Genomic DNA, 122,245 nt, shown 5'->3' on the forward strand with positions numbered 1-122,245 from the left:
TTAAACATCGTCATTCTTTAATGTTAAAGACCGATACGTGTAAGCTAGAATTTATGTTTTTATACTTCGGTTATAGTCGGGTCAATAACCACCGAGTATTTAGATTTCCGAGCTCTGTTTCAAAATCGGTCAGTCCTAAAGTTCCTAAAGTTAGGAGGATCCAATTTCAACAAAAAGTTAAATTGTGGGGTTCTTTGATGTTCATAATTGGTCATTGTAACAATGTATTGATACTTAAAATTTTAGACCATAATCAGGGCATATATAAATGCCTAATTTAAAAATTCGCAGTTTCAGTGCATGCATAACAAGGGAAATATATATTGGACAGGCACTCTTACTATTGCATGCTCAACCGATATTTTAATATTACGTCAACAAATAACACAAATACACGTATTCATAAACTACTTTGTTGACCTATTTTCTTATATCAAAAAAATGTTGTACAGTATTGTAGATCTGTGGTTAGATTCTGGGGGTTTCATGTCGTAAAAATACGGGTAACAATATCAGAATCGATCGCAGAGATGAGAACGGATCGGAAAAATGATAACGAGATTCCGATATCAAAATGTACATGTATATGTCAAACATTTCAGGCAAGGTTGATAGTGCGTGTGACGAACCAAACATCAGCCGTTTTTTTATAGGAAGACCATCGGGATCTTCTTACTCATGTTAGCACTCTACAAATTGTCTACAGTCTGTATTTAGTACATGTGCACCAAATTGCGGACAGTGATAATAGTACAGTTACAATGTTTAACAGTTACATAAACTTAATACATGTAGTGCCTTAAAGGGGTGCATGGAACAATCAATAAACTCTGCTTATATAATAACTACTAGACTCAACTAATATTATAAATAGCTATCAAAATAACTATTTTTCCAAATTTAGAAAAACAATCCCAGTTTCTATATTGTGTTTTCATAAGGAGATGAAACATTCAACTACTGTAAACATTAGCACATTTTACAACAGACATTGGCATTGCCAATTCGAGGTTTATTTTGGTCGGCAAGGCTCTAATACATAACCCACGACCAAAGTTAAGGGCCACATTTAAAAATTCATTTTTTTCCAAAATGATTACAATCTAGAGTTATTTGAATTCATAGCAAAACTATCCGATTGGACTATTCATTTCGAAAAAAAATTAAATGTGGCCCTCAACTTTTTTCGTGAAGTACATATTATATATACATATATACATACACATATATATACATAAATCCACATTTTCGGTACTTATTGGTATTTTTATTAAAAAAAAGTTAAAATGTTTTCCGAGAGAGATTTGAATTTTATTTTCTACATCTTAATTCCGAATTTTTAATATGAAAAATTATCAGATCATCACATGACATTTTTGATATCACATGTATTATTAGCCCAAGAGCTGCAGGCTCGAGGGCCAATATCAACCAAGAGCTAATAATACATGTGATATCAAATATGTTATGTGATGTTCTTTTTATCATATGCTTCACAAAAGGACTGCAAAACTGGGCTATTAAACCGTACATTTTTAAAACACAAAAAAAACATATTTATTTTTCAACAATTTAATAATAACGGGATAATAACAGATATTTGAAGTTGAAACTTTTCAAGTTTATTTATATTTTTCGTCGCTAAACGCCATATTGTAAACAAATACGATAATTGCCGAACGTTTACGGAAAGGGGTGTAATATCACTTACGGAAAGCAATGTAATAACATTCCGAAGCGTGCAATAACATTTTGATATCAGCCTGCTTAGACAATCTTGTAAAAATATCAAATTTTTGGCCCTAAAACTTGCTTTATTATACAATAAGAAATGATACTTATTTTCTATAAGTATATGATAAATGACTATATACAATGGCAGTCAGAACATATTAAGCGTTAACAACACCATACTTTTGCAGTCAGAACATATTAAGCGTTAACAACACCATACTTTTGCAGTCAGAACATATTAAGCGTTAACAACACCATACTTTTTATATCAAACTGTTGTATTTCTTTATCTTTTTTAATTCTAGGGTAACAGCTGTCAGGAACACGTGACCATGCGATCTAAAAATATACACTAAAAACAAAGGCGAAACTTCTTTGAATCAACACAGTCCCAGTCAGGTCCAGCTAAATTAATGGGGTCAGCATAGGTTTACTGACCAGTATTACCTACATCCGTGAAACTCTAAGTGAAAATACACCTACAGTATTACTATGATGAATGACAATTTACAGATTTACATACAAGTATGGTTACACTTCTTTAGTCAGCGGCAATACAGATTTAGTAACATATGTAAGAATGTCCCCCGGATAATAAGAACGGCGTCCGCCTACATTTGAGCTTTGTAATTGAAAGTCAAAGTGTATATTTCAAACAATTGCTATTTTATAAAATGTCTATACTTTGTAATTGTCTAAGTTAAAGTGTTATGCTATTTGGTAAAATGTCTGAGCTCAAGTTTGGGACGCTTTAAAAAGTCAAGAATCTAAAGAGAACTACTCTAATTAAAAGGAAAAAAACACCTGAAACTAGAATGTTGCCTAGCTAACGATACGGAGTTGTTCTACAACCTTCTGATTTCAATACTTTACAGAGACAGAGAACAAGACCTAATGATTGATATGAGTACAGTCACGTCACATGCTTGGTAAAAACGTTAACGCATTTTTAATAAAATTGCATTGAGTCTTTCCATATTTTGTGTGTTTTTTTTTAAATGTATTAAACTACTTGGCATTTTGATTAATAATTGATATATCTTCTTCTCCTGTAAGATGAAGGGCCCTAATCAGGGTTGAAGTCGGTAACCCATTTTCCTATTTGTATCAGAACTTGACTAATACGTTGGGTAACTTCAAATTTTAAAATTTCATATTCTTAAAAAATGATGCTTTTTTTTCATCGTAAATAGTGTGAAATAGTCTCACTTTTTTCCACTAGACCACAAAGAATGTACACTTACGTTGAACGTATACGTTATGTTTAACTGTGTGCGTTATTTTGTTTCTTGTTTTTTGTTTTTTTTGTAGTATTTAAAAACCATTCTAAACACAAACATTTATTTGCGTAAATTCCATTTTAATGGTTCTAAATACGAAATCCATGTATTTTTCTCTTGTACAGTCATGACCTCATTTGACTTTTCCTGTTCAGAAACCACCTGCGCTTTGGGTTAAATAAATGGCGTGGTCAAGACTTCTTGACAAACATGTAAATTGTACACAATAGAAATTACTTATGTTGCATTCATTGACATAAAATGTGACACCTAATTATTTATGGTCTTAACTACGTAGTATGGGATTATTTATTACAGTCTTATTTCTTTTGCCACTCGGGTTTGAATAAATTTTACATTTTCCCTTCATAATTATATTTAGAATAAATATATTTCATGCATTAACTTCAGGATCTTCAGAACGGAACTACGGATCCTGTTTCCTCGAATACAAGGAAAACAAAAACGAACTAAGCATAATTATGCTTTTTAAGAACTAGTTGAAAGCATGCTGAAAATGTCACAGAATGAGGAAATTTTAAGACATTATTATACAAAATTCAACCCTAAAAAGAAACAAACAGACGTTTGTTATATCTTACAACACAACATAAAAAGCTCTTCTAACTAATCGTACTGTGGTTTACCGCGTAATTCACAAAAATCATGTTTTGAAATGTTCATGTAACAGAACATTATGCCAATAACCACAATTTACAAACATCTTCTTGTTGGAACGTGGCGTGAAGAACTTTGCCCGAACTGGCTTAATTTTCTCAAATTTTCTCTTGGGATTGTTTGACATAAGAGTGATGAGACTTTCCATTAATAATCATTTCTTAAACATGATGAATAACACCTCGTTTAGCATAATCTTCATGCAAAACAGTGTTCCTTGTCAGAATCAGCCTTGTCCTTTCTCCAGACTACCCAGGGGCTTAAGTGTCGTCAACATTCTTTTATTGTTCAAATATCAATAATTCTGAATAGCCACTTAAGTTTGAATTCTACTGGTAACCTTTACTGGTACCGCCCTTTGAAATTTATACTCCCTACGATTTATTTCAATGACAACTTTTATTTGGACCCTTGATGAAAATAAATGACATTTTTCCGTTTGTTCTTCAGTTTTGTATCTTGCGTAAAATTACAGGGCTCGTTATGAATCGCTCATAAACGGTTTTTGATTCTTTAGGTCATTATTCAGACACGTTATAGCCAGCGATATATGATGCTGAATGTTAAATTTTCAATTTTTGAGTGCATGTTTAAACCACGAAACGACAATAATTTGTCAAAATGTCAAAAATGTGACTTCTAAAGAATTTCTGTAACAAGGTCTAAGTGTTAGATTGATGAAATTTCTTCATTTAAAGGTGAATAAAATTTTGGAAAAGAAGACAAACAATTTATCACAAAATACATACATGTACTATAGTGGCCAATACTTACTTTCAGTAAAATTGAATACACGCATTTAAAGCCTCGATGTAAAGTAATAAGCAAATATTGTTCTTTGTATGTATAATTGGGGTCTCACCAATTTTCTTGAAACATTTAGAAAAATGATATCGAAAGTTCTGTCTTATGATGGAACGTACAATCGATTCTTCCTTGATTAAGAACAATAAAGAGTTGCGGTTATATTTAGACAAAAGATATCTATTGTACTTAGATTATAAAATGCCAGAACCGATAAGGAGAATGTGCCAAGGTGTTAACTAACTGTATGCATTTGAACCATGCAGAAAGTATATATGTAATTAAGTGCATCTGATTACAACTACTTAGTGCATAACACCACATGTCTAGTTTCAGCTTAATCAACAAATAAAATGTTTAAAATTAGATAAAGTGGGGTCATGGTAATTACAAGAATCAGATGTCAGCAATTAGATCAAACATTTCTCGAATTTCATACATTTATTTTCTCTGAATCACCCCGACGTATCGATTTCTATTGATGAACATTGAAACGTATCTTCCTTTGTGATTTAAAGCTATACTTTATCATCGGGGCTGACTTCCCGACACAGCTCCATATTACATGTTCCTTCAATCACAATTGCCATGGACATCAGCATATGGAGACCTTGGGGAAAAAGTTTTGAAAGAACATGTATCTAAAGCTTTAGATTATTTTTAAAGAGGAAGTCTGATTAACATCTTATAAAATGTAAATTAACACGTAAACACCTAAATCTGAATGCTCCCACAGATCTACAGAACCAATATCTTACTGCGATGATGGATGGAATTTATCGCTACAAAATAATATCAATTTCAAAATCTACAATTTTTTTTATCTTTTTGAAATTTTAGAATCGCAACCTGTCATTCAAGCGTCTTTTGAAAACACTTCGTCTGCATCCCTTGATCTTGGTCCTATCAACACTTTAGACATCGTCTGTTATAATACTTAGTAAAACGTCAAATTAAAATCAACGTGATGTCAAAAATGACGTCTCATTTCTTTATCACGTGACGATAATTTGTGTACTCTGTCTTTCATCTGATAAAAAACTAAAATTATGATGAAGATAAATTGCATAATTTTAAATTTGCAAAAATTAAAAACTGCATAAAAACCATATTTTCAAAGATAACGGTGATGCTGTTTGTCAGTTTTGATTATATTGAAGAAAACATTACTCATGACTTAATACTTTTGGACTTTGGTCTGGTTAAGAGCTATGCAATGCGTCAAATCATAGATAGAGTCGCGGTTGTCTTAGTTACCAGAAGAAAGTATATTTTGACACAGGAAACGGTGTAAAACTTGAAATACACCGGATTTATCACAAGTACACTTCCTTTTACTATCTTAAAACTGCCTTCCCCTGCAAACGTGTAGTCTATCAACATCGAGTTTGTCTCATTACAATTACAACATTATGTTTGTTTCCACAACACAAGCTCGCCTTTTGTCAGTACAGTAGCTTGGTTAAGATTTCAACAGAGTATGAAATTTATCTTATAAAAGTCAAAAGCACGTGTCCAGATGCTAACGATCACCGCAACAGCAAATGTATGGTTTGTTAACAAACTGTTACGTGGTCGTAAATTTTTGTGCCAAAATAAGAAGTCATTTAGTTAAATAATTATCATAAATGTTTCTTTAATACGATAGATGAGTTACGGCAGTTTCCATCGCAATTCGATACAATTAAAGATGCATTACCTTGATAATATGATAAATTATTGCTCTGCTTAACGTCAGCTATTTACGGGATCACAATACTTATTCTGTTTAAAATTTCATGCTGATTTCGGTGACACTTTCAAATTGTACATGCATTGCAATATGACAATCGGATTACAGGATGCCCTGACAGGACTTGTATATTTGCAATTCAAACAGAAATCAGGAAATGCTCAAAAGAAACAGCGACTGTCAGCAATCAAATGGCATTTATGTCGTTAGCTTGTAGTTATTTTGCTTGGTTTTGATGACCTGATTTTTTCCATTTGTCTATTAAGTTTAAACTTCAGGAAACAATTGTTAAAATAATGTTCTGTTGAATTAAAAAAAATATACACCATTAGGGATTACTATTTTACGCATGGTAAAAATAAAGTGTTTTCTTTCAACTCGAGCTTGAAATCTTTTATGGAACAAATATTATGTGGAATCTTTAAAGAAGATGTAAGTGTTTTATGCGCATTTTTACAATTTTTTTTCACAAGTACAATGATGTTTACTTTACTTTTTTGTTACAATACATGTTCATAAGCCATCTTGTTAAATTTTGGTATATTTTCATGCGTGATTCAATTTCAACGGTTATAGAATGATATTTAACCAAAGATGCGTCATGTGATACACAAAAACATTCAAAAATCACGAAAAACCAGGGATCACCAGTTGAAATATAACTTTAAAAACTCAACAAATAAAAAAAAAACTGCTGTCTCATCAAATCGGTTGTTTTCAGATTTGTTTGCAAACATTGTATTTAATTTCATTCGTTAAATATCTCAAATAAATTGGAAAATAACAAACATTTGTTTGCAAAAGTACACTACACCTTCAAATTTGAAGAGCTGGTTTAAAAAAATCTCACAAATATTTTTAGGTTCATTGATATCTGTTATACTGGAAAATCTATTTATTTCTGTGAACTGTCTTTGAACAGCTGTACAAATCCAATGATTTATTGCATATCCCTCTCGATTTTTTATCAGCGGGGTATACATAATCTATTTTGCATTATAAAAGGTACATAGGTGTATTGTTTGATTCAATTTGAACCTCAAAAATAAGAAATTAGTAAAATATTATTTAATGACCGGTACATATTTTGTACAGATAAAACTGCAGATGCCGCCAAAATGCTGTTCATCTTTGGCTAGTGTTATGCTAACCGATTTAATTTGCCTTGTAATCCCCATTCAACTATAAATTCAATCACCGGGTCATGCCATCGATATGTCCAAAGCTATATCATTAGACGATTTTGTGGATAGTTTACAGACAGACTTAACTTCCGGTGATCCTAGCTTAGACGGGTTCAAACAGTAACTATGGTGAGAGTCCTTCCACTTTGTTGTTTAAAGTTGAACTTCTTGTTGCAGTTTTATAAAATGAGTATTCAGCAATTGGTGCTTGTTTCATTCGTTCGGCACGGAGAAAACGATTTCTTCTGATCGAGAAATTGAAATGTATAACACGTAAAATAGATACGCATAAATCCATTATTTTTAAATGATTGTCAAATGTAACGACAAATGCAGCAAAGAAGAGGTTGTGGAACAGCATTTACAATAAAATCCAATGCTGATCACAATAGATCAGTCGAGGAAGTGATGTAAAAATGGATTGACAACGTACACAAAATAATCTAAATAGTCGAATGGGTTGTAGTCCTTTAACGGTCTATTTCGTCGAATGTTTTTTTGGGTTTCTACCGAACTGCACGTAGACGGCAGCCATTTTTGTTTACATTATAAGACGTTGTTACTTTGTCAAAAAAAAAATGGAGTTGTTTTGAACGAATGGTATGACAGAATTACAACCATCTTAAGACAACTTATCAGTAGTCATAAAATCGAGGTATGAAATTTAGATATGTTCTACAAGGTAATACATCTTTGATGACATTGCTTAGGACTACGATTGGTCCTATATTCGACTTTAGACATGTTATAATCCTAAGACACAATCGAATGTACAGCTCCTGGGATAAAACCCATGATGGCTATAGACATGATGCAAGTTTTTCTGTAATATCATTTCAGCAGTTGTAGAAATCTTCACTGTTAACTGTTCATCCATTGGATCTGCCCCGTGTGGGTACGGGTGTCAAAAGAATAGGCCCGCAGCAGAGCTAAGCTTGTCGTAAAAGGCGACTAAATAGTGCTCAGAACCCTGGCCGGGGGCTTAGGCGCTCTGCCCACAGAGCATTTGGGTTGTGTGCCCTAGATGGAGGAATAGGGTAACCCTGGCATGTTTCATGCTGGGGTCATAAGGCCATAATACGGTAAACCTGCCCGCAACGTGTTGGGAAAGATCCCACGTTCCTCGCAAGTTAAAGAACCCTTCTGTGGTAATTTCCCGGAGTAGGAACTACAGGGCCCTGCCACAGGAGGCTAAGTTGCCCGACCCTACCTACCTCTCCCAATTTCCAGTGGCAATCAAAATTTGTCGACCTCATTATCCATGTGTCCCATCCCATTTTCATTTCATCATCATTTCATGTTCATTTTATCATCAATGTCATGTTCATCGCCTAAATATAGCTAAATATAGGCGTTAAACCCCAACAATCAATCAACCCATTAGATCTACAGGGACGACAGCTGGAAAGAGTAACCAAGGAAACCAAGATTCTAGGGGAAAGAAAAAGAATGTGTAACACAGGGACAAAGCCTAGACATGGAAAACATACGCACAACAAAGAACACAAAACCCAAAATAGTACACACAAAGTAACAAAAGTAAATGAGCAACTTGGACTCAACTTATGATTTTCAAACTTAACATTTCTCACGACAGTACTACCACAGGAAAAATAAGCATATACTTATTAGGGATTGAAACCTTGGGCGATTCTGACAATATTTGTGTTCCTCGTGTTACTCGGTCCGCCTTTGACAAGTCTAACCGTTCACCAAGTCTTAATGCATTCTTTTCCAGTTTGTCTCAATATAATTTCTGTTGCATTCTTAACTGATATCGATTATTAGCTATAACATATTAGGTTTATTCCCGTTATATTCTTTATATCTTTATCAATTAAGTTATCTCATCGGAACGATGTAGAAAAAACCAATAAATGCATTATATAACGGAGATCATACGGAAGAGAAATGTATATTGTCAAACTTGTCTCGACACTTACAACAATACACCTAGCTGCATTTTTGTCTGTATCGAGTGCTCTATGCTTTATAATGAGGATTATTCTACTAATGTTTACGGGGAAATTTTCTTCAGTTTAATTCGAGATACATGCAAATTGATTGTCATCAATTTAAAACGAATTTCATTACCAGAGGGGCATTTGAATTCTATTTACTGACTTTTAAGAGAGTTCACACGGAATGGCAAACCTAAAATAATCTTACTACTTTAGAATGCAGTCAATCACCACCATACATGGTATTGCAGTACATTTGATTATGTGCGCACTTTTTCCTAATTTAAAAGATTACTTACAAATATAACTCGAAATTAAAGAGACATCTGATACACATTTTTCTGCTTGTATACCCAGACCAAAACCTATACATAGACGATAAAGAACGTTTGAAATAGAAACTTTCAAACAAATGTGGCAATTTGGACTTTCCAATTGTAAACTTTCCCATTCTTAGGAGTGCAGCAGATTGACAACACATCGAGCTTGATGCTTACCGTATTTTACTCATTCGCAATGTGAAGGATGCTCCGAGCACAGCAGAACGTACTCTGCACTCATCAGACGTTACTCTTAGTGTTGGTTGGAATTAATATTACAAGTGTAGTCTTTTGTCTGCCATCTTGTTTTCCTTGTCATCAGATCTATTATTGTATTTATTTTGTAGTCCACATTGTGTATGTAAATTATCTCTGTTTCTTGTCATACAGTTCCGTCCATACACTGAGATTTTGATGTTTCTGAATTGTCCTTTAATTCCATGTTGATGCTTCGGGTGTTTTTGGGTGATAATTAAACAAAATATCCAGAACCACCACGGCAAACGTTTGTGAAATAATAGCACAAGTCAACTCCAGGAAAGAAATAGTTCTAACTAAAAACAAATGATTGATTTAAAAAAAAAAAACAAATGTAGAAAGAAAAGAAATATGATTTTTTTTCTTTACACAGGTCTTTGTTGTTTTGTAGAAATATTGAAGTTAGATCCTGATATATATCCGAGGCTTTCAACAACCGAAAAGGCACGAATGAGATAAGCTCTAAAATCGGGTGACTTCCGCTAGAATCTTGACTCCCTTTTTTATAATCATTCTTTCGTAACCGCGATCACCCGAATGATTTTCAATCAATTTCTCTCAATTGTATTGCGATCTTCGGGTCGCTAACGATATTGACCAGGGAACCAGATTAAACATTCAACAGGCAAAGGCTATATATATCGGGGTACTGATAATACCTATATAGTCAATTGTAACGAGCTCATGTGTCTGAATCGGAAACTGAGTAATGTTCAATGCCAAATACAAAAATACCAGTTTTATATATTATAAATTTCGATGTGCTGTACACATGTTTCAAGGAGTAACCTCTCACCAGCAGCATTAAAATCAAATATGTAGGAAGATCATAATCAAAATATTAATTGTATACAAGAAGTACTCAAGACCAAAACTATGGAAATAGGAAGCCAAATCCATCACCGAGAGGTTCTACCATATGCAATGCAAGGAATGGAGCCTCGGTGTTTTACGTACTTTCGAATTTCGATTGTTGTTTGTTTGTTGGGGTTTAACGTCCGAGCAGCAATATTTCAGCTATATTCAGACGATGAACATGAAATTGATGATAAAATGAACATGAAATTATAATGAAATGAAAAAGGGATGGGACACAAGGATAATGGGGACGACAAATTGTGATTGCCACTGGAAATAGGGAGAGGTGGGTAGGGTCGGGCAATTTAGCCTCCTGTGGCGGAGCCCTATGGTTCCTACTCCGGAAGAATACCATAGTAGGGTTCTTTAACGTGGGAGGAACGGGGCATCTTTCCCAACACGGTGCACCAGTATGGTTTGCAGTCAGGTTTTCCGTATTATAGACTGACAACCCCAGCATGTAACACGCCAGGGGTACCCCATTCCACCACCTGGGGCACACATCCCAGTTGCTCTGTGGGTATAGCGCCCTAGCCTACGTCTAGGGTTCTGAGCACTATTTAGTCGCCTTTTACGACAAGCTTAGCGCTGCTGCAGGCCTATTCTTTTAATATCCGGACCTGCACGGGGCTCGAATTTCGAATATTACAAGATTTTATTAATAGGGTAGATGAAATATGATATAATTCGGGGTCAGACAAGTCCGACTACTGGTACCCGATCTTTTCATCTTTTAATTTTAACTTCCCGTTCTCATACAAGCAAAAACACACGTAGAACACATGTGTATGATATTTAAGAGATACATTTTGATCTCGTATGAAGCTAGAAATATGACGCTATGACGGTAAACACGACAGCGATAAGTAGGTTAATGTGGAGTAGTAATATTTAATTATGCAAATCATATGCGAATGTAAAGTACTGAAATTACGAGTGCAAGAAGTCATTAACAATACTGGCGACTTAAAAAGGAAAACAATGTTACTTGGTTTGATATTGTAGACATTGGTACCATAACAACCAATCTTGTTACATCATCTGAATCTCTTCCAGTTAATTAGCATAAAAGGTTTTTTTTGAAAACTCCCTTTAATTCTTGATCAAAATGTTCAGTTAAATTCTATCACGGTTTTCCCAATAGGCATGTTTTACTATAAGTTTACCGATCAATTGTTACGTTTTCCATTGAGAAGATCGGAGCGTTATTATGCAACCACGCTGGAAATTTATCAAGTAATTCTTATTTTTTTGGGCTAACTTCATTAACCATAATAAGATATATCTACATCATTTGGTAGATTTTTGGTAGATAAAACCATTAGCCGTCTCATGCTGATAAAGTCGCTTTTAGCATTGTCAAAATACAGACCTTTGGGACCAAGTTTTCGAATGAAATCTAAAGAATCTCTAGTAAAGAACATTTACTCGAAATACTGAGACAGTCAATTCTATGATAAAAGAAAAGAAGTTGCTAGAAGTGAATGTGAACGTGCAATCTGAACGGACATAAAAAATAAAAACAAAAAAAAAAGGAGCTTGTGAATTAGTGATGCATTGATTTAGTTAGCACCTTCTGTTTTCGTGTTATATTTGCAAACACAGGTTTTTTGACGTAATTTATTTAGTGATTCGAATCCATGCGTTACACATACCGCTTCTTTACATCCACGACCGTCATCTAGTGGAGTACAACACCTGAAATAAAATATTTTCTAAATGCAGTTAGAGAGCCAGAACTTATCCCAAAAGAGCAGGGAGTCAATCAGAAATATTGTTTTTAGTGATTAGAGTACAAACCAAAAACAAAGGGTAACAAATAAAGTTTTACCACAATCTCCCATAAGCAGCAACTGGCATTATGCTCTTAAGAGCAATAGACGCCTTGAACCTAAGTTTGCGGTTTACATATTAGGAGAAATAAACATCGCACTTCGTTGATGTCGCTAAAAACCGCAGTAGAATGGGAAAATTGATAGACGGAGCACGAGTCAGTCATTGGCGCCCGAAGCCGCATCACAGTCACTTTGATATTTCCCGCCATTACGTCACTTAATATTGACAATAATCGTGAAATGAATAGAAACTACCCGGTAATGAGTTTCTATCATGGCGGAACAATGAAAGTCCCGGATGAAAAATTAGAGCGTGCCGGTACCGTTCTATTCAATACATGATGGATGACTTATAGTTCTGATACATTGTTGTGATAAGCCCAGTAGCGGATAAGGTGTTTTCTGTCAAAGCAAAAGAAGCTAACCAGCAATTAAAGTGATCTTAAATGAATTTGGTTGAACATGATAGAATTTTTATCAAATGGGTGTTGCGTGTCGTTATAATTGATTCGGTATCTTTTTCAAATAAAACGTCTTTTTGATTTTTTATCTTGCATGTTGTTATCTTAATATTTAATTGACATGTGTGAATGAAATTTCAGTAATTATGTCATGAATTTACTTATGTTGAAATAAACATTCTCCTAATCATACTGAATTTATCAACTAAATATCATGTCAAGGGAAGGAGAAGAGCACGATTGTACAAACAGACAAGATTTTATACAATGATACAAGGGTTGATGGTTGAAACAACTTTCATCTCTGTAAAATGTTTGCTGTATCAAATCAATGGGGGAAATAACCGGTCCAGTTCGTTCTCTTTTATTAGAACGGTGATATGACCTTCTAAAACAATATGGAAATGGTCGCACACTTTATATATTACCGTGAATGCTTATTTTTCAGTCTTTTAAAATATGCAAATATAGCTTACTTCGACAAGGTGAGAGTTGAGAACTAAATTATAAATACGCCAACAACAATTATTACAACAAGATTTTGTCTAGTGTCAAAGCCAAAACATCGTTGTGGAGTAATTTCTCAGTGAAAGTTTTGTTTTGAGTTGGACGGTCTTACTGTATTCTATATAATCCCTAAAGATATCAACCATTATCGTTTCGTGATTTCATGCATTCGATGATGTTTTTTAATTCGCTGCTCTCTTTGCGGAACCGATTTTTAGAATTGCATATTCATGCATCAATTTACACTTTGTCATTCATATAAATGACGTGCACAGATTTCACGAACCTTATTATCTAAAACTGAATAATCACAATTTTTATACAAATCCTGCTATATGATAAACTATTAAAAAGTGTTTAAATGAATTAAAGTTCAATTTTGCGTGACACAGCTAATTGTCGCCAGCGTTTATAGAAATAAAAATAAAATCCCTTAAAAAGGTGTAAATTTCTTTATTTATAATTCAGTAGTATACAACAGTCAGGAGACAGCTCTGACAATAGCTGATTGAACGAAACCAATATATACCTTGTGATAGCGACAATTGTAGAAAATGTAAGGTTTCATATCAAATTTCTGTGATTGTTTACACCGTTTAGGGGGAAAATATCTGTTGTTCAAAAGCTTCAGAAAATTAAAATAGATTATTTATGTCAAAAAGTCAAGAGCAATTTACACCATTACGGAAACTTTATCCAGCGGAAGCATTGAAATATTCAAACCGTCACGATACGATACTGATATCTAAAAATCTTTAAACAGCAGATGAATTTTGTGTTGGCACCGTCTTTTTTTTACTGCAGTATTAATTATTTTCACTCAAATCCAGGCGCTGATCCAAGGAAAGGTGTGTCCGGCGTACATACTCCCTTAAATAAAACAAATCTTTCACAAGTAACCTTTTCCCTAATTTCACCCCCAAACAAAATGTCTTGAATTGCTCCGCTCGGTCTTTTATTGTTATTTTGTTTTGCCACCTTAACCAGAAATCCTTGATCCGCTCCTGATATCTACGTCTAACATATGAAGATCAGTCGCAGAAGAAAATACTTCGCCCTTCAACTTTAGGCTTGAAAGATGGACTAAAGACTACGCACACACGGAGTGATTTCTAGTGTTTCTAGAAAAGTAGAGAACGCTTACACCATCGGTGCATCTGGTCCATGCTCCCAGTTTTTAGTGCAGTTTGGGTTGCTCATTTGTTTTTATTACTTTGTATGTATTGTTTTAGTTACTTTATGTTCTTTGTTGTGTATGTCTGTTTTCCATGTTTGGTATTTGTCCCTGGATTACTTTCGTTTGATTGTCGCTAGAACCTTGGTTCCTTTGATTACTCTAGACTCCTCGGCTCTTCTCAGTATTCTTGTCAAAGCTTTTCTTATTTTGTTGACCAATTTTTATAAGGGAGTTTTACGGGTCTCAGTTATATAATTTGAAACAAGCTAATACAAGATTTTCAAATGAAAGTCAACAACCCAAAAAGAAACATGACGTAACGATTACGTCAATATTGATACTCAAATTTACGGAATATACAATCACATATTGCTTGTTTCATTCTGTTAATAGAACTTAAATCTAGATCATCAATATTGGTCAAAACTATTGCACTTTTTATGCCCTTTTGTAATGCCATTTAATTCATTAGTCGCAAATGCTGGTAGTGCCCAAAGCTACTTAGTAATTTATTTCTACAACTTTGCTCATGGAAACAAATTAATGAGCACCGTCGTCAGTGAAAAATGATGTAATTTAATAAAAAGCAAAAATGAATTTGTGTTTTCTCCCAACCAAATATTGTTGACGGGTCCCATTGTTTATTACAAAGGTTACTGAACAAACGTACGCTATGAGTTGATCAAAATGTTATCATACTATGCATTTTGGACAAGCTTAAAATATTTAAGACCAAATTTATAATTAACTGTTGCATTTAATAGCAGGAATGAATTAAATGATAATAAACAATGAACAATCATTTGTCTATCTGTCATGAACTAGTTTTACAGTAAAATAATACGGATCATATATATTTACAATTTTTTAAAAATGTACCATCAGCTAAATGTTGTGTTCACTTCTTATTTGGTTTCCTCAATATCAGTTGATTTTTAAGGTAATTGATTTGGTGAAGAAATAAAAGTTAGCCTTGTAACATCATGTACGCGGCGACCAGGTAAATACTTGGGAGACTGTTTTTAAATTCCATTGTAACTCTACTCAAAGTATTAAGTATTTATGACGTCACAAATAGTAAGGTATATCCTCACCGACAGATTAAGTAGCACTCCAGCGAAGAATTATGCAAAATGTGATACATGGTTGGAAAGCCTACTTATTTTTATTTTTGATATTTTGTTTAAAATGTTATATTTAACAGAAATTAAAATGTGGTTTTTCATATAACCCATGCTCCTAGGATAGAAAAAAATTATTTAGAATGTTCAGTAGAATTCACAATTAAGGGAGATAACTCTATAAATGACACTTAAATACAATAGAAACTGTTGGATTTTCAATGTGGATTATCTCCTAAGAGTAGACAGATTGGAATGAATAATTATACATTTCATCATATAGACGTATAAAGGAAATTAATAAACAAAAATAAAAATGTGCAGCCTTTTTTTTTAGGGGTGTATCACATTTCATAGAATTTGCATGATTCTTCAAAGACTGCTACTTAATAGGTAATAATTTTACTCGTTGTTTTTTATGCTATATAGAGCCAAACGTGTTGTGGTTTTACCCCATAAACGTCCATTACATTGATTTAACTTTAAATATATTACAGATTTTCCGATTACTAATATATTTTAAGAGTTAAATTTTTTTTTACTAATCTAACTTTTTGTTCTGACGAGTGTATCAACCCATGCATTCGCATACAATAGTAAACTGCAAAACAAAAAGGTTAAGAAGCCAACAAAATTTGTATAGAATTAGTCTCTCTATATCAACACATTGCACAGAAGAAGATTTTCAGGTCCAAGTGCCATATTTTAAACAATTCTTAAGTCTGAAAAAATTCTCAATTGTTTGTAAGGTCATTAGTTTCAAAGACTTTGATTGGAGTTTACGTGGCAGTTAAGATACTCCTCAGGCTAAAGTATTTTAAAGGATGGCATTGGGTTCTGAATACCGACCTACCTAATAATCGTTAAATAGTCGACGAACTATTTAGTTTGAGGGTTCATCATACGATTTGACTACAAGTATTCTTAAATATAAGATATACGATTGACATACAACATAAGTAAAACATAAATAAATTGATACACGTAATGCCGAGATATAATATGATGATTTTTAAACATACCTCTTTTAGTATATAAAAACTTTAACTTTAAATATAGTCTTATTTTTAGTTCTGATAATTACACAAGTATTTATGTTTATCTTGCAGCTAAACTTTCTTTTACACAAACAAAGGGTGTCGAATGACGCCAAGCTTTATTCCTCCGCTGCATAATATCGTCTCCTGGTGACCCTTTGAGCAACATTAAAAACAGGTAACAAGTTTGAAGAAGCCCTCTCCGACCGCCGCGCGCATAAGATTGCTGAAAGACAACTATTTTGTTGAACATGTTTATTTAGAAAATGCAGTTGCAAGATCAAACAATACACGAACATTGCCGAAAAAAATCAATAATTATATTTATATGTACTCGCTTTGAAACAGTCAGATTAGCTCTGGGAACCCTTGCCATCTGTCGTTCCTATAGCTCGTCAAATAAATTATATATTTTCCGGAAATATACAAGTAATGTATATTTGAGACTTCACAATGTAGTATTTAAGATTTATGATAGACCAACAGACAAACAAAACCACATAACTATAGTTCATATTCCGACTAAAACAGTCTATCCAAATTTCTTCTGTGTATGATTCTTTGTTGAAAAACCAACCATACGAATTTGTTTAATATTAACGTGAGTTTGATAGATAATAAAATTTGTTCTAAATAACTTTGGAAGTTTCGTTTTAATTCCATAAATGATATGAAAATATAGACGGGACAACTTATACATGTAAGATGGACGGACGAACAGGTATGACATAGACAACATTTCAATCTATCAATATGATGATTGATACTCTATTAGTGATTAACAAACGACACACTACTACATGTTCATTTCACTGGTAGACTACATTATTGACCGCACGCCCATTAAAATTAAAATGTAACTTATCATACTGTGAGAAACAATTATTGTTTCAGAAACACTTTCAATCATAGAACATATGACTTCAACATATTGTATTTCACACCTGACAATCGCCACCAAATTGCTACTGGGTCAGATTTTATAAAACTTGTCAAATTATCGTATTATCCGATATTTATCTCAAAGTTTGAACAATAACAAAATATTCCTGCAATTACTGGACCATGCTATACCAGGCCAAAATCAGATATTATCTTTTAATAGCCGAAGGAGTTTGGTATCAGCCGTCAATACACAAGGCACACTCCGTTCCTCATAGAGGCCTTGCTTTGTTCTTACCGACGGCATATTCTGATTTTATCCAAAGGTGTTCGACTGGAAGATGTTAATTTGGTATCATTAGATCCATTTGATACGTAAACAAAGTTAATGTTTCATTTACCTACATGTATGCCTATCTATTTGTGTATGTAAGACATTTTTATCGAGTGAACTATTGTAACTATTGATAGTAGAACAGCATAAATCTGCAGTAAGAATAATAAGTGTGATATGTTTTATTACGTATAGATCTTTACATAGAATGTCAATCGCAACCGTAAAACGACAATTTTTAGGATTAAACACAGTTCACATCTTTTACATTGAATAAGGAATCGTTTCAGACGTATTGTTATTCGGGATATTGTTTTTAATAATTATTCCAAATAATGAAGTAAATAAAGTGACAAACAAATCATAATTAAAAATGCAGAACTGGTTTTAATGACTTCACTGTCTCAGTCATAAGAGATGGTGTCCGGTACATCAGGTCCCAAAACCGACTGATATGAAAAACTAAAAAAAACAATAGATAATGTAGCTTATTATTTACCAAATATATAGTTTTGAGTAGAAAGAATGGAGACTGGACGATATGAAAAACTAAACGAAAACAATAGTAGCAGATTCCTTACCCAAATATAGTTTTTGGTTAAAAGTATGACGACTGGACGAGACAGAATACCATTTCGACGTGTCATGCCTATAAATGGTATTGTCTTTTCCGTCAGTAAGTACGGTGGCATACAAGGCTCATTCGCTTATCATGTTCTCGTCCTGAAATGAGCAAAAACCACACTGTATTTTAACTACAATTATACAATTAGTCGAATTATTTAACACACACCAGAAAAATTGAGAGACATGACAAACCAGTATACACAATCATGGACTACAACAAATAGCCATCGACTATAAAAAGACTGAAATGAAGATCGTACATAAAACCTTTGAAGTTAATGGATAAGCATCAAGATAGGCAGAATTCTTTCTTATTAAATTAAAGCTTGATTAATCTACAAAACCAATAAAGTATTGAATCGACTAAACGGGATGTCAATGAATCAATGTATTCAGATGTATCGTTGGCATTTTGATGTTGAATATACTTAGACATATACCTTTATGAAAGCAGTAAATATATTTGCTGCAGGGAGTTGTAGCTCTAACCAATCTGTGACGGTAAAACATTTTCAAAGTCTTGCAAAATGATATTGGAATAAGTTAAAGTTTGAAAGAGGTTGGAATTTATCTTATTTAAATATTTAAATAACATGATAACTATATGAGCAACTTAGTAGTTTATTTGATCAATGCAATAACTGTTTTAAAATTGATTCAATTAAGAATTGGCCATGATAAAAATTTTGTCTATTGAAAAACAACATAAATTTTCCATGTATATATTGTTTATTGCGAAAAAATGTGCACATGGAAAATTCATGTTATTTTTCAATAGATAAACTTTTATCATAGCCAATTCTTATAAATTAATTTTGAAACATATCTTTATCTTTAAACATGAGAAAAGTAGCTCTGAATTCAACTGAATAAGGGCGTGTCAGTATATTTTTATCCATTCAGATATAACAAAATTATTTCAAGCAATCAGATTACAGTATTTATCTCAAATTAATTTATTACCTAATGACAATAATTGTTGTATATATTTTAAAAATTAAAACAACAATCAAAAACAACTAACCGATAAATAAGAACACAGACAAAAATCAAAAATGTATTTACAAAACAAAAACATTTCAAAATATCTTCTCGTTAAACTACTTAAAAATATTAATCAATTAAATACAATTAATAAGTACTATAACCGATGCATGGCAGATTCGAAATTCGAAATCAAAGGTGTTTTTTTTTTTGCCCCGTTTGGTTGTGTTCATTTTAAATGAATACACAATAAATTCTGTGTGGGTCATTTAGTTTTGTATTTGTTAAATCAAAATATCAATGTACGCAAAATTATCAAAAAACTTTACTTTCAGTTTAAAATATTGGCATTCTTCTGATTTTTGTTTGCTCCGTGCAGGTCCGGGTGTCAAAGGAATAGGCCTGCAGCAGCGTTAAGCTTGTCGTAAAAGGCGACTATGTGCTCAGAAACCATGCCGGGGGCTAGGCGCACTGTCCACAGAGCTACTGGGTTGTGTGCCCCAGGTGGTGGAATGGGGTACCGCTGGCGTGTTATATCCTGGGGTTGTCAGGCTATAATACGGAAAACTTGACCGCAAACCATAGCGGTGCACCGTGTTGGGAAAGATGCCACATTCCTCGCACGTTAGAGGACCCTACTGTGGTATTCTCCCCGGAGTAGGAACCATAAGACAATAGCTGAATGGTAACGATTGTGTGCAGTGTAACTTCACAGTTAAACTTTTAATTTATTTTGATACTGGTCTGATAAATCTGGCTCTCAAATCATTTCTTTTAAGGACTACAATGCATTTTTCAGTGATTTACGAAGGAATGAATTAATTAATTGGACATATTTAGGTATGACTAATGCTTTGAATATTTTAATTGACAATATTTATATTCGATTTGTTAATATTACATTACATGGCAATTTTATAGATAGTTCAAAATATAATCAGCTGCATTATTTTAACTATACTTTCATATATCTTGAGACCTTGGCCATAAATAATCCTTACTTCGAAAACTATGTTCAAAATATCTACCCAAAAAGAACATAGTTGACCAAGTCTTACAAAAAGAGTACTCGAACACCTTTTCTTGATTTAGATATTACACTAGAAAATGGCGACCTTTACTAAAACATTATGGGGAAAGAGTTTGTTTTGATTTATTAATTTTCCACGCCTAGATGATGATATTCCTGAAGCATTTTCCTACGGTATTTATACGTTTCACAACTGGTCATTTTGCTCGCATTTGTAAAAAAATGTGTCAGATTTAACGAATAAAATAGATTCCTCACAGCAAAAGCTTTAGCATCAGTGTATCGATAACATTTGCTTTTTTCTATCCGTTACAAAACTTGGATACAAAAAAATAATATAGCACTTGCAGGTTCTTAATTAAAAATGGTGATGCTCACCAAGTTTTGTACGGCAAAATTACCCTTACGTAAAAACCAAGTCATCCTTGAGTATTGCACTACATAAAAAAATCTATTTAGTACTAAACGTTACTACTCCAAATCCAGTCCACTGGAATTGCAGTGACCGATTATTCTGAATGCTGGTAGTTTTGATTGGAATGCAATTCTTTGATATGTTCTGAGCTAGCTTTCAGTAATTGCGAGCGCTCTTTAGGCGGATACTAGTAGTATCTCATTTTGTCTATATGGCGTATGTTGAGGCATTCCATGGATTGATTGATTGATTGTTGGGGTTTAAAACCCGAGCAGCAATATTTCAGCTATATCCAGGCGATGGACATGAAAAGAGTGATAAAATGAACATGAAATGATGATGTAATAAAAAATGGAATGGGACGCAAGGATAATGGGGTCGAAAAATTTTGATTGCCACTTGAAAAAGGGAGAGGTGGGTAGGGTTGGGCAATATAGCCTCTTGTGGCGGAGCCCAATGGTTCTTACTACGATAGAATACCAAAGTAGGGTTCTTTAATGTGCATGGAACTTGGCATTTGCCAAAATGTTGCACCACTGTGGTTTGCGATCAGGTTTTCCGTAATATGGCCTGACGACCCCAGTATGTAACATGAAAGGGGTACCCCATTCCACCACCTTGGGCACGCAACCCAGCTGCTCTGTGGGCAGAATGCTCTAGACCACAGCCAGGGATCTAGGCACTATTAAGTCGCCTTTTACGAGAAGCTTAGTGCTGCTGTGGACCTATTCTTCCACAACTGGACCCACACGGAGCGGGAGAGAATTGGATTTTATTGAGTGAATTTGGATAAATGTGTGTGTGTTGTTTCATTTAATTTTTGAAGTTACATTATAGGGGGATTTTTAAAAACTGGTTTAATCCCAACGCAGACATGCCCCTGTCCACTGTCAGGAGATGTTGATCATTAATGTGTATTAGTGTCGTTATTTCACTTGTTAGATAATTTTGAAGAATTGCATCGTTGTTTTACCGAGGATTTCATGAGTTTTGTTGTCGGGGCCTTCCTGAGCTTACTTAAAGGTGTGTGTACACTTGTTAAAGACCTTTTGGTGATCTCAAAGTATGTACCATTTGTATTTATAGGTTATACGCTGGTACATTTGTTGCGTTTTACCATACCTGCTCCTTAAAGGTAATAGAGATCACTATCAGTATTCAGTCTGAAGTTTGTTATTTCACATACAGCATTAAAGTTAATGTTTGTAAATAACTTTAACGGATTACAGATAAAGCTAAGATCTAATTGTTTGAAATTTCAGTTGAAACAGTTGAAAATCTCAATCTTTAAGATTTTGTTTATGAAAGGGGTCAAAGAAAAATATTTTTAATTGGTTGGTTTTATTCATATCAAACTTTGCATTGCAGAAGTAAAATAAACATATATACCTTGAACCTCCGTTGTATCAGGGTAATAGGGCTAGCTTAAACGTAAAAAGGTTATTACAATGATACATGTATCACGTGATATTGACGAAAACGCTGTCAACCCTCCGAAGTTGTTGCAATTAGTTAAAGCGTTTTGCAGACTCAAATCGGACATGGTTTCATAGAAAAATACAATCATCTGTTTTTTTACTTTTTTAAATTTCAAGCTTGTATAGGTATTTCACATTTTATCGAGAATAAATAATATAAAAATTGTATTTAAGAATTTATGGTAATGATTGTGAATCCGTTCTGTTTTGGAAAGTTAAAAGAACGTATCGAATGGAGCATTCGGTCCGAATTAAAAAAGATGGTGGTAATAGTGTGTTTTACTAAAACAAAATAACCGTAACACATGTCTCTAAAGACCATAAAATCACCATACACTTCCATTTTTCAGCTTATAGTGCCAATAAACGATATTGTCATCAAGACTCGTCTAAGGTCTTCATAAAGGCATTTTTACACTACAGATGACGGTAATTATTATTCGATTGCGATGAGGTAATAAAGCAAGGTTCTGCATTCGAAGGTAAGTATACTTTCGGTTCACGAAAATAAACGAATCCAGAAACAAGATAAAATAAGACGATCGAACGTTAATAGATACTGTATCATGTTAAGAAAAATACTTTATCACAAAAATAATTAGACAATAAATGTTCATATTTTTTAAAACTTCATTTAAAACACGATATCGCAATATCGTTAGATACATGTTTAAGTAGCCGTAAAATAAACTGATCATTCAATGTAGTAAATTGTTCTGACATTTATTACAACTAAAATACTCGTTGAATTGTGTTACGTCTTCAATAAAATTCTTGCAGTAATTTATCAAGGTTAAACGATGGAGCGATCTATCTGTACAACTATACACTGTATATATTGTCTTGTGTCTAACATTTGATATCATGTTATGATGGGTAGGACGATTAAATTTTTTTTGGGTCGTACCTCAGTAAACAAGAGGAGGCTCTGAATTGGTGCTACGTTCAATGTAACGATCGAAAATCGCTCGAAAACAAATTACCGAATTTGACCTGTGTTGATACGATTTGCATATAAAGGCTTTGTGTAATGATTTATTATGTTTTGAATTCGACTTCATTCATTTTCATAATTGGCCTACTCATTGTAAAAAGAAAAGCTATTTAGACCCGAGGAATACAAATCGTATCAGCTTCTATAGTAATAAAAGTTGATTTATGTTGCAATCCTAGGGTTTTTATAGTTTGCGATTCCTCGCTTTATCATTACCCATTAGGAGATCTCAGCTAGTGTGCCGAAATATTCAACTTGATCATGGAGCAAAATATTTTAATGTAAATATAATTTATCTATCGTGTACTTTCTGAACTGATCAGTCATGTTGGATATGCTCTTTTTATACTGGATTTTGCCATTTTGTTTCTGTAGAAGCGTTTCTGAATCATCAGGTCAGTGGAAAGTGCATGCAACTTCGAACGCTTATTTTAGGAAAATGTTTGTCGTTGGGATGAATTAACAATTGCGAGGAAGTGAGAAAAAGTCTGCCAGCTTATTTTAATATATCGTGCAATTTACTCAGCCTATGACGTCAAATACCAATTGTAGATTCTTGGTGTATGTTATTTATTTATGGTTTTGCAAATGGTATTTTTCTAAAATGTTTTATATAGATAATTGCAAAAATAATAAAACAAAAATAATATTTTTTTCTTTATTATGAAGATATTTATTTAAATATTGCTACTCGGGCGTTAAACCCCAATAATCAATCAATCAATGTTTTCGTATTGAACCGTTTTGAAAAAATATAAATAAGTTTCATTTTTTTACGCTGACAACATAGTTTTACTTAAACAGTAACCTAAATAATAAAATATAGTAAATAATAACAATATAATTATATATAATATTCTACTTCAACTATCGAAGAAAAATATTGATAGTTAATAAGGATGCGACAATAAAAACAAAACTAGTATCAGCATTCGATAATCACAATATTTTTGTTTTAACATTCGACTTTCCCAGTAAATGTGGTCATTATAGGCTCGTCAAATCCTTTTAAAATGTCAAATTTATACCATTCACAAAGTCATCCAAAAAAAGAATAAATTGAATTATAAAAACGAACAATTTACATCGGTTTTTCGAATCTTGTCGAGACACAATAATAAAAAAATAAATATTTTCATAAATAAAGCAGTTCCCGTGGAGTTACTTTTTTAAATTCTTCTTTTATAGCCTGTCTCTCAAGAGCACACTCCATAAACAGTTTCCGTTACTTTATTTCAGGGATAAATTTAACTCTAAATTTCTTGTAGCCCTTGAGAGAGTTTAATTTACAGATAGCAACCTTCAAGATAATGTTGTCATCCCTTTTTATAAATTATATCGAGCGTGAATTGTACAATAAGAAATTCACATTTCTTAATATCTAATCGTGAAACCGCCATATTGAAAATAATGGAAGCTGACAAAATAAATTTGTTATAAAATTACAAAGGCGTAAATATTTAGACTTGGGCAAAATTTTTATAACTTTATAATCTGGGAAAACATGAAAAGTTGACAACTTATCACAATAAATAGCGTTAGACAGAACATTAAAATAGAGGATATTTAGATATTTTAATGCTAAGTTTGGAGAAAATAACACGCAAAACATCTTATAAATATTATGTAGGCTTCATGCGTGTCTGATAAAATGATATTTATTAGAACATATGTACATTTTAAGTGAAACGCTTTTACAAATTACTGTTATACTATTATTAATTTGTAAATTCAGTGACCATTTGAATAATTACACGGGTAAGTATAAACATGTGTGACATATTTCATATATCATGTTTATGTTGACACATTAACCATCATTAGAGAAACTTTTTAGTTCTACGGATAAGGTTAGCCTCCTACAAACATTTCTGAGTGATAATAATCTCATAAAAAATATACAAAACGAATGCAATATAAGATTTTATTTCCAGCACGTCCAATATACAAGACACAAATAAACATTTTTTTCATCATTTTCAATTTTTATTTAAGTTAAGTTCTTTAATTCAATATAAATTATTAAAAAACAACAAAACAAGTAAAAATGCTACACGTTTAAATCATTCTGTTTAACCTGTACTATTTTCTGTACGTGTTGCAAAGCATATTTTTATGATAGATATGACCATGTCAATAAATAGGATTGGAAAAAGTCAAACAAATTAACCTTATTAATATTTGAATACTGTAAAATCATTAAAATGATGCATCATAACTCTTTATCATTTGTACTGGTAACATTGAAACCATCAATATTTCAACGTAATAAAAATACATTAGATTTATAGTAATAAAAACATTAGATTTTTTTGTAATAAAAACATTGCAAACTGTAATGGCTTAAAACACCACAACTAAAAGAAATTAACGAAGTGACATGAACTTTCCATTTATTTTCATGTCGAAATGGTAATAGCAGCGTTTATCCGGGTAGACAAATACAGAAAATTTGCATATTGCGACGACGAATTTCCATTCATCAATCAAAATTCTTGTCGCAGCATCATGGAATATTGTTGACCAATCAGAAAATTCATTAATCATTCCTACAAACCTTCAATTAGCTCTGATTCGATCAGCCAAGTCGCTATATTTTATTTTGTTATAACTTAATCCAAGAAGCAAGAGTCTATCGGCGAATTAATCATATTGATAAGATTTGGCGCTATGAAAGTCAATCATAACGTACTAGGTATGAAACTAAAACAACACTTATTAGTTTTATTTTTTCTTGGATATGTTATTGCATTATATCTAAAGGTGCAAATATTTATTTTTAAATTTCAAATATTGAAAAAAGTAGCTTAACAAAAACAAAAACGTTTAACACTGGAAGGACTCTTTTAAGAAAATAAAACGAACAAAAAATAAAAAATGTCTATTATTGCCCCAACTAAAACAAATAAAAAGGATATTTTTACCAAAGAATTTTCTTCAACTTATATGCGAATGCTATTGAAAGGTGGCCGTTTTAAATGCCAGTAGGGCCTTAAATATAATTATTGTCAAGGTGGAAAAAAATTTAATGTCTTTGAATTGATATTTTGGAACAGTTGATGACAAAATCAAACGAATGATGGACGGGGAAAAATACACCAAATAGCAAATGATACTGGATGATAGAAAGCACAATGAAGATAGAAAAAAAAACTATGTACCCTTAAATCTGTCTACATGAAAATAGTAAATATTACTAAAATAAAATAGAAATGACAATGTACTATTGACAAAAATATGGAAGTCTTCCTTGATTAAAAAAAAACTGCATTTTATTCTAATTGTGACACCGTGGAGACTGGGAGAACAATGGATGACTACACAATGTTGTAGCATTTTTACATAATGCTACATTTACTTTGCCTTTATTCGGATCTTCGTTTAATCAGACATCATCAGCTGTTTGAGTACTCGCATTTCTGCTACAAAAGTAATAATTACACTAAAAAAGTATTTATAAATACATCAACATTATTAATAGCGGTCACCTTTAACAAAATGAAATTAAACATAATAACATTTTAAAAAGTAACAGCTTTTATAACCCCAAAATATTAAATTCCGATTTCATAAGCTTAGGTTTACTGTAAACCGTGAGCTTTTCGTTGTGTGACGCGAAAATATTTTCATTGAATTATTCTAGGAACGACCGCGAATTTAAAACTGTGCGAATGTCGATTGATTATAGAAACTTTTATTTTACGAAAATTTACTTACATTCGACATTCCGTCATTGTGATTCAAGACAACATAGGTACATGTAATTCAAGTTTACGAGAATATGACGAAACTTACAATTAAATACTTTAGCCGCTTAAATCTCTTAACCATTATCAACAATGGATAGAAAATGTCGTGGCAACGAGATGAAAGTCTTCTGGAAAAGGAAATGGGCATCGTTTTACCCAGATATAAACCTCCATTGTCAGCATCAATAAGTTTCTCAAATTGTAGTCTCTAATGATGATATCCCACCACTCGTTATACCCCGAAATAAGATATAAAGTACCATACAGCTTCTTTAAGACAGTACACGATAACATACATAATCGCCAGAAAATATGTTAACATCATTCGCATGATGACCATATTGAGTTTTTTTACTAACCTTTCAATCATTTTTGTCATTAATAGTGAAATATCAGAAATATTCATATGATGCAAGTAACATAACAACATAGAAATCATATATGTATATATAGGCAGGTAGGAAGATGAGCTACTTGAATGAAATCATCAATTTGTTAATATCACCTCATGAATTTGACTTGAAGTTTTATTTTGAATTAATTGTATGGTGCATCGGTTTAAGAGAGTAAACAACATGATCCAAAATGAAAGGGAGAAGAATAATAGCTTTTTGAAACATTGCCATGTGTTCAAGACAAAACTGTGGTTGTGTCCATTTTTCATTCCAAATAATTGTCAAATTGTGTGAAAACGGCAATTTATATTAATGTCAGATTCAAATACCTCAGATTTTCGGTAAATACTCATTATATTGCTAACTTTTGCCTTTTGATCAAATTAAAACTTTGGTTGAAAATGAAGACAAATCGGTAGTCTCTATTCACCATAGTAATTTCCTGTTCGAGCTTGCTAAAGCCCCGAGATGTCGCGTTTATTAATGACTTTGGAATAAAAATTTGAAACTTAGAGCGAAACAGTTTCTTACATAATTAGTTCCATCGGAATAACAGCATTATCCTCGGAACACATGTTAATACACAAATACCTAGTAAAACGGATCTTAATCTGCCCATTCCAACAATGATTCAAAAATTACATGGTAATTAATGTCAAATGATTTATGACGAAATTTACAAGGTTCTGCAAAGGACAATGAATTGTCCAAATCGATTTATTTTAAAGGGCAAATGCATGCGAACCATTCTGAGAAAAATATAAAAAAACATAAACTATTGGTCTTAAATATAAAATAATTATGAGAGTACTGAAATAAAGAAACGGCTTTGATTTTTTCGACAAAAAATAAATAAATAAATAAATAAAATAAGCAAATAATAAAATTACATTTTTTTTGCACAGCACCTAATTTCTTAAATACAGCCCAATTAATCCATAGTTAATACAAATCAAAAGTACAATGTTCATTTACCAGTATGCATCGAAGTGAACGTTGTCATCTAATTCTGATATAAATCATGGGCATTAGAAGGACCAAATATTTCGTCTTGTGGGTGAGAGAGATAAATATGTAGACATTGTCATAGATATTTTCAGAAATTTCAAAATTGCAACTATTTTGGGCTTTATTAGAATCAGTCCAATAAAAAAAACATGAAAGATAAACCATTTTTCTGAAAGTTTTGGAAATTGAACAGATGTCCAAAATCATGAAGTTAAAACATACATCATTTCAAGAAATAATCAGAACAACACGAAATGAAATGGCGCAAAGCCTTATCGTGGAAAATGTTCAAGTCTTTCTGGTACATCTAGAACGAAAATATATCTACAGTCTGAACAATTACTCATGAGCAATACTCCAAAGCCAGAAGGTTGTGCTACTCTCAATCAATCATGCGTTATCTTTTGGCTTTTTCTCTTTCCTTTAATTGTATCCGGTTAGTTTGTCAGCAAAGAGGAGATAACCCATGAAAGATAAATGACCATTAGTAAAGTCGCGACACAGTTTGGTGTTGAGGGGGTAAAAGGGTGTGAACAGAGCAAACCGGTTTTGCTCTTTCTGGAAAGCTGAAGTCTAAATATCTGATCAATCGGTCAGATTTGTAGCACAGTACAACAATACCCCATTAAAGGCTACAATTAAGATTAGTAGTACATTTTTTGTGCATTTTATTACGACATTTTCATTTTCAAAAAAAGTGTAAATCACACACTAAAATTTACGAATAAACCTATCAAAATCGTTAGCATCGTTATGTACATATAAATGCAAATCAGACATTAGGAAACTGCTTAACCACGACAATCACCCCGTGTTCGGTGTCATAAGTCTCAAATCTCAGGGAAAAAAAAACTTGAAAATAACTGACATAAAATGTTTTTACAAAATTGAGAAAATCATGCCATCGCCATTTCTAGAGGTGTTGTCGGTTGTCGTGCATCGGGTAGATGTCCAGACTACGGACAAATGTAATATACATTCGTCAATATATAAATTCCAGTCCATATAAGATTCAGACACAAACTATGGTGTGTAGGATGGTTCATGATGTAAAAAACCCACAGAATACATGATGCATTATCGGTCTACATGTACTATTATATTTTTATATAATGATAGTATTTCAGTATTCGTTTGTTTTGTATTTTTGAGAAAACCATACATTCATATTCACTAAAATCAACCAAATCAAACAAAATCAAGAACGATAACCCTTGCTAACTTCCATTTCATACATAATCCATACATGTGTTATATGCCGAAACTACGCAGACATTTTGTATCGCGCTAGAACTGTAACAAATAGGCTTCTGGAACAGGGTTATGTTGCTACAAGATTGAAGTCATCACTACAGAAGTTTTATGATCGTCATCATGAACTCGTGAATCGTTATGGTGTATCCATCAACACCATGAAAACTGATTTATTCAACGGGTCATGGTTTTCCTTTCCTCGTTTGTCTACCCCGGACTTGACTTTTTATGAGCAGCTCGGCGGGTGTTTCTAGAAAAGCAGAGGACGCTTACCGTACCGGTGCACCTGGTCCATGCTCCCAGTTTTTAGTGGAGTCCGAGTTGCTCATTTACTATTGTTACTTTGTATGTATAATTTTAGTTACTTTGTGTTCTTTGTTGTGTATGTCTGTTTTCCATGTCTGGTCTTTGTCCCTGGATTACATTCTTTTGATTACCGCTATAACCTTGGTTCCCTTGATTACTCTTATACATGTTTTAAGTGCAACAACCGAATAACAAACAAAAAACTGGTTTGTAACAGTAACTGAGTAAGTTGATTGATTGATTGTTGGGGTTAAACGCCCGAGAAGCAATATTTCAGCTATATTCAGGCAATGAACATGACATTGGTGATAAAATGAACATGAATGATGATGAAACGAGACAAGGGATGGGACACAAGAATAATAGGGTCAACAAATTTTGATTGCCACTAGTAAAAGGGGGATGGGAAGGGTCGGGCAATTTAGCATCCTGTAGCGGTGCGCAAAGGTTCCTATTCGTATTGAATACCACAGCAGGAACGTGGCATCTTTCCCAACACGGTGCACCACTATGGTTTGTGGTCAGATTTTCCGTATTATAGCCTGACAACTCCAGCGCGTAACATGCCAGGGGTCCCCCATTCCACCATCTGGGGCACACGTTACAGTTGCTCTGTGAGTAGAGCGCCTAATCCCCGGCTATATGTTCCTGGGCACTATTTAGTCGCCTTTAACGACAAGCTTAGCGCTGCTGCAGGCCTATTCTTTTGACACCCGGACCTGCACGGGGCAACTGAATAAGTATAATAAAATGAATTAGGAGGGTTTTTGACTTGCATGAATTACCTCCTGTCTGTTTTAATGAAGTCTTGTGCTTAACAAACTTTTCTAGAATGCAAAGCATCAACAGTGAATTTTAGGAGCGCCATGGCATAAGTACCGCGATAAACATTACTTATAACAACTGAAAGCAAAGACGTGTACAGGAGTAATCAAGGAAACCAATATTCTAGCAGAAATCAAAAGAATGTAATTTCAGGGGAAAAGACCATGCATGGAAAACAGACACACACAACAAAGCAAAATAACAATAACTAACACAAAACGTTCAACGAAAGTAAAAGCGCAACAAATCCTATCTGTACATGTCATACATAATACTAAACAGTATTTTCAAAACGTGGGAATCTATACATGAACTTGTATGATACTCGGATATTTTTTAAAAAGCACAATTTAGCATCAATATGTAGAACAAATGCAATATTGACATAGCAAAATAATGAAAGGCAAAGTCTTCATATCGGTAGCTTTGAAGGATAAAGAGCTTGATTTAAGTCAGACAAAAATTTAATGCAGTGGAACTCTTCAGGGTTCCTAGATTTAATGTAGTCGAAATACATTCTTTTGATTTCATGAAATAGTTTCGCATGAGAAAAAAAGCTGTTATACTGATTTGGATAGTTTCGTATCTTCATTTAAACCTTTATATGGCATTGAAAACTTAAATTCAGATACCTTTGTATGTGGCATAAGAGTAGGTTTGAGAGCCTGTATGAGAACAATACATAAATGTATATACATAATTCATTAAACAATCGTGAGGTTACTTCCCGGAAGAGAGATGTTTCTAAAGTAAACAATGAATACAATAATGGCATATGGACATGGTCTTTGTTATTTTAGTAATAGATAATAGTAATAGTAATAAAACTTTATAATACGGACATTTAAAATATAGAACAACTCGACCAAAGACAAGTCGTTCTTTGCCATCGTACGTATGTCATAGTTCTCTAGCTTTTAACTTTGTCCTATTACAGGTTAAACCTGCTTCATATCAATAATTATATTAAACAAACAAGCAGCTGCTCTGAAGCACTTAAAATAATCTTTTCCTTAATTTTGATATTCGGCGGCTATCCGCTTTGACGAAAGTTGAATCAAATTGTTAACGAGTCGGTTAAAGTTTTTTTTGAGTGTATCATACGACGCACGTTTGGTTTACGGACGGACATGCAGCGATATAGCATAAGAAAGGGGTATAAAACCTTTACAAAACCCTATACTTCTGACATTTTCTAATCAGTAGTTAAAGCGGTAGTATGACCAAGCTGTAAGAGCATAATTATGACAGATGCAAGATGTCACAACACAGACGGGGCATGGACATAAATAATATTTTTTTGGTTACTGATAACAGTTTTAAAGCCAAACCATATTGTTGTGGTCTATGTTTTCTATCTCAACTTTTTAGTATTATTAAAATGAGAAAAAGGGCAATAAACAAGAAAGCATTCTGCTGTTTAGTCTAGATTTGCAACTGAATTATTGATAATACCAAAGATAGTGCAATTTTGATTAATAATGTCATATTCGTTTATTGTGTGAAGACAATCATATCTTAAGACGGCCTGTATGGGTAGAATGGAATTGCGCAATTTATTTTATAACTAAAAGGTCTGTCGCTTGGATCATTTGATGTGGTGAAGAGCCATTACTCCGCTAGATTACAAACTCATCAATTATTGTAAGAAATGATGTAACTATTAATACACAGGGATTTTGGAGGATTTTCTTACAATCCAGAAAGAAAGAAGAATTAATGTTTTAAGTCATATCGCTCAGTTTAAAAATGAAAAACTCCGAAATCTTTTAGTTGCGACATGCAATTGAGACCGCGTGGAGTATAACCGTATAAATCGAAACTGTTTACATGTATGTTTTCCTTTGAATGTTATATCATCTTCAAATGAGTTTTAAAAAGGCCAAATTGATTGGGTCAAAATCCAAAATTATTTTGTATAAAAACCCGAGGTTTCATCAAATTCTATTCCTTGATGTAAAGTAAAAGACAGATAAGAGTACTAGTCATAACACTTCTGACTTGGTGCACAGTTATAACATCGTAACTATAATAAGTTATATAAATGGAATTGAAATATGTTACTTTATTATATTGTTTGACTTAAAAAGTCGATATCGTTTTGTAACAAATTTATAGAATTAAAACATATTTTTTTTTTATTTATATATTCAGGTGAAATTTAATATCCTATCATAAAGAAGGGCTTAGCACTAAGCTAACAATGAAATAGACGTGTTTAAACAATGGCAACACTTTAAAAGAATACTGCTAAAAGACAGAAACAGAATTTTGCTTATTTTGTCCCGATTAAATTGATGATATGTTGTGCAGTAATAGATTCTTTGATTGTCTTCATAGAATCGAATAATACAGGATTAGTTGTAATACCTGTGGGTACAAACAGCGAAAATCCACTTACGAAATGATGTACAGAATATGAAGATTCAGGTCATACAAAATCTACTAAATTGTCCTCATATACCCCACTCTAAAAACTTTTTTTACGTTAGATGTATCAGCTTTGCCTTTCATATTCAGTTTATTTTCGGTTATGTTTCATCTGTCCCTGAGCATTGAGTTTTCATCGCTTTTTAGAGTTTGCGGATGCAACATGGATTTTCTGTATGATTGAATGTGTTTCAGTTTCAATTCTTTATTTATTCTTTACTTTCAAAAAATCAGATAGTAACCATAAAAAATGCTCCCCTCTGCAGACGAACATATTTTTTTCTGCCGAAAGGGACGGTATTCCTTCAAAACAAGACAATAATTGAAAAAATGATCATCGCACACGAAGCAAATTAGTGCGATACAGTTGCAATGTGTACGTTTCAACAATAAAATCTTAAATGATTTATCTCCGTAATAAATAACTCCAATGTCTGTTTCCAACAGCGGTCACTTCATCACAAGCAGGAATCATTAAATGACAGCAGATATTTCGACTCTGTTTTAATAGAAAAATCAGTACCTTCACTATGCAGAAGGCCGCAGCGGTAGTCTTCCCTGTTCGAGTCTCGTACGCTACCTGGCTATCGCAGGGGAAGTTTCCCGTCTTACGCCACAGAGGCTATCGTGCTACCGCAGCGGTGAACTCAGTGTTACAAAATATCATATCATCATTGTGAACACACTAGAAGCCCTGAATCGCTCACTTGCAATTCGTATCTTCTCCTGAATATTTGATGTCAGGAAATAATATATTTCAGCATTTGAAACCTTTTCCCTATCTGCTGTGGTTCTTAAATAGTCTGAAATTATGTATTTTTTTATTTTGCAGGATCGGTTCAAATGTCTATTTTCTTTGTCTATTTTTTTATCCTTGGAACGATGTTTCTTGTATGCCTTTTGAATTCAGGGTCTCATTATTACAAGGACTACAAAACCTTTGTAGGACTGATCGTTCATCAAATGATAGTTTATATCTATTATGGCTTTTATGATATTAGCTAAAATCGGTAAAAAAAAAAGGAGACATGCGTTCCCGTTCAGAGTAATAATTCTTACAAGAATTAGTTCTTCAACTCGAATCTAAAAAGATACTCTTGTAATCATTATCATTGATATTTTCTTTCCTATTTTTAATTCGTTATCCGTGTATTTAAACGTCAGTCTCCGTTTCCGTTACATTGCGTTTGGATATTTTGACTAGTACTGTGAAAGAACTTTTGTTCGTGGTTACCAATTTTCGTGGTTTTTGTGGGTAAGCCAGACCACGAAAGTTGGTTCTCAACAAAATGGAGATTCCCATTAGTGTGTATAGTGAAATCCTCAAAACTACGAATTCAAGAATCCACGATCTTGTGTATCTTCCATAATCCATGAATTAAAGTACTTTCACAGTATATGTGGTAATATACCCCTTTCCCGTGTACCCCACTTCGAATTCGTTTTCTAGGTACCCATTTAACTCTCATTTATGAATCAAATTGTTGTGTTTAGTTGTTGTTTGCCCTTTTCATAGCTTTATAAATGAGCCAAAAAGAAAAATGCTTTATGACTTATTTCATATTTTGTAGGAGAAAATTTGAAGCATATACAATTACAAAAACACTAATCATGTAATCGTATTATTTGGCGTTCAAATTTAGTGCTAGTGGGTCTGTTAGACTGACTGATTGATTGATTGATGTTGTTTAACGCCCAAGCAGCAATATTTTCAGTTTCAGTTTCGGAGCGCAATTGTTCCTACTCCTATCGAATACCACAGCAGGGTTCTTTGACGTGCGAGGAACATAGCATCTTTCCCAACACGGTGCAGCACTATGGTTTGTGGTCAGGTGTTCAATATTGTGGCCTGACGACCCCAGCATGTAGCATGCCAGAAGCACCCCATTCTAGCAGCCCCGTGCAGTTCCGGGTGTTAAAAGAATAGGCCTGCACCAGCGCTAAACTTGTCGCAAAAGGCGACTAAATAGTGCTCAGAACCCTAGCCGAGGGCTAAGGCGCTCTACCTACAGAGCAACTGGGATGTGTGCCCCAGGTGGTGGAATGGGGTACCCCTGGCGAGTTACATGCTGGGGTTGTCAGGCTATAATACGGAAAACCTGACCGCAAACCATAGTGGTGCACCGTGTTGGGAAAGATGCCACGTTCCTCGCACGTTAAAGAACCCTACTGTGGTATTCTCCCGGAGTAGGAACCATAGGGCTCCGCCACAGGAGGCTGAATTGCCCGACCCTACCCACCTCTCCCTATTTCAAGTGGCAATCAAAAATTTCTCGACCCCCATTATCCTTGTGTCCCATTCCTTTTTCATTTCATCATCATTTCATTTTCATTATCATCCATTTCACGTTCATCGTCTGAATATAGCTGACATATTGCTGCTCGGACGTTAAACCTCAACAAACAAACAAAAACAAACCATTCTAGCACATGGGGCAGCATGTAACACGCCAGGGGTACCCCATTCCACCACCTGGGGCACACATCCCAGTTGCTCTGTGGGCAGAGCGCCCTAGCCCCCGGCCAGGGTTCTGAGCGCTATTTAGTCGCCTTTTACGACCAGTTTAGTGCTGCTGCGGGCCTATTCGTTCGACACCCTGACCCACACGGTGCTAAATGGTCTCAACTGGATTATTTATTTTTCCGATAAGTGTTTCAAATATTCTTAAACAAGAAACTGTCATTGTACTTAAATCCATTCGCCACACGTTAATAGACAAATATACAAATGCAGTTAAGAAACTAAATTCAGTATCAGAAGAGATACATTATAATCAGTCAATAATTAGGTTTTTTTTATATAACAATAGACATAAGAAATTTTCATGCCAACCATAAAGTAAAATTATACACGGACTAAAACAATAAAAACAAAATACAAAATTGTATATAGAAACACAAAGTTTTTCATGATCGAATGTATATAAATCAAACATATATTAAAAACAATTAGCAAAGGTGCTGTGAGTAGTTATCATAAATTTGACTGCTGTTAATATCACCGTTGCTTGAAATTAAATCCAGCAATATGCCATGAAGATGGAACTATTCTGTCGTAAGTCCTCAAAGAGAGATTAAAACTAAGGTGAATGAAGTGATGCAAAGGCTACTTCGGATCATACGACTATTAATCTAGAATAACCAATTCCGATCTAACAATTTTCCTAATAAACGTTGATTCGGAAAAGTGGCCCTAGACAGAAACTAGATTCGAACCGATTTTCGGTTGTGTGTGAAGATATTCATATCGGTGTCACTAATAACTCAGTATGTTAAACTTTAAAATCAGATTGGTCTACATGCATGCAGTGTAAAATTTCCTATACAACAAGCCGTCTTCATACTAGGACATTTCCTTTATACTGAATGGAAATCGTGTTACCTTCATCTTCCATTTGTTCGCTGATGTATGTTGTTCACTCTATTAAACCCATCAGTTATCGTATTGACACCAATTATAAAAAGATAACCAAGAGGTAAGTGAAACAAAATATTTGTATTAAAACCATAAGTTAAAATATGAACTAAGTCATTTAACAAGAAGATGAGCATGGATCTGTAGAACCAGCAGAAAGTTTACAGTAAAATGTTGGTGTTGTTTCTAATAGATTTAGAATTTTATAGAAAAAGACACACAGACAGAATAATTAACACAACACATGAAGAAACATATTTAAGAAAATGCTGAGCACTCGCACATTTTTGTTGCGTGTTTTTTATTTTCTGTTGTTTTCAAATTAAATATCTTGTATACGTAAAAAAAAAAACTATCGTTACCATTGCTTCTTCAGGATTGAACGAATAAAAAAGACAAGAAAAAAATAAGATATTTGTAGGAGCAAAGGCTTTGAAAATGTAAAATGTTATGTATAGACAGTTGCATTCATTATTTTAGAGGAACATCGGTATTGTGTTCAAGTTTTATCAGTAAGATCGGGTTTCCTACATACAGTGTATATTCTGTTGACATTATTTACACAAATTCGCTGAAAGAAACAAATTCACTGATATTTCAATGGCTCTCTCGATTTTTAACCTAAGTTGCTCTCAATTAAGTTACTATAGTTCGTGCATTTGTTTAGGTTTTTTTAATTGAACTTCAGTTCCATTGTTTGTTTGTTTGTTGGGGTTTAACGTCCGAGGAGCAATATTTCAGCCATATTCAGACGATGAACATGAAACGGATGATAAAATGAACATGAAATGAAAAAAAGGATGGGACACAAGGATAATATGGTCGACAAATTTTGATTGCCACTGGAAAAAGGGGGTATGGGTAAGGTCGGGCAATTTAGCCTCCTGTGGCGGAGCGCAAAGGTTCCTACTCCTATCGAATACCACAGCAGGGTTCTTTAACGTGCGAGGAACGTAGCATCTTTCCCAACACGGTGCACCACTATGGTTTGCGGTCAGGTTTTCCGTATTATAGCCTGACAACCCCAGCATGTAACACACCAGGGGTACCCCATTCCACCACCTGGGGCACACATCCCAGTTGCTCTGTGGGCAGAGCGCCCTAGCCCCGGCTAGGTTTCTGAGCACTATATAGTCGCCTTATACGAAAAGCTTAGCGCTGCTGCAGGCCTATTCTTTTCAGTTCCAACGACTCTTCTATCATATATTGTTCGTGAACGTTGAGCAATAAATATTGGTTGGGAACTTAGCAGGAACGGTTTTCATGTAATTTCACCATTTAGTCAGATTCTTTGGATACAAATGGCCAGAAAAAAGTTCTCAGATAATTTTGCGGTTTATCTTAACCTCAATTAGTTGTCGAAGAAAAAAAAAACATTTTCAAGAGGTTGTGATACCGCTTGCAACCATCTAATTTATTTTACGAGAGTTTTGCATAATAAATATCCAGTGAAACGTTGTAAGCTAGTGACGTTAGCAACATGGTAATGACCACAAATTAAATTGTTACCTACGTAGTTTAATCATCTGACATTTGATGGACTGTGATTCAATAGAATGTAAGTACACATAATGTCTGTTAATGTCAGATAAGTATATAATTTTCAAAAGACTAGTATCTACACAATTTATCACATTTATCAAATAAAAGGATATATTTCTGTCATAAATTGATGGAATAAAAGAAAGGTAATCTATGTTGTAAGAACGATAACTCTAAAAATGTATTTGCATGATTTTCATTATCCTTACACTGGACTTCAATTTTTCAAAGTACTGCACGAGAACAAAATGGGTTGATTGATTGATTGTTGGGGTTTAACGCTCGAGCAGCAATATTTCAGCTATATTCAGCCGATGAACATGAAATGAAAGATAAAATGAACATGAAATGATGATGACTATGAAATGAAAAGAGGGATGGGACACAAGGATAATAGGGTCGACAAATTTTGATTGCCACTAGAAAAAGGAAGGGATGGGTAAGATCGGGCAATTTAGCCTCCTGTGGTGGAGCGCAAAGGTTCCTACTCCTATCGAATACCACAGCAGGGTTCTTAAACGTGCGAGGTGCGTGGCATCTTTCTCAACACGGTGCACAACTATGGTTTGCGGTCAGGTTTTCCGTATTATAGCCTGACAACCCCAGCATGTAACACGCAAAGGATACCTCATTCCACCACCTGGGGCACACATCCCAGTTGTTCTGTGGCACAGCGCCTAGCCCCGGCTAGGTTTCTGAGCACTATATAGTCGCCTTATACGAAAAGCTTAGCGCTGCTGTAGGCCTATTCTTTTAACATCCGGACCTGCACGGGGCCCAATTGGAACCAAACTTTGTATGAATGTTTCCTGTGATATCATGCATAGAACTGATGTGGAGATTTTTAATCCGTCGAAAAACATGGCCGCCGTTACTAAAAATAGAACAAAGTGTCTAGACAGTAGTTTTATCGCATATATCTCCAAAACCTTTAGGTGTAGCAAAAGTATTTCAATTGCTGAAATGACCCTTATTATAAGGCCTTCAAAAGTCTTCAGGGATCAAAGTTCTCAGGCGACTCCTTGTTTGAGTTATTGCCATTGAAAGATGAAAAATGTCGTTTCTTTTAGTTTTCAGCCAATATCTTGATACTATAATAGATAGAAAGGCGTGTTAAAGGACCCTGCTGTGGTATTCGATAGGAGTAAGAACCTATGCGCTCCGCCACAGGAGGCTAAATTGCCCGACCTTACCCATCCCTCCCTTTTTCTAGTGGCAATCAAAATTTATCGACCCTATTGTTCTTGTGTCCCATCCCATTTTTTTTCATTTCATCATCATTTCATGTTCATTTTACCATCCATCTCTTGTTCATCGTCTGAAATATTGCTACTCGGACGTTAAACCGCAACAATCAATCAATCAATCAATGGTTCCAATTGGTTAAGAAGTGTCAGAGGAAAAGAGTTTTGAAAGAAATAACATTAAAAATAGCAAAAAAAACGTCGAAAAAGGGCTATAACTCCAACATGGTTCAACAGATTAAAATGAAAATTTGACCACAGATAGGTCTCATCATGCTGAACACTTTTTCTCCCATGTCAGAATTTGGCAAACCTGAATGTTTTGGAGATATATGCCAAAAACTACTGTCTGACCCCTATGTTTTTTTTTAGTAACGGCGGCCATGTTTTTCGACGGATTAAAAAATCCGCACATCAGTTCTATGCAGGATACCCCAAGAAACATTCATATTAAGTTTGGTTGCAATTGGCCGTGTAGTGTCTGAGGAGAAGACAACGGACGCAAGGTGATGGCAATAGCTCACTTCGCCTTCGACAGGTGAGATAAAAACTCGTTCGATATTTGAACAATACTTAAAAAAAGTAAAATGAAACATTCTAGAAAATGAATAAAAAACTTTTTATTATATACAATAAATCCAAATTAAAGCGTCAAGAACAACTACATCCACAGAGTTGCTCAAAAAAAAAGAGAAAAGGTAAACTATGACAGTCGTTTCTCATGGTACTGATGGTTACACCACAACAATAAACGAGTTCAAGATGATGACCATAACATTTTTTGTAGTGTAGACCTTAATCTCATAATAACGCCCGAGCAGCAATATTTCAGCAGCTATATTCAGGCGATGAACATGAAATGGATGATAAAATGAACATGAAATGATGATGACAAAATGAAATCAAAGCACTGAAGGTGCTGAAACTCGGAAGTCGCTTGGCATGCAACCTGCAAGATAGGTTCCCGATGTTTGTTTTTAAGCAATGTGCTAGAGTGCCGGTCATGACATGGACTAAGGTTTGAGAATGTTCTGGTGTTGAACCCATATTTCCCTTACAACCTGCACCAAAACAAAACAAAGATGTACACAAATATCGTGAAATAAAAGATGATTGCCTTTGTTTACGTTCTTGAGACCTCAAACTTGAAAAAAAAGGCAGCTGATGATGTTGATTGTGACGCTTCTTGATAAAATGATTATGATTATAATACCATTCACGGAGCATATTAAAATCCAACACTACCCAAAGAGAGATAACTCCAATTAAATTGTATTGGCTTTTAACTACTTTCTTTGAAATTACTACGCGGCCAAGCGCTAAAAATAATTTAGCGTCTCGATTTACCAGTTCGACAATATTTAGCTGACAATTAACACTTAAGAGGTTTGAAATATCATTCATTAGGGATATAGGTGAAATATTTAAAGTTTAAAAGAGAATCATGCATTAATTTGAAGAAAGCATTTCCGTCCGTGAAGTCATCTGCCGGAAGCCCTTTTGTCATTCTTATACTTACAATACTCGAAGCCACTGACGTGACTTCCGAGTAAAAAAGGGATGGAACACAAGGATAATAGGGTCGACAAATTTCCATTGCCACTAGAAAAATGGAGGGATGGGAAGGGTCGGGCAATTCAACCTTCTGTGGCGGAGCGCAAAGGTTCCTACTCCTATCGAATACATCAGCAGGGTTCTTTAACGTGCGAGGAACGCGGCATCTTACCCAACATGGTGCACCACTATGGTTTGTGGTCAGGTTTTCCGTATTGTTGCCTGACAACCCCAGCATGTAACACGCAAGGGGTACCCCATTCCACCATCTATACCACACAACCCAGTTGCTCTGCCCACCCTAAAAAGATATGTAGTCACATGAAGTATAGCATGTGTAGATAAATCAAAAAATCGCTCGTTATTGTTTATTTACTTGATCGATTGCATGAAAAACGTGTTGCATTACGGGTCGCTTATCTCTACGAGCTGACCCAAACGAAAGCCATTTTCAATTAAACCGCCATAGTTTTAAGGCGGCACTAAACTACAATAATAAAGCATTTTTGACAAATTCTATTGTAGTGGAGCTTCAAAAAGGTAGCATGAATCACAATGGAGCAAATAATTTTCACCAATTAATTACAAGTTTTTCATCAAACAAACGCCGCATGTAATAACTAAGATACATATCTTTTAAATTTAAAAGCATCAGTATCTCTGTAAGTTTTAGAAAGAGTAATCAAGGGAACCAAGATTCTAGCGGAAATCAAAAGAATGTAGTCCGGGGACAAGGACCAGACATGGAATACAGACAAATATAACAAAGAACATACAATAACCAAAATTATACATACAAGGTAACAAAAGTAAATGAGCAACTTGTATTTCACTAAAAACTGGGAGCATGGACCAGGTATACCGGTAGGGTAAGCGCCCTCTGCTTTTCCAGTAACACCCACCGAGTTGCTAATAAAAAAGTCAAGTCTAAGGTAATTAAAAGAGGAAAGGAAAACTATGACACGTTGAACAAATCAGTTTTCATGATGCAGATGGATACAAAGTAACGATCCTCGAGTTCATGATGACGACCATAAAACTTCTGTAGTAATGACTTTTATCTTGTAGCAACATAACCTTTTGTAAAAACCTAATTGTAACAAGTCTAGCGTGATACAAAAAGGCTGCATAGTACGGCAAGCTCTGGCATAACGTTTGAGTTGGGATATGAAAAATCTATACGCAGGTGCTGTTGCAACAGATGAAAGGAAAGTTGACAATACGGAATGAAAATTCATCGTGTTTGTCGTATAGTTCGGTCAAAATGTTCTTTACCACCGATCTTTAAGTGTAGGTCAAGATACGAAGCTGACTTCACAGTATCTATAGTATCCTTTAGTTCTTCGGGGTAGATCAAATCTCCGGAAAAAGGGTTGTTTAATGATAATACGTCATCTATATAGCGGAAACTGAGTTTAAAGGATCTAGCTAAACGATGTTCCTTCTTTTGGGTCAGATCAGCTGTAAAATCAGCCTCATAAGAGTGAATGAATATGTCAGCAAGTAGAGGAGCACGATTTGTTCCCATTGGAAAGCCGACTGCTCGTTTCCACCACACTGGACAAGTATGTTCCAGCATTTTGAAAACATCTTCGGGATTTGGAATTATTTTTACGAAATAAGAGGAATCTCTATCAACTACATATTTGTATCTAGGTGTACTGTATTTTAATTGAGTATTGGGAATAGAAGTATAAAGAGTTGAAAATCATAGACTTTAATGCTACTTTATTTTGATAATAATCTTGAATTGAGGGTTTCCAAAAGATCTTTCGAATTTACCAGGATTCACATTGAATTAATATCACTACAGGAGTAACAAGTGACGTGGTAGGACCCTCACTGACAGCTGTCAGTGTTTTGATGGGACATTTTGCAGATCCAGCTATGCAAGGTTGTATGGATTCTTGTAGATAATCTAGTACATAGACGGTAGATCACAATCATCGTCTTTGATAGAGACCAAAAGAGGACAAAGATTTATGAATTTAACAATAAAACTCTAATAAAAGTATAGCAGTGCCTATGATATTGTTTTACAATATTTTATACCACAATAAACAGGCTTGGATTGATTTTTGAGGTTGTAACTTAAGCTATTTAAGAATACTGTGAAAATACTATTGTTCGTGGCGTATCAAATTTTCGTGGTTTTCGTGGGTGGTCCAAACCACGAAATTAGGTTCCCAACGAAAAGGAGAATTCGTTTGATTGTATACTGAAAACAGCAAACCCACGAATTCAGGAATCCACGAACTTGTGTTTCTTCCCTAATCCACGAATTAAAGTACTTTCACGGTAAGGGGCCAGAAACAAGTATTTTTATCCTTGATTTCTTGAGGGTAGCTTGTTTATTTCTGGTTTGAGTTTGAAAATTTTTTGTAGATGTCACATCAAAATCCTTGCTTGCATTTTTCAATTAGATTTCAAATATCTTTTACAGTTTTCAAATGATAAAGGAAGCCACACCCTAACAAATCATCTTTTTTCTTTTATTTTTGGTGTGTTTTCAAGTTTTTGTTTTAACATTCCTTATGAAAGTCCATGCCTACATGTTTCAATCAGATTTCAGATAATTCATACGGTTTTTGAGTTAATAGGTGCAATTTTTAAACTTTTTTTCTAATGGATGCCATATGAAATCCAAGTCTAAATACAAGAGCTTTAAGAAGTATGCTTACCAAATTAACCCTATTTTTGAGATAATGAAGTACAATGTGATTCATGAACGCACTTTAAAGCAGACCTTTATACTTATATAGAATTTCAAAATATTGTGCAATACTGTGTCCAAATGATTTGTTGTGTCCATAATGAACTGTAAGTCTCTAAATGTAATATTGTGTCCACACTTGCAGAGTTTAATTGTCTGTGGTTGTATCATGCTGCATTTGGCAAAGCTTTTTATTATAAGTTGGACACATTTTTGCATTGTAGGGTTTCACATTTTCTTTTCAATTTGTTTAATTGCTGAGGAGTTTTCTTCACTTTTTTTTATGTAATGACGAAAGTTATAACATTCACATTAGTTAATTAAAAGTATATTTGGAATTTACATGAGTAACTATATGTTTAAACAAAATGTTGAACTTGTCTGTATTACTATGTGCGTGCATCATAAATAAAACAGTGTTTATACACTGGTAAATTTAGTTACATCTTCCAGGGACAATATTCTTGGAGGATTTAGGGGGCAGGGATTTGATGTCAGATAAGAATTGGGTTTGTTGCATAAGCACAAATGTTTAGTTTTAATTCAGAAGCAACCGAAATCAATATTTCATTTTGAAAAAAAGCCTTGTAATTGGGAAAATATAGAATCATTATTATTCAACTTTGCAATGGAGGAGTAAAACATTCTTTTCATGAATTTGAAACATTTTAAAAGATCCCTCTCTCCTTGCTAATAAAATGGTCAATGCTTCAGAGATTGAACTAAGACAGATTAATTAATCATAAGGCATGTTCCATTTTACAAATCATTTTTGTGCATCAATGCCAAAAACATCATTCAATACAAAAAACATTGTGATTTTAGGATTTGAGAGTCAGCACAAATATTAGCCGTTTCAATTTGCCGATATACAAATGTACATGTACATGTATATATAACGTTTAATTGTTTGGTAAAACTGACACATCAGATGCCTCACTTAGCTCCAATACAACAGATATGTCCTTTTTTATGTCTTTGTTTGAAGTTGCAGATAGAGTGAGGATTGTGCAATTTATTATACTTTGAATAATTCCAACTTTTCTATAGTCCTCTCTAAAATCTAATCACCTGTAAAATTAAGTATGTTTTTTATGGTGTAATGTAAAAAAAAACTAATATAATGTGTGCCAACTCAAACAGTAACCCTTACAATAATGCCCTTTTCATGTAAAACATACGTTAATACATATTGGGAGGCAGCTAGCAGTACACTGTGGCTTTACTTTTATTAAAATATATAATAATTTACTAGTAATGTTACATGTTGTAATTGTCATTTTAGATATATCTACAAGACATTCATGTAGATTTCTAACTGTACTTCATACATTTCTTTATGTCACTATATACAACATACCATTCTGATATACAATGTGCCTCATCATATGCAACTAAACATATTTTTGTCCCGAATATGTTTCTGACAGGATTTCTCTCTAGTACTTTTTAATCACATATTCTGGTGATGCCAGGAGAATGGTAACATAACCTTCTTTGATACCTGAAGCAAAAATCAGTAAATTAAAAAGTTGTCATTTCTAGTGATCATGCTAAATGTACACAATTAAACAAAACTGTTTATGTACTTGAATCATTCATTGATTTCACGCAACATTTCCAATACATGGATATATTGCATTTTTGACAAGACACCCTCGCTTTTTTCTATTTCACATTCCTATTTCATTTGTTCGTGGTTAAACTGAAGAATTATTTTTCATCTAAATGCCAAATACAATACATATACCATCCAATTCATTTTGGGTTATGACTTCATAAATTTCATATGAAGAAATCTTATGGTTCCTTAGTTTCTGCACCTGTTTCTCTTTAAGATATATGTCAGCGGGTGTATAAATAGGCTGGTGTGCTGGGTTGCGCTAATGGAATAAAAAATATAAAGACCTCAGCCACCATTTTGATGGTGTCGCTTTTTCGAAAAAAAAATGCATGTCGCATAATATAGTTCAATTTTCGGAAATAAAATTGCGGGAACTGAATTATAAAGAGTAGGGGACAAGGGATATGACTAATGAAAAATTAAGTGAAACTTATTAAAACTTCTGTTGAAAGTCACATTGAAATATGCGTCCATCAATTTTACGACGATCTCTTTCGTTTTCCACCTCGATTCCAAATCTATCCACTGTCCCAATTCAGAATTGTCGACTCCATGTTGTTCCAGTATACATGCTTGTTTAGATACACAAAGTAGGCGGTATTTGTTGATCTCACGTGACCGTCTGTGCATGATGGAATCTTATTTGCATACGATCAAATCTCGCTTGCGTCACGCAGAGTTGGAAATCGAAAGTAAATGGCTGCTGACCCTTGGTTAAGGCTTTCAAACTTCTCTTTTGCCGAGATTTGATCACATCGTTCTGACCCCAAACCGACATATCAATATCCAAATAAAAAAGAGGAGGGTTGCAGGGTCAGAGGAAATTCGGACTACAACAGAAGCAGTCATTCTTTTTATCTTATCACAAGTGATGTTTTGAGCCAAATGAGTAGAGCCTCGGAGGCTGATTTTGGATGGAGAGAAGCACTTAAAACGCCTTTTGGTACGTTTGGTTCTTTTTGTATGTACGACACAAAGATTGTATTCATATGTGAGCATTTATATTAGGAATAGTCTTGAGATGATGACAAACAGTAGGGGTTCATAGAATCACCAAGGAGCGGGGGCAACAAAATCCTTGATAAACACATTTTAATGCATGAATTTACACACTACAAATACGCTATTTCCATTAATTATGCAAATTTATAAAGGGGGTGCTTGGATCCGCCTTTGACAAAGCCGATTATTACATTTCCTGTAGTCGATGCTAATTATATTTCCTTCTTTAATAATAAGGCAAAATTTTCTTCACTTATTGCAGTTTCAACATAAAGTTTTAGTATCGTTAGCTTTTTTTTGTTAGAATGGAAGTTGAATAATCATCGAGAGTTGCCTCGCGTTGGCCGAATATTGATTACCAAAACAACACAAAAAGAATACCCCCCTACACTGTAATTTGCCTACTTACCTACTTATTGTTTATTATTAGTAATGCAAAAAAGTCTTGTTTCCTGCTACCAGTAAGGAAAAAATAGGGTAGGTTTTGTAGTGGGAAAAATTCAAGAACATTTTAAATTGAGGTACAATGTAATGGGGAAACAATTTTTACATGAATTTTTAACAGTACTTGAGCCATAATGACCATAAAATGTTTGCACCAAAAATAGGGTAAGCAGGGTAGCAGGAAACAGATAATTTTTTTTACCCAAGAAAAACCAAACTTTATTCAAATCGCAAGTCTTAATCGTTTAAACTGAATTCCATGAAAAAAATACCATACTGACAGAGCACTAAGGTTGATGATTAGGGGGTTATGGGAAAAAAGGGTAATTAAAAGAACACAGATTCTAGTGGAAATCAAAAGAATGTAATCTAGGGACAAAGACAAAACATGGAAAACAGACACACAGCAAAGAACATGAAATAACCAAAATAATACATACAAAATAACAAAATACACCGGTAGGGTAAGAAAACATTAGAAACCCTATTACTTATTCCGTTATAAAATTTAATTTATGATGTAATTTTTTGTGCATAAGTAAGTCCTACCTTTAAGGTTCCTTTCCATTATAAAAAGTGCAGATGAAAACGGATTTCACAGTTGCAAGATGGAAAAAAGCTCTTCAAACAAAGTTCTAGTTAAATGATTTCTAACATGATAGGAAAGACAAAGGTTGACAAATATTTATTTGTTTACATCTAAACTAATATTTATTTGTAGACTATTTATTTAAAATTCGTCTTGTCCATTTGTTGCTAGACTAAAAACTACATTTTAAAACAGAACTAAACCTTGAGAGAAGTAGGTGTGCGTGACTCTTACCGCGTCGAACAGAACTTGGTATTTAGGTACTGATCGTCATGCAAGCTTAAGAATATAAAGCAAAGGACATCTTTACAAAGCGTGCATTACAGAGCTATGCTTTTAAGAAAAAAACTGTTTACGGCCGTTACTTTTGAATGAATATTAAAGAGTAAGATCGTGTTAATCATTTTATTGTGATGTCACTGCATACCACAGGCCTACCTTGAAACCCCATGCGTTGACATGTTCGCTTTATATTGATAAAATCTTCAATGGCTATGTGAAATATCAAGGTTAGATACAGCGGGATTATATTATAGGAGGCTTATAAACCCCGAGATAATAAATTCACAAAGATATCTGTTTGAATACTCTTAAGAGACATTTAAATGTGGACTAAGTCTATAAATAGGAAAAAATCGTTGACAAAAAAGGGAAGGTAAGTTCATTGTTAATTCTACATAGCGTTTCTGAAAGTTTCTAATACAAATTCTAATATCGTATTTTTTGTTGATTTACTGATATGCAAAAGAGTATACCGACATTCTTAAATAGTACGGCTGTATTCCGTTTTCACGTCAGTTTCGGTCTGCATTTACATGCGTGTCTATTCCATATGAAAACGTTGCGAATAAACCCTTTTTAACAACAATATTATTACTAAATTAAATCTCTGTCTCTTAAACCCTGATTATTATAATATCAAAGCAACATAGTTGTGCAGGATGAGTGATTTTAAAACAGACCTTGTCAAATCAATATTGATCGGAAGACTAATGTATTGAATAACATGTGATAAAGGAATTAACTACGACATGGAGGAAGAGCACTTAAAAAATATTGTGATATATCATGATACTAGCTTGTTTACATGTATTACTTTTTTTAAAGACGATTATATCATGCATCTACCATGGTTGTAATTCATACCATGTTTCCTAGGTTGCTATTATGCCAAATATAAGGTTAGTGATTGTACTTCTTTTAAATTACTCTAAACGATTTTGAATTGCTCTCACAAAAGCGACCACAGTCGTTTTTTTTAAACATGTAATATTGCGTTTAAGTGTATTTAAAAGTTTGTAGGCAAAGACGCATGGGTCTCTTGTAAAGAGGGTGGAGGCATCAACATATTTTTTTTGTGTTTCACAATAATTAAATTCCAGTATGTAAATTGGTTCATGATGCAAAAGTAACGTAATAATGTATAGCCACTTTGTTGAACATTTGAAGAAATCCAGTCTACTACTTGCAGACTGAAAGTTGCATGAGCTTTGATTTTACATGCTATCATAAGTACACAATTTAGTGAACATTTCATAGCACTTAATTATAGGATCTCGCCAACCTATAAATGTGCTATTTGAAGAAAATATCAACCTAAACCTGCAGTAAATTCTCACGTTTAATGTTATTTTTTAAACACTTAAGGAGGTAGTCCTAGGGTAAGGGACACATTGGAACGTTTGTATTCAGTATTTTACATCAATCTTAAGTAAGCATCTAATCAACTTGGATTGATTTTATTCTGCTTCTTGAGAGGTTTTGGTAAAATTGAGTATGATGCAAATATATCACTGATTTCATGAGTTATGTCCCTTACCCTGAGTCTACCTCCTTAAAAACAAATTATATTAAAGAAAAGCAGCTCCAAAACACCACTGTAAATAAATTGGATGTTACTTCCCTTTAGCATATTAAGATATTAAATTGATATTTTATTTTAAAAGTCTACGTGATCCAAGCTTAAAAATGAATGCACTTGTAGACTGATTCAAGTGTAAAGCTATACTTCCCTGGGGTAAATAGATCACGATGCAGACAAATGCACTAGATTTTGACCTTAGTGTGAAGACTTGTTAATAGGTATAAGGATTTTGACCTTTGCATCTGAAGTGTTTCCTTCCATTACATGTAACTAAGTACTACTGCAATGTGACATAAAGTAGACAAATACAATGTGAATGTGATATAATCATTGGAAATAAACCTAGAACTGTTAGCAAATAAAGAGAAGAACATCTCCCGCTTCATTTAAATGTAAATCCCGGAGTTGTATTATCACCCTCCATTATCCAACCTCAATATAAAGGTTCATCAAATTGTTGAACGGCTTGAAGGAGTTGCTCTTATATGTAAAATGGACAGAGGGATCGACGTGATAATTACAAACATTTACCTCACAGGTATTGAAGATTAATTAAGTAATTTTGATCTTAACGGTCATGCACTGATTTTTTGACGAATTATTACTGTCATCTAAATGTTTAATTGAACTAAAACAAGTATACAGTTATCTTTTTTTCAATTAACACATACACAAGTTATGATACAACGGTGACTCCACATGTTTAGGTATGAGTCTATACAGTAACATATTCAATTTTTTTTTACAGAAAAGCACAGTATGACAAGTACCAATCCTGCTAATTTTAAGCCTCACAAGACGCCTTTGCTTGACAGCATTCCAGTAGAGAAGCGATGTATTGCTGTACGAGTATTGTTTCTTGGATATCTAGACATACTGTGTCGATACAGCTACGAATATGTTGGACTTGTATCTCATAGTGTAAAGCTGCTTTGTAAGGTTTTAGAACATTTAACAATAATTTAATTTCACAAGTAACACACTTTCTGATTGGATAAAAAAAATTTGTCCATCATCTCGTATACAAATTTTGTTTATGACTGTGACGTCATCAACCTTTTTCAGAGGTTTACCCGTTGAATTATTAATTATTATTATTTGTATAGGGTCATACAAATAATCAAAGGAAACCAACAGTAGAAATCGTGTCTAGGCAAATTATGACAGAGCATTTCATATCATTCTACAGCCAATAATGGACTTCCCAGTATCATTTTATTGTCGATCAGTTGCACCAGTTTGCATGAACGGCCCTTATTATGATTACAGCACGAGGGCTAACTTAACGGGTGAAAGGGTACAGGTGTGCGGCCCCAAAAATGTTAACCCACCCCGTTCATATATTCTGACAATGAAATCAGACACCCATTCATATATATGTAATGCCTTTATGATATTAAGGATGATTCAATTGATGTCAAATCAATTACCATGTGTAAATATATAGGCTATAATTTGCAAATTTTTACCCCATCACATATACTGCAACTAAATTCGTACCCTTTTCATATATTACTAATCATAAAAAGTAGACCGATATGGGCCGCACGTCTGTACCTACCCATTGTACTTAAGTTATTGATTGTAGGGGTTTAACGTTCGAGCACAATATTTCAGTTATATTCAGACGATGAACATGAAATGGATGATAAAATGAACATGAAATGATGAAATGAAAAAAAAGGATGGGACACAAGGATAATAGTGTCGACAAATTTTGATTGCCACTAGAAAAAGGGAGGGGTGGGTAAGGTTGGGCAATTTAGCCTCTTGTGGAGGAGCGCAAAGGTTCCTACTCCTATCAAATACCACATCAGTGTTTTTTAACGTGCAAGGAACGTGGCATCTTTCCCAACACGGTGCACCACTATGGTTTGTGGTCCGGTTTTCCGTATTATAGCCTGACAAACCCAGCATGTAACACGCCAGGGGTACCCCATTCCACCACCTGGGGCACACATCCCAGTTGCTCTGTGGGCAGAGCGCCTAGCCCCCGGCTAGGTTCCTGAGCACTATTTAGTCGCCTTTTACGACAAGCTTAGCGCTGCTTCAGGCCTATTCTTTTAACACCCGGACCTGCACAGGGCGTACTTAAGTTACCCCCCCCCCCGTGGATTACAGGTCCTCCGTTAAAACTAAGTGTATGATAACAAGAATATACTAGGCTTACATCATTAATATTAGGAAATACATTTATAATTTCGAATTTAGTGCAATATTTCAAGACATGTATGAATATGGTTTACATGTAGAAACTGTGTGTAACGAAACCTTTTCAGTTTTAACATGTTTGTTTAAACTTGATTTGAAAAATAAACATATCTGTCGTAAATCACACTTACACAAGTGCAATATAGAGAATAGAAATGAAATAAAATGCAGTAGAACAAAAATTAACGTTCGACTAAATTTAATTAACTTTTACGTGTTGTCTTTCCAGGTTTCATATCATACATCCTCTCAGATGCACTACCATGGGATAAACTAAAGGAAGTCTTCAAATTCATCTTAATTTCATCCGATATGACAATTATGTGGCTATCCATTTCAACGGTCTTGACTCTTTCAGACCACACAGGATATATATGGTCAATGTTGACCTGGATAAATGCAATATTACAAGTTCCGCTAATGTTTGTTGTACTATTAGTCTGTGGGATAAATACACTGCCCCATATAGTTGGGTATTTGTATTTCGCATCTGTATTAGGTATGGTGCTTGATGTCGTGCCTGAGTGGTTAGCTGAAGAGCTAGCCTGTTTATCTGTGATGCTTGCTTTTGTAGGAATTATGTACGCCCGGAGGTTTGGGTATAATCCTATCACTGACAAGGTGTCGGCTGTCAAACGTTATCTTGAAGTTGAATACAGAAATCTTATGAAACGCCCAGATTATGAGTTTCCATCTTATCTTATACTAATGTGTGTTGTTGTTACTATATACAATATATGCGACGTTTCAAATGACGGTCAGTATTATCGACAATCATTTTATACGACCATTGGAATGTGCTGCAGCACGTTGATATCTTACAAAGCCGTTACCTCGTCATTTGTACGTATATCAAGTCACGTGATACAACAATGTCGCCAGATCTCTAATGTAGCGTCACGTGAAACGGATGCGTATGCAGATAAACTGGCATCGTATCAGTATTATATTATTTATTTGCTATTAATAGACATGCTATATCTTAATCTTGATCCATATCAAAGAGGAGTTATAGTTTCTAAACGTATACTATTTATTTTTGTTTTCTGCATTGGACATGTATCAACTATTTTAGTGATGTACTCCTTCCATGATGTCGCATTACGGACAAGTAAATATAAAATGGCAGGCTTACTTGTATGCTTGGCCTTGCTTAGCTTCTTTATAATGTTTGTTACACATTCGTTTTATTCTTTTATGGACATCGGTATATTGATTACGTTGACAAATCTAATCAACTATTCTTTGCTTTCGTCATCATGCGCGTTTGGCTTATTTATTTATACCATGCTTGAAAAAGGTTATGTTCGGTCGTTGACTCTGACTATGCTGAACACAAGAGTAATCACCGCTGCTTTAGTAGTCATCATCGATCTGTGTACATTATTTTTCGCATTTTGGATGGTGCTATTCGGATCATATCTTAAAATTGAACTATTGTGTTTATTTATGCTCTTTATGAATGTTGTTTGTTTGAGCTTTCTTCATGAAGGACTGTTGAAGCTTGGAAAATTGAGCCATAATAAGAAATGTATAGACAGTTTTAATGCTGATGTTGACGAAGTGAGGAAAAGTGATGACGAGATTAAAAAGTTTAGAAATAACACACGTGATTCATATTTAAATAGTGATAACCATCAAAATTAGTAGTGGTGGTTGAATCGACACTTACATGTTCTCTTGATCTTATTTATATATAGTTTTAAAATCGTAATAAAGCAATGTATTTGACTTGGAGTTCCGCAAATTAATTTTGAATTATAATGTTAAGAGTATGTAATACTAATTCAAAAAGGTTCATTTCATGTTTATTAAATTCAACCGTCGTGATTTAATAACCGAAATGGTTTGATTTTTTTTTATTTTACACCTTATACATGAGCCATGCCTCCATTCCCAATCGCCCCGTGCAGGTCCGGGTGTCAAAAGAATAGGCCTGAAGCAGCGCTAAGCTTGTCGTAAAAGGCGACTAAATAGTGCTCAGAAACCTAGCCGGGGGTTAGGCGCTCTGCCCACAGAGCAACTGGGATGTGTGCCCCAGGTGGTGGAATGGGGTACCCCTGGCATGTTACATGCTGGGGTTGTCAGGCTATAATACGGAAAATCTGACCGCAAACCATAGTGGTGCACCGTGTTGGGAAAGATGCCACGTTCCTCGCACGTTAAAGAACCCTGCTGTGGTATTCGATAGGAGGAGGAACCTTTGCGCTTCACCGTAGGAGGCTAAATTGCCCGACCTTACCCATTCCCCCTTTTTCTAGTGGCAATCAAAATTTGTCGACCCTGTTGTCCTTGTGACCCATCCTTTTTTTATCATTTCATGTTCATTTTATCATCCATTTCATGTTCATTGTCTGAATATAGCTGAAATATTGCTGCTCGGACGTTAAACCCCAACAAACAAACAAACAAACCATTCCCAATCCCCATTGGATAATCACCATACGGAGTCGGGGATTCCTCACAGCCTTTATATTAATTTATTATATAGATATGGTTGGGTTATCGAATGTTCCTGTGTAATAAATTCAGAGAACTATGATATGGAATGAATTATGTAATTTATATATCGAACTTTCAATCGCCATAACGTCACACCACTTGTCTCTCGTGATACAACTGTTATCTGACGTGACTGGCGGTTTGGAATTGTTAAAATAAGCCAATCATGAAATGTAAAATTTATTTGAAAATAGCAATAAATAGATGAAATAAAATTAAACATAAGAAAAACAATGTGGTCTGTCCCGTATTATTTATATAACAAATAGGATAATCAAGTGCTTAAATACTGGGTAACCAAATTATTATTTTTCTTTCCGAGAAGGTTAAAGTTGCATTAGCTGCCAAATTTGTTCAGTTTTGATTCTACTGAATTTTGCTGATTCAATGAAATAAGTTTGTAGTAATGCAATTGAATGTCGATAATACCTACATAATATTGTGAAAACAATGTTTTTTTTTAAGCAGAGAAGGTCGATAGGTCTGATCTAATTATTTTTCGCCATTACTTCCGAAGATTGCCGACAGGCCATTCACCAGGGTTAAAAATACTTTAACCTTGGTAAAAAAAATAACAATAACGGATACACAGGTAAGCACGTGTCTTGTTTTCATTTCATTTCATTTATTTCTTGATTTGTTTTCAAATAGGCCTAAATACTGACCATATTTTGAGCCGCATTATATCACAATACGTAAATTTCAAAAGGATCTTTGCGTTATATTCGAACTTTTATTCCTTTACGGCTTGAGTCCGTCGGTCTTCCTTGCCGTTGTATAACCACTTTCATTTTGCAATCAGATTTGCTATTAAAGAAGCGACCCTTACATCACATGCGCGGATTAAGGTCACATGCATATGAACTTATCTAGGTCGATTTTTTGTCTTGCAAGATAATAAATATATAGACACCTACTTCATATATTTTATGCATTTTATTTGTGGGTATCAAATGAAATTGTACAAGAAAAGTACAATTTAGTAGAAATAATTCAAAGTTAAATTTAAAAGAAACGAAAATTTACGAAAATGACAGCTAATGCAGCTTTAGGTAGCATCAGACACAGTATATGTACACAAATAACACATACACAAGACAAATACACAGTACACAGAACAATCAAGAATACATACATATTCACATTTATATGATACTTGCAATTTTTCGTAAAATGTATAATTGAACGTTACAGATAGACAATACCCCGCTAATTTTGGTCATATTAGGGTGTACCGAGTAGTAATCTGGAATAATGTGAGATCTTGAATTTTTTACCGTTGGCTTATTACACCGTAAGAATATATATTTAGTTTTCAACGTAGCTAATCACGTGGAATCCATATATATGGATATCAAAGGCATTAACAAAATATGGTTCTAACTTCTATATTCCCTACTTGCGGAGCTCGGGATGCAGCCATATTTTACCCTGTTTTTGCAGAGTTACCTCCCGTAAGAGCAGGTATAATTTCGAAGTCTCTCTAATCGATGTTCGTATTCGGGTGCAGAAAAAAGAGGTAATTCGAATGAAAATGGAATCCCCAGCAGACAAACACAACGGTGTTTCATTTTGTTGGTAGGTTACATAAGGATGATTTTCGTTTGTATCCCAGGTAAAGAAAATTTATGGCAGGGTCAGTAGAACGAGAAAGGCCCTTTTGACTTTAGAGAATTTCTAAAGTATCGTCGATATCGGATGGAAAACCTTACGTGTTCCGAATAGACACCTACTCCAAAGGGAGATAAATGTTGACAAAATGTTGGTCCGCAAGTCGGGAATGTGTATTTGAATTTTTCTTTGACAATCAATATGTTAAATATAATTTCAATCGAAAAGCCCTCGGCAAAAACAACGAATTCATTATTAAGTCTGGCCATGATAGTAATATGAATAGCAATAACAAGGAGTCGCCTCGAATCAGCGAACAACGAAGTGACCGGTATGACACAACTCGTGATAAACAGCAATACGCGAATGGTGGACGGGGTTTCGAAACTACAATGAAAGACGTAGTGGTGGTTTCAACAATTAATGTGGCCGGCGCTAGTTAACTTGTGGGTTTTGGAACATCAATGAATGGAGCAAAGCCCCGTGCAGGTCCGGGTGTTAAAAGAATAGTCCTTCAGCAGCGCTAGGCTTGTCGTAAAAGGCTACTAAATAGTGCTCATAAACCTAGCCGGGGGCTAGGCGCTCTGTCCACAGACTAACTGGGAAGTGTGCCCCAGGTGGTGGAATGGGGTACCCCTGGCGTGTTACTTGCTGGGGTTGTCAGGCTATAATGCGGAAAACCTGACCGCAAACCATAGTGATGCACCGTGTTGGGAAAAATGCCACGTTCCTTGCACGTTAAAGAACCCTGCTGTGGTATTCGATAGGAGTAGGAACCTTGGCGCCTCGCCACAGGAGTGTAAATTGCCCGACCTTACCCATCCTTCCCTTTTTCTAGTGGCAATCAAAATTGTTTTACCCTATTATCCTTGAATCCCATCCCTTTTTTTTCATTTCATCATCATTTCATGTTCATTTTATCATCCATTTCATGTTCATCGTCTGAATGTAGCTGAAATATTGCTGCTCGGACGTTAAACCCCAACAACAACAACAACAACAATGCAGCAAAAATGTAAATAGTGACAAAAGTTTTGTTTGTTTGTTCGTTGGTGTTTAACATCCGAGCAGCAATATTTCAGCTATATTCAGACGATGAACATGAAATGGATGATAAAATGGAACATGAAATGAAAAAAAAGGATGGATCACAAGGATAATAGGGTCGACAAATTTTGGAAAAGGGGGGTGGGTAAGGTTGGGCAATTTAGCCTCCTGTGGCGGAGCGCAAAGGTTCCTACTCCTATCGAATACCACAGCAGGGTTCTTTAAAGTGCGAGGAACGTGGCATCTTTCCCAACACGGTGCACCACTATGGTTTGCGGTCAGGTTTTCCGTATTCTGGCCTGACAACCCCAGCATGCAACACGCCAGGGGTACCCCATTCCACCACCTGGGGCACACATCCCAGTTGCTCTGTGGGCAGAGCGCCTAGCCCCCGGCTAGGTTTCTGAGCACTATTTAGTCGCCTTATACGACAAGCTTAGCGCTGCTGCAGGCCTATTCTTTTAACACCCGGACCTGCACGGGGCAATAGTGACAAAAGCCTTTTATTAGAGTCGTGTATTACCGATCGTAATCTACATATATTAGGGCTTGCGGAAACTCATCTGATTGGTCAAGCTGGAATCGATGTCAGGAAGGGAGGTCTGATGTTGACTACTGCATTGTACCATATGAACAACTAAAACTTTTTGACAATTTTGAAGTTGTTCGTGCTCAACATGTGATTGAGAGTATCTATAACGTCGGCGAGTTTGATCCTAGGCATGTCCCAGACCACTCTCTTTTATGTTGGACATTTGACGTTAACGTCTCTAAACACCATTCTGATATGTGCAACAGGAAGGAACCGGTTAACACGGACGTTAAATTTGACACTCGAAATATACCGAATGACTGGATGACGGATGCTGAGGATGTCACAAAGTTAAACGAACTCATTCGTAACTTAGCACAGTCTGAAGTAAATCAATTGGAATTGGACAATAAATACGAAGATCTTGTAACGATAATCCATGATGAAATGAACTCTGAACTAAAGAGGCGCAAAGTTAAATGTGTGGACGGCGGGAGTAACAAACGTATCACAACTTGTATGCCAGAGCTTGTCGTAACTACGCAGACTTCGTACAATTAGGGTTCTGGAACAGGGTAATGTTGCTACAAGATTGATATCATCACTACATAAGTTCTACGGTCATCATGAACTCGTGGATCGTTACGGTGTAACCATCTGTACCATGAAAAATGATCACCATCATGAAGACCGATGTATCACATCCATAATAGTATGTCTCTTCCATATTAAACCAGATATTACATGAACAACTCTACTTCTATTGTTGTACCTGATTCATATTTACTGGTTTTTTTTCTGCCTCTTTTTCGAATTTTAATTGAATTACGATTTAAGTATTATCCCATTAGCACAGTTATTCTTGCTTTTCCTTATCACAGATGATGATCATCCGCAGTTTTTACCAATTTTTTTTTATAATGATGATCATTGGTGGTTCCATTGCCTTGTAATCAATAAAAATTGCACAAGAAAACACTTATCTTAGTTTGCACTGTTGAGAATTTCCATGTAAATATATGTGCTATACTGAGTAAATCAAGTCGTTCTTATGAAGGCTGGGTTAAGTAGATTTTTGTGAATAAATATTACGAAGCCTTAAAAGAGCAACACGCATATGCGTCAAAAATGTTAGTTGATTCGCGACCAAGTTTGCCTACCGCACAACCCAACCCATCATGACAAAACTTTCACATTTTCTAACGGACATTTGATCGAAAGCGTCTTTTGTTATCTCTGAGGCTTCGTCCGTGAAGTTTTCAAAATCATATCTGAGACCCATACAAATATAGTGTCTAATGCAGTAACAACGGCATTGGCGTTTGACCTACTGAGCACGAAGCAAATTAACACTGTCTTTGTAGCTTTAAGTGTCAGTCGCGGTAAAAAAAATCCAAAAGTGGGTGAAACATGGTATGAAAAAAAAAAACATTTTGGAAGTATAATTTGACTATTTTCATCATAAGAATGAAGGGGAAAAGACAATATTTTCCATATCATGTTGGTGCATTGAGTTATAATGTCATTGAAAGGCACTTAAAATTTCAGAGGTGGATAACTCTGTCAAAAACCTCATCCTCTAATATTCTATTGGAAAATTTCTGAGCAAAGCCAGTAATGCAGAGATTAAATAACGGTCTTTCCAAATAGAGATGGTATCCTTGAGTGATATTACACCGTCAGATCAGTGGGGGTTTGAGATGCATGTTTCTGATTTTTTCCATTTTGCCTGATTCCATGCTACACACTGGGGTCGTCAGGCCATAATACGGAAAACCTGACCACAAACCATAGTGGTGCAACGTGTTGATAAAGATGCCACGTTCATCGGCCGTTAAAAAACCCTACCATGAAAGGAGTAAGAACCTTCGCGCTCCGTCACAAGAGACAAAATCGCCCGGCTTTATCCAATCCTCCATATTTTCTTGTAAAAATTCGTAGGTGTATTTCTGAGAACCAGTTAAGGTGTGCGGGAAAACATTTTTTATTGTCAATAATGATAAAAAAATAATTGATGAAATATTTGATTTCGATCATAATATAAACTTATGCATAGCATTTTGTGTGTTATGATCAATTTTGAAAAAATAGTCTTATTTGGCAGCATGATAAAAAAGAAACTATACGGTTTCATTACAATTTTAATATAAAATCTAAAAATTGCATATTTTCCACGTTTTGTGGTCACAAATAAATTTAAGGCTTTTTTGTTAGTCTAAATATCGGCAAGCAAAAACTACCATCTAGCAGAGGTAAAATTCAAATACGTCATATTCCCCAAAATTGTTCTGAACGTAAAACAGGAGACAAAGACGATATACATACACAATTAAAATAAAATAAAATAAAAACTGAAGATGTCACACAACCGGGAATGACATCACGTTCTCCGGAAGCCGGAAGGGTAAGTATGTCCTGCTCTGCTAGCAGCAACCGTCACATTGCCGGTAGTAGGTCTAGCAACAACGATTTCAAACGTCCTGTGTTGTCTATGTACAAATTAAGGTCTATGTGTGAGAATAAAACAGGACGTTCAAATCGAAACTTTATGACAAACGTGATGTTTTTTTTTACTTCCCAATATTAAACTTCCCGTGGAGGTACTTACTGTTTTGTCTTCAAGGTATACGCTGGAGCATTTGTTGCGTTTCTTTTTGATTTATTGCGTGTTTTGTTTATTTCTTTTTGCCATTTTTAAATGTTCCGGTCTTCTTTTCATCGTTACAGCATCAATATTAGGAATACAAATTGCCCTTGATTTTTCCCACTGTTTAGCGGCTCTCTTTCGTTTACATGTTGCAACATTAGAACATCAGCATTTAGCTAAACCAGTTATGATTCCTGAAAAAATTGTGTTTTTATTGCGTGGACCGAAAGATGTTATGTTTGCATTAATAGTATATTCGATTATGGTCGCTTTATTTCTATCAGTTGAAGTATATAAGGTTTTTGTTTCGCAGAATATTGGGGTCGGTTTGTTGTTTTTCAACTTTGTGTTACGAGTAGCACATTTCTTGGAACATTTTCTATCATTTTCCTCATTGCATTTCTTAGTTTTTGTGGCCTCCATTTTGTTTTATATTTTTCTCTTGGGTCTATGAAGTATCTCCAGAGGACACAACTATAGATATATTTTTGTTGTGTATATTATGCTTCTTTTCCATAGGAAGAACCGAAAATATTTGTAAGGATATATTCCAACAAAACAATGGTTTACATGACATGAGCAGGTCGCAGCACGCCAATGGAAAGGTCAGAAATGGTAAATCGCAGATCATAGTCAGGTTCCTTTCCTACAGAACTGGTCAAGCAATTTGCACGAGCAAGAAGGCACTAAAAATGACGTGGATAGGACATTTATTACAGAAAACCTTACAAAATGTAGAACAGACTTAGTCAAGAGCCTAGCGAATTTTAAAAAAGACAAGTTGATTGAGGCATACTGGACTTCTTGCCAAAGTCACTACTGATGGGTGAAAGATATTAATGAACAATTTTAATGACCTCAATGACCTTATAAATAGTGTCAGTAGTTCCCAAATAGTCCAAAGCCAAGTCGAGGTGGAATTGTCGGGTGTTTAAGACAAATTACCTTTACAGAAAATCCATTTTTTATTAACTGAAACGTTTTATTTGTTCGTATTGCATGCTTATTATTTTATTTCCTTCCTCAGATTGTCAACTTATATACCTACATGTAAGCCAATGATGATTATGTTATCCAAATCATTGATTGACCCGTGTACAAATTTCACTAAGTTGGGAAATCCCCTTCAGCCAATTAGTAGGCTTCAATTACAAGCTTAGCGCTGCTGCAGGCCTATTCTTTTAACACCCGGACATTGTACAAACATCAATTACAAAACCCCCGTGCAGGTCCGGGTGTTAAAAGAATAGGCCTGCAGCACAAACATCAATTACAAAACCCCCGTGCAGGTCCGGGTGTTAAAAGAATAGGCCTGCAGCAGCGCTAAGCTTGTCGTGAAAGGCGACTAAATAGTGCTCAGAACCATAGCCGGGGGCTAGAGCGTTCTGCCCACAGAGCAACTGGGATGTGTGCCCCAGGTGGTGGAATGGGGTACCCCTGGCGTGTTACATGCTGGGGTTATCAGGCTATAATACGGAAAACCTGATCGCAAACCATAGTGGTGCACAGTGTTGGGAAAGATGCCACGTTCCTTGCACGTTAAAGAACCCTACTGTGGTATTCTTCCGGAGTAGGAACCACAGGGCTCCGCCACAGGAGGCTAAAAAATTGCCCGACCCTACCCACCTCTCCCTATTTCCAGTGGCAATCAAAATTTGTCGACCCTACTGTCCTTGTGTCCCATCTCGTTTTTCATTTCATCATCATTTCATGTTCATTTTATCATCCATTTCATGTTCATCGTCTGAATATAGCTGAAATATTGCTGCTCGGACATTAAACCCCAACAAACAAACAAAACAAATCAATTACAAAAAATGATTTTTTTTCCCTTAATGGTGTTAATTACAGATAAATGTTGAATTAAAATTTGTATTAGACATGCATGATCTAGCAAGGAGAATTCATGCCCTATCTTAATACTTGCAAATTTTGTATGCTATCCCCCTTTTTTTATTTATTTCGTTCTCATTTCCACATACACATAATTTAAAAGTGTCTTATAATTCTTTTAAACAAATGGTTACCTTTGAGTATCGAAAAAATTAGATATGCAAGCCACGCTATTAAACACATGTAATTGACACTTCTAGTATGCAAGCAGTAAGTTATGTAAAGTTATCTATTTATATTTTTTTTTTCATAAAAATGTATCTAATTGATCCTATTATTTTAATTCTTTTTAGTTCAACAGTACCATTATTTTGCTGTTGTTTACTATTTTAACCCTGATTAAGCCTTAATTTAAGAGTTTAAATTCTGAAAGAGAACTTCATTGAGTATGTACATGCACAGCGCAATGCAATAACTTCAGCTTTGTTGTTATTATTATTATAGTTTTCTTTTTTTGCTCTTCTATTTTATTTTAGAATATTGAAATTAATACAATTCACATTTCATATTACTATAAAAATTGTAAATCCCAAGTACACAATGCAGTTAGCAATTTCCAAAATCATAACCTCCATGTTTTTTTAATAAATGTAACAGTATGTTTTCTTTTGTTATTTTCCTCTTTATTCTCAATTACCTCTTTAGATGTTGTTGTGGTGGCGATTATTTAACACACGTAAAACATCTTTTTTATAAGATCTGCACACCTGGCTCTTCACCCCCCTTTTTATAAATGGCAGGTATTGATCTTGTGAGCTATAGAGCAGCCATAGTTCTCTTTAACAACAGGAAAGTAGCTTTTTGTACATTCGACACCATCAAATTTACCATACAATAGTATATTGATGACGAACTTACAGTGCACGTTACTCACATTAGGTCTATTCGTTCTTCAGTCAGTAAACCCGAACATTGACATAGTTTTTTCTGCTTTTTGTTCTCCATTATATTTTATTAATGAGTAATATTGAACCTAATCCAGGGCCTGACATCAACAACTCCTTTTCCAACATTCACGATAAATCCATTTCATTATGCAGCATTAATATTAAGAGTATGCGAAACAAACTTGAATTCCTGAACACATTTTGTGAAGAATTTGATATATTAACAGTCACCGAAACTCATTTAGATCCCAGTGTAAAATACATTCATCTTAAATCTTTTTCAAACACTATAATTCGCCGAGATCGCAATAGCTTTGGTGGTGGTTTAGTTATCTATGTGAAAGAGCACATACGTGTACAAAGTGTAAATATTTTAGAAAACCAAACTGACGAAACGATTTGGGTTAAAATCAGTGCCAAGGGAAAGACATTTCTAATTTGTAATATATACCGTCCACTGGGAACGGAGTCTGATTTCTGGACACAATTAAATCATGCGTTAGGGACGAGCTATCAGTTGAAGGAAAACATTGTAATTACGGGCGATCTAAATTCTGACTTATTGGTGTCCAATAATATAATTAATACAATGTATGTTCAACTTGAACAATATTATATGTAAACCTACGCGTGTAACGGCTGCGAGTAATACTTCACTTGACCCGATTACACTGAGCGATACAATGAATTATAGTTTTTCTGATGTATTAGATATATCTCAAGATATTAGTTAACACAAAGCGGCTGTTGTTTTTATAGAATGTCCGTTAAATGGCCCGGGTCCTGTTCAGAGAACTGTTTGGTTATATGACAAAATGGACAAAGATAAATTTTCATACAAAATGGATGATTTAGATTGAAATGCACTCCTCAGAGACGAAGTAGATGTTGATGACATGGTTCGTGTATTTAATGATATTTTTCTCTCCGTCGCGAGGGAGTGTATTCCAACAAAAGTTGTAACAGTTCGGAAAAATGACAAACCCTGGGTTAACAATGACTTAAGAAGAGAAATACGAGTACGCGACCGTCTACGAAGGAAGGCAATTAAATCAAAGTTAGAGAAAGATGTATTAAGTTACAAGCAACAGAGAAATAAAGTTAATAATAAAAAGAAAATAGCAACAGAGCAATTTGAAAGTAATCTTGACAATTTTCTACGTTTTCGACGTTTTTGTCGTGTCTCCCATTTCACTTCTTTGTATATGTTTTCAATTTTTGTAAACACTGGTAATCTAGTTACAATTCTTGCCGCCTCCGTTTGTCTTTGCTCTAATTTTCCAACGATTGAAGCATTCCAATTGTCCCATACTTCAGGGGCATATTCTAATAATGGTCGAATATAAGATAAATATGGTTTTTCTAAAATGTTACGATTACATGCTGGGGTTATCAGGCTATAATACGGAAAACCTGTCCGCTAACCATAGTGATGCACCGTGTTTGGAAAGATGCCACGTTCCACGCACGTTAAAGAACTCTACTGTGGTATTCTCCCGGAGTAGGAACCATAGGGCTCGGCCACATGAGGCTAAATTGCCCGACCCTACCCACCTTTCCCTATTTCCAGTGGCAATCAAAATTTGTCGACCCCATTGTCCTTGTGTCCCATCCCTTTTTCATTTCATCATCATTTCATGTTTATTTTATCATCAATTTCATGTTCATCGTCTGAATATAGCTGAAATATTGCTGCTCGGACGTTAAACCTCAACAAACAAACAAACAGCATCTTAACGTATTACGAAAATTGAAATTTCAGCTGAATCGTAACATTTTAGAAAAACTATATTTATCTTATATTCGACCATTATTAGAATATGCCCCTGAAGTATGGGACAATTGGAATACTTCAGTCGTTGGAAAATTAGAGCAAAGCCAAACGGAGGCGGCAAGAATTGTAACTAGATTACCAGTGTTTACAAAAATTGAAAACATATACAAAGAAGTGAAATGGGAGACACGACAAAAACGCCGAAAACGTAGAAAATGACAAATGCTCTACAATATCGAACAAAAGCATTCCCCTGAATATTTGTGTAATCTTGTTCCACCTAAGCTACATTCTATTTCTAACTATCCATTGCGAAACATGGATGACATTTTATTGCCGTATTGTAGATTGTCTGTTACGAGGGAATCCTTCCTTCCAGCTACTGTTAAGGAATGGAACAATCTCGACATTACAATAAGAAAGATAGATTCAGTATCCAAATTTAAGTCGGTTTTAACTAGGAATAAGGACCGATCCATTGTACCAAAATATTTTTCATACGGGCCTGGAAAGCTAAACATACTGATAATCCAACTAAGATATTCTGAATCGTTTCTGAATTATGACCTGCACTGAGTAAATATCATCACTGATCCGCTATGTAGATGTGGTACTAACATGGAAGATGTTGACCACTACCTCTTTCATTGTCCTTTATATATAGTCCAAAGACAAACTTTGTTTAAGAATTTAAGCTGGCTCTGTGATACTTATCCACTTAACGAAAACATTTTACTATATTGAAGCCCTGAATTAACATATGAAGAAAACATTTGTATTTTCCAGCAGGTTTATCAGTATATAAAAGGGTCAAAAAGATTTCTTGTATGATTTGTGAATACAGTTGATATTTTTTTGTGTTTTTGCTGTGTTGTAGATCGTCACCATCACTTCCCCTTCCCCAAACTAATTTTCTCTCCAGTTGACTTTTAGTAACACTCATTACAGTATTGTATAGTTCATATATTGTTCTAGCATGCTCTCTTACTCTATATGTATGTATTGTATTTAGGAAAGGACTAAATAAGTATGATTTACTTTTCTCCAATCCATTTTGTTTTTACCAAATAAAATATGTTTAAGCTAAAAGAATAAAGAATAGGCCTGCAGCAACGCTAAACTTGTCGTAAAAGGCGACTAAATAGTGCTCAGAAACATAGCAACTGGGTTGTGTGCCCCAGGTGGTGGAATAGGGTACCCCTGTCGTGTTTCATGCTGGAGTTGTCGATAAATTTTGATTGCCACAAGATAAAAGGGAGGGATGGGTAAGGTCGGGCAATTTAGCCTCCTGTGGCAGAACGCAAAAGTTCCTACTCCTATCGAATTCCACAGCAGGGTTCTTTAATGTGCGAGGAACGTGGCATCTTTCCCAACACGGTGTACCACTATGGTTTGCGGTCAGGTTTTCCGTATTATAGCCTGACAATCCAAGCATGTAACACGCCAGGGGTACCCCATTCCACCACCTGGGACACACATCCCAGTTGCTCTGTGGGCAGAGCGCCTGCCCCCGGCTAGGTTTCTGAGCAATATTTAGTCGCCTTTTACGACAAGCTTAGCGCTGCTGCAGGCCTATTCTTTTAACACCCGGACCTGCACGGGGCTAAAAAATTCGCGAAGATCTTATGGAGACAATCAGTTCAAGATTATAATCAGAATATAATAGCATTAAAACCTATGATTTTTGAACAGTGTAAACTTCTTTTCCCCATACTCAGTTAAAATCCCGACTAGAAAACATTATACATCGTTGTTTTTTTTTTTTAAAGATAGTACACCTAGATACAAATATATCGTTCTTGGTAGAGATTCCTCATACTTTGTAGGAAATAACTCCAAATCATCTTCCAAATATAAAGAAGATGTTTAAAAATGATGGATTTTTAATCGACAACATATTTGTCCAGTGTGGTGGACGCGTTATTCAACAAAGGTCGGCATCCCAATGGGAAGAAATTGTGCTCCTCTACTTGCTGACCTATTCCTTCACTGTTATGAGGCTGACTTTATAGCTGATCTGATCCGAAAGAAAGAATATCGTTTAGTTAGATCGTTTAATCTCAGTTTCCGCTATATACATGACGTATTATCTTTAAACAGTCCTAACTTTGGGGATTTGATACATCGCATCTACACCCCCCCCCCCAAAAAAAAACAAAAAAACTTGAGATAAAGGATACTACAGACACTGTGAAGTCAGCCTCATATCTTGACCTATACTTAGAGTTCGATGGTAAGGGAACACTATTGACCAAACTTTACGACAAACGTGATAACTTTTCATTCAGAATTTTCAACTTTCCTTTCATCTGTGGCAACATTTCTTCAGGGAACCAAAGTTAAAGTGATAATCAAAAGAATGTAATCTAGAGACAAAGACCCGACATGGAAAACAGACATACACAACAAAGAACATTAAGTAACTAAAATCATACATACAAAGTAACAAAAGTAAATGAGCAACTCGGACTCCAATAAAAACTGGGAGCATGGACCAGGTGTACCGGTAGGGCAAGCGTCCTCTGCTTTTCTAGAAACACCTGCCTAGTTGCTCATAAAAAGTCGAGCCCGGGGTGGACGAAATAGGAAAGGAAACCTATGACACGTTGAACAAATCAGTATTCAAGGAGTAACAAAAAATTAGCAGCACTAGAATCCAATAAGTAGGAAGATCTCAATTCAAATATTAATCGTATATTCCAATGTTAGAAAAACATCTATTGTAAAGAAACTCGGCAAAATGGAATTTGATGAACGACCGTGGCAAATATTTTAAGTCATAAATCCAAACTGAAGATCTCGCTGATTCTGTACTAGTACTTTTAACTAAACGGGTACTCGTATTTATGCAGTTTAAATTTTATGCATGTTTCTGTGTTTTGGTGAGCATATGAATATTGGCAAATAAATGCCGAAGCGTCAGCAGTGGGATGATTCAAATACGTCAAAATCCATAGACATAGTCTAAAAGTCTAATTTAAAAAAAAATTTTCAGACCAATGTAAAATTGGATTTTTTTTTCACTTTCAGCAAATATTTTAATTTTTTATTGAGAAACTAATCTATTTGTTTTGGTTTTTTTTTAATTTCCTGAAATGTATGCTTTTTGATCTCTGCAAGAGCAATATCCCAGCGTATGCTTGTAGGAAAGCTCGAGCAGTTTTAAAATGTGGTAGACCAGAAAAACAAAACAAAGTTCAAACTGACAACATTTCCCGCTTCCTCGTAAAAAAACAACAGATAAATAAACCGTTAAAAAAATGTTTATGTTCCGCCATTGTCTTGCATTGCTTGGAAGACTACGTTTTAGACATTTACAATATTTTCCTTCATTTCTAGTGAAAATCACATGTTGTGATCTACTTTTTTGTTTTTTTCTTTTGAAATATTAAAGTGTTATGTTTTTCTTTCAGTTTTGTGTTTGGTATTTATTGGTTTTGTGTTCAGTTCATATCCAATCATTAAATCTATGGTACAATCATTTAGTATATTACAAAGGCTAGGTGAGAAAAAAAAATAATCAAGAGATTACAAATCGACAGCCTAAGGCGACCTATATATCTTCAATGAACGGTAGCTGCAAATCAGATAAAACAACCAACATGCATATATACAAACGCCTATAAAGCACGCAAAAAATTAAAATAAAAAAAACATGAGTAACATGGACCCCTATAGAAAATAAAATAAAAAAAGTTAATACATGGTAAATATAATAACTATATTTAATGCACTGAACACACTTCTTCATTTTCTTCTTTTCCATTTCTTCTTCCTCTTCTTCTTTTTCATTTTCTTCTTCCTCCTCCTCTTCTTTTTTTTCTCATATTTTTCAAATTTTTTTTTTTTAAATTCTGAATTTTTTTTCAGCTCTTTTCAAAATATTTTTATTTTTTTTAATCAAAATTTGAATTAATATTTTTTTTGAAAAAAAAATCCCAGCAACCCCCCCCCCCACCCCCAATCATAAAAAAATGGTTCGTGCCTAACTAAAATCTGAAATTCTGTTTTAAGACCCACTACAGTCTTACAGAATAGATAAAATTTGAAACAAATGGGGTCTCGTTAGCGTGGCATCACTTGCAGGTTATTGTTGCAAAGCGTTAATGTCTACAAATCCATTTTCCACGGTATACGACATTTCAGGTAAAGGACGAAATCTTTTTCACAGCTGACTAGTTGGTTGTTTAATGCCGAAAAAAGAAAACTTAATACACTGCCTTTACGCCGATGAAGTATCTGAATGAGTTAAGATCAAGAATACCTACAAATACCAAGCTAGAAATATGGATTTGCCACTTCTAAATGAAGAAGTGAAAAAAAATCTGTATGGGGTTTCGGAGTTTTAAGATATAATCTAACGACCTATAGCAGTAACTCGAGAAACGGTTATTAAATACCATATAAAAACACTATACGTGAAAAATAAGGGAAAAAACATATATGTCAAATTTAGAGTCAAATGGAGTCAAGAATCTTGTTAAACATTCAAGATATTGATATGTTGAATTGAAGTACTTTTATACTAAAATAAGTTTTGGATTTTTACTTATTGATAATTATCATGTACAAGAAAACATAAACAAATGCTAGTGCCAATTTATAATTGGCCCATTTAATAAGTTTTTGGCGGAAATTTAAATATCAAAAAGGATTTTAATCTATTCTATTATTTATTATACCAATGTTATACAGCATATAGGTCAATTGATATGACATAATCCTCAGTATGTTTTAATGAAGGAAAAATATTTGTAAGACATATTTCGTCTTGTTTATTTATAGACTTCGGAAATTTTAACATTATCCAAGGTTTATTTTTACTCCTTACATTACAACCAGACAATATTAAAAGACGTTATGGAGTGTTTTAACCAATTACATGGCGTTTTGTGTAGTAAGTTCTACGTAACCAATTGATTATAACAAATTGTTTGGCAATTTGAGTATTTTTTTGTTAAACGATTAAGGTCGGTGTTTTTTGTTTGTACTTTTTGAAGTTGTTAAATAAGAAATACAAGTATTTTGTTTTATTTTAGCCCCGTGCAGGTCCGGGTGTAAAAAAGAATAGGCCTGCTGCAGCGCTAAGCTTGTCGTAAAAGGCGACTAAATAGTGCTCAGAAACCTAGACGTGGGCCAGGCGCTCTGCCCACAGAGCAACTGGGATGTGTGTCCCAGGTGGTGGAATGGGGTACCCCTAGCGTGTTACATGCTGGGGTTGTCAGGCTACAATACGGAAAACCTGACCGCAAACCATGGTGGTGCACCGTGTTGGGAAAGATGCCACGTTTCTCGCACGTTAAAGAACCCTGCTGTGGTATTATATCGGAGTAGGAACCATAGGGCTCCGCCACATGAGGCTAAATTGCCCGACCATACCCATCCCTCCCTTTTTTTTCTAGTGGCAATCTAAATTTGTCGACCCTATTATCCTTGTGTCCCATCCCTTTTTTTCATTTCATCATCATTTCATGTTCATCGCCTGAATATAGCTGAAATATTGCTGCTCGGACGTTAAACCCCAACAATCAATCATAAAAATCTCTATCTTTCATAAATATATGGACAGCCTGCAATCAAAACAATTTTCACAACACAAATCTAGAATCTTAATTTCTTATTGTACATATCGGACGTAAACTCATTCGGGTACTGAATAATCCATTATAATTGAACCTGAGTGGCTAGTAATGTCTTGATCCATTCTATCAACCGCTTATCCAGTATGGAAACTGATAATACCCAATTCGGTTATGAGATATGAGCCAGGATCAAAAGCTTATGTTTGTTTTCATTTCCAATCTACAGGGTTCTTCACAAATATGGCATCATTGATATCGAGAAATTATCCATGGTACCGTGGAATAATGCAGCGACTACCGTTTCTTTTTATGTTAGAAGTGGTTCTTCGTCTGAATGCTTTGAAGACCTTAGCAAAGGAGTATACTTTTTTGACGTGTAAGTATTAATTGCAAATACATTGGAGTTCAAACATTTTTGCTTTAGCTTTTCACATTTAATTCTTTGACTTGAATGAAGAAACACAGAATACTAGCGTCAGAAATGGTTAAATAAATTAGCGCGCTATTCCAAAAATCAATGTTTTTTTTTATAACTAACAAAATATACTTTTGGATAGCAATGGTAAACAAATGATGATTAATTTCCTTAAGTAACCACAATAACTAGTCTTAAATAACCTTAGTAGCACCACTCTTCCCAAGAACAGATCAAACCTAGATTTTCTACGTACTAATTTCGCATACTTTTTAAAACTTTGTATCCGTCGACACCAAATGTCATAATTTGAATAATAGCTCCCTCCCTTTAATAAATTATCACAGGTACTGCATGTTTGTTACAGATATGATAATTGGAGTGTGTGTTCTGTGTACATTGCTCAACGACAGTCATCTTGACAAAGTCTGGACAGTAATAACTTGTTTTCTGTTAATGGTTGCAGTTTTACCAAGATCTAACGAGAAATTTGACTTGAAAATAACATGGGACATGGTTTGGTTATTTGGAATAAAAGAAGACGCTACATATTATAGCCATCTGTATACACGCGGAAGCAGTATATGTTTTATTGTATCTGCATCACTTTCAGGGATTCAAACTGTATGCTCTCTCTTTACGCACAAGAAACGTCATCTTTTTACGTTGATTACGTTATCAATGATAACTATTACTCTTTTCCAAATTGAATTATTTAACATTGTAATCCTGGGAGAACTAAAAAGTAAAGATATCATGTTAGCAATACGATTCATTAGTTGTATTTATACTATCATGCTTGCCTTTGATGTAGACCGTAGATTATTCGTCATCTTGCCTTTGATCCATTTCAAATTACTTTTGTACGATGATCTTTCTCTTCTGCACTTTGTAGGAGCTTTTATACTTTGGAAGTACTTCAATTCGGAAGATCTTCTTCCGCTATCATATTATAAAGATATTGACCTCAGTAATTGTATATTACCTAAACTGAAATATCTGATGAATCTACTGGGCATATATTCGGTAATTGTCGCTCTATGTTTGTTTGTTAACATGCATGAGGTTTTTCTAAAACTTGGAGTTGGTATGTTTTGTATTGTCCTAGTAACTGTAATGTGTAGCTCCTTTCTTGGAACGCTTTCTTTCATTTTTCTGTCTGCGATTTTTTTTTACGTAAATATTCACATTATAATGTATTTTCTTCTTGGACGTAACTATGACGTTTTACCCGAAGATTGTTTTGGACCATTTATTACTCTAAGTTTAATTTGTTTTCATTCCTTTGGAGAAAACTACGTTACTCATGGCATTGCTATATGCCTCGGTCTTTACCTTGCTGTTATAGAATTTCTGTATGTGATTCACACAAAATGTGAACCAACTTTGCTTGAGTTAGGTGCATCAGGTAGGCCAATAATATATTCCTTTAAAGTGATTTTTATATTTCTGGCTTTACTTACGCTTCCAGTTTATGCAATCTACAAATTTATTGGTTTAGATGTTGTACAGAACACAGATATATTTTTGAAATTAATGGTGATTGGGAATTGGTTGACTATTTCAATCGAAGCGTTAGGATCTTTACTTGTCTTTGCTCTCCTCATATACGATAGTTATAGATCCGAACCTCTCGATATGCTTGAAGATTACATGTACTATATTCGAATGATGACTGGAATGTGTCTCGTTGGAGCTGGAATGTACGCATGTTTCTTTGTTTTAAGGAACATATTCACATTACAATGGAAGTGGGTGAACCTCGTTATTCTATGTTTGAATACATTTGTAACCTATCAACGAATGACTGAACGTTTTGGCGAATATAAAAGGCGCAAGGCAGCTGTAAGGCGTCTTGCACTTCTTGCAGATGCAACTAAAGAACAACTTGAATCGTTTGAGGACGTTTGTGCTATATGTTTACGGGGTATGACATCTGCAAAGGTTACACCGTGTAGACATTTGTTTCACAGCTCATGTTTAAAGAAATGGACATATGTTAGAGAGACTTGTCCTTTATGTAACAAGACATTAGACAATACTCAGAATTTTTAGATGCTTCAGAGGTTTATATTTAATTTGATGCAGAATGGGAGAAACCAGCAGTGATAGTGATTATCTAGACTGTCGATATCAAAAATAACCTTTTTGTAATAATACTAACTGTTACTTAAACATGTTCATACTAAAAATGTTTCATATATAGTATGGTTAAAGATGGGTTTATATTTTTTAGATTTAATCACATGGGTTTGTAGTTTATGTTTATATACATGTAGATATAGCGAGTTAACTTGTGTACACATTGGCTCATTGTTTTTTATTTCTGTACCCTAATTGTTGATGTGTTGAGTTAATTGCAAGCTAAATTCAAAACATGGTAATTTCAAACATCCCCAAAATTATCCAAATTAGTTTCTATTCAAATGTTAAGAATGCATTTAATGGAATCTAAGTAGGTAAATGTAAAGGACTAATCAAGGAAACCAAGATTCTAGCTCAATCAAACGAATGCAATCCAGGGAAAAACTAGGCAGGGATATCAAACACACACAACAGAGAACATGAAATAACACGTACAACAGAAATACTAGTAAATGAGCAACGCAGACTCCACTACAAACTGGGATCATGCACAAGGTATGAAGAGTATAAACCGGACTTAATTTGGTTTTAGAACTCTACCCATGTAGAAATAATAAATTATTTCTAGTTTTAACTAATTTCGTCAAACAAATAAAAGCTTGAATGCCAGTCTCTGTAAGAATCAGGCAGTAGGTGAGACGTATAATAAAGTACACTATTTGCACCATCATAATCAAGGAAAAAAGACAAGATTTTTCATTTCATTTTGGTAACGTGATTTATAATTTCATTGAAATACACTTAAAGTGAAAATTTAAAGAGCAGATAACTCTCTTAAAACCTTTTGAGTAAATACAGTGATACTGAGATCAAATAGTGGACTTTTCAAGTAGAGATCACTATCAATCAAATATATTGTCAGATCGGTGGGTTTTTGACATGCACGTTTCTGATTCTTCCAAAAACATAACATTTTAAATACTGTAGATTTGACAGCTAACATTTTGAATTTTCGTATCTTTAGACAATCGTGATAACGCAAAATATCCTTATAATTTATTACGTTTCAATTTGCATTTTTTTTAATTGTTAGAGGAAATATTAAATGTAAATGATAAATAATCTTGAACTTCTTTCACAGGAAAATTAAAACCAACTTTAAGCAAGGTGTTGCTGGCAACCATCGTTCTAAGAATATCACACCCAACCGTTTTATTCAAACCTTGAAAAAGGTAACGCGGCACAAATCATCTTGCAAAAGTATTATACCAAATATCTAAGCATTCTCTCCAACGATAAAATACTTTAAAGTTAAATCTTATCTTATATATTTGTACATAGATTTGCCTAATAATTTCGCCCCGTGCAGGTCCGGGTGTTAAAAGAATAGGCCTGCAGCAGCGCTAAGCTTGTCGTAAAAGGCGACTAAATGGTGCTCAGAACTCTAGCCGGGGGCTAGGCGCTCTGCCCACAGAGCAACTGGGATGTGTGCCTCAGGTAGTGGAATGGGGTACCCCTAGCGTGTAACATGCTGGGGTTGTCAGGCTATAATGCGGAAAACCTGACCGCAAACCATAGTGGTGCACCGTGTTGGGAAAGATGCCACGTTCCTCGCACGTTAATGAACCCCACTGTGGTATTCTCCCGGAGTAGGAACCATAGGGTTCCGCCACAGGAGGCTAAATTGCCCGATCCTACCCACCTCTCCCTATTTCCAGTCGCAATCAAAATTTGTCGACCCCATTGTCCTTGTGTCCCATCCCTTTTTTCATTTCATCATCATTTCATGTTCATTTTATCATCCATTTCATGTTCATTGTCTGTATATAGCTAAAATATTGCTGCTCGGACGTTAAACCCCAACAAACAAACAAACAAAAAGCCCAATAATTTCAAAGATTAACTTCATTGAATATACTTAAAAAATTTAATGTAAAAACATAGGTCACCGACTTTGACTTTGAAATAATAGAGCCTTCATATAAGCAACTTTCACAGCCGGAAAAATTCCCCGCCGCTCATCTCTCCTTCTAAAATATTCCTTTTTAATTAATGTTTGTTAATTTACCTTACAGTTTGTCAAAAAAATAATTTGAATATGTAGTTTTCGTCATTTTAAGTGCTATTAGTTAATTGAAAATACAGATATCTTTATGATTTTGAAAGATTACAGAAAAAATCCATTCTTAAATGTACAAAAACAAAAAGCAAACATATTTATTTCTGTGTTTTGTCATATTTGCAATTACAAGTTCCGGGTTATATACCAAATACACATCAATAACATGATACATTATATTAGTTCAATGGAGAAAAACGGTGTTTATTGTAAATAATAGGCATTTCGTAAAAGATTACTCGCATACAAAGGTTTTGAAACATGTGTATTAAACCTCTTGTTGTGCTATTTATTTTAAGACTATTTAAATCCATTGACTATGCCGTAAAAAAACTTAAAATCTCAAGATCTTTAAAACTTAAACTTTGGTCACTTAAAGATATTCGTATTTATTCACTTTGTTACTTTAACGTACCATTCCATATGAAATCAGAAACTGCATATGGTAAAGAGGATTCATAGTGTAGAAAACAATGCTTTTTGGGCTACATACGCTATATTTTTACATAACGATAGTCCTGTCTATATTCAGGTGTGTACTTTTGATTAAGCATGCTTTCATCTCTAACTAAAATTAACAAATTAAAACGATAGCAATTCGAAAATGCCAATTTTATGATACTAAGTCTGGTTCAAGGTCCCAAACAGTGTCTGACGTACAAAATTCACTGTAGACGCCGCAGCCAGCCCTCTCAGAAAATGCAAGGATCTAGCTAAGTCGGACAATATGAATGATTCCTCGCTAGTTTTCCAATTGTCAAACAACGTATGATTTGAATAACACCCGAGAATTTTAAAAGGCCTTTCTGCAGCGGTAAGTAAGATTGTTTGTTTGTTGGGGTTTAACGCCCGAGCAGCAATATTTCAGCTATATTCAGGCGATGAACATGAAGTGGATGATAAAAAAATGAACATGAAATGATGATGAAATGAAAAATGAGACGGTCACAAGGACGATGAGGTCGGGAAATTTTGATTGCCACTGGAAATGGGGAGAAGTGGGTAGGATCGGACAATTTACCCTCCTATGACGGAGCCCTATGGTTCCTACTCCGATATAATACCACAGTAGGGTTTTTTAACGTGCGAGGAACGTGGCTTCTTTCCCAACACGGTGCACCACTATGGTTTGCGGTCAGGTTTTCCGTATTATTGCCTGACAACCCCAGCATGTGACACGCCAGGGGTACCCCATTCAACCACCTGGGACGCACAACCCAATTGCTCTGTGGGCAAAGCGCCCTAGTCCCCGGCTAGGGTTCTGCGCACTATTTAGTCGCCTTTTACGACAAGCTTAGCGCTGCTGTTGGCCTATTCTTTTGACATCCAGACCTGCTCGGGGCCGGTAAGTAAGAGAGGAAACGAACGTCTGCCGCTGCGTGGAGCTTGAGTCTGGTTATGTGGTCTGTTACTGTTTCTGAATTAGAAATAAAACTGAATTTGATGGATTTTTGACATGCACGAATCACTTCCTGTCTGAATTTTGTAAAGACTGGTACTTGACAGTAGTGTGAATTAAATGTATTTAAACACAATATTTTAAGATTTGATTTCGCCCCGTGTAGGTCCGGGTGTTAAAAGAATAGGACTGCAGCAGCGCTAAGCTTGTCGTAAAATAGCCGGGGGCTAGGTGCTCTGCCCACAGAGCAGCTGGGATGTGTGTCCCTGGGATTTTATATGCTGGGTTTCTCAGGCTACGGAAAACCTGACCGCAAACAACAGTGGTGTCCCACTTTGGTACATAGAATGGGATTGGTCTGTTTTTTCTTTATTGGAAGTAACGCGAAATACAAGATTTGTTTGTTTGTTTGTTGGGGTTTAACGTCCGAGCAGCAATATTTCAGCTATATTCAGACAATGAACATGAAATGGATGATAAAATGAACATGAAATGAAAAAAAAGAAAGGATGGGTCACAAGGATAATAGGGTCGACAAATTTTGATTGCCACTGGAAAAAGGGGGGATGGGTAAGGTTGGGCAATTTAGCCTCCTGTGGCGGAGCGCAAAGGTTCCTACTCTTATCGAATACCACAGCAGGGTTCTTTAACGTGCGAGGAACGTGGCATCTTTCCCAACACGGTGCACCACTATGGTTTGCGGTCAGGTTTTCCGTATTATAGCCTGACAACCCCAGCATGTAACACGCCAGGGGTACCCCATTCCACCACCTGGGGCACACATCCCAGTTGCTCTGTGGGCAGAGCGCCTAGCCCCCGGCTAGGTTTCTGAGCACTATTTAGTCGCCTTATACGACAAGCTTAGCGCTGCTGCAGGCCTATTCTTTTAACACCCGGACCTGCACGGGGCAAATACAATAGATTACTATTATACTTTACTATTAAGTCTGGTAGCAGTTTTTTTCTCTTTGTAAGTATTTTTACTAAATAAAACAATTAAAAAGCATTACACATTTTGAGTAGGTCCAATAACACAGTCCAGAAATTTTAGTAATGTCAAGTCGATGTTGAACAGTAAGATATATCAAAATTAACTCGTCTATTGAAGAGCAGTGCATGTAGTATCCGTATTTTTAAGTTGATAGAAATAATATATTCGATGCAAGAGATTTCCAAATAACGACTCTTTCAATACGGATTTAGGTTTTAAGTTAAGTTTAAATAACTGTTGTTTAATCTTTCGAATGATCTAAAAATAGAGTAATGTATATCAAATATCTATTTATAATGATGACTCATTTGTTTCAATTTTTTCCCGATATTAATGTGTTTCATTTAGTTTAAAACACGGATACGAAACAAATCCAATGGAAGGTTAGTGTGAAAATATAGGTTTTTTTGTTTATTATGTACATGCAAATATATGCATTATGCTAAAAAAGTAACTAAATTGTTTAAAAGTTAAAAGGTTAACGATTACAAAATCGAAAGTGAAAACGCCCCGTGCAGGTCCGGGTGTTAAAAGAATAGGCCTGCAGCAGCGCTAAGCTTGTCGTATAAGGCGACTAAATAGTGCTCAGAAACCTAGCCGGGGGCTAGGCGCTCTGCCCACAGAGCAACTGGGATGTGTGCCCCAGGTGGTAAAATGGGGTACCCCTGGCGTGTTACATGCTGGGGTTGTCAGGCTATAATACGGAAAACCTGACCGCAAGCCATAGTGGTGCACCGTGTTAGGAAAGATGCCACGTTCCTTGCACGTTAAAGAACCCTGCTGTGGTATTCGATAGGAGTAGGAACCTTTTCGCTCCGCCACAGGAGGCTAAATTGCCCGACCTTACCCATCCCCCTTTTTCCAGTGGCAATCAAAATTTGTCGACCCTATTATCCTTGTGACCCATCCTTTTTTTTTCATTTCATGTTCAGTGTCTGAATATAGCTGAAATATTGCTGCTCGGACGTTAAACCCCAACAAACAAACAAACAAACGAAAGTGAAAACCAGAGTTTATGCGTGGACGATGCCATGTTGATATGTTTTACGTTCCGTTTTCAAGAGAAGTACAAAAAAATCTTTAGCACATGAAGCACGTTTAGTAGATATACACGCTTTCCGTCGCATCAACATTTTAAACCTTCCCCTTTGGTCCAGTTTTTGTCTGTTTCTTAAAGATCAAGCTCAGCACGCAGCCAAGGTTTCAAATTTATTATTAGTCTTTTCATATATGAGACAGGAGATGATACGTGCATGTCAAAACACACAAAATGCAAGTCTATCTTAATTCAGAAACATTTAAGGACTACGTAAACAGTCGGTTGTTGCAAATTCTAGATGATGAACCTAATAAGGGTTGTATATCAAATTCTCACATTTCAAGAGTGATAATTCTTGGACTGGTTGATTTAAGGATGGTACGAATGCATAGTAGTCTAAAAAGTTTTTTGTTTGTTTGTTGGGGTTTAACGTCCGAGCAGCAATATTTCAGCTATATTCAGACGATGAACATGAAATGGATGATAAAATGAACATGAAATGAAAAAAAAGGATGGTACACAAGGATAATAGGGTCGACAAATTTTGATTGCCACTGGAAAAAGGGGGGATGGGTAAGGTCGGGCAATTTAGCATCCTGTGGCGGAGCGCAAAGGTTCCTACTCCTATCGAATACCACAGCAGGGTTCTTTAACGTGCGAGGAACGTGGCATCTTTCCCAACACGGTGCACCACTATGGTTTGCGGTCAGGTTTTCCGTATTATAGCCTGACAACCCCAGCATGTAACACGCCAGGGGTACCCCATTCAACCACTTGGGGCACATATCCCAGTTGCTCTGTGGGCAGAGCGCCTAGCCCCGCTAGGTTTCTGAGCACTATTTAGTCGCCTTTTACGACAAGCTTAGCGCTGCTGCAGACCTATTCTTTTAACACCCGGACCTGCACGGGGCTAGTCTAAAAAGACAGGTGTGTATACAGACAAAACCATTAGTTACATAAAAATGTGGAATTTTGATTAAAAAAAAAATTCTTTGGGTATTCTCTGTTTTGTGAATCATCTCTACCATTAGAAGTGTCTGAATGTTTATTTGGATAGATACTTTTTGAAACAACTTCTATACTTAAAAATCAAATGAGAGAAAACTTGTTTGACACACTGTTGGCGTAATTTAATGAATGAATTGAATTTCATATTTTCTTGAAGGCCTGAAGAGGTTGGTGATAAAACGGATAGCCAATTTGTACAAGACATGTAGAGGAACAGTTCAGCGTCTTCCAATGTTGGCATTTGTAGAACTGTTGCTTAGACTCGTAGCATCGAATATGATAAATAATACATCGACATGGAAAATATGTACGTACTTTATTCTATTAATGACATTCTCTAAGATTTGGTCGTTTCAACTACTGCTTGGACGGCTTGATATTACGCCATGGATGATGTGATTTGAAGTAGTGATAAGAAAAATCCGCCGTTGCAGTTGGTTGTTGCGCACTTGAGTATCATATTCTATTAAATCTGATTGGTCGAGGTGATATACTATTAAATCTGATTGGTCGAGGTGATGTTGTAACGTGTCTAACGTTGTTGTTCTCCCGACAGCATTGGTGACTTCATAGACGGACGATTGCTCAAATATCCGCCATGACAGATATCGAATATCAATATTCCAAAAGAATCATAGAGAATCTAAAAAAGGTTTATTACTCATGAAACTTAAATATCACAAAATATCAACTCGCACTATAAATGTTCAACTCATAGCCGATGCTCATTTGTATTGATGTTAAAATTAAATAAATTGAATTGATATTTTTGCATTATGAAATCTTTAATTATTCATTCGCGTTGTATGGAAAAATATCTTTTTATCACTTAAAAGACAAAAATACCATTATCATTATGACATATATTAATATCATCGAAAGTAGTTGAAAAGCAATACTTAAGAATTTTCATATCACACTCATATGCCAGATCTAGCCGTAACTATGCAGAACATGTTCCAGAAGCGTAATTGTAAGAAGTCTAGCGCGGTACAAAAAGTCTGCATAATTATGGCAAGCTCTGGCTCTGTTCATTGTTTGATTCCCTGAATTATTCTGAAATACCCATGATCCCGTCTCGCCGAAATATGCATAAACATTTAAACCCCAAACAATTTCACCACTGCATTTCTTTCATGTGAAAATTTTTATGGTACTTACCTTACATACTTTATTCTTAAATTTGTTTTTGCAGATATCCTAATAGGGACGTTGTTATTTTTATTAATTCTACCAGATACAGTGCTTGACCAAATCACGAAAGCTTTTTCATGTTACCTTGTCATGGAACATGTATTACCGAATAACATACCGGACAACACCCTGACAGCGAAAATAAGGGGGATCTATACTTCTAAAGAAGATGACTTACATATCAAGTTGTACGTTCGTTGCTTGATTCTATTGATATCAATATCAAGCTTATGTGCGACATTACATTCAGTACAACATGTGCTTTATACCACAACACACGGAAAGTTCCTTGTAAATTTATATATCTTCATCTTCGGATATTCTATAAATTACTATAGAGACTCGATTTCTTTGACAGAAAGTGTACAAGAAATTCTGAAAGCTACAAGTTACATTTGCATTTGTTATTCAATAAGCAGTCTGCAGGTTTTAGACAAACATATTTCATTCCTAATCCTTTTTCATTTGAAAACTTTGTATTTCCCAGAAATATCCTTGTACGTGTTTTTCATTACTGTAGTTGTTATAATATATTTGGTTAGGTATTATGACATTGGAACCTACGTGAGTGCTTTGCAGACCGTACTGGAACAGTTGCAAACCAAAATCACTAATCACGACAAACTTTTAAGAGACCTTGCATTTCTATTTACATCATACGCCATTGTAATAACCTTTTTTATTGCCCTGGAATGGACTGATATGAAGTGTTATAATTCATTTGACTTCCCACAGAGCTTAATTTCTATAATGTGTACAACAATTTTAGGCACACTGGCTTATATTACTTTGGTGGTTTGTATGTGCTTCCTTTTCTTTCGTGTTGTAATGTTGGTTTTAATGGGTCGACGATATAATTCTAGTTTGAAGAAAAATATTTTAGAACTAAGCATTTTTCCTTCACTTTTGACTATTCAGTCACTGAATGAATCAGTGGCTATTCACGGACGTTTAATGTATTGTAGTTTAGTATTCGTAGGTGTTCACTTTCTCGAAATAATATATTTTAATTTTGAACCAAACGAGACGGATGTTTTATATGGGAGGAAACTCCAATGCGGTAAAACCGTTATTATCTACCTTTTTCTGGCGTTGATTCCACCTTTTGCAAGTTTGGTGGTGCTTTCGACATGGCCTCATCAGTTAGATATCTTATGGCCACGGGTAATAGCAGTTTCCTGGATTTCAAACACCATAAGTATTTTCGGCTCTTTTTTATCATTTTGTCTACTTATATGTGACAATATACGTCGTGCACCAATAGATAAACTTGACGACTATGTGGACTACATATCTTTTGCCACTGATGCCTCCCAAATTTGGATTGGTATCTTTGGGATGGCTGTTCTGTTATGGGAAACGGTTGCAGTAAAATGGGTTTGGCTTAACCCTGTTATTATTGGATTGAGTTTATTTTCCACTTTAGATACGACATCGAAAAAATGGAACGAATTTAAACAACGACGAGTTGCTATCCAATGTTTATCGCTTTTACCAAATGCAACCAAAGTACAAATAGAACAATATAACGACGATTGTGCCATATGTCTCCGATCGATAATATCAGCAAAAGTGACTCCCTGTAATCATCTCTTCCACGAAAGATGCCTGAAAACATGGACACATGAAAAAAAGACATGTCCAATGTGCAACAACAATATCGAAAATAAGATAATTAAGTGATTAGTGTTATAGTTAATACATAAACAGTATTATCAGAAGTAATGACATGTATATTAAGTAAATTGTATTTCATTACTTTTTGTTGAAATTAGCATGCTCAAAATTGAATAAAAACACCAAATGTTTTTTTTTTCAAATTTTAGTTTTAGTTTTTGTGCTTTGTATAGTAAAGAACCCCGGATTCCTGACTTATTTTTTTAAATAATAATCAAAATTTAAAAGCAGTGTTTTGCATAACAGATTGTGCCCTAATTTTAAGGACCGCGGTTCTCAACCCCACATGGGAAGAATTGAGATATAATAACATACGATGAGGACATTACCTTTTGGCCCCGTGCAGGTCCGGGTGTTAAAAGAATAGGCCTGCAGCAGCGGTAAGCTTGTCGTAAAAGGCGACTAAATAGTGCTCAGAACCCTAGCCGGGGGCTAGCGCACTCTACCTACATAGCAACTGGGATGTGTGCCCAAGGTGGTTGAATGAGGTACCCCTGGGAAAGATGCCACGTTCCTAGCACGTTAAAGAACCCTACTGTGGTATTCTCCCGGAGTAGGAACCATAGGGCTCCGCCACAGGAGGCTAAATTGCCCGACCCTACCCACCTCTCCCTATTTCCAGTGGCAATCAAAATTAGTCGACCCCATTGTCATTGTGTCTCATCGTTTCATGTTCATTTTGTCATCAGTTTCATGTTCATCGTCTGAATATAGCTGAAATATTGCTGCTCGGACGTTAAACCCCAACAAACAAACAATCCGCCACAGGAGGCTAAATTGCCCGACCCTACCCACCTCTCCCCGTTTCCTGTGGCAATCAAAATTTTTCGACCCCATTGTCCTTGTGTCCCAACCCTCTTTCATGTCATCATCATTTCATGTTCATCGTCTGAATATAGCTGAAATATTGTTGCTCGGACGTTAAACCCAAACAAACAAAAACAAACATTCTTACGAATCCTTTCGAATTATCAATTCTTGGTTATTCAATAGCGTTCGTATTTAACTCATCGGCATTCGTAAATAACGTTTAACAACTCGTAGACTTTCGCAGGCATTCGTGTTGAATTGCAAAATGTGATGTGATTTTTTTTTACTTATCACAAAGTCTTACACGAATGTCCACGAATCTTGTTTTGATTATTTTATTCGTAAAGAGCTCGTAAACCTCTCGAAGCCATTCAAAAGGCATCGTAAAGCATTTGCAAGAACTATCTATTTTCTATTTTACAATATTGTTTAACGATTTATTTACGAATGATTGTGAGTAGTTTCTGATAGTTTCTTGATGAACAAACTAATAAACATTAATTCAAGCGAGTACTCTGCGAATATATACGAATACTTTATCTAAAACGTGAAGGGTTAGCTTGTCATGACAGTAGGCGAAGACGTCGAAAGATATCGACTTAGTTTACTTGTTAAATATGTCAAATTTCACGAGGCTGGATGGCTTGAATTTATATGAGAAAATGCAACCCAATTGAAATCAATTTTATTCGTTAATTGTCCCGTGCAGGTCCGGGTGTTAAAAGAATAGGCCAGCAGCAGCACTAAGCTTGTCGTAAAAGGCGACTAAATAGTGCTCAGAACCCTAGCCGGGGGCTAGGGCGCTCTGCCCACAGAGCTACTGGGATGTGTACCCCTGGCGTGTTACATGCTGGGGTTGTCAGGCTATAATACGGAAAACCTGACCGCAAACCATAGTGGTACACCGTGTTGGGAAAGATGCTACGTTCCCTGCACGTTGAAGAACCCTATTGTGGTATTCTCCCGGAGTAGGAACCATAGGGCTCCGCCACCGGAGGCTAAATTGCCCGACCCTACCCATCTCTCCCTATTTCCAGTGGGAATCAAAATGTTTCGACCCCATTGTTCTGGTGTCCCATCCCTTTTTCATTTCATCATTTCATGTTCATATTATCATCAATTTCGTGTTCATCGTCTGAATATAGCTGAAATATTGCTGCTCGGACGTTAAACCCCAACAAACAAACAAACAAACAGATTTGTCTTACGGTAATATTCTAAACAAAGCACGGAAAGCTCGATATTTACCCATAAACTTAATTAAAGGGCGCATTTGTAAGGGATATAGTTATAACATTGTTGTCAAATCGTTAAGGGAAGCATTTTTGTGGTATTTACATTGATTCGTTCGTAGGGTCTTTACATAGAAATTAAAACACTATCTTATAAAACAGTTTTTGGCATTAAAAGGGATGAGTGTCCTTATTGTAGGACTTAAGATGTACCGTATTGGAAAAGTTTGGACTTATTTTACATACGACGGGGACATAACTTTTTGTAGGTGTACACTGGTATTGAGCTGGCATGTCAGTTAACTGCTAATAGTCTTTAGTTTGTACATTTGTGTAATTTATATTCAGTTTTTTTTATTTCCGCTGTAACAAAGGACTCACCTTCTTGAACTCATTTTCAGGTGTTTGATTGTGTAATATTTTTTCCAGTGGCCAGATTCTAAAGGGGGAGGGTTGCGATCACGCGAGGTACTTTAACTCTGCCGACCCTACCTACCTCTCCCTATTTACAGTGGCAACTAAAATTTGTCGACCCCATTGTCCTTGTGTCCCATCCCTTTTTCATTTCATCATTTCATGTTCATTTTATCATCAATTTCATGTTCATCGTCTGAATATAGCTGAAATATTGCTGCTCGGACGTTAAACCCCAACAAACAAACAAAACAAATGTGTAAAGTGCAATTTGTTTAAACTTGTGTAAAATATGTCTAAAGTTGATGACATGTAACAAAACCTTGTTTTTTAATCGGAAGAAATTGTAATCACCATATTGATGCCCTTTTATTTATTTTTGTGTAATATGAGTACTTTAAGTGAGTGCTCGTAACGCAATCAAGATAAACTTATCCCACAATTAACATTTTAAACAAACAAACTGTTCAACATTCAAATTTCGACATTATGAACAAATCAATACTCGATGACGTCGATTCATTTGCAAAACTGCGAGTAAATAATTGATTGCACATTTGTTTTTTTTTCCATGATAATGATAACAGCAATAAACACGGTTAATCGGTGACTTGTTCCATACAGTTGGGATATTCCCAAAACAATATATATGCCTGTATAAGATGACACTTCTCACCTTACATTTGCAGTAGATAAAACCTGTCAACAGGAATGCAAAGTACCTTTAAAAAATTCACATTTTTTTTCCACCGGTTTCCAAAGACTGTGTTAAAGGTCAAGATAAAAAAAAAAACGACCATTCTTCCATTACCGTTTGTCAACGAAGTTATAGATAGAATTAATTTGGCGAACACCTCCGTCACAAACATGCCGCCGTTTTTGAAAGGCAAATCAACACTGGTTATTTTATATTCCAATACTTCACCTATTGCATCCATTTTTTTTTCATCTGGGAATCCTATTGAACATGAGCATTTGAGCTTTCAAATTGTACACACGTCTCAGAAAGTGACGACTCTATACGCAAAACTTTTCCATCGGACCAAATTGATTAATTGTTGGGGTTTAACGCCCGAGCAGCAATATTTCAGCTATATTCAGGCGATGAACATGAAATGGGTGATAAAATGAACATGAATGATGATGAAATGAAACAAGGGATGGGACACAAGGACAATAGGGTCGACAAATTTTGGTTGCCACTAGAATAAGGGGAGGGGGTAGGGACGGGCAATTTAGCCTCCTGTGGCGGAACGCAAAGATTCCTACTCCTATCGAATACCACAGCAGGGTTCTTTAACGTGCGAGGAACGTGGCATCTTTCTCAACACGGTGCGCCACTATGGTTTGCGGTCAGGTTTTCCGTATTATAGCCTGACAACCCCAGCGTGTAACACGCCAGGGGTACCCCATTCCACCACCTGGGACACACATCCCAGTTGCTCTGTGGGCAGAGCGCCTAGCCCCCGCTTTCTGAGCACTATTTAGTCGCCTTTTACGACAAGCTTAGCGCTGCTGCAGGTCTATACTTTTGACACCCGAAGCTGCACGGGGCGACAGAAGTATATGAAAATTGAAACTGTTATTAATATTATACAACAGATGAATTCCATCCATATAAATCTTGCCCCGGTCCGGGTCAGAACCATTTTGTCATCAATTTCATGTTCATCGTCTGAATACAGCTGAAATATTGCTGCTCGGACGTTAAACCCCAACAAACAAACAAACAATCTAAATAAATCTTTGTATTTGACATGTTTTGCAATGAAAGGTTCAAGAGTTTTCCCGCTAAAGAGTTTAGATATATTTCGGTTGTTTCTTGTAGGTTATTAATCATTTCTTGGTGAGATTTCCGATTTCATTTTTTTGTCACAAAACCTGGGTGCCCATATATGGTGATGGAATTTTACATGACACTGAAGATTGCATATGTGGGCGCGTTGGGTATTGTTTACTCACTCTGTAAGATTATTTAATTACATCATAATGAAATATTGCAGACAAAATAAAAATCAGTTCCTCATGCTTAAACATTGATATGCGATCTTATCATATTATGTAATAAATAGTTATTTAATATGTATTAGTCATACATGAAAGTTAGGTCCGGGTGTTAAAAGAATAGGCCTGCAGCAGCGCTAAGCTTGTCGTACAAGGCTACTAAATAATGCCCAGAAACCTAGCCGGGGGCCAGGCGCTCTGCCCACAGAGCAACTGGGATGTGTGCCCCAGGTGGTGGAATGGGGTACCCCTGGGGTGTTACATGCTGGGGTTGTCAGGCTATAATACGGAAAACCTGACCGCAAACCACTCCCCGTACAGGTCCGGGTGTTAAAAGAATAGGCCTGCAGCAGCGCTAAGCTTGTCGTATAAGGCGACTAAATAGTGCTCAGAAACCTAGCCGGGGGCTAGGCGCTCTGCCCACAGAGCAACTGGGATGTGTGCCCCAGGTGGTGGAATGGGGTACCCCTGGCGTGTTACATGCTGGGGTTGTCAGGCTATAAGACGGAAAACCTGACCGCAAACCGTAGTGGTGCACCGTGTTGGGAAAGATGCCACGTTCCTCGCACGTTAAAGAACCCTGCTGGTGTATTTGATAGGAGTAGGAACCTTTGCGCTCCGCCACAGGAGGATAAATTGCCCGACCCTACCCATCCCCCTTTTTCCAGTGGCAATCAAAATTTGTCGACCCTATCATCCTTGTGTCCCATCCTTTCTTTTTCATTTCATGTTCATTTTATCATCCATTTCATGTTCATCGTCTGAATATAGCTGAAATATTGCTGCTCGGACGTTAAACCCCAAGAAACAAACAAACAAAAGACCGCAAACCATAGTGGTGCACCGTGTTGGGAAAGATGCCACGTTCCTCGCACGTTAAAGAACCCTGCTGTGGTATTCGATAGGAGTAGGAACCTTTGCGCTCCGCCACAGGAGGCTAAATTGCCCGACCTTACCCATCCCCCTTTTTTCCAGTGGCAATCAAAATTTGTCGACCCTATTATCCTTGTGACCCATCCTTTTTTTTCATTTCATGTTCATTTTATCATCAATTTCATGTTTACCGTCTGAATATAGCTGAAATATTGCTGCTCGGACGTTAAACCGCAGCAAAGAAACAAACATTATTATAATATATCGGTTGCCAAATCCTTGCTAATTTTAAAAGTCCTTAGTCGAAAGTCGATCACCTCTGTTACATTTTAGACATGTTAATATACACGCCCAGGATGGTGATGAAAGAACAGATCGTTCGGAAATTAGTCGAAAAATGCAAGCTTTACCTCCATTTCAGGTTTAAGGTACACTAATCAGCAAACGATGTTTGTTGGGGTTTAACGTCCCAGCAGCAATATTTCAGCTATATTCAGACGGTAAACATGAAATTGATGATAAAATGAACATGAAATGATGATGAAATGAAAAAGGGTTGGGACACAAGGATAATGGTGTCGACAAATTTTGATTGCCACTGGAAATAGGGAGAGATGGGTAGGGTCGGGCAAATTAGCCTCCTGTAGCGGAGCCCTATGGTTCCTATTCCGGGAGAATACCACAGCGGGGTTCTTTAACGTGCTAGGAACGTGGCATCTTTCCCAACACGGTGCACCACTATGGTTTGCGGTCAGGTTTTCCGTATTATAGCCTGACAACCCCAGCATGCAACACGCCACGGGTACCCCATTCCACCACTTGGGGCACACATCCCAGTTGCTCTGTGGGCAGAGCGCCTAGCCCCCGGCTAGGTTTCTGAGCACTATTTCGTCGCCTTTTACGACAAGCTTAGCGCTGCTGCAGGCCTATTCTTTTAACACCCGGACCTGCACAGGGCCATCAGCAAACGAAAGATTCCTGCAAAACTTAAAGGTCTACCTGATTTTTATATGAATATGTTTTTAAAACGGAAGAAAATCATGTGGCCTACGTTTTTGCAAATTACTACTGAAAATACATCAAGTGATATTCACTTTTAAGCATTTTCAGAGAAACAGCAGAAGCTAGCACATGGCAGGTAAAATGTTTTCTTTACAACATAGGTTCATAAAATGGGAAAGGTATTTGATAAACAAAAATGAAACATTATGTTATGGAAATGTGAATTTTGTTATCTGAGCTGCTTGTCAAGTACAATTTATCTTATCAGTATATTTGTTTTGTCGGATTAACTTTTTTCTGATAATGTTAAAATAATTAAGTCGCCGACCACGAAGTAGCGCTGACTTATTGTTTTTATTGTGTTTCTTATTATTTTTTATTCCCCGAACACGAAGGTCCCGTGCAGGTCCGGGTGTTAAAAGAATAGGCTTGCAGTAGCAATAAGCTTGTCGTAAAAGGCGACTAAATAGTGCTCAGAACCTTAGCCGGGGGTTAGAGCGCTCTGCCCACAGAGCAACTGGAATGGGGACACCTGGCGTGTTACATGCTGGGGCACTCAGCTCGCAGAGCAATTGGGATGTGTGTCCCTGGTGGTGGAATGGGGTATAATACAGAAAACCTGACTGCAAACCATAGTGGTGCACCGTGTTGGGAAAGATACCACGTTCCTCGCACGTTAAAGAACCCTACTGTGGTATTCTCCCGGAGTAGGAACCATAGGGCTCCGCCACAGGAGTCTAAATTGCCCGGCCCTACCCACTTCTCCCTATTTCCAGTGGCAATCAAAATTTGTCGACCCCATTGTCCTTGTGTCCCATCCCTTTTTCATTTCATCATCATTTCATGTTCACTTTATCATGCATTTCATGTTCATCGTCTGAATATAGCTGGAATATTGCTGCTCGGACGTTAAACCCCAACAACCAATCAATCATTAACAACCGGACCTGCACGGGGCCACACAATCTAGAAGAATAGATAGATAGATTTGACAGAGAAAGAGCAATCTCATGGGATACACTCAGGTCGAGGATCACCAACAAACAAATGGCCATGTGTAGATCTAAAATTTCCTATGCGACATCTAGTCACGACGACCTGCTCTTTGCGATTGCCCGATTCGGATTGATGAACGCTTAGATCGGGTTTTATGGAATAGAGTTTGTTGTGCTCAAGATCGTCCCATCGGTCCTCCGACATCTTAAAAATATATTTCCTTATTAAAGGTTTAAAATCGGTGTGTGCCAAACTAACGTCCTCCATTATTTCATTTAATGCCTTCTTGGCAACCCTGTCGACAACTGAATTCCCCGTGCAGTCCGGGTGTTAAAAGAATAGACCTGCAGCAGCGCTAAGCTTGTCGTAAAAGGCGACTAAATAGTGCTCAGAACCCTAGCCGGGGGCTAAGGCCCTCTACCCACAGAGCAACTGGGATGTGTGCCCCAGGTGGTGGAATGGGGTACCCCTTGCGTGTTACGTGCTGGGGTTGTCAGACTAGAATACAAAAAATCTGACCGAAACCATAGTGGTGCACCGTGTTGGGAAAGATGCCACGTTCCTCGCACGTTAAAGAACCCCGCTGTGGTATTCGATAGGAGTAGGAACCTTTGCGCTCCGCCACAGGAGGCTAAATTGCCCGACGTTACCCACCCCCCCTTTTTCCAATGGCAATCAAAATTTGTCGACCCTTTGTGGGGAGGTGATCGTGCGAATGATAAAGGTAAAAAAGTTGAGGAGCTCCTTCAGCAAGAAGATTTGTGCATATTTAATGACGGATCTTCAATGTTCCTTCATTCAGGCAATGGATCGTATTCTTCTATTGATTTAAGCATTTGTGATCCTCTCGTACTTTCAGAGTTTACATGGCGAGTTCATGATGACTTGTGCGGGAGTGATCATTTTCCGATTATTTTGGAGCATTTATCCTCCAAAACGGAGGAACGTCAACCTCGTTTTAAACTTGAGAAAGCAGATTGGGCTTCATTTGAAGCCCACTGTCTTGAAGAATTACGATTAGAAACGATGAAGGATGTTGAAGATCCCATTTTATTATTTAATGAAAGACTGACATCAATTGCTAATAAAACAATACCTAAAACCTCGACAAATCCAAAAAGGCCTAGTAAACCATGGTTTACTGATGAGTGCGAAAAAGCGATCGAAGAACGCAACAAGGCCATCGCTGGTTTGACAAAAATCCTACACCAGCAAATCTGTCAAACTTCCGAATATTTCGAGCAAAAGCTCGACGTACATGTAAACAAGCCAGACGAACCTCTTGGAAAAATTTTGTTTCTAGTATTAAATCTCACACTCCCCTCAATAAAGTATGGAATTTTATTAGAAAAGTGAAAGGAAAAAATTCGAATTATTCAGTGAAACACCTTAAAGTTGGTAATACCACTCTAACCACCGAAAAAGATATTGCCAATAAGCTAGCCGAAACGTTCGCTAAACATTCATCCTCAACTAACTACAAACCGGATTTTCAAAAAATTAAATCATCTGCAGAAAAGACAAAATTAAACTTCAAGTCAAATAATGCTGAATCCTACAACTCTCAATTTTCTATAGAGGAACTAAAATCGTTTGTTTGTTTGTTTGTTGGGGTTTAACGTCCGAGCAGCAATATTTCAGCTATATTCAGACAATGAACATGAAATGGATGATAAAATGAACATGAAATGAAAAAAGAGGATGGGTCACAAAGATAATAGGGTCGACAAATTTTTATTGCCAGTGGAAAAAGGGGGATGGGTAAGGTCGGGCAATTTAGCCTCCTGTGGCGGAGCGCAAAGGTTCCTACTCCTATCGAATACCACTGCAGGGTTCTTTAACGTGCGAGAAACGTGGCATTTTTCCCATCACGGTGCACCACTATGGTTTGCGGTCAGGTTTTCCGTCTTATAGCCTGACAACCCCAGCATGTAACACGCCAGGGGTACCCCATTCCACCACCTGGGGCACACATCCCAGTTGCTCTGTGGGCAGAGCGCCTAGCCCCCGGCTAGGTTTCTGAGCACTATTTAGTCGCCTTTTACGACAAGCTTAGCGCTGCTGCAGGCCTATTCTTTCAACACCCGGACCTGCACGGGGCGAACTAAAATCGTCACTGGCTAAAGCCCACGATACAGCTAGTGGGCTAGATAATATTCACTATCAACTTTTGAAACATCTTCCTGATCCATCTCTACATACACTTCTTGCGTTAATGAACGAGATATGGACTTCTGGTAACGTTCCGTCCATCTGAAAAACGGCTTCAGTTGTCCCTATTCGAAAACCAGGAAAGGATCATAGGGATCCTTCAAATTATCGCCCGATCGCATTGACAAGCTGCGTCTGCAAGACAATGGAACGAATGGTCAATGATCGCCTTGTGTGGTTCCTTGAGAAGCACAACTTACTCACTAGTATTCAGTGTGGTTTTAGGCAAGGCAGAAGTACTCTTGACCATTTAGTCCGGTTTGAAACGCTCATCAGAAATGCATTTGCTAAAAATGAACATGTTGTGTCGGTCTTTTTCGATTTAGGAAAAGCCTATGACACGACGCGGAAATATGGTATTTTAAAAGATAAATTTGATATGGGGTTGAAAGGAAGACTTCCTCTGTTCTTATCTAATTTTTTGTCAGATCGTCATTTTAATGTGAGGGTAAATTCGACTTTTTCTAAGGAGAAGGAACAGGAAATGGGAGTTCCTCAGGGAAGTATTCTTTCTGTCACTCTCTTCAGTATTAAAATTAATAGTTTAGCCCAAGTTTTGAAGGACAATATTGACGGTTCCTTGTATGTAGACGACTTTTTGATCTGCTACAGGGGACAAAATATGAGTAATATTGAAAGGCAGTTACAACTTTGCCTCAAAAGAATTGAGAAATGGGCTTTGGAGAATGGGTTTAAGTTTTCTACATCTAAAACTGTTGGTATGCACTTTTGTCGAAAGCGAAAGCTGCATCCGGACCCAGATCTCTTTCTTTATGGTAATAAAATCAAAATAGTAGAAGAAACAAAATTCCTTGGATTACTTTTTGATAGTAAACTTTCTTTTCTTCCCCATATCAAATTACTTAAATCTAGGTGTCTTAAGGCACTAGATATTTTAAAAATGGTGTCCAGTACCGATTGGGGTGCTGATACCTCAATTTTATATAGATCTTTGGTTAGGTCTAAACTTGATTATGGATCTATTGTTTATGGTTTCGCCAAAAAATCTTACCTTGAAATTTTAGACGCTTTTCACCAACAGGGGTTGCGACTTTGCCTTGGTGCCTTCAGAACCTCTCCTATAGAGAGCCTTTATGCCGAGGCAAATGAACCATCCCTTGGAGACAGACGTTTGAAATTAGGTCTTCAATATGTAAGTAAACTTATGGCCTACCCAGATAGCCCTGCCTACGACTGTGTCATTTATCCTATTTATGTCGACATTTATCGAAAACATGAAAGCAAAACCCCTCCTTTTGGAATTCGAATAAAACCTCATTTGGAAGCAATTCATCTGGAGACCAATGCAGTGACATCTGTTGTTACTTCGAAATGACCTCCATGGGAGCTTCCACACCCTTCTTTCATTTTTGATCTGTGTGAATATAAAAAGTCCGATACCAATCCTTTATTTTTACAACAAAAATTTTCTGAAATTAAAGCAAATTATCCAGATTTTTCGACGATGTATACAGATGGCTCAAAAGATGGCGATAGCGTTGCATGTGCTGCTGTCCATGGTGACAGAACTGTAACTGAACGGTTGCCATCAAGCGCTTCCATATTCACAGCTGAAGCTCGAGCCATATTGTTAGCACTTAAATTGATTACTCAATCTAATCTGTCACAGTTTATTATTTGTTCTGACTCTTTCAGCTGTCTGAAAAACACTCTTATCTTACAAATTTTATATTTTATTCATCGACTTCGGGAATTCGATATAGAGATTGTTTTTCTCTGGGTACCCAGATATGTTGGTATTCAGGGGATTTCAGTTGTAGACAGGGTTGCCAAGAAGGCATTAAATGAAATAATAAAGGACGTTAGTTTGCCATACACCGATTTAAACCTTTAATAAGGAAATATATTTTAAAGATGTGGCAGAACCGATGGGACGGTCTTGAACACAACAAACTCAATTCCATAAAACCCGATCTAGTTTTCATCAATCCGGGTCGGGCAATCGCAAAGAGCAAGTGGTCATGACTAGATGCCGCATTGGACATTCTAGATTTACACATGGCCATTTGTTTGTTGGTGATCCTCCACCTGAGTGTATCCCATGTGATTGACCTTTCTCTATCAAACATGTTCTTCTAGATTGTGTGGATTTTGCCAACATCAGGCAAAATTATTTTGACTGCGCCAATATATTTGATTTGTTCAAGACCGTTTCATCTAAAAACATTATCGATTTCTTGCGGGACATCGGTTTATTTAATAAAATCTAAATTGGATACCTTCCTTGATTTTTCAATATTTTAAATGTTTTATCGAAGTTATGTTTCTATATGTATTTTATGTCTTAGGTTCACCTTTTTATGTACCTTTTTATATGTAAATAGCTGTTTGTTTTAATTTCATTATTTTATGAAGAGACTTTGATCTTGCTTTTCATATTTTCCTTGCATTAAATGTTCTTGCCGTGATATGGCCCTGGTCGCCGAAACGGCAATAAACAACAACAATCAATGAATCATCATCCATTTCATGTTCATCGTCTGAATATAGCTGAAATATTGCTGCTCGGACGTTAAACCCCAACAAACAAACAACAAACACCATTTCATGTTCCTCGCACGTTAAAGAACCCTACTGTGGTATTCGATAGGAGTAGGAACCTTTGCGCTCCGCCACAGGAGTCTAAATTGCCCGACCCTACCCACCTCTCGCTATTTCCAGTGGCAATCAAAATTTGTCGACCCCATTGTCCTTGTGTCCCATCCCTTTTTCATTTCATCATCATTTCATGTTCATCGTCTGAATATAGCTGGAATATTGCTGCTCGGACGTTAAACCCCAACAAACAAAACAAAACAAACTGAATTCCACTGAATACCAAGATGACTGGGCACCTTAATCGCCTTTTACGACAACCTTAGCGCTGCTGCAGGCCTATTTTTTTTTTTTTTTTTGAATAAGAAATCCCCGTTGTTTTTTGTCGCGATGTTAATTTTTTAAAGTTTCGTCGTCTCTGTTCCCCACTCGCCATCACGAGCGATGCTAGGATTCTACGGATTTCCAGCAGATAGCATCAGGGATTCCAGTTTGTTTGTTTTTTTGGAGTTAAACGTCCCAGCAGGAATATTTCAGCTATATCCCGACGATGACCATGAAATTGATGATAAAATGAACATGAAATGAAAAAGGGATGGGACACAAGGATAATGGGGTCGACAAATTTTGATTGCCACTGGAAATAGGGAGAGGTGGGTAGGGTCGGGCAATTTAGCCTCCTGTGGCGGTGCCCTATGGTTCCTACTCCGGGGCCCCGTGCAGGTCCGGGTGTTAAAAGAATAGGCCTGCAGCAGCGCTAAGCTTGTCGTATAAGGCGACTAAATAGTGCTCAGAAACCTAGGGATGTGTAACTGGGATGTGTGCCCCAGGTGGTGGAATGGGGTACCTCTGGCATGTTACATCCTGGGTTTGTCAGGCTATAATACGGAAAACCTGGCCGCAAACCATAGCGGTCCACCGTGTTGGGAAAGATGCCACGTTCCTTGCACGTTAAAGAACCCTGCTGTGGTATTCGATAGGAGTAGGAACCTTTGCGCTCCGCCACAGGAGGCTAAATTGCCCGACCTTACCCATCCCCCCTTTTTCCAGTGGCAATCAAAATTTCTCGACCCTATTATCCTTGTGACCCATCCTTTTGTTTTTCATTTCATGTTCATTTTATCATCCATTTCATGTTCATTGTCTGAATATAGCTGAAATATTGCTGCTCGGACGTTAAACCCCAACGAACAAACAAACAAAATCCTACTCCGGGAGAATACCACAGTAGGGTTCTTTAACGTGCGATGAATGTGGCATCTTTCCCAACACGATGTATCACTATGGTTTGCGGTCAGGTTTTCCGTATTATAGCCTGACAACCCCAGCATATAACATGCCAGGGGTACCCCATTCCACCACCTGAGGCACACATCCCAGTTGCTCTGTGGGCAGAGCGCCTAGGGTTCTGAGCACTATTTAGTCGCCTTTTACGACAAGCTTAGCGCTGTTGCAGAACTATTCTTTTAACACCCGGACCTGCACGGTGCAGGAATTTCAGAGACGACATATTGGGACAGAGCGTATCTACCAATGGCGCATAGACAGCGTACTACTCGATTTGACCTATGTGCCACCGCCTTCTTCATTTGCCATTTGTTAGCTTTTGAAAATCTTAGAAACATTGGATTAAGCAAAATGCCATCAGTAAAGCAGGTGGACAAATGAAGGGCATGGCGTGACCAGCCGATTGATCGAACCGGGGTCCATTCGATCTCCCGTTTAGATGACCTTAGAGCCGAGTGGCATATACAGCCGTATCCTCGTTCATCTAGACATCGATGACACGGGGGTTACGTCTCGACTGGAGTCTAGATACGACCTTCATCCACTAGGACCTCCTCGCCCACCAATAATTCACGGGTTGCAACTCGCGGCAAACAAGTAGGTGAACCCACTTTTTATTTTAAACACCGGGACCACGGTCGATGTTCGGATCGTTTAAGTCTGGCCTCTAGACTTTGACCTGTCCAGCATGAGTAACCCTACTAGGAGAAAAAAATCTCCAGCTGGCATTGCTCTTAGGATGACTGAGGCACGCAAGCCCCCCTACTAAGACAAGCATAGCGATCCATAGGGGGCTCCGGTCATAAAAAAAATTTGCTTAAGTGTCAACCTTTTTTTCTCAAAAGTGACCTTTCCGATTGAGATGAAACTTTTTAAAGAAGTTAGAACTAATATTCCAAGTTTACAGAATTTAAAAAAAAATTCCAGATGCCGCCATTTTTTCAAAACGGCCGCCGGACTGGACGCACCCATTTTTTAAGACCGGAAATTTGAGCATCGTATATCTCGAAAACTGCTGATCAGAATTTGGCGAAACGTTTCTTTGTTTGTTGGGGTTTAACGTCCGAGCAGCAATATTTCGCATTTCGCCCCGTGCAGGTCCGGGTGTTAAAAGAATAGGCCTGCAGCAGCGCTAAGCTTGTCGTATAAGGCGACTAAATAGTGCTCAGAAACCTAGCCGGGGGCTAGGCGCTCTGCCCGCAGAGCAACTGGGATGTGTGCCCCAGGTGGTGGAATGGGGTACCCCTGGCGTGTTACATGCTGGGGTTGTCAGGCTATAATACGGAAAACCTGACCGCAAACCATAGTGGTGCACCGTGTTGGGAAAGATGCCACGTTCCTCGCACGTTAAAGAACACAGCTGTGGTATTAGATAGGAGTAGGAACCTTTGCGCTCGACCTTACCCATCCCCCCTTTTTCCAGTGGCAATCAAAATTTGTCGACCCTATTGTCCTTGTGTCCCATCCTTTTTTTTTCATTTCATGTTCATCGTCTGAATATAGCTGAAATATTGCTGCTCGGACGTTAAACCCCAACAAACAAACAAAACAAACAGCAATATTTCAACTATATTCAGACAATGAACATGAAATGATGATGAAATGAAAGATGGATGGGACATAAGGACAATGGGGTCGACAAATTTTGATTGCCACTGGAAATAGTTTGTTTGTTGGGGTTTAACGTCCGAGCAGCAATATTTCATCTATATTCAGACAATGAACATGAAATGGATGATAAAATGAAAAAAAAAGGATGGGTCACAAGGATAATAGGGTCAACAAATTTTGATTGCCACTGGAAAAAAGGGGGGATGGGTAAGGTCGGGCAATTTAGCCTCCTGTGGCGGAGCGCAAAGGTTCCTACGCCTATCTAATACCACAGCAGGGTTCTTTAACGTGCAAGGAACGAGGCATCTTTCCCAGCAGGGTTCTTTAACGTGCAAGGAACGAGGCATCTTTCCCAACACGGTGCACCACTATGGTTTGCGTTCAGGTTTTCCGAATTATAGGCTGACAACCCCAGCATGTAACACGCCAGGGGTACCCCATTCCACCACCTGGGGCACACATCCCAGTTGCTCTGTGGGCAGAGCGCCCTAGCCCCCGGCTAGGGTTCTGAGCACTATTGAGTCGCCTTTTACGACAAGCTTAGCGCTGCTGGAGGCCTATTCTTTTAACACCCGGACCTGCACGAGGCTTGGCAAAACGTGGTATATACGGTAAGCTTAATGGTCAAAACAAAATCACGAAAAGAAATCGCATGCGCCTTGGCCGCCATTTTCAAAATTTCCGCCAACGCGGTCAAAAATTCAAAGTTGTCCGATTTCGATGAAAATTGATATGTAGGTACTTTGAGCCGTCCCAATTCATAATCTGCGGCTCAATTGGCAATTTGATGTACGTGTCTGCCGCCATTTTGAAAATGGCCGCAACTGCGCTCAAAAATTCAGTTTTCCGATTTGGATGACAGCTGATATCAAGGTGCTTTAAGACGTTCAAATTAAGAATCTGCGGCTCAATCGATAATTTGACCTTCGTATCGACCGCCATTTTCAAAATGGCCGCCACCGCGATAAAAATTCTAACTTGTTCGATTTCGGTGAAATATGATATCCAAGCCATTTATGTTGCCTCTATTAATAATAAGCTGTTTATCTAAGGATATGTTACTCAAAATACTGCTTAGGAAACGGGAGGCGACTTCTACACGTTTCGTTGAAACGTAAAGTTTAATTTATAATTACTATTACTTATAGAACAAGAAGTTTTAGTGCAGAGACTTATATCAAGAGGAACAATTCTTCGACTTCCTTTATTAGCAGTCATAGATCTCGTGATTCGACTCATATCCTCAAAAATAATCACGGAGGAAACCATGATAAATGCGTGTAAGTAGATCTTCCATTTGTTCAACAATGATGTTTTTATATGGAACTGGAAAACAATATAGAGATTATTACAGTCAGATTTTATTTTCGTCTAGTCATAATTGTTAGTCTGACAGTGTAAATGTTATTTTGTTATTAATGTCATTTATTATTCCAATGTTCGTGTTATTTTGTTTATTTTATGTGTTTAAGTTTCTAATTTCTCTGTCTAGTCGTTATCCTTGGATTACATTCTTCTGATTACCGTTTTATTCTGGTTCCTTTTTATCAACATTAGAAACATAAATACAGAATATTTAATGTTATCAAATGCTGCAAGAATAGTAAACGTTTCATTCTTTAAGTTTCATATTTCCCAGTCTTGGTAATTGTTCTTGTTTTTTTAAAGATAAGTCTTTTTTTTTCATTCCAGATTTCCTCATTGGGGTGTTGCTCTTATTTTTATTGCTACCTGATACTTTTCTTGACCAAGTGATCAAAGGATTGTTTTGTTATCTGGTGATGGAAATTTTAGTGCCAAACAACAGCCCTGAATACAGTTTACTAGCAAACTTTACACGAATGAAAGTAAACATAGGACAAGTGGAAACATTATTCATTAACATGCATATCCCATGCGTTTTATTATTAATGGGGATGTCGATTCTATGTTCGTTGGTAAATTCATTCATGTTGCGGACTGAAATATCGTGGAAACAGTTCTTAGGAAAGCTCTTCATCATATCATTGGGGCAGTATTACATCTACATTGTATATGCAAATTTGAAAACAAGAAGTATTTTTATCAAAGGCATAGTGAATGCTTTATACGTTATATCCGCTTGTTACCTAACTGCGTGTCTATCAAATTTGGAAAGGAAAGTTTCGATACTTTTAGTCGTCATATATTTTACATCAGTATACGTTGAGGTTGAGAAATTGTCGCTTGTTATTGTAGGTATCGCAATAATGAGTTTTGCATGTTATTTTTACAGTACAAACAAACAAACCTATTTTATCTATTTTCACAACATTAGGCGTCATCTCACCAACAAACCCCTCGAGAGACTCATTTACCAAGGTGTAGCTATAATGACCTGTTACTCCATTTTAATTTGTATATGTATTATCATTAGTGTTATCTTCAATATGCGTTCACAAGATCTGGCCGTCCCATACAATGTTTCTACTTAGCTCAATCACATTGATGGACAATTATTCGATAAATCACATCAATATTTGCCTATGCACTTAACATGTACATATAAACTTTTTTTGCTATTTTTCCTGTATGCCCAGAAAAGTCACGTTATGAATTTTAACAAGTTAATTGGTTATAATCACAACTAGTTTCATCGTATATCCACTCTCTTCGTCTGTTAATGAATACAATATTATCTGAAAACTGTTGAAAATATTAAGAGATTACAACTACTTACTACACAATTCCTTTTTGTTAGTAAATAAGGATTTGTCGATTGAGTTTCAGATTTTGTGAAATTTAAATTAATTTTGCTTACGGTTCATATGTACTTCGTATCTCGCAAACATATACATGTCGTGGTATAGAAAATAAATAATGATTAGTATTAGATATAATTTATACAATTATACAAGAAATATATACAATAAATATATTCAAGTATCTTGCATGATGATTCATTTCAGTACATGAGCAACTCAAATCCACAATAATACCAACGATTCAAACGAGTGTAAATTAATGAACAACATGAAGCCCCGTACAGGTCCGGGTGTCAAAAAAAATAGGCCTGCAACAGCGCTAAGCTTGTCGTATAAGGCGACTAAATAGTGCTTAGGAACCTAGCCGGGGGCTAAGCGCTCTGCCCACAGAGCAACTGGGATGTGTGCCCCAGGCGGTGGAATGGGGCACCCCTGGCATCTTACATGCGGGGGTTGTCAGGCTATAATGCGGAAAACCTGACCGCTAACCATAGTGGTGCACCATGTTGGGAAAGATGCCTCGTTTCTCGCACGATAAAGAACCCTGCTGTAGTATTGTCAATTGTGAAATTCGTTTAACTCTACCCAGATCATCGGAGGGTTGTTTGCAATTCTGACAAAGAGAATTAATCGAGTGAGGAAAAGTATAAATACGCTTGAATTTTTCTACATCGAATAATAAAGTTGACAATGACAATATCAAGGTTCCAACGTTTGTCAATTGTATAGTTCTTAAGTTAAGTAATTTCCAAACTTTGTTAATTTTTGTTGAAACTTAAGGTAAAAGACACTCTGTCTATTGAGTGCTATGTCTTTTAACTTCAAACTCGCACCGTGCAGATCCGGGTGTTAAAAGAATAGGGCTGCAGCAACGCTAAGCTTGTCGTAAAAGGCGACTAAATAGTGCTCCGAAACCTAGCCGGGGACAACTGGGATATGTGTGCCCTAGATAGTCGAATGGGGTACCCCTGGCTTGTTACATGCTGAAGTTGTCAGGCTATAATACGGAAACCTGACCGCAAACCATAGTGGTGCACCGTGTTGGGAAAGATGCCACGTTCCTCGCACGTTAAACCCCAACAAACAAACATACGTTAAAGACCCTACTGTGGTATTCTCTCGGAGTAGGAACCATAGGGATCCGCCACAGGAAGGTAAATTCCCCGACCCTACCCACCTCTCCCTTTTTCCAGGGCAATCAAAATTTCTCGACCACATTGGCCTTGTATCCCATTCCATTTTTCATTTCATCATCATGCACTTCATGTTCATTGCCTGAATATAGCTCAAATGTTGCTGCTCGGGCTTTAAACCCCAACAAACAAACGTGTGCTCCAGGTGGTGGAATGGGGTACCCCTGGCGTGTTACATGCAGGGGTTGTCAGGCTATAATATGGAAAACCTGACCGCAAATCATGTGGTGCACCGAGTTCGGAAAAATGTCACGTTCCTCACACGTTAAATTGATGATTGATTGTTGGTGTTTAACGTGTGACCACCAATATTTCAGCTACTGTAAAAGTGGAAATTTTCGCGGAAAATTTCTTACCAAAATGTGAAATTTCTCGATCATTGGAAATATAATGAAACAGAGTTATCCTTCTTTCACTGATTAACCAAGTCCAGGGGTTACCCTAAGGGTTTAAATCTATATTTACGGGTGAACTTTACTAATTACATGTAGTCGTATTTACATCTAAATACAGACGGATTTTGTGGCAATCGAAATGCTTCGTCGATGGCTAGACCAAACTCCGAAAAAATGGATTACCAGACCCAACAAAGCATTCTACGCCAGAAAAACAAAAACTTACGGAGGAATTAAATGACATTGTGGAAGTCGAATATGTTGCTAAAACTCCAGGGTCTGAATCAAGGAAAAGAAAACGTGGGGAATATGTTCATTATACTCCAGAACAGAAAGCTAAGATAGCCCGTTACACAATAGAACATGGAGCCACTAGAGCTGCTCGTCACTTCTCTGATACTTTTGGGAAGAAACTTAACGAAAGTACTGTTCGTTCGATGAAATCGTCGTATTTGCTGCAGTCAAAAAACAATAAAGAAACTCTAACTGAAATTGTTCCTAAACCGAGAGGTCGACCGAAGCTTCTTGGTGAGGAATTAGACACAGAAGTATGTGACTACATTCGTGACCTCCGGGATGAAGGTGGATGTTTGAACACATTAATAGTGCAAAGCATCGGCAGAGGAGTTGTGTTGAAAAGAAACAAATCTTCGCTACCCGAATACGGAGGAAAAATTAAACTATCAAGAGAATGGGCTAGATCCGTGTTAGACAGATTGAACTTTAAAAAGAGAAAAGCTACAAAAGGAATAAAACATTTACCAGCAGATTTCGAAGATGTGAAACAGGAATACTTGAATAGAATTGAAACAACACGACATTCCGGATCAACTGGTTATAAACTGGGATAAAACTGGTAGGCATTTTAATATTTAGAAATATTACAATATCAAACTGATAGGCATTTTAATATTTAGAAAAATTACAATATTTAAACAAAATGGCAAAGCAAATCAATGAAATGTTTCTGTTGCAATAATTGGTGTTCATCTGTCAAAATACTATTTAAACATTGTCACACGCTGATCTAGCCCACTCTGATACCTAACTATTGTCAAATGTTTACAGGTGATTGGTTTTATTGTTAATCCCTCTAGTCAGCTGTTTGAAGTGTCACCTATCCCGGTGTATGTTTTTATAACAGTAAACATGTCAGTGATTAGAATTTCATTGACCGTTAATTAAATTTCAGGTCTCGACGTTGTACCAACAAGTGAATGGACAATGGATTTAAAGGGTTCTAAACAAGTGAAAATGGTTGGATTAGGTGACAAAAGACAAATAACTGCTTTATTATCCGTAACTAAATCAGGCCGACTACTGCCGCCGCAGTTGATATATCCCGGTAAAACCGATGCTTGCCATCCAAAAGTCACATTTCCGGAGGATTGGGATGTAACTCATACTGAATGTCATTGGAGTACAGAAGAAACGATGGTTCGCTTCACAAAAAAATTCATAATTCCGTACGTCGAGTCGGTTAGAGAGTCTACCTGTGACTAAACACGACCAAACAGCTTTAGCCATATTTGACGTTTTCAAGGCACACAGAAGTGAAACTACTATCACTGTTGAGAAAGTCGGGGATTCGTTATGTTTTTGTGCCTGCAAGTTGTACTGACCAATTGCAGCCTCTCGATCAAACGATCAACAAACGATACAAAGATGACATTAACTTTGGTACGCCGATGAGTTTGCTAAAATGTTGAAGGATAGAAAATCTGGCGAAGAACGCGAACACGTGAAAATTGACTTACGAACATCCGTTGTAAAGCCGCTACACGCCAAATGGGTTATTAAATGTCACGAGAAGTTTGAAAAAGAAACTGAATATATTCAGCGATCGTTTGAGGCCATTGGACTCCCCATGTGAACCTCTTATTCTGCACATGCCCAGTGAAAGTTTCTGAATGTTGTAAACAGCGATATTTTGACGATTGACATGCATCCTTGATAATATTTTGATTTGTTGCTGTAAATTGTAATAAAATTGATACATGAAATTAAATTACATGTCTTTCAACTTACAAATAAAACAACGTTCTATTAATTGAACATATAAACCTGCATAATCAATGAAAATAACCAAACTAGGACACCCAAAATAATAATGGACATATTGTCGGTGTTCACTCAAGACCTGAAATAATACATAGAAATTCCAAATAATTCGCGTGGGGGATATTTTCGCGAATAGTTTTTGATTGCGAAAGTAGGAAAATAACCCCCACGCGAAAATTTCCACTTTTGCAGTATATTCAGACGATGAACATGAAATTGATGATAAAATGAACATGAATTTTTTAAATGAAAAAGGGATAGGACACAAGGACAATGGGATCGACAAATTTTGATTGCCACTGGAAATAGGGAGAGATGGGTAGGGTCGGGCAATTTAACCCCTGTGGCGGAGCCCTATGGTTCCTACTCCGGGAGAATACCACAGTAGGGTTCTTTAACGTGCGAGGAACGTGGCATCTTTCCCAACACGGTGCACCACTATGGTTTGCGGTCAGGTTTTCCGTATTATAGCCTGACAATCCCAGCGGTACACCATTCCACCACCTGAGGCACATATCCCAGTTGCTCTGTGGGCAGAGTTTGTCTTTTATTTGTTAGGGTTTAACGTCCGAGCAGCAATATTTCAGCTATATTCAGACGATGAACATGAAACTGATGATAAAATCAACATGAAATGATGACAAAATTGAAATTTCACATCTGATTAGATCAGCACTAAAAAGGGAACTTACATGGGATAATAAAGAACCTTTATATTACGGTAAATCATACAGGTCAAGAAATTTCTGTAAGTTTACATATTTATTATTATTTTGTTTTACTGTACAATTGACCAAAACATAAGTTCCTGCCTACTTGTCTAGACCAAGTTGTATCTCAAATCTGCTGTGCTTGTACCAAAGGTACCCCTTTTTCTAACATTCAGCCCCGTGCAGGTCCGGGTGTTAAAAGAATAGGCCTGCAGCAGCGCTAAGCTTGTCGTAAAAGGCGACTAAATAGTGCTCAGAAACCTAGCCGGGGGCTAGGCGCTCTGCCCACAGAGCAACTGGGATGTGTGCCCCAGGTGGTGGAATGGGGTACCCCTGGCATGTTACATGCTGGGGTTGTCAGGCTATAATACGGAAAACCTGACCACAAACCATAGTGGTGCACCGTGTTGGGAAAGATGCCACGTTCCTCGCACGTTAAAGAACCCTGCTGTGGTATTCGATAGGAGTAGGAACCTTTGCGCTCCGCCACAGGAGGCTAAATTGCCCTACCTTACCCATCCCCCTTGTTCTAGTGGCAATCAAAATTTGTCGACCCTATTATCCTTGTGACCCATCCTTTTTTTTTTCTTCATTTCATGTTCATTTTATCATCCATTTCATGTTCATTGTCTGAATATAGCTGAAATATTGCTGCTCGGACGTTAAACCCCAACAAACAAACAAACAAATTCTAACATTCAACATCAGGGGCGGATTGTGGCGGGCGTACGCCTCCATCCCCCTAACGTTTCCAAAACATGGGTTGTCAGGGGTAGATTTTAGCGCTTTTAGGTTGAAACATTAATTTTGCGCTAATTTGATCACAAAAGATATCCACATTTCACCCACTAGAAGAATATTTCAAAATTTAACCTAAAAAAAGGTCGGCGAAAGTTTCACTATGCGCCCCCCCCCCCAATCTTAAATCCTGGATCCGCCCCTGAACATTTATGTTCGTTTGTTTGTTTGTTGGGGTTTAACGTCCGGGTGTTAATAGAATAGTCCTGCGGCAGCGCTAAGCTGGTCGTAAAAGGTGACTTAATAGTGTTCAGAAACTTAGCCAGGGGCTAGGAGCTCTGCCCACAGAGCAACTGGGATGTGTGCCCCAGGTGGTGGAATGGGGTATCCCTGGCGTGTTACATGTTGGGGTTGTCAGGCTATAATACGGAAAACCTGACCGCAAACCATAGTGGTGCACCTCGTTGGGAAAGATGTCACGTTCCTCGCACGTTAAAGAACCCTACTGTGGTATTCTCCAGAAGTAGGAACCATAGGGCTCCGCCACAGGAGGCTAAATTGCCCGACCCTACCCACTTCTCCCTATTTCCAGTGGCAATCAAAATTTGTCGACCCCATTGTCCTTGTGTCCCGTCCCTTTTTCATTTCATCATCATTTCATGTTCATCGTCTGAAGATAGCTGAAACATTGCTGCTCTGACGTTAAACCCCAACAAACAAACAAACAAACAAAACTCTTTCATTTCATGTTCATCGCCTGGATATAGCTGAATAGTGTTGTTCGGGCATTAAACCCCGACAATCAATCAGTCCGTTTTGCCGACTTGGTTAATATTTGTAGTTCACCAGGACAAAAGGCCCATCTAAACCTCTATCACCACTTTGCGAATGTCGCTATCGTCAACATACAATGAATGAAATGGCACACAAGTCAACATTTGGTCAAAGTGGAAATGACATGTTGGCGTTATAGCCCTTGAGAAATGGAAAAATTTGATTTTTCTCGTTTCATTGCTAGCATCATGAAAACCATAAAAGAAACTTTTAAATGATTAAAGGGCCCAACATGAGATTCAACTGAATCGTGAACGTGATTTATATGAGGAGGTACTTCTTTTAAGTCATTTTTAGCTCAGTTGCCCAAAGGCCAGGTGAGATATTGCCATCACTTGGCGTCCGTCGTCGTCGTTAACAATTATACAGAACTCTTCTCTGAAACTACTTGACCAATTAAAACCAAACTACGTGTGAATGTTCCTTGGGGTATACTGCATAGAACTGATGTGGGGATTTTTGATTCGTTGAAAAACATGGCCGCCATTACTAAAAATAGAGCTTAGGGGTCAGACTGTAGTTTTTCACATATATCTCCAAAACCGTTAGGTTTATCTATCTCGCTGGTCCAATTTTTTTCTGACCGCAAACCATAGTGGTGCACCGTGTTGGGAAAGATGCCACGTTCCTCGCACGTTAAAGAACCCTGCTGTGGTATTCGATAGTAGGAACCTTCGCGCTCCGCCACAGGAGGCTGAATTGCCCGACCTTACCCATCCCCCCTTTTCCAGTGGCAATCAAAATTTGTCGACCCTATTATCCTTGTGACCCATCCTTTTTTTTTCTTCATTTCATGTTCATTTTATCATCCATTTCATGTTCATTGTCTGAATATAGCTGAAATATTGCTGCTCGGACGTTAAACCCCAACAAACAAACAAACAAATTCTAACATTCAACATCAGGGGCGGATTGTGGCGGGCGTACGCCTCCATCCCCCTAACGTTTCCAAAACATGGGTTGTCAGGGGTAGATTTTAGCGCTTTTAGGTTGAAACATTAATTTTGCGCTAATTTGATCACAAAAGATATCCACATTTCACCCACTAGAAGAATATTTCAAAATTTAACCTAAAAAAAAGTCGGCGAAAGTTTCACTATGCGCCCCCCCCCCCCAATCTTAAATCCTGGATCCGCCCCTGAACATTTATGTTCGTTTGTTTGTTTGTTGGGGTTTAACGTCCGGGTGTTAATAGAATAGTCCTGCGGCAGCGCTAAGCTGGTCGTAAAAGGTGACTTAATAGTGTTAAGAAACTTAGCCAGGGGCTAGGAGCTCTGCCCACAGAGCAACTGGGATGTGTGCCCCAGGTGGTGGAATGGGGTATCCCTGGCGTGTTACATGTTGGGGTTGTCAGGCTATAATACGGAAAACCTGACCGCAAACCATAGTGGTGCACCTCGTTGGGAAAGATGTCACGTTCCTCGCACGTTAAAGAACCCTACTGTGGTATTCTCCAGAAGTAGGAACCATAGGGCTCCGCCACAGGAGGCTAAATTGCCCGACCCTACCCACTTCTCCCTATTTCCAGTGGCAATCAAAATTTGTCGACCCCATTGTCCTTGTGTCCCGTCCCTTTTTCATTTCATCATCATTTCATGTTCATCGTCTGAAGATAGCTGAAACATTGCTGCTCTGACGTTAAACCCCAACAAACAAACAAACAAACAAAACTCTTTCATTTCATGTTCATCGCCTGGATATAGCTGAATAGTGTTGTTCGGGCATTAAACCCCGACAATCAATCAGTCCGTTTTGCCGACTTGGTTAATATTTGTAGTTCACCAGGACAAAAGGCCCATCTAAACCTCTATCACCACTTTGCGAATGTCGCTATCGTCAACATACAATGAATGAAATGGCACACAAGTCAACATTTGGTCAAAGTGGAAATGACATGTTGGCGTTATAGCCCTTGAGAAATGGAAAAATTTGATTTTTCTCGTTTCATTGCTAGCATCATGAAAACCATAAAAGAAACTTTTAAATGATTAAAGGGCCCAACATGAGATTCAACTGAATCGTGAACGTGATTTATATGAGGAGGTACTTCTTTTAAGTCATTTTTAGCTCAGTTGCCCAAAGGCCAGGTGAGATATTGCCATCACTTGGCGTCCGTCGTCGTCGTTAACAATTATACAGAACTCTTCTCTGAAACTACTTGACCAATTAAAACCAAACTACGTGTGAATGTTCCTTGGGGTATACTGCATAGAACTGATGTGGGGATTTTTGATTCGTTGAAAAACATGGCCGCCATTACTAAAAATAGAGCTTAGGGGTCAGACTGTAGTTTTTCACATATATCTCCAAAACCGTTAGGTTTATCTATCTCTCTGGTCCAATTTTTTTCTGACCGCAAACCATAGTGGTGCACCGTGTTGGGAAAGATGCCACGTTCCTCGCACGTTAAAGAACCCTGCTGTGGTATTCGATAGTAGGAACCTTCGCGCTCCGCCACAGGAGGCTGAATTGCCCGACCTTACCCATCCCCCCTTTTCCAGTGGCAATCAAAATTTGTCGACCCTATTATCCTTGTGACCCATCCTTTTTTTTCATTTCATGTTCATTTTATCATCCATTTCATGTTCATTGTCTGAATATAGCTGAAATATTGCTGCTCGGACGTTAAACCCCAACAAACAAACAAACCAATTTTGGTTTTCATCCGTTCAGCCATGTTGGAGTTATTGCTCTTTTTCAACAATTTCTGCTATTTTTAATGTTATTTCTTTCAAAAATCTCCTCCTCTGACACTACTTGACCAATTGAAACCAAACTTGGTACGAATGTTCCTTAGGGTGTACTGCATAGAACTGGTGTGGGTTTTTTTTTCCACATGTACATGTGCAATCTTCTCTGAAACCATTTATGATCAGTTAATGGAAATAAAGCATATTAATTCTTTAGTGTATTGTGCTCGAAATGACTTGTGTTGTTTAATCCATTAAAAATGTATATGGCTGCCTATACTAAAAATGGAATATAGGGGCCAGAAGAGTTTTTTTTTAAATAATTCAAAAAATTCTGGTTCAGGTCATAAAATGCTATTAAATGCATTTCCTGCATTTAAGTATTCAGCTAATTTTAACTTAGCCTGTCTCATTGCCATTTTTTTCTAATAAGCAAATGGTAAACGACGTGAACGATTCAGGCTGTCTTAAACCTCTAATTATCCATTTATAATGTTCCTATAATATAATATAAATGTTGATTTTCCGATTGTTCTTATCTAAATTTCTGGCACAAAATTCCATGTTGAGTAAGTCACAGTATTGTGACATTTTGTTTAAACAACAAAATTATAAAACATTTTGAAATATTCTGTAAACAAGAACCTACATGTTCATGTTTACAAGAGTAATCACGGGAACCAAGATTCTAGCGGAAATCAAAAGAATGTAATTCTGGGACATTTTGATTAGAAGATGTGCATTTCAGTAAAACAGGAGTTAAAAATGGAAATGGGATATAATGTCAATATCTGACATCAATAAATCACTTTCAGTGAAAATTACATGATTCTTAGGCGGACTGCTATTTAATTCGTCGAAAAACATGGCCGCCGTTACTAAAAATAGAACATAGGGGTCAGACAGTAGTTTTTCACATATATCTCCAAAACCGTTAGGTTTATCCAAATTACATCAATAGCTGAAATGATCCATATTATTAGGACTACAAAAATCTTCAGACTCCTTGTAGGAGTAATTGCCCTCGAAAGGGGAAAAATGACTTTTTAAATAGTTTTCAGTCAATATCTTGAAAACTATGATGGATTAAAAGAAACTTTCAATTGTTGAAAAGATCTTGTAATAATTCTACCAAAGACTTCTTGAGTCAAAATTCTTGGACAAATTCTTGTTTATTGCCTTTGAAAAATTCAACAAGGTGAGCGATTCAGGCTCCTGGGAGCCTCTTGTTAATTGTTGTCTGCTCATTAGTTTCAGTTTCTGAAATATTACCCCATGCGGGTCAGGGTGTCAAAAGAATAGGAAGCAGCGCTAAGCTTGTAAAAGGCGACTAAATAGTGCTCAGAACCTTGGCCGGGGGCTAGGGCGCTCTGCCCACAGAGCAACTGGGTTGTGTGCCCCAGGTGGTGGAATGAGGTACCTCTTGCATGTTTCATGCTGGGGTTGTCAGGCCATAATACGGAAAAACTGACCGTATACCATAGTGGTGCACCATGTTGGGAACAATGCCACGTTCCTCGCACGTTAAAGAACCCTACTGTGGTATTCTCCCGTAGGAACCATTTGTCCTCGTGTCACATCCTATTTTTCATTTCATCATCATTTCATATTCATTTTATTATTACATTTCATGTTGATCGCCTGAATAAAGCTGAAATACTGCTGCTCGGGCGTTTAACCCCAACAACCAATCAATCTGAAATAATCTATTTTTCCTGACATCAAATAAATAGAAAAGACTAAAATACGAGTGAAAATATTTACTGCTTAAATTATTATACGATATTATCAAAGTGGAATAGTGCAGGCTGCGATGCGCTTTTTTTTTTCGGTGCAATTGTTACTACGTAAAAAAACATACGTGTCTGCTTGTTTGGTTTGTTTTTGTTGCTTGTTAAATTTTGTTTTGTGGTGTGTGTCTTGTTCTGTATGAAATTCGCCCCGTGCAGGTCCGGGTGTTAATAGAATAGGCCTGCAGCAGCGCTAAGCTTGTCGTAAAAAGCGACTAAATAGTGCTCAGAACCCTAGCCGGGGGCTGGGGTGTGTGCCCCAGGTGGTTGAATGGGGTACCCCTGGCGTGTTACATGCATGCTGGGGTTGTCAGGCTATAATACGGAAAACCTGACCGCAAACCATAGTGGTGCACTGTGTTGGGAAAGATGCCACGTTCCTCGCACGTTAAAGAACCCCACTGTGGTATTCTCCCGGAGTAGGAACCATAGGGCTCCGCCACAGGAGGCTAAATTGCCCGACCGTACCCACCTCTCCCTATTTCCAGTGGCAATCAAAATTTGTCGACCCCATTGTTCTTGTGTCCCATCCCTTTTTCATTTCATCATTTCTGAATATAGCTGAAATATTGCTGCTCGGACGTTAAACCCCAACAAACAAACTGTGTGAAATTCAAAATACATGTATGTATCAGAGTTTCTTCCTTTGTAAGCAAAATAGACATATTTCATTTCATTAAAAGAAATTGCCAAAATATAATGTCTATTTTCTCAACAAGTTGTGTTTATTTGATTTTTTGCAATGCATTTACTCTCATCTGGTAATAGAAATGTGAAGTGATTGATCAACGCGTATATTAATATGGATTAGCTCCCTTTTACCAGTAAACGAAACTATTTTTCTCATGGTATAAATGACGTATTCACCAGATTTTATTTCCATTGAGCGAAATAAGATTTCTAATGCTAATAACGAGAAACGGTATGGTGTTTATTCTAATGCTTACCATAGCAGGTCGCATCTTTTGGTTTAACATTTAATTTTGCCTCTGACCGTTTTTCCATTTTTCTAGGGTGCATATCAATTGAGTGCTGAAAAAAATAAGCACATAAATATGACAATAGAACAGAACAGTGTGCTTTAAGCAATTTTTGTATTGTGACTTATTTTGGTATTTTCCGTATTAGATAAGTGTGACTGACGAAATCATTTCAAGGAAAAATGAATCATGATAATTTGTTGATTGGTACTTTATCTTTTGCGTTATATGTTTCCATTAACTATACTATGAAAGTATTAATGTTCGTGGTATGAGTAAAACACGAAATGTGGTTCCCAACCGAAAGGAAATTTCCCATTCGTTGGTATGGTAGAGTTATCCACGAATTCAGGAATTTACAAACTGAACATTTTAACCTCAACCATGAAACCTAGTACCAACGGATAAGAATACTTTCACAGTACCTGAATATTTAGCAGTAATATTCAATCCCACTGTATTACAGAGGAAATGAACATTGTTAGTTCGTATGAATAATTGTGTTTTAAAAAGCGACAATGTACATTTTTCAAAGTTTCATTTCTGTATTTTGTTCCTATCGCCGTAATAAGGCTCTGGTCGCCGAAACGGCATTAAAAACTAACAACCAATCAATCAATCATTGGTTGCTATCGATTTTTCCGTATACATTATACCTACCAATTTAATCCGTTCTATCCCCGTGCAGGTCCGGGTGTTAAAAGAATAGGCCTGCAGCAGCGCTAAGCTTGTAAAAGGCGACTAAATAGTGCTCAGAACCCTAGCCGGGGGCAACTGGAATGGGGTACCCCTGGCGTGTTACATGCTGGGGTTGTCAGGCTATAATACAAAAACCTGACCGCAAACCATAGTGGTATACCGTGTTGCGAAAGATGCCACGTTCCTCGCACTTTAAAGAACCCTGCTGTGGTATTAGATAGGAGTAGGAACCATAGGGCTCCGCCACAGGAGGCTAAATTGCCCGACCCTACCCACCTTTCCCTATTTCCAGTGGCAATCAAAATTTGTCGACCCCATTGTCCTGGTGTCCCATCCCTTTTTCATTTCATGTTCATCGTTGCTGCTCGGACGTTAAACCCCAACAAACAAACATTAATCAGTTCTATTCCTACTTTTTTCATTATAACGGGGCATTTTAAGTCAGTGCCAGTTTATTGTGTTTTATTCCTTTTCTTGTATACGGAACAAATCGTATTTCTATTGATTGATTGTTGTGGTTTTAACGTCCGAGCAGCAATATCTTAGCTATATTCAGACGATGATTTGTTTGTTTGTTGGGATTTAACGCCCGAGCAGCAATATTTCAGCTATATTCAAGGCGATGAACATGAAGTGGATCATAAAATGTTTGTTTGTTTGTTTGTTGGGGTTTAACGTCCGACCAGCAATATTTCAGCTATATTCAGACGATGAACATGAAATGGATGATAAAATGAACATGAAATGATGATGAAAAGAAAAATGGGATGGGACACAAGGATAATGGGGTCGACAAATTTTGATTGCCACTGGAAATAGGGAGAGGTGGGTCGGACAGTTTAGCCTCCTGTGGCGGAGCCCTATGGTTCCTACTCCGGCAGAATACCCCAGTAGGGTTTTTTTAACGTGCGATGAACGTGGCATCTTTCCCAACACGGTGCACCACTATGGTTTGCGGTCAGGATTTCTGTATTATAGTCTGACAATCCCAGCATGAACCCCGTGCAGGTCCGGGTGTTTAAAGAATAGGCCTGCAGCAGCGCTAAGCGTGTCGTAAAAGGCGACTAAATAGTGCTCAGAAACCTAGCCGAGGTTTTATGGTATGTTTCACATTTGTTCTTTTAAACAAATATACTACATTTTGTTTTAATTATACATATGTGTATTATCATGCACCACATAGATTTGGAAAAAAACTCCCCTAAATGTTTAAATGACGTGGAGAGTGTTTAACTACGTATACCTTGTTAGGTTTTCAAAATAAAAATATATTGTACACTAGCTGAGCCAATGAGCCCATCTGCAAATGGAGAAATTGCCAGTTTAAAATTACGAAAGAAGTAGCAAAACAAAAAATTGACTGTTGTGCAAAGTTCGATGTGGTAGCAAGGAGCGTTGAATGGGATTACCTAACATTGATGAAGGTATTGAAGGTTCAAACAAAACTTCTCTCATGTCAAACAACTAGTTTGTCCCTGGATTTTTATAAATGTATTATCAAATACGTTTTTCTTATTACTGTGAGTTTGAAGTAGACATGTTGGGAAGAATTTAATGAAAGATTTTTCTCTGAGTAATTGACGCTATTGTTAGTTTTGAATGATGTCCATTTGAATTGTATTTCATCATTTTGAAGAGTTGTGGGCACTGTTAATTGGTTATATACAACATTTTCAAACGTTTACATTGTAATAATCAAATTTTTTGACTTTGCATTGCTATAGCAGGTACTAATCAGAATGGATGCTTAAGCCAATAGTAATCTTTTTGGGGTTTTTGTTGAAAAAATGATGTGGATGCTTAAGCATCTGAGCATACCTGCAAGCTATGCTATTGTGTTGGTCGAAAGTCAAGTACAGCGTTATTTCTGGCGTATATGTTGTTCTTTTTAGTGATACATAGTAGTATTTTGCCTCTAACAAGTACATGGAATTCCAAAAGAACTAACTACAACAGATGCAAACATACATTCTTATCCGAAATTTTGTTTTTATTCATTTGTTAACTTGTATAGAAGATGATACCACTTTTAACTTTGAATTTTTCCGCCTTTGTCATTTTTGTCAGTTCCACTTCATGAGGTAGATTTATGGCTCGGAAGCTACAAACGAGAAGAAACGAGACCTTTCTAAATAAAATTGGATTGAATAACTTTAAAAGTTTCGTTCTGATTCCATTCATTCGACACTTCAAATTTGCATAGATAAGCTTCATGATTTATAGCTTTTGTATTGGATTTTTGCATAATTAGGTCCGTTCCTGTCTTTGTGGATGTCTTTCTATCTGATTTTCTGCTTGTTTCACTGTTAACTTTGAACCATTAGGGGCTTTTTCTTAATTGATATTGATTTGAGAATACAGATTCTGACGGTTAATTGACAAAAGAATCCAAACATCATGTGTATATTTATCTTTAACAAACTTAAAGGTTAATCCCATGAGAGAAACTCAATATCTTAAAAGAGTCTTATACTTTTACTTAATAGATCAATGTTTGAATTCCAATACATTCGGGTTATTCTTGTCATAAATGTATATTTGAAATTCATACCCGTAATTCTACAGATGACACTTGACAAATGTTTGATAACTAAAAGTCTACATTTTGATGACCTCAACATTATCTGTCATTAACTTGGAACCCTGTTTTAGTACAATTCGTGCCCCGTGCAGGTCCGGGTGTTAAAGGAATAGGCCTGCAGCAGCGCTAAGCTTGTCGTAAAAGGCGACTAAATAGTGCTCAGAAACCTAGCCGGGGGCTAGGCGCTCTGCCCACAGAGCAACTGGGATGTGTGCCCCAGGTGGTGGAATGGGGTACCCCTGGCGTGTTACATGCTGGGGTTGTCAGACTATAATACGGAAAACCTGACCGCAAACCATAGTGGTGCACCGTGTTGGGAAAGATGCCACGTTCGTCGCACGTTAAAGAACCCTGCTGTGGTATTCGATAGGAGTAGGAACCTTTGCGCTCCGCCACAGGAGGCTAAATTGCCCGACCTTACCCATCCCCCCTTTTTCCAGTGGCAATCAAAATTTGTCGACCCTATTATCCTTGTATCCCATCCTTTTTTTTTCATTTCATGTTCATTTTATCATCCATTTCATGTTCATTGTCTGAATATAGCTGAAATATTGCTGCTCGGACGTATATATAGAGAGTATTGTTAAATTATTCAATTTTTACTTGCATCACCAACAGTGAAAGCAGGGTAGAAGATGCTTGACTCCGTCCGTCAGTTTTTGAGGTACATACATTTTTTTTTACTAATCAATGCTCTTACTATATTAGGTCATAAACAGTAAATTTTACAACTTCCTTGTTTTAACATGCGAGGCTTGAAAATGTATGTACTATTTCCACAGGTTTTGTTTTTGTTTTAAATTGTTCAAATTATCAACCACTCATGAGTGCCAGAACAGAGGGCATCGGCCGATAAGTATGAAAATAATATCAAAAGTATGTGTCTGTTTGGCAAAGGAATCACCCTTTGCATTGAAGAATACTTATCACTTGTACCCGTCACATCAAAAACAGACAATAATCAAGTCTTATCATTTGATATATAGGCTTTACTCAAGTCGCACCTGGAATTGTTATGTAATGAACAAAACAAATCCTTTCACAACCCTTTCCTATGTTGCGGTTACTTTTGATCTCGGCTTGCGTCCTCGATTATGCCGAACAAACGCTGATTCGTTTCGCACACTCGTTTTCTTAATATATTTTGCAAAGGAGTTACATACACAATCGATTTTTTTTCTTTATCAACTTTTGCATTGTTTATCGGTCAAATGGAATAGGATGTAAATTAAAGATATGTAAGATAAGTTGCAAAAACAATGAACTAAATAAGAAAATAATGATGTATTAGTATAAATATATTACTAGCATAATGATACATACGCTATTAAATTATTATATCCAGATGTTGATTCGTAATTTCAAACCTAATCGAAACGATTTTTTATGTTCCATTATATTGGAAACCTATGAACTCATTATAAAGAAAATAATGCCAAACCATGCATATGAATAAGCATCAGTATTTAGAGTTTTTTTTTTTTTTTTGTTGTTGTTGCGCATAAGGACCCCAAAACAATGATCAACTCGGCTCATGAATTTCTGAACTGTAATCTAAAATTCATAGCTCTAAGTTAAATCAAAACGCTGATTATGGAAATAAAAAAGATCTTGAACACTTACCTTCAGTACTATATGTTCATGGCCTGAAAATAGCTGAAATATTGCTGCTCGGGAGAAAAACCCCAACAATCAATCATTCAGTAATATTTTTTTACTTTTCTAGCTTAATGAAAAAACTTATCCACAATACGAAAACAATCAGCAGAAATATATTGATTGATTGTTGGGGTTTAACTTCCGAGCAGCAATATTTCAGCTATATTCAGACGATGAACATGAAATAGATGATAAAATGAACATGAAATGATGATGAAATGAAAAAAAGGATGGGACACAAGGATAATAGGGTCGACAAATTTTGATTGCCATTAGAAAAAGAGGGATGGGTAAGGTAGGGCAATTTAGCCTCTTGTGGCGGAGCGCAAAGGTTCCTACTCCTATCGAATACCACAGGAGGGTTCATTAACGTTCGAGGAACGTGACATCTTTCCCAACACGGTGCACCACTATGGTTTGCGGTCATGTTTTCCGTATTATAGCCTGACAACCCCAGCATGTAACATGCCAGGGGTGCCCCATTCCAGTTGCTGTGTGGGCAGAGCGGCTAAGTTTCTGAGCACTATTTAGTCGCCTTTTACGACAAGCGTAGCGCTGCTGCAGGCCTATTCTTTTAACACCCGGACCTGCACGGGGGAGCTGAAATATAATAGTGACTTGATATGCGTTTGATGTTTAAAACTTACGAAAGGATTGTTTTTAATTTTACAAACGTAAACTGTGCGATAGTTGGTTATGCGAGCAAAACTTTGTCAAAAAGTAAAAACATTCCTTATAATATAATTTTTAATCGATTAAATCAAAATTAAAGATTTTTCCCTTCATCAAAGCCTTATTTAGTTTTGTGGACTGTGGACTGATTTACGTTAATGACGTCACAGTTTCATTTTAATTAACTTAAAATAAACTCTGGAAAAAAAAACAGATGAGAAATAAACAATCAAATAAGATTATTCAGAAATATATCTAGGTAAGCATGACTGGTCCTGTATAAGTTGGTCAGCCAATCTTATGAAAACGAACATTCTTGTTTGGAATGTTTTGTATTTTGGATATTCATGGTATTTGTCAAAACAAATATTTTTAACCAAATATGATAGAACTGAAGCGTGTCCTATAAAGATAAGTTTTGTTATTTGTTTATTTGTGGATTATAAAGAAAATAAAGTGCAGTCAATAATAAGCACCGTGACTATTCTGTACACGAAGTAAGAAAACCGTACAAATACTCAATGTACACATTATAATAATGCCGCATGTGAGACCTGTTTTTGTACACTTTCAATGTTTGAGATTGAAATGAATGTAAAACTTTCCGCTATTTTCGGCTACTGATAGAGCTGGTATAACTCACATAATTTTGTTCGTTGTCAAATATCAAAAAGAAAGATTCAAAAACAGTCAAACCTCGGTAGCTCGAACTCCAAGGGACCATTGAAATGTGTTCGAGTTATCAGGAGTTCGAGAAATTGAAGTTCGAATATTTCCGGATTTTTTTTCGTTGCCTATCAGAGTTCAACTTTATCCTTAGAAATTGGTTACTTGTGACGTTTTGGCGGGAGAACGTCCGAAAGTGAAAATTACCGAATTGATTTCACAGTGTGAAATATCGAATTTCATTACAATGGGACCATTCGATCAAACACTGCTATCTATATGATAATTCTGTTTTCCAGCACGATATAAAGAAAATAAGTAGTGGATGTCATACAAGTCCGAAAACGCATCCGACGATGCAATAGACCGGTATAAAGCTTTGTATAAAATATTTCAGCAATTTGTGATTGATATTTGCTGAGAAAAAAATGGACGAAAATGATGAGTAAACCTCTGTATAAGAAAATTCACAACAGAAAGTAAATACTATCCGAGTTTGAAAACGCTTCCCACGAAACAACATCCCGACAGGAAGCTTAGTTCTATAGATCAGCAACCTTGATTGAAGGTAGCCGGGGGAAATGGGAGTAAAATGTGAATATTACCTCTGTAAAAAATATTCTTTTTTCGGCAAACAGGAATTCGATGTCGTCCAAGTGCGAAAACTCATTACCATACAACATCCCTACAGGAAGCTTCATTTAATATATCAGCGACAGCCGATTGATAGTAGCCTTGAAAAGATTTTGTATATAACCACTGTTGAAGGAATATTCACGGGTTTTATTTTTTGGCATACGGGAAGATGTAATGCAATTCCTACAACACATCCCACGATACAGCCCCGTGCGTTAAAAAAAGGGCCCGCAACAGCGCTAAGCTTGTCGTGAAAGGCGACTAAATAGTGCTCAGAACCCTGGCCGGGGGCTAGGGCACTCTGCCCACAGAACAACTGGGTTGTGTGCCGCAGGTGGTGGAATGGTAAACCTGACCGCAAACCATAGTGGTGCACCGTGTTGGGAAAGACGCCACGTTCCTCGCACGTTAAAGAACCCTACTGTGGTATTCATTAGGAGTAGGAACCTTTGCGCTCCGCCATATGAGGCTAAATTGCCCGTCCCTACCCATCCCTCCCTTTTATGTTGTGGCAATCAAAATTTGTCGACCCTATTATCCTCTTGTCCCATCCCTTTTTTTCATTTCATCATCATCATTTCATGTTCATCGCCTGAATATAGCTGAAATATTGCTGTTCGGGCGTTAAACCCTAACAATCAATAAATATAGCTGAAATATTGCTGCTCGGGCGTTAAACCCCAACAATCAATCAATCGATCCATCATGAACCCATGGATCGTTACGATGTATATATCTGCATCATGAGAACCGATTTGTTCAACGTGTCAATGTTTTAATTTCCTATTTTTTTCTACCTTGAACTTGTTTTTTATGAGCAACTCACGGGTGTTTTTAGAAACGCAGAGGACGCTTACCCTACTGGCGTGCCTGGTCCATGCTCCCAGTTCTTAGTGGAGTCTGAGCTCATTTACTGTTGTTACTTTTTATGTATTATTTTGGTTATTTTATGTTCTTAGATGTGTGTGTCTTTTTTCCATTTATGGTCTTTGTCCTTGGATTACATCATTTTGGTTTCCGCTAGAATCTTGGTTACCTTGATTACTCTTACAAAAAAACACGGTTCCCTATTTCTATGGATAAAGTGTATACTCTTGCCTACATTTGCTATTTCAAATCTGATTTTCAATTATACAAACTTTGTACATAAAGCAAGTAGGGAATCAAATAGATTGGATATGATTCAAAGTCATTGACAAGTATTACATGGCATTCAGGTTAAAACATCAATGTTTAATTATATTATTAATTAAAAAATACGAAAATAGTTAACGTACCAAATTATTGTGAATTTTGGTATGCTGTTCAAGTATTTCATGGAGTTCCCTCTCATGTGCATATGTATAGGAGGATTGAGATCCAAAAATAAACATTTTACAATAAGTACTCAAATCATGTATGAAGATCATATGTGAAGAAATTAAAATAAGAAGTCGAAGAGTAATCAAGGGAACCAAGGTTATAGTGGTAATCAAAAGAATGTAATCCAGGGACAAAGACCAGACACACGCAACAAAGAACATGGGGTAATTAAAATCATACATACAAAGTAACAAAAGCAAATGAGCAACTCGGACTCGACTTCCTCGCACGTTAAAGAACCCTACTGTGGTATTCTTCCGGAGTAGGAACCATAGCGCTCCACCACAGGAGGCTAAATTGCCCGACCCTACCCACTTCTCCCTATTTCCAGTGGCAGTCAAAATTTGTCGACCCCATTGTCCTTGTGTTCCATCTCTTTTACATATCATCATCATTTCATGTTCATTTTATCATCAATGATATGTTCATCGTCTGAATATAGCTGAAATATTGCTGCTCGGACGTTAAACCTCAACAAACAAACATAAAGACTGGGAGCATGGACCAGGTGCATCGGTAGGGTAAGCGTCCTCTGCTTTTCTAGAAACACCCGCCGAGTTATCACGGGATGCTCGACCAGATGTAATAAAAGGAATTAAGTCATGGTGATTTATGTGTTTTGATACGGTAAATGACAAGATTTAGTTCAAGTTGGACAAGTCGCATGATTTGGATAGTAAATATCCTTGAAGTAATGTTTAATCTGAATGCAGACGACGCGTGGACTCCGTGATTTCAATGATTGATTGATTGGTGGGGTTTAACGTCCGAGCAGCAATATTTCAGCTATATTCAGACGATGAACATGAAATGGATGATAAAATTAAAAAAGGGGTGGGACACAAGGGCAACAGGGCCGACCAATTTCGGCTGCCACTAGAAAAAGGGGGTATTGGTAAGGTCGGGCAATTTAGCCTCCTGTGGCGGAGCGCAAATGTTTCTACTCCTATCGAATACCACAGCAGGGTTTTTAGCACGTTGAAGAACCCTACTGTGGTATTCTCCCGGAGTAGGAACCATAGGGCTCCGCCACAGGAGGCTAATTTGCCCGACCCTACCCACCTCTCCCTATTTCCAGTGGCATTGTGTCCCATCCCTTTTTCATTTCATCATTTCATGTTCATTTTATCATCAATTTCATGTTTATCGTCTGAATATAGCTGAAATATTGCTGCTCGGACGTTAACCCCCCCCCCCCAAAAAAAAAAAAACAAAAACAAAAACAAAAACAAAAAAAAACCAAACAAACAAACAAACAGAAAGTTACTTTATCCCGACTTAATGGAAAATCAAGATAATCACGATTCGAACGGTAATCAGAAGAATATATTCCAGGGTTATCGACTAGACAAGGAAAATAAATACACACAACAAAGAACATGAAATGACAAAATACACCTACATAAAACCCCTTGAACTTTTGTATAAACTTTTTGAAACTATTTTAGTATTTTAAAGTGAAATTAAGAGTACCTTCTCCTATAATAATTTACAAAATTCGGAAGTGGTAATTGCAACTACGGTAGAAACATCGAACACTATACAGAAACTCTATAACTAATTCGGAAGGTGGACACTGGTAGGGTAGGCATAATCTTTTTTATCTAAAAGCAAATCAACTGTCCTTACCATATATGTCGATCGACTAATTACAATGTATTCAAAAAATGAATTAGTGATGAAATATATTTTGTGTAGTTCTTTTTCGAAGTAGTTTCATATATCAACAAAGTTTGTATCATAAACGCCTTTGTCATTACAAAAGCAGTACAACATGGCTAGAGTACCAATACATGTAGTATGTATGAACTCTTTTGAATTTGACTTTCATGTTATAAATAGAACCGTTTTGTTATACATGTTTTTACATAATAATAATAATAATAATAATAATAATAATAATAATAATATTTTGTTTAATATAGAGTCACATATCAAATTTATAGTAAACAAATAAAATTATTATTTACACTAGTACGAAATTCATACAGAATAACACCTAAAATGTAATACCGGGTAAAAACCTCTTCAAACAATCCAACACCTTTCACCTATGAGACACTGTAAACATTAATAAAATACATTATTCATATAACCAAGAAAGAACATGAAACACATGTATGGGTTTCTTAAAAATTACTTGTGTTCCTTTTTAAAGTAATTCAAATTATTCCGTATTGCTTACGTCTTTCACACATGTAGTAGACTATTTTAGAGACAAGTTGCTTTTATTTAAGGTTTATCTATAGCGCCTAACTTTTATTTTTTATGCACAAAATGGAGACAGTGAAAACCAAAGAAAATATTGTTTTATTAACCACATATACTATACCTATGTTATATATATATATGATAATAGTTTTATCTAGTTTACATTACCGATGTGCTTTTATGTTAAACCTCCAATTTTGCCATTAAGTTCTGGACTAAGAATTGTAAATTCTCATTGGAAGTCTGGTCATTCGCTTAGCTGATTCATCACGTGATGTCCGTTTGACAATGTCATTTTCCTGTTTCATTGTGTATATCATACTTTTGTCTGTAGAGCACATATTACTTTTATTTAATGATTGTTTTTCTTGTTTTGAAAAAAGGAAT

General features: G+C 36.4%; 3 protein-coding genes and 2 long non-coding RNA genes across 9 annotated transcripts; 4 read left to right on the forward strand and 1 right to left on the reverse strand.

The window, feature by feature from the left end:
* Positions 1–44,529: 44,529 nt before the first annotated feature.
* Positions 44,530–47,868, reverse strand: LOC148611497 (uncharacterized). Its single transcript, XR_015924140.1, has 3 exons — positions 47,746–47,868; positions 45,487–45,630; positions 44,530–45,197 (listed from the first exon to the last, which is right to left on the reverse strand). It is a non-coding gene; the product is annotated as an uncharacterized LOC148611497 (long non-coding RNA).
* On the forward strand, positions 46,416–53,591 carry LOC148611498 (uncharacterized). 4 transcript variants are annotated; one of them, XM_088592095.1, is made up of 3 exons: positions 46,416–46,693; positions 50,398–50,583; positions 52,090–53,591. In XM_088592095.1, exons 1-3 carry the CDS (start codon positions 46,636–46,638, stop codon positions 53,505–53,507), a joined length of 1,662 nt encoding a protein of 553 aa, XP_088448221.1. In that variant the 5' UTR covers positions 46,416–46,635; the 3' UTR covers positions 53,508–53,591. The 4 variants fall into 4 exon arrangements, with proteins under 4 accessions (XP_088448221.1, XP_088448224.1, XP_088448223.1 ...); XM_088592098.1 differs by lacking the exon at positions 46,416–46,693 and adding an exon at positions 48,064–48,440; XM_088592097.1 differs by lacking the exon at positions 46,416–46,693 and adding an exon at positions 48,459–48,966.
* A 15,977-nt stretch (positions 53,592–69,568) lies between these two features.
* Positions 69,569–73,051, forward strand: LOC148611499 (uncharacterized). Its single transcript, XM_088592094.1, has 3 exons — positions 69,569–69,650; positions 70,562–70,711; positions 71,118–73,051. The coding sequence occupies exons 1-3, from the start codon at positions 69,614–69,616 to the stop codon at positions 72,803–72,805; spliced, it is 1,875 nt and encodes a 624-aa protein (XP_088448220.1). The 5' UTR covers positions 69,569–69,613; the 3' UTR covers positions 72,806–73,051.
* Positions 73,052–77,607: 4,556 nt separating this feature from the next.
* On the forward strand, positions 77,608–100,245 carry LOC148611500 (uncharacterized). Of its 2 annotated transcripts, XR_015924138.1 has the most exons (4): positions 77,608–77,727; positions 79,549–79,698; positions 98,407–98,538; positions 98,951–100,245. It is a non-coding gene; the product is annotated as an uncharacterized LOC148611500 (long non-coding RNA). The 2 variants fall into 2 exon arrangements; XR_015924139.1 differs by lacking the exons at positions 98,407–98,538; positions 98,951–100,245 and adding an exon at positions 80,587–82,065.
* Positions 100,246–100,249: 4 nt separating this feature from the next.
* Positions 100,250–103,686, forward strand: LOC148611501 (AT hook-containing protein attf-4-like). The gene is made up of 2 exons (XM_088592099.1): positions 100,250–102,425; positions 102,762–103,686. Exon 1 carries the CDS (start codon positions 102,007–102,009, stop codon positions 102,418–102,420), a length of 414 nt encoding a protein of 137 aa, XP_088448225.1. The 5' UTR covers positions 100,250–102,006; the 3' UTR covers positions 102,421–102,425; positions 102,762–103,686.
* The last annotated feature ends 18,559 nt before the right edge of the window (positions 103,687–122,245 follow it).

Source organism: Perna viridis, chromosome 7 (genome assembly GCF_037379345.1).
Source record: "Perna viridis isolate PV_CMFRI_1.1 ecotype Kerala chromosome 7, ASM3737934v1, whole genome shotgun sequence".
NCBI classification, from domain to species: domain Eukaryota; kingdom Metazoa; phylum Mollusca; class Bivalvia; order Mytilida; family Mytilidae; genus Perna; species Perna viridis.

Excerpts from the sequence above, each read along its gene's own strand:
- LOC148611501 (XM_088592099.1), top strand. The coding sequence starts at position 102,007 with ATGAAATCGTCGTATTTGCTGCAGTCAAAAAACAATAAAGAAACTCTA.
- LOC148611499 (XM_088592094.1), top strand. The coding sequence starts at position 69,614 with ATGGAGTGTTTTAACCAATTACATGGCGTTTTGTGTA. Across the intron at positions 69,651-70,561 it reads ATTACATGGCGTTTTGTGTA|GGTTCTTCACAAATATGGCA; the intron begins GTAAGTTCTACG and ends TCCAATCTACAG. Across the intron at positions 70,712-71,117 it reads GGAGTATACTTTTTTGACGT|ATATGATAATTGGAGTGTGT; the intron begins GTAAGTATTAAT and ends TGTTTGTTACAG.
- LOC148611498 (XM_088592095.1), top strand. The coding sequence starts at position 46,636 with ATGAGTAGAGCCTCGGAGGCTGATTTTGGATGGAGAGAAGCACTTAAA. Across the intron at positions 46,694-50,397 it reads AGCACTTAAAACGCCTTTTG|AAAAGCACAGTATGACAAGT; the intron begins GTACGTTTGGTT and ends TTTTTTTTACAG. Across the intron at positions 50,584-52,089 it reads TCATAGTGTAAAGCTGCTTT|GTTTCATATCATACATCCTC; the intron begins GTAAGGTTTTAG and ends TTGTCTTTCCAG.